The sequence below is a fragment of the Papio anubis genome, chromosome 11, assembly GCF_008728515.1.
Source record: "Papio anubis isolate 15944 chromosome 11, Panubis1.0, whole genome shotgun sequence".
NCBI classification, from domain to species: Eukaryota; Metazoa; Chordata; class Mammalia; order Primates; family Cercopithecidae; genus Papio; species Papio anubis.
This window is the reverse complement of record NC_044986.1, coordinates 110,856,202-110,999,861: the sequence shown is the minus strand read 5'-3', so window position 1 is coordinate 110,999,861 and position 143,660 is coordinate 110,856,202. Positions and strand designations below refer to the sequence as shown.

General features: G+C 44.6%; 6 protein-coding genes and 1 long non-coding RNA gene across 11 annotated transcripts in view; 2 read left to right on the top strand and 5 right to left on the bottom strand.

Annotated features, from left to right (window-relative positions):
- Positions 1-56,603, bottom strand: part of LOC116268562 (acyl-CoA-binding domain-containing protein 7) — a 66,151-nt gene extending 9,548 nt beyond the window's left edge. The window contains exons 1-4 of one of the 2 annotated variants that reach the window (XM_031652480.1): positions 56,255-56,359; positions 45,520-45,637; positions 45,290-45,352; positions 44,711-45,202 (exon numbers count right to left, since the gene is read on the bottom strand). In XM_031652480.1, the coding sequence (XP_031508340.1) occupies positions 45,129-45,202; positions 45,290-45,352; positions 45,520-45,637; positions 56,255-56,266 (267 nt within the window). In that variant the 5' untranslated portion in view covers positions 56,267-56,359 and the 3' untranslated portion in view covers positions 44,711-45,128. Of the gene's footprint in view, positions 1-44,710; positions 45,203-45,289; positions 45,353-45,519; positions 45,638-56,254 lie in introns of those variants that run through there. The other variant, XM_031652479.1, reaches the window with a different exon arrangement.
- LOC116269499 lies at positions 37,842-39,087 on the top strand. Its single transcript, XR_004177090.1, has 2 exons — positions 37,842-37,924; positions 38,893-39,087. It is a non-coding gene; the product is annotated as an uncharacterized LOC116269499 (long non-coding RNA).
- A 7,897-nt stretch (positions 56,604-64,500) lies between the features above and the next one.
- On the bottom strand, positions 64,501-65,319 carry RPP38-DT. The gene is given in 5 exon segments (XM_031652477.1): positions 64,501-64,563; positions 64,565-64,864; positions 64,866-64,896; positions 64,898-65,009; positions 65,231-65,319. Coding segments are annotated over 4 exon segments (465 nt in total). The 5' UTR covers positions 64,969-65,009; positions 65,231-65,319.
- RPP38 (ribonuclease P/MRP subunit p38) lies at positions 65,319-72,314 on the top strand. 4 transcript variants are annotated; one of them, XM_021943081.2, is made up of 3 exons: positions 65,319-65,543; positions 70,295-70,404; positions 71,365-72,314. In XM_021943081.2, the coding sequence occupies exon 3, from the start codon at positions 71,375-71,377 to the stop codon at positions 72,221-72,223; it is 849 nt and encodes a 282-aa protein (XP_021798773.1). In that variant the 5' UTR covers positions 65,319-65,543; positions 70,295-70,404; positions 71,365-71,374; the 3' UTR covers positions 72,224-72,314. The 4 variants fall into 4 exon arrangements, with proteins under 4 accessions (XP_021798773.1, XP_021798775.1, XP_021798772.1 ...); XM_021943080.2 differs by having other exon boundaries at positions 65,414-65,887; XM_021943083.2 differs by lacking the exon at positions 70,295-70,404 and having other exon boundaries at positions 65,337-65,543.
- Positions 72,315-76,202: 3,888 nt separating this feature from the next.
- Positions 76,203-137,654, bottom strand: NMT2 (N-myristoyltransferase 2). The gene is made up of 11 exons (XM_031651933.1): positions 137,434-137,654; positions 109,047-109,182; positions 103,216-103,360; positions 101,195-101,313; positions 101,003-101,094; positions 100,767-100,883; positions 98,133-98,303; positions 96,340-96,448; positions 87,630-87,812; positions 78,054-78,230; positions 76,203-77,549 (listed from the first exon to the last, which is right to left on the bottom strand). Exons 1-11 carry the CDS (start codon positions 137,541-137,543, stop codon positions 77,529-77,531), a joined length of 1,380 nt encoding a protein of 459 aa, XP_031507793.1. The 5' UTR covers positions 137,544-137,654; the 3' UTR covers positions 76,203-77,528.
- Positions 122,087-123,949, bottom strand: LOC103887337 (peptidyl-prolyl cis-trans isomerase A-like). Its single transcript, XM_031652478.1, has 2 exons — positions 123,687-123,949; positions 122,087-123,378 (listed from the first exon to the last, which is right to left on the bottom strand). The coding sequence occupies exons 1-2, from the start codon at positions 123,829-123,831 to the stop codon at positions 123,029-123,031; spliced, it is 495 nt and encodes a 164-aa protein (XP_031508338.1). The 5' UTR covers positions 123,832-123,949; the 3' UTR covers positions 122,087-123,028.
- A 1,971-nt stretch (positions 137,655-139,625) lies between the features above and the next one.
- On the bottom strand, positions 139,626-140,015 carry LOC108580506 (cytochrome c oxidase subunit NDUFA4). Its single transcript, XM_031652476.1, has one exon. It carries the CDS (start codon positions 140,013-140,015, stop codon positions 139,767-139,769), a length of 249 nt encoding a protein of 82 aa, XP_031508336.1. The 3' UTR covers positions 139,626-139,766.
- Between the last annotated feature and the right edge of the window lie 3,645 nt (positions 140,016-143,660).

Genomic DNA, 143,660 nt, shown 5'->3' with positions numbered 1-143,660 from the left:
CTTTTTTATCATTATTTGCAATATATATAGTAAGAGAGTGCAAGGGAGGGATTGAATAGGGAGAGAAAAAAAGAAGAGAAGGAGGAGAGAGAAGAATAAAAAGAAGAAGAGGGGGAGGAAAAGAAAAAAGAAGAGGAAGAGAAGGCAGAGAGAAGAGGTGATGTCTTAGTCTGTGCTGCTATAGCAGGTTACCCAAGACTGGGTAATTTATAATGAACAGAAATTGATTGGCTCACAGTTTTGAAGGCTGGGAAGTCCAGTATCAAGGTACCAGCAGTCTGGGCATTCTCATTGCAAGATGGCACATTGAATGTGCATCCTCCAAATGGGAAGAAGGCTTTATCTTTGTCTTCATAGGGTGGAAGATGAAAGGGCAAAAAGAGAGAGGGCAGGAAGGGGCTGAACTGACCCTTTTATAATGGCGTTAATCCCACCCATGAAGGCAGAGCCCTCACCATCTAATCGTTTTTCCAAGGGTCCTATCTCTTAATAGTACAAAAGCAATTAACTTTCAACATGAGTTTTGAAGGAGACAAATGTTCAAACCATAGCAGGTAGGGAGAAAAGTAGGAGAAGAAGGAGGGAAAAGAGACAGATGGGTTAAGAGGAACTTTAGCAAAAGAATCAGCTCTGCCAGGTGGAGATGGAAACTGCCAGGAGAGAGAGGTGGGGGAAGGAACCTCCTAGAGGAAAGGGCAGACTCCCACCCTCCCACGCCCAGCTTTTTTTTTTTTAAGACAGAGTCTCACTCTGTCACCCAGGCTGGAGTGCAGTGGCATGATCTTGGCTCACTGCAACCTCCACCTCCCAGGTTCAAGCGATTCTTCTGGGTTCAAGCAATTCTCCTACCTCAGCCTTCCGAGTAGCTGGGATTACAGGCACCCACCACCATGCCAGGTTAATTTTTGTATTTTTAGTAGAGATGGGGCCATGTTGCCCAGGCTGACCTTGAACTCCTGACCTCAGGTGATCCGCCCACCTCGGCCTCCCAAAGTACTGGGATTACAGGAGTGAGCCACTGCATGGCCGACTCCACCCTTGCTTGAAACATTATTAAGAACTGCTGATGGGCAAGAAAGGATACCAAGGAATTCCAAAAGGAAATACAATGAAGAAGGAAGGACAAGGCCCTACTGGGATCTGAGGCCTTCACAGCAGGACAGATGATGACGAGAGAAGAGTGTCCCTTTGCAGGGTGCGCTGAGGCTGGAAGTGGTCTCTGGCCCGGCCACTTTGTTCTTGCAGGTGTGCTGTGTGATGGACTAATCAGTTATGGTCTTGGGAGCTCACAGTGGGTTCCACTGTGGCCTATGCTAAAACCAGAGAGTATCTTGAACAGCCCATAAAGAAGCATAAGACTGTAGGGTTGGCTGAGCGCCGTGGCTCCCGCCTGTAATCCCAGCACTTTGGGGAGGAGGCCAAGGCCGAGGCGGATCACAAGGTCAGGAATGAGACCCGCGGTGAAACCTCATCTCTACTAAAAATACAAAAAAAAATTAGCCTGGCTGTGTGGGCGCCTGTGAGATCCCAGCTACTCCAGGAGGCTGAGGCAGGAGAATGGCATGATGATCCGGGGCCCGGAGCTTGCAGTGAGCGAGATTGCCCTGCACTCCAGCCTGGGGAACAGAAGCGAGACTCCATCTCAAAAAAGACTGTAGGGTAGACGGTTTCATTTTTTCTTTTTCTTTTTTTGAGACAGGTCTTGCTCTTGTTGCTGAGCTGGCAGCCAATGGCGATCTCGGCTCACTGCAACCTCCCACCTCAGGTTCTCCTGCCTCAGCAGTAGCTGGGATTGAATCTTGGCGCCACCAGGCTAATTTTGTATTTTTAGTAGAGGCAGGGTTTCGCCATGTTGGCCAGGTTGGTCACAAACTCCTGACCTTGTGGTCCACCCATCTCGGCCTCCCAAAGTGCTGGGATTACAGGCACTGAGAGTTAAAAGCCTGGGGTTGTTCACTGAACTCCCAAAAGTAGGAGTTTGTTAGCAGAGAAGGCAGTGGTGAGTGGGGAGAGGCATTCTAGGAGCATAGAGAAGCAAAGTTAGAGAAAAGGAAGCCACAGACCAGAGAAAGCCTGGCATATTCAGAGTGTGACTTCTAAATCCCGAGGCTGGTGCCAAACAGCACTGTATTTGGCTGTTCTTGCTTTGCTATAAAGAAATACCTGTGATGGGGTAATTTATCAGAAAAGAGGCTCATTGGCTCCTGGTTCTGCAGGCTATACAGGAAGGATAGCTCTGGCATCTGCTTCTACTGAGGCCTCCAGAAGCCTCGACTCGTGGGGGAAGGTAAAGTAGGAACAGGCACGTGTCACACGGTGAAAGCAGGAGCAAGAGAAAAAGCTGGATAGGGAGGTGCCATAGCTTTCAAACAACCAGATCTCACGAGAACTCACCATCTCTAAGACAGCACCAAGCCATGTGGGATCTGCCCCCTTGACCCAAACACCTCCCACCAGGCCCCACCTCCAGCAGTGGGGATGACATTTCAACATGAGATTTGGGTGGGGACAAATACCCAAACTATATCAAGCACCACCTCCTGTGCTCCAGGTTTTCTTCCCAGTCAAAAGCATTTTATGCTTTCTTCTCGGGGCTCTGCATTGGGACACCACGAGGAAGCACAGAGATAGACCTGGTTCTTGGGGAGAGAGGGAGGCGCGCCATTTCCACCTTAGAAAATGACCAAATCACAGAGCATGGAACAAAAAGAGCCTGAGGTTTTGTAGCCCGACATTGTCGACTCTCTCCTTTCATTGTTCATGTTCTTACTGAATCTCACACCAATCTCGGAGGCAGCTGAAAAAACCCAGGCCCAGAAGTGTGTGGTTTACCCATGGCCTACCAGGACCTGAGTGATTCTAGATGTTAGCCCACCTCCCTACAGCTGTATATGCCTGCAATGAGAAACCAGCAAAGGAAACTGCACAGCCCTGCTAAGAAGGTCCTGGCCCAGACGCTGATTAACTGTACATTTAAGTTACATTATTGCCTTTACATTGAATTGTGGTTACAGCTATTTCCTGGATGTCAAATCCTCTAAGAATTTTTATTTATTTATTTTTTAAAGATGGGGCCAGGCGTGGTGACTCATGCCTGTAATCCTAGCACTTTGGGAGGCCAAGGTGGGTGGATCACTTGAGGTCAGGGGTTTGAGACCAGCCTGGGCAAAATGGCGAAACCCCATCTCTACTAAAAATACAAAAATTAGCTGGGCCTGGTGGTGGGTGCCTGTAATCCCAGCGATTTGGGAGGCTGAGGCAGGAGATTTGCCGAACCTGAGAGATGGAGGTTGCAGTGAGCTGAGATTGTGCCACTGCACTCCAGCCTGGGCAACAAGAATAAGACTCCATCCCCCTAAAAAAGAGAGACAGGATCTCACTCTTGCCCATGCTGGAGTGCAATGCCACAACCACAGCTCAATGCAGCCTCAAACTCCTGGGCTCAAGTCATCCCTCCATCGCTGCCTCTGAGTAGCTGGGACTACAGGTACACAACACTGTGCCTAATTTTGTTTTTGTAGGGACTGGGGGCCTTGCTATGTTACTGGGTTGGTCACCGAAATCCTGGGGTCAAAGCAATACTCCCTCTTGACCTCCCAATGTTCTAGAGATTACATCCTCAGAGATTGCAAAAGCAAAGGAATTTTAAAAGCAGGCCTGTAGGCCGAGGCCGCAGTGGTTCCGTCTCTTGTAATCCCACAACACTGGGAGGCTGAGGCCGGGCGAGTCCGCGAGGTCAGGAGTTTGAGACCAGCCTGACCAACATGGTGAAACCCATCTCTATGAAAAATACAAAAGTGTAAGTGTGGTGTACGTGCCTGTAATCCCAGACCTTGGGAGGCTGGGGCGGGGAGAATCACTTGAAGCTGGGAGGTAGAGGTTGCAGTGAGTCAAGATCATGCCACTGCACTTCAGCCTGGGGAGACAGGCGGAAGTGTGTCTCAAAATAAATAAATCAACAAAGAAGCTTGAGCAAACAAACAGTCTTAGAAATAAGCCACAGCAAAACTACAATTGCACATAACATTAACAACAACAAAAAAGTGCATGTGTAAATCCAACAGCATCCACTAAAACAAGAAACAAAAGGCTATGGCTAATAAGGCAATAGAGATATCTGGGGGCCAGTTTTAATACTTTTATTTCTAACTTTAAAAATTATTATCTTAGAAGCCGGCTGCGGTGGCTCACACCTGTAATCCTCGCACTTTGGGAGGCTAAAGGCAGGCAGATGGCCTGAGGTCAGGAGTTTAGAGACCAGCCTGGCCAATGTGGTGAAACCATCTCTACTAAAAAATGCAAAAGTTGGCCAGGCATGGTGGTGAGCTCCCTGTAATCCCAGCTACTCCCAGGAGGCAAAGGCAGGAGAATCACTTGAACCTGGGGGTGGAGGGTTGGGTGAGCTGAGATCACACCACTGCACTCCAGCCTGGGTGACAGGCCGAGATTCTATATATAAAAAAAAAGTGTAAGTCACTAGTTGGCAACTGTGGAGGCCAGGCACATCACATCAGAGGCCTAACCCATAGCTGGATGGCTTCCTAGATGAAATCTGAGCATTCTTGTGCACTATCCACAGGTGGCAGAATGTCTGAGTGGGATGAAGGAATAGTATAGAAATCTTATATTGCTGGTAGAACTTAGCCTGAATTCTCTACATATGGGGATGGGGAGACATTAAACTTTAGCCTTATCAATGTAAGCACTGTTCTTTATGTAACTGGCAGCAACTTCAGCCAAATAAGAATAGCCCAGTGTCCTCTGTATTGCCAACACAAAGAGCCACAGGCCAGGAGTGCAGGATAAACCAGGAAAGCCCTGCCCAGCCCTGGGGCAGACTGCAGGAATGCTTGTGAGTCTTGGGCAATTTGAGTGGGGTTGGAGGGTGCCCAACACCCTGGGAACCCACTTCTTGCATTAGTGTGACCTGGATGCAGAACCACGGCATCAAGGAGATCATTTGGAGTTTTAAGATTTGACCCGCCCTGTTGGATTTTGGACTTGCATGAGGCCTGTAGCCTTTGTTTTTGGCCAATTTCTCCCATTTGGAATGGCTGTATTTACCCAATGCCTGTACCCCATTGTATCTGAGAGTAACTAACTTGCTTTTGAGTTTCACACTGACTGATAGGCTGAGAGCTGATAGACTTGCCTTGTCTCAGATGAGAGATGTTGGACTGTGGACTTCTGAGTTAATGCTGAAATGAGTTAAGACTTTGGGGGACTGTTAGGGAAGGCATGACTGGTTTTTGAAATATGAGGACATAAGATTTGGGAGGGGTCAAGTGGAATACTGTGTCCCCACGAAATCTGATCTTGAGTATGCTCCCATGAATTCCCGTGTTATGGGAGAAACCCGGTGAGAGGTGGCTGAATCAGGGGTGGGTCTTTCCTGCACTATTTTTGTGCTAGCGAATGAGGATCTCATGAGATCTGATGGTTTTAAAAGCGGGGAGTTCCTGGTACCAAACTCTCTCTCTCATCTGCTGCCATCCATGTAAGACATGACTTGCTTCTCTTTGCCTTCCACCATGATTGTGAGGCCTCCCAGCCATGTGTGGCACTGTGAAGTCCATGACCCTTTTTCCAGTATAGATTACCCAGTCTTGGGTATGTCTTTCTTAGCAGCATGAAAATGGGTAATGCAGAGACATTTGCAGAGCAGCAGGGATATTAAAACTCACTGGGAGGGCATGTGTGGGAGGAGGTGATGAAATACAGTTTCCAAGAGCATGGAGCAGTCATTTGGGCTGTTAGTACCAGTATTGCCCACGAATTCTTGCAAATATATTCGAAAAGCATCTTGACTGGGAATTGCACCTCAGGCGGTCTTGGTGGTTCACACTTGTAATAATAGCACTTTGGGAAGCTAAGGCAGGAGAACTGCTTGAAGTCAGGAATTTGAGACCAGCCTGGGCAACATAGACAGACCCTCATCTCCAAAAGAAATTTTTAGAATTAGGCACATGTGGTGGTGTGCACCTCTAGTCCCTGAATTACTTGGGAGGCTGAGGTGGGAAGATTGCTTGAGCCTGGGAAGTTGAAGCTACAGTGAGCTATGATAGCACCACTGCATGCCATTCTGAGTGACAAGAGCAGCACTATGTCTCTCTAAAAAAAAAAAAATGGAATTGCAACTCAAAAGAAAAGCTGGTTTAAAATCTCTAGAAGATTGCATGTGTGGCTAGGTGCCATGGTTCATGCCTGTAATCCCAGCACTTTGGGAGGCCAAGGTAGGTGATGAATCACCGAGTCAAATTTGAGACCAGCCTGGCCAATCACGGTGAGAAATCCATCTCTGCTAAAAATACAAAATTAGCTGGGTGTGTGATGCATGCCTGTAATCCCAGCTGCCCAGAGCTGAGGCAAGGATAATCACTTGAACCTGGGAGGTGGAGTTGCGGTGAGCGAGATGGTGCCACTGCACTACAGTTTTGGGCAAATAAGAGCAAAACTTGCTTCAAAAACAAAAAAGAGAAGATTACTGCACTTGTAGGTGACTTTTAAGATGCTGCGCAGCACCCTTTCCCCATGATTGTATCTTTACTCACCTCTAAACTATCTGAGGCAGCTACTGCTAGAAAGAGGCCTGTCTGTATTTTGTAAAGACTCCGCTTTGGGAAGAGGCAACATTTTGGGATCTGGCCAGCAGCAAGACTGTGCAGTTGTCAGTTTGGAAGACAAGACCCCACAGGGAGAAGTCACTGTATCCCCCTAAGAAGAAGGGCATCACTTATGATGATTTGTGAGGCAAAACTGATCCTCATCTTATGAGGAACCAAAGGTCACCTGTGCCAAGGTAGGTATACTTCCGCTGTCTTTAGTTCACTTTGCTTCTGAACCCCTGAATCACAGTCCCCACAAGAGCCTGTGCTTGGGTGGTCTTTTAAGTGGTCTCACCTCCTAAGTCTCAGACATTCAAATTTCACCTTTCCACTGCAGCCATCAAACACTTTCCCCATGACCCATTCAGCTGCTTTCCTAGCGGACACTCCTCTGTCCCCATCCCACAACTTCCATCCTGGGGCCTCTTTTTCCCGAGGAAGGAGTGGAGCCTCTCCTGCTTTGTCTCTTTGTCCTCCCCAGTCCTTAATCCCATTACACCCTTTCTCTTTGTAGGGTACCCTCGATTTTCCTTCCCGTTAGTTTCTGTCCTTCCAACCTGCCAGTTCACCATGCTTGGGCCAACCCATCCAATCTGCCATCTTTGTTTCTGAGCCTATACTCATTTGCTACAGAAGATCAAAGAAAGCTGGCTGACACCAGTGGTGAAAGATACAGATTTCAGTCACAGCTATTGGCACCTGTGGATTTAGCCTTTCCAGTTGCTCCCACTGTTGACCATTCCAACTTTATCCTAATCACCGTTAATCCCATAGTGCCCAGTGATCTCTCTACATCCCTGGAAAGAAGCCATCTGTGTAAACTCTAACCTCTTCTGCTTCAGCTTCAAAATGTCTCTATAGCATCGCTCCTTCCTTTCTTCCTTTCCCCATCCTAGATGAACCAAGTTTCATCATGCCTTTTTAGCGATAACGCTACCCGTCTTCTACTTCTATTCATTCATTTTATTGTTCATTCATGATAGGAAAATTCTTGTTCATTCTTGCATGGTGGGAAGAAAGGATGACAAAACCACCGAAACCTCCACACTCAGGCTTACCATCTAGCAGGATAGAAAATGGGTGATTATTACCGTCCTCTTTCTACTCCAGGGAGGGACTTTGCTCATACCAAAGGGATGGTCTCAAACCATCCCTTTCTCTCTTCCAATTTTCCTCAATCCTGCCTCCTGTTAAGCACTTTCTCTCCCTACCTCAGCCATCCAGATTACTCGCCGGGGATCAGTTTGCCTGGCCAGCTCACTCTCTACTCCCATGGGGCTCCCAAGGCTTCTCTGTTGAGAGAGATAGCAAACAACGTTGGTGCTCGGCCCAAATCCCCTATTGAGTAGAGTGGGTTTCACTAATTTCAACAGCAAACCCCAGAGGGGCTCCCAGGCTTCTGTGCTTTTCCCACAAGCAAGAAGTACCGAAGCTTCTCTTTCCTGCATTAAATTAACCCATTGTCCACCAGCATGATAGGATGCTTTTCCAGTTCTTGTCTTCTCTGATCTCTTAGAGAAGCATTCCACACCTTTTTTTTTTCTTTTTTTTTTTTTGACAGAGTTCCTCTGTGGCCCAGGCACTGGAGTGCAGTGGCATGATCTCGACTCCTGCAGGCGCTCCTCCTTAGTTCAAGCGATTCTCCTGCTTCGGCCTCCCCTCGTAGCTGGGATTACAGGCATGCACCACCCGCGACATCTGGCTCATTTGTGTATTTTTTAAAGGCGGGGTTTCACCATGTTGGCCAGGCTGGTCTCAAACTCCTGACTGCTCAGGTGATCCACCCACCTCGGCCTCCCCAAAGTGCTGGGATTCCAGGTGTGAGCAAGCGCGCCTGGCCCTGCTGACCAGTTGGCATCCTCCCTGGCTCTTCCTGAGAGCCCAGTTACCTCTTTTGTGCTCCCTACTTCCCTGGCATGCCCATCTGCTCTTCTTTCCAGCTTCTCTTTTCTGCTTGCTGTTTATATGCCAGTGATTCTCAGGACTCTAGCCTACACTCTTCACCGCCACAAACCACTGACTTTCCAGTGGGTTGGTGCCGAGTTTGAGAGTATCCACAACTCCCGACCCTTGAATGAATTTTACCAGGCACAGATACAGCAAATACCGGTATTTTCTTTTTTCTTTTGAAATGGAGTTTCACTGTTTTACGCCCAGGCTGGCGTGCAATGGCGATCTCCAGCTCACTGTAACCTCCGCCTCCTGGGTTCAGCGATTCTCCTGCCTCAGCCTCCCGGTAGCTGGGATTACAGGCACACGCATGCCCAGCTAATTTTTGTATTTTTAGTAGAGACAGGGTTTCACTATCTTAGCCAGGCTGGTCTGGAACTCTGACCTTAGGCAATCCACCTGCCTCAGCCTTCTGAAATGCTGGGATTACAGGCATCAGCCACCCGCCCAGCCATGAGATGTTTAATACAGGCATGCAGTAGCAAAATAATATCATGGAGAATGGGGTATCCATCCTCTCAAACATTTATCGCTGTGTTACAGACAATCAAATTATACTCTTCTAGTTATTTAGAGAGCCAGCCACTGCTGGCTCAGGCAACTTCTCTTTTATTCCTTATCTGAACCCCACCTATATCCTGCTGATTGGTCCATTTTACAGAGAGCGATTGGTCCCATTTTTGACAGAGTCTGATTGGTGCATTTACAATCCACGAGCTAGACACAGAGTGCTGTTTTACAATCCTTTAGCTAGACTTAAAAGTTCTCCAAGTCCCCACTAGTTAAGCTAGACACAGAGCACTGATTGGTGCATTTACAAACCAGGCTAGGCACAGAGGCACTGATTGGTGCATTTTACAATCCTGTAGCTAGACATAAAAGTTCTCAAATCCCCACCGACTCAGGGCCAGCTGGCTTCCCCTGGTGGATGCCATGCCGGGGCTGTGGGCAGGAGCTGCCCTGATCCCACACGCCAAGCCACGCACTCCTGCAGCCTTTGGACAGTGGATGGGACTGGGCCCGAGGTGCAGGGTCAGTGCCCATCGAGGGAGGCTCAGGCTGTGCGAGGAGCCCATGGAAGGGAGCCAGGCTCAGGCATGGTGGGCTGCAGGTCCCAGCTTAGGTACCCCTGCGGTGGCGGCTGAGGCCCAGTGAAATCGGGCATGGGGCGTTGTCCAGGCCAGCAGTGCTGGGGACCCGGCACACCCTCTGCAGCTGCTGACCCAGGTGCTAAGCCTCTCAGTCCCGAGGCGGCAGTGCCTGCTGGCTGCTCAAGTGCAGGGCCTGCTGAGCCCATGCCCACCTGGAACTTGTGCTTTGTGGCCCATAAGCACCACATGCAGCCAGCTTCCCCACCTGCTCATCTCCCTCCACACACCTCCCGCAAGTGAGGAGCTGGCTCCAATTTCGACTCCAGTCAGAGAGGGGGCTCCCACAGTGCAGCGGCCCGGTTGAAGGGCTCCTCAAGTGCACCAAGAGGAAGTGAGTGCTGCTAGCGTTGTCACCTCTCACCAACTCTTTGGGGCCAAGGTGGGTGGATCACCTGAGTTCAGAAGTTCTGGCCAACACTTAACAGAGGTGGAGGTTGCCATGAACTGAGATTGCACCACTGCACTCCTGCCTGGGTGACAAAACCAGACTCCATCTCAAAAAAAAAGACTTCAGTCCCTTCTTGCTCATACTATTGTGCTCTCTTTTACCCCTGCCTTCCTTCATGGGACCAGATGCAGCACAAAAGCCCTCACCAGATTCAGTGCTATGCTCTTGGACTTCCAGCCTCAGAACCATAGGCAAAATAAATTTGTACTGTTTATACATTATCCTGTCTCATGTATTCTGTCATGGTGACAAACTAAGTAACAGGTAAGACAGCAGACTAAGACAGCAGTCTTCTAAATCTGATGATGATACTAAACCCACTGCCAATAGGCAGAATAATTGCCCCAAAGATGTCCACATCCTCATCCTGGAACCTGTGAATATGTTACCTTGTTGTGACAAAATAAACCTTACAGATGTAATTAGGTTAAATATCTTGAGATGCAGAGATTATACTGGATTTTCAGGGTGGGTTCACTGTAATCATAAGGATTCTCCTAAAGGGCACTGGATGAGTCAGAGTTAGAAAGTGATGTGATCATGAAAGCAAATGTCTGAGTGATGAGAGGAAGGCATGCGCTGGAAAGCAGAAAGCCTCTTGAATCTGGAAAAGGACAGGATAACAGATTCTCTCTGGCTAGACTTTCCAGAAGAAACCACACCTTGTTTTACCAAATAAGACCCATTTCAGACTTCTGGCCTCCAGAACTGTAACAGAATAAACTAATATCATTTTCCACTACTTGGTTTGTGCTCATTTTATTAAAGCAGCAGTAAGAAGGACACCTACCAAGATCAGATGAGACGAAATAACTATCCTTAGTCTTAAAAGTCTACATAGCTTCAGTCACAGGCTTCTATTTTTTGGCCATGAACCACATTTTGGTTACAGATAGGATCCATTCAAGGGAAGCTGGTCAGGCGGTTTCTTGCTGCAACAGTTCCCAGTAATTAGCTTGAAGGTTTTAAATGCCGCTAAATGCTTTCTGCAGCAAGTCCTACTTCAAAAACATGACCCTTAGCACCGCCATTACATGCCATATGGGGTCCCTGTGACCAGGGTTTTCCCAGTGTGTGGTATGATGGGCATAGCTAGTATTTTCACATCATGCCAACCTTTCTCAGAAGATAGATAAACTCTTCTTGGCCTTGTAGCCACCTTTTATAAGAGATGCCTGTCTCCAATAACTACCGTTCATGATGATGTTACTGAGAGGAACAGCTACACCCACTGCCAGCTGCTTGTAGTAGATGTATTTGTGTTGTGGTGTGGGAGGGCTGGCTTAGTAGATGTGTTTGTGTGCTGTGGTGCGCGGACTCTGCCCACAGGTTGTGATCCATAATGGCAGCAACCTCCCACCTGAAAACAGCCCGTCCTGCTCCATATCATATGCTGGTGCCAGCTTCAGTCATGGGTTTTCTCTTACTCCCAATGGCACCTGATTTACTTGATTTCAGACTGCAGATCCCGAGAGGGCAGCAACAGGGCCAGGTGTCGAAGCTTTGGTCCAAAACCAGGAATGAATGAACATTCCACGAAGAATTTCAACGCACGATTCCCACGGTCAGAAACCGGTGAGTTTTCTGCCCTATGCAAACTGCACATGGTGGCATGTTGAGAAGCCAACAATTGCTCTTTAACCGCACATTCCCTAAAGATCAGTGGTTCTCAAACCTGGTTGCACACTGGACTCTAACAAGGAACTTTAAAAATACAAATGTCTAGGCTCCATCCCGTTACGGATTAAACCATAATATCTGTGGGTGGGACACACAGGTATTGGTTTTATTTTAAAACAAAAGCAAAATCTCCTCCAGGTTATTTAAATAGCTAAAAACAACAATCGAAGTTAGAAAACTATTACCCTAGATTCCTGCTTTCTATAGAGTGGTGACCCCAAATCCAGCCATCCCCTGGCTGCCACCGATGAGCCTAAGATCCCAGATATACGTGGAACACACAAAAACTTTTTTTTTTTTTTTTTTTTTTTTTTTGAGACTTAGTCTCGCTCGTGGCAGCCAGGCACAGGTCGCGATTGGTAGCGATATTGGCCCTGACTGCAAGCTCCGCCTCCGGGTTCCGCGCCATTCTTCTGCCTCAGCCTCCCTGAGTAGCTGCGACTACAGTAGCCCACTGTGCTTGGCTAATTTTCTGTACTTTTTTAGTAGACATAGGGTTTCACCGTGTTAGCCAGGATGGTCTCAATTTCCTGGCGTTGTGATCTGCCCACGTCAGCCTCCCAAAGTGTTGGGGATTACAGGCCACGAGCCACGCACCCAGCCCTACACAACAAAACATTTTCAGAGCATGCCTGTAGGGAAACTTCTCTCAAAGAGTGGCTGGGCAATTCATCTTCAGCAACATCTTATTGCCCCAATCATATATCATGAGTGCCTGTGGTTTGAGGCTCCAGCCCAGCACGTGGGATAAATTGCAGTAGGACTTATCAGGTTCTCTGGCTCATTTCCATAGAAATCAAAATGATTGAGTTTTTCTTCTATAGAAGATCACCAAAGTGTCGACAAATTTGAGACCTCTACTACTTTTCAGCAATGCCTGAACAGATCCAGCCTCCACAAGACACAAGACTTTATGGAAACTGAGTGAGAGGTGACAATGTGAGTAGCCGTTCACTCTTGGTGGTGCCTCCTTGGCCCTAGGTGTCCCGCTGGCGCTTGAGGAACCCTTCAGCCCGCGCCGCTTTGCACTGTGGTAGCCCCTCTCTGGGCTGGCTGAGGACAGCGGGTCCCTCTGCCTGTGGGGAAGTGTGGAGGAGGCAGGGAAGGAACCAGGGCTGCACGTGGCCCTTGCGGTCCAGCACGAGTTTTGGGCGGGCGCGAGCTGGGCAGGCCTGGCAGTGGCAGCAGCTGGCCGGCACCGGTGGTCCTGGGCAGTGAGGAGCTTAACACCTGGGCCAGCAGCTGTGGAGGGTGTTGAGAATGCATCAGTAAGGGCCACTACATCCGACCTTCCTCAGTCCTCTTTGTGGTAGAAGAGGAAAACTAGTGTTTCTGTTGCTGCATCGGTGAGTACAACTATTCCGATCAGCAGGGTCCAGGGACCATTGCAGGTTCTTGGGCAGGGGTTGTTTCTGCTGCTGCCTCAGTGAGCGCAACTATTCCGATCAGCAGGGTCCAGGGACCACTGCAGGTTCTTGGACAGGGGTAGAAACAAACAAACCAAAACTGCAGGAGGTTTTGTCTTTCAGATGGGAAACACTCAGGCATCAACAGGCTCACCCTTGAAATGCATCCTAAGCCATTGGGACCAATTTGATCCGCAAATCCTGAAAAAGAGGCGGCTCATTTTTTCTGCACTATGGCCTGGCCCCAATATTCTAACTCTGATGGAGAAAAATGGCCACCTGAAGGAAGTACAAATTACACTACTATCCTGCAGCTCGACCTTTTCTGTAAGAGGGAAGGCAAATGGCGTGAAATAACTTATGTCCAAGCTTTCTCTTCATTGAAGGAGCATACACAACTATGCAAAGCTTACAATTTACATCCCACATGAGGGTCTCTCAGCTTACCCCATATCCTAGCTTCCCTATAGCTCCCCTTCCTACTAATGATAATCCTCTAATCTTCCCTGTCCAGAAGGAAATAAGCAAAGAAATCTCCAAGGACCACAAAAACCCCCAGGCTATCAGTTATGTCCCCTTCAAGCTGTAGGGGGAAGGGAATTTGGCCCAACCCAGGTACGTGTCCCCTTCTCCCTCTCTGATTTAAAGCAGATCAAGGTAGACCTGGGGAAGTTTTCAGATGATCCTGATAGGTACATAGACGTCCTACAGTGTCTAGGGCAAACCTCCGACTTCGCTTGGAGAGATGTCATGCTATTGTTAGATCAAACCCTGGCCTTTAATGAAAAGAATGCAGCTTTAGCTGCAGCTCGAGAGTTTGGAGATGCTTGGTATCTTAGTTAAGTAAATGATAGAATGACAGCCAAAGAAAGGGATAAATTCTCTACCAGTCAGCAAGCTGTCCCCAGTATGGATCCCCACTGGGACCCTGACTCAGATCATGGGGACTGGAGTTGTAAACATCTGTTGACTTGTGCTCTAGAAGGACTAAGGAGAATTAGGAAAAAGCCTATGAATTATTCATTGATGTCCACCATAACTTGGGGAAAGAAAGAAAATCCTTCTGCCTTCCTCGAGCGGCTACTGGAGGGCTTAAGAAAATATAGTCCCCTGTGACCTGAATCACTCGAGGATCAATTAATTCTAAAAGATAAGTTTATTACCCAATCAGCCGCAGACATCAGGAGAAAGCTCCAAAAGCAAGCTCTGGGCCCTGAACAAAATCTGGAGGCATTATTAAACCTGACAACCTCGGTGTTCTACAATAGGGACCAAGAGGAAAAGGCCCAAAAGGAAAAGCAAGATCAGAGAAAGGCTGTAGTCTTAGTCATGGCCCTCAGGCAAACAAACCTTGGTGGGTCAGAGAGGACAGAAAATGGAGCAGGCCAATCACACGGTAGGGCTTGTTATCAGTGTAGTTTATAAGGACGTGTTAAAAAAGATTGTCCAGTGAGAAACAAGCCACCCCCTCGTCCATGTCCGCTATGCTGAGGCAATCACTGGAAGGTGCACTGCCCCAGAGGACAAAGATTCTCTGGGTCAGAAGCCCCCAACCAGCTGATCCAACAACAGGACTGAGGATCCCCGGGGCAAGCGCCCGCTCATGTCATCACCCTCACTGAGCCCCGGGTACATTTACCCATTGAGGGCCAGGAAATTGACTTCCTCCTGGACACTGACATGGCCTTCTCAGTGATAATCTCCTGTCCTGGACGACTGTCCTCAAGATCTGTTACCATGTGAGCAATCCTGGGACAGCCTGTAACCAGGTATTTCTCCCATCTCCTCAGTTGTAATTGGGAGACTTTGCTCTTTTCACATGCCTTTCTTGTTATGCCTGAAAGTCCCACACCCTTATTAGGGACGGATATATTAGCCAAGGCTGGAGCTATTATCTACATGAATATGGGGAACAAGGTACCCATTTGTTGTCCCGTATTTGAGGAGGGAACCAACCCCGAAGTCTGGGCATTGGAAGGACAATTTCGAAAGGCAAAAAAATGCCTGCCCAGTCCAAATCAGGCTAAAAGACCCCACCACTTTCCCTTATCAAAGGCAATATCCCTTAAGGCCTGAAGCTCATAAAGGATTACAGCATGTTGTTAAACATTTAAAAGCTGAAGTCTTAGTAAGGAAATGCAGCGGTCCCTGCAACACCTGAATTGTAGGAGTACAAAAACCGAACGGTCAGTGGAGACTACTGCAAGATCTTAGACTCATCAATGAGGCAGTAATTCCTCTATATCCAGTTGTACCCAACCCCTATACCCTGCTCTCTCAAATACCAGAGGAAGCAGAATGGTTCACAGTTCTGGACCTCAAGGATGCCTTCTTCTGTATTCCCCTGCACTCTGACTCCCAGTTTCTCTTTGCCTTTGAGGATCCCACAGACCACACATCCCAACTTACATGGACGGTCTTGCCCTAAGGGTTTAGGGATAGCCCTCACCTGTTTGGTCAGGCACTGGCCCAGGATCTAGGCCATTTCTCAAGTCCAGGCACTCTAGTCCTTCAGTACGTGGATGATTTACTTTGGGCTACCAGTTCAGAAGCCTCGTGCCAGCAGGCTACTCTGGATCTCTTGAACGTTCTAACTAATCAAGGGTACAAGGTGTCTAGGTCGAAGGCCCAGCTTTGCCTACAGCAGGTCAAATATCTAGGCCTCATCTTAGCCAGAGGGACCAGGGCCCTCAGCAAGGAATGAATACAGCCTATACTGGTTTATTCTCACCCTAAGACATTAAAACAGTAGCAGGGGTTCCTTGGAATCACCGGCTTTTGCTGACTATGGATTCCCCAGATACAGCAAGATAGCCAGGCCCCTCTACACTTTAATCAAGGAAACCCAGAGGGAAAATACTCATCTCATAGAATGGGAACCAGAGGCAGAAACAGCCTTCAAAACCTTAAAGCAGGCCCTAGTACAAGCTCCAGCCTTAAGCCTTCCGACAGGAAAAAATTTCTCTTTATACGTCAGAGAGAGAGCAGGGGTAGCTCTTGGAGTCCTTACTCAGACTCGTGGGACAACCCCACAACCAGTGGCAGACCTAAGTAAGGAAACTGATGTAGTAGCAAAAGGTTGGTCCCACTGTTAACAGGTAGTTGTGGCGGTGGCCGTCTTAGTGTCAGAGGCTATCAAGATAATACAAGGAAAGGATCTCACTGTCTGGACTACTCATGATGTAAATGACATACTAGGTGCCAAAGGAAGTTTGTGGCTATCGGACAACTGCCTACTCAGATACCAGGCGCTACTCCTTGAGGGTCCGGTGCTTCAAATACATACGTGTGTGGCCCTCAACCCTGCCACTCTTCTCCCCCAAGGATGGGGAACCAATCGAGCATGACTGCCAACAAATTAAAGTCCAGATTTACGCAGCCCAAGATGATCTCTTAGAAGTCCCCTTAGCTAATTCTGACCTTAACCTATATACTGATGGAAGTTCATTTGTGGAGAATGGGATACAAAGGGCAGGTTATGCCATAGAGCGGCCAAGCCAGCACCACAGGCCCCGTGCAGTGAGGGGCTCAGCACCAGGCCAGCAGCTGAGGGTGTGCCAGGTCCCCTAGCATTGCTGGCCCACCTGCACCATGCTTGAATTCTCATAGGGCCTCAGCTGCCTCCCTGCAGGGCAGGGCTCCGGATCTGCAGCCCTCCATGCCTGAGCCCTGCCCCCCATGGACTCCCACACAGCCTGAGCCTCCCAGACGGGCACGCCCCCTGCTCCGTGGCACCCAGTCTCATCGACTGCCCAAGGGCTGAGGAGTGTGGGCATGTGGCATGGGACACAAAAGCAGGCTGCCTGAGTCAGCAGTGGCAACCCACTCAGGTCGCCTTCCACACTGTGGAAGCTTTGTTCTTTTGCTCTTTACAATAAATCTTGGTGTTGCTCACTCTTTGGGTCTACGCCACCTTTATGAGCTGTAACACTCACTGCGAAGATCTGCAGCTTCACTCCTGAAGCCAGCAAGACCACAAACCCAACAGGGAGAACGAACAGCTCCAGACGTGCCACCTTTAAGAGCTGTAACACTCACTGCGAAGGTCTGCAGCTTCACTTCTGAAGTCAGTGAAGACCACGAACCCACCAGAAGGAAGAAACTGAAGACACATCTGAACATCTGAAGGAACAAACTCCGGACACACCATCTTTAAGAACCGTAACACTCACTGCAAGGGTCTGGAGCTTCATTCCTGAAGTCACTGAGACCAAGAACCCACCAATTCCGGACACACTGGGATGACAGGCGTGAGCCACCACGCCCAGCCCATGAGATGTTCTAATACAGGCATGCAATGTAAAATACTGTCATGGAGAATGGGGTATCCATCCTCTCAAACATTTATCCTTTGTGTTACAGACAATCCAGTTATACTCTTCTAGTTATTTTAGAATGTACAGTTAAGTTATTATTGACTACAGTCACTCTGTTGTGCTATAAAATAGCTGGACATCACACTTCCTTCCTCCCTCTCCCACGGTCTCCATATCTAAGAAATGATCAATTCCTACTGGTTTCATGGTGAAAATAGCTGAGGAACCCAAGCCTTCTTTTCATCCTCAGCTCCTCCACTTTAGCACAAAGGCAGAATGCATTAGGGGTGAACAGCATAGTTTCTGGAACCAGACTACTTGGGTTTGCCCTCTGGTCTGTTCCCTAGCCACGTGTCTTTCAGTCAGTTACTTAACCTCTCTGTGCCTTAGCCTTTTTTAATCTTCAAACTGGGGGACATAATACCTTAATTATTCTTGTGAATAATGCCTACATAATTGTAAACATGAAAAGTCTTAATAGGTATTGAAAGCTTACAAGAGTGTTTGGCCCCTAGTGTTATGTGTTTGCTAATATCATAAGACCAGGTATCACTCTTAATCGTCTAGATCTATAAAACAGCCTCTTGTTTTTACTGTCCAGTCAGTCATTCTGAAAGTCAATTCACATTTTTCCACCTTCCAGTGGATTCACTTCTTCTTTTCTTTTTTTTTTTTAGACAGAATTTCGCTCTTGTCGCCCTGGAGTGCAGTGGCGCAGTCTCGGCTCACTGCAACCTCCGCCTCCTGGCTTCAAGTGATTCTCCTGCCCCAGCCTCCCCAGTAGCAGGTGACTACCACCATGCCCAGCTAATTTTTTGTAGTTTTTAGTAGAGATGAGGTTTCACTATGTTGGCTGGCTGGTCTTGAACTCTAGACCTCAGGTGATCCGCCCGCCTTAGCCTCCCAAAGTGCTGGGATTACCGGCATGAGCCACCGTGCCCCACCAGATTCTCTTCCTCTTAAGATCAAGTCCAAACTCCTTAAAAGTTTTTGCTTATAAAGTCATTCATAACCTGCCTCCTAACTACTTTCTCATTTCTTCTTTTACCACTCGCTCTCCCCCATTCTGCCTTCCAGTTATTTTTTCTTTTTCTTTTTTCTTTTTTCTGAGACAGAATCTCGCTCTTGTTGCTCAGGCTGGAGTGCAATGGCGTGATCTCAGTTCACTGCAACCTCTGCCTTTTAGGTTCAAGGGATTCTCCTGCCTGAGCCTCCCGAGTAGCTGAGGTTATAGGCATGCGCCACCACATCCAGCTAACTTTGTATTTTTAGTAGAGACAGGGTTTCTCCATGTTGGCCAGGCTGCTCTCGAACCACTGACCTCAGGTGATCCGCCCATCTAGGCCTCCCAAAGTGCTGGGATTACAGGCATGAGCCACCGCACTGGCCTTGCCTTCCAGTTTAGTTAACTTCTTTTGTTTTCCTAATAGGTGGTGCATTGTGTCTCTTCTGGGCCATAGCCCACGTTGTTCTTCCTGCTTTGTTCTTTTTGTTGTTCTTTCATAATGTTCTGAGATTACCTCATTTCCTGTGTCCTCTCTTTCTGTGGCTATCCAAAGAAAGTCATCTTTCAGACTGTTTGCTCAGAGTTCATCTCAAAACCTGGCAAGTGAGTATTTTATATTTTCAATTATCTAAAAATCATAAGAGTAATACCTTCTCAGATATATCTCATGTACACAGCTTATAATTAGATTATCTTTTAAGCTAATCTGTGAATATTGCTTTATATCTAGAGAATTTAGTCTGTTTGTGTTTCTGGGGTTTAATCTGTCATCTTGTATTCTACTTTTTATTTGCTTTACCTGTTCTATGTTTCTTTCCCTTTCCTTTTCTCAGTTCTCTTTTTGATTAAATAAACATTTGTCTCTTCCAGTTTGGATGATTTACAGTCTGTTTCTGTTCATCTAAGGGCTAGCCTGAGAAATTAAGGCATGCATATTTATACAGTCTAAACTGAGTAAAACCTCACAGATAATGTAAGGACCTTTCTTTGCCAGTTCCTGACTTTGACATTATTTTTGCCTTGTGTTTTAATTATATATATATATTTTTTTTTAATATTTTTTTTCTTTCTTTCTTTCTTTTTTTTTTTTTTTTTTGAGATAGAGTTTTGCCCTGTCGCCGAGGCTAGAGTACAATGGCACGATCTCAGCTCACTGCAACCTCCGCCTCCCGGGTTGAAACAATTCTCCTTCCTCAGCTTCCCAAATAGCTGGGATCACAGGTGCCCACCACCACACCCAGCTAACTTTTTAATTTTAGGAGAGATGCGGTTTCACCTTGTTGAGCAGGCTGGTCTCAAACTCCTGACCTCGTGATCCACCCGCCTTGGCCTCCCAAAGTGCTGGGATTAGAGGCACGAGCCACTGCATCTGTCCCTAATTTCGTATATATTTTAAGGTCCACCAGACATTACAATTACCATTTTATGTAATCAATGTTCATTTACAATAGCTCACATATTTATCACTGTCTTTTTCATTCCTCCTTGCATCTCCTATTTTCCATCTGGGATCATTTACTTTCTGCTCAAAGCATATCCTTTAACGTTTCTTTAAAAAGTGTCTCCTGGCGACAAACTGAGTTTTTACTTGTCTGAAAATGTCTTCACGTTGTCCTGTTTCCTAAAAGCTGTTTCTACTGGGTATAGAATTCGAAATTGGCAGTTCTTGTCTCTTAGTACTTGAAGATATCATTCTATTCTCTTCCATGTTTTTGCATTGCTATGAGTCCATGCCCACTTCTTCTCACCTCCTGGCTCCTTTTAATAATTTTCTTCTGTGTTTCTTTGTTTTGCTGTTTCATTGTAATACCTCTCTATAAAGATTGCTTTTTTGGTAATCTAGTCTGCTGAACATTTGCTGGGCATGTTTTATCTTTGGACTAGTCTTATGCATCAGTTCCACAAAAATATAAGCCATTATCTCTGGAGTATTGTCTCTGTCCCACTCTCCCTCTTCTCTCATCTGGTACTTCAATCAAATGAAAGCATCTAGAGATTTAACCTTGAGGAGAGAGTCACTGTTATTTTTACCGGAGGATCCCGCCAGTGTTGAAAACAAAACCCAGGACATTTTACTCAACTTGGAAAACATTTCTTGAGTAATCTTGGACAGTGGTTAAATGGTTAATCCTGCCAGGTATTAATTGGTCACAGACTGTGCCAAGTCAAAAAAAAATGATACAAAACAAGGTTTTAATATACTTCAATTAGAAAGAGTTGCAGGAATTCAACCTACTTTTATGAAAACTTTGTAATGCTCCGTAACAACTTTTAATTCTCAACACCAAAAAATTTGAATCCCAGCTCTGACTGCCTATTTTCCTTGGAAGAACTTGCTATCTTTTTCTGCCTTTCATATGATTGCCAAGAAGGAACTATTTCCATGTAAATTCAGTGAAATCCTCATGAGTCATTCAGGTGATTTTTTTCTGAGAGGTGATGATGGCTCTGGCCCAGAATTACTAAGAAAAGGCTCTAAGAAACAAACAGATGGGCTCCCCACCCTCCATAAACTTTCTTCCTCTATTTAGGAACATCTTTCTCTTCCTAAAAATGCCCTCCACTACGTGATAAAAACTGGAGGCTGAGGGATTCACCTGGGCTCTCTGGAACTGTGTTGAAAGTCACAACTGAGCCTGTCAAGTTAACTGTGGCCTTAAAATGAATACTTGGGATCCAAGGAGCTCCTAGGAAGTAAGAAGATAAAGACCTTTATAAATGACAGATCTGCACTTGAGGTCAGGAGTTCGAGACCAGCCTGGCCAACATGGTGAAACCCAAGTCTCTAATAAAAATACAAAAATTAGCCAGGCATGGTGGCGGGCGCCTGTAATCCCAGCTAAGGCACAGGAATCGCCTGAACCTGAGAGGTGGAGGTTGCAGTGAGCCAAGGGAGCGCCACCACACTCCATCCTGGGCAATAGTCTCAAATAAATAAATGACAGATCTGGCCGGGCGTGGTGGCTCACTCCTGTAATCCCAGCACTTTGGGAGGCCAGCGTGGGTGGATCACTTGAGGTCAGGAGTTTGAGACTAGCCTGGGCAACATGGCGAAACCCTGTCTCTACTAAAAATACAAGTTATCTGGGCGTGGTGGCAGGCACCTATCCCAGCTACTTGGGAGGCTGAGACAGGAGAATCACTTGAACCTGGGAGGTGGAACCTGGGAGGTGAGCCAAGATAGAGCCACTGCACTCCAGCCTGGGTGACAGAGTGAGACTCTGTCTCAAAAATAAATAAATAAATAAATAAATAACAGATCTTTCAGTATTTTTCTTCCCTTTTCTGAATATTTGAAGCTTGCAAAATGGGAAGTTTGGCACAGCAGTGAAGCCTTTTTTTTAGAATTCCTCTTTCTTGAGATTTATTTTATTTTATTTTTTGAGATGGAATCTCACTCTGTCGCCCAGGCTGGAGTGCAGTGGCGCAATCTCAGCTCACTGCAACCTTCATCACCCAGGTTCAAGCCATTTCCCAGCCTCGGCCTCCCGACTAGCTGGGATTACAGTCATGTGCCACATGTCCAGCTAATTTTTGTATTTTTAGTAGAGATGGGGGTTTCACCACATTGGCCAGGCTGGTCTCGAACTCTTGACCTCGAGTACTGGGATGGGCCACCATGCCCAGCCTCTTTCTTGAGATTTAAAAGAGTACAACTTTATAAACACCTAGAAAGCTAAGACATCTCTGTTGTCAAAACAAACATCCCTCACCCTTACCCTAATTTTCTAGTATGTATGGAATATTTTCTGCTCTTTTAGGAGCAGGCTTGTTTCATGGCTAGAGTCTGGAAATGTTGCATCTTTGTCTTTCTGTATATACGTTGGCAATCCTGATAATGGAAGTGCTTCCTGCTAATTGGATATGAATGGGGTTGGGTGGGGGTGGTGACTCCTTATCTGAATAACATCAATTATGTTGCTTCTAACCCATTTCTTCTTCTCCTTTGTCATCACCACTATCACTTTATTCTCTTCCCTGTCTTCTCCTTCCTTTGCCTCTAACCTTCTTCATTTTTAACAGAAGTTGGAGCAGTCAATAAGAGTCAGAGCCTTTAAACAGAAATCTACTCACTTTTCTGTGTGCACAAGGCTGAGCAGAGGTTCTGCCTCTCAAGAGGAACTGAGTGCTGTTGGGCATTCAACACACCGCAGAGACCAGCAATCTTGCACCCTCACCTCACAGCATGGACAGAGGAGACCAAGCTAAGAGAACCAGGTAGGTCACTCCTTGCGCCACCAGGCTCTTCCTCCATCCCAGGGGCTCCGATACCCTGCCTTTGTGCAGCTCCCTTTTGAGTTTGAAAGAGGCTTCTAGGCCAGGTGCAGTGGGTCACGCCTGTAATCCCAGCACTTCGGGAGCCTGAGGCAGGTGAAACACCTGAGGTCAGGAGTTCAAGACCAGCCTGGCCAATGTGACAAAACCCCATCTCTACTAAAAATATCAAAAATTCGCCGGGTGTGGTGGCGCACACTCAGGATGGTGGTAATCCCAGCCACTCAGGAGGCTGAGGCAGGAGAATTGTTGGAACCCAGGAGGTGGAGGTTGCAGTGACATGAGATCGCACCACTGCACTCCAGCCTGCTTAACAGCGAGACTCCATCTCAAAAAAAAAAAAAATTAGTCTTTTTTGCTTTCATCTTTAAACTAGTAATGATGAACATAAGTGCCCAAGTAAGAAGCAGGGAGTTTTTCTCCAGAAATTATCTACCCACTGCAAAAAAAGTTTTCATTTGTGCCTAGGTTCATCTAAAATCTCTCATTTTATGAGTGTTCTCAATTATTTTGTTATGAAGAACAAAGTACCCGTTACAGAACACAAGTTAACCTGAAAAGGTATCAGTTGGTGTTAGTTTCTGATGTTTGTAGAGATCAACTGAAAAAACAAGAGAGGGGTATAACAGATTTCATCATTATATTAGGGTTTAGAACCTCAAATTTGGGAATATTATATATCTTTGTAAGGAATTTATGGTCAATTTGGAAACTTTATAGAAATCATTTAAATTGTGGCGAGCACAAATGTGTACAGATAGGATGACTTTTTCAAAAAGAACTTTTCCTAATATCACCTGATTGAGTACCTGGATCTTGGAATAAAATTCCAGTGACATTATAAGTAGATTGGTTTGTTTGTTTTGAGACGGAGTTTCAGTCTGTCACCCAGGCTGGAGAGCAGTGGTGCGACCTCAGCAGTCTGCAATCCCCGCCTCCTGGGTTCAAGTAATTCTCCTGCCTCAGCCTCCCGAGTAGCCGGGATTATAGCTGCCCGCCACCACACCCAGCTAATTTTTGTATTATTATAGAGACACGGTTTTGCCATGTTGGCCAGGCTGCTCTCGAACTCCTGACCTCTAGTGATCTGCCTCCCTTGGTTTCCCAAAGTGCCAGGCTTACAGGCATGAGCCACTGAGCCCAGCCTATAAGAAAATGTAAAAAGCACTGTTTATCAAACATTCAGCAGGAAGTCAAAATTATATGCTCTATAAAACTGACATACAACTTGAAAGTGGCTCTGGAGATCATGAAGACACCAAGATTGAAGGTGCCCATGAACGGTTTGGATAAAACTATTCTCCAAATTGTGAAAAAGGCAATTTCTAAATTAACATTTATGTCACTTTAAGTGTGCATATAAAATGCACTTCCTGAATGTTATATATAGGTATGTGACAATTTCACCTACATCCCTAAAAGTTTATTTAATTTAGAAATTAGAGACAAGGGCTGGGCATGGTGGCTCATGTTTGTAATCCCAGCACTTTCAGAGGCCAAAGCAGGCAGATCACCTGAGGTCGGGAGGTCGAGACCAGCCTGACCAACAGGGAGGAACCCCGTCCCTACTAAAACATAAAAAAATTAGCTGGGTGTGGTGGCACTTGCCTGTAATCCCAGCTACTCGGGAAACAAAGTGAGACTGTGTCTTAAAAAAAAAAAATTAGAGGCAAGATGTTACTCTGTCACTGAGGCTGGAATTCAGTGGTGCAGTCATAGCTCTCTGCACCATCAAATTCCTAGGCTCCAGAGATCCTCCTGCCTCTGCCTCCCACGTAGCTGGGATCATAGATGTATACCACTATGTCAACCTAACTTTTAAATTTTTTGTAGATATGAGGTCTCACTATGTTGTTCAGACTAGCTTCAAACCCTTAGTTGCAAGTGATCCTCCTGCCTTGGCCTCCCAAATTGCTGGGATTACAGGCATGAGCTACCATGCCCAGTCCTAAAAGTCTATGTATTCAAATTTTCAGCACAGACTGTTGAAACCTTTTTTGCCCTTTCTTATTGGAAAAATTTGCAATCGCTTTATATTTGAACATATTTTTTTATAATTAATAAAGATTTTCATTAAAACACAGGTAATTCAGTATGGGGAACTTAATTGATATACATAATGTTACACATATTTGAATTTTCTCTCTAGGAATGAAAACGTTTTCAACTGCTTATACAAAAACCCTGAGGCAAATTTTAAGCTGATTTGCTTTCCCTGGGCAGGAGGTGGCTCTGTTCATTTTGCCAAATGGGGCCAAGATACTCATGATTCACTGGAAGGTATGTTCATTTTTAACATCATTTAAACAATTTATAACGGCAGATGACATAAATGTATTAGAATTTGAAGTTTGGTCAAGACTTTCCTTCCTGGTAGGTAATTAATAATAAACTTTCAAGATTACGCTTCCATAGAATAACTTTTATATTTCTAAAGTAAGTTGCCTTTACTTTGTTCTTATCGTTAGCGCTGGAAGGACCTTTTAGGAGATGATATTCTAATACTGCATTTGTCTTTGGTATAATTATTGATATGGTTGAACTGAATCTACCATCTTGCAATTGTTTCCAATTTGTCCCATGATATGTTCTATTTTCCCTTTTTCTGTTTTGCTTTTGAATACAATCTAAAAGACTGCTATAAATCCAGGTGCAGTGGCTCATGCCTGTAATAGCAGCACTTTGGGAGGCTGAGGCAGGAGGATTGCTTGAGGCCAGGAGTTCAAGACCAGTCTGAGCAACACAGTGAGACCCTGTCTCTATAATAATAATTATTATTTATTTATCTATTGTTTTTGAGTCAGAGTCTTGCTCTGTCATCCAGGCTGGAGTGCAATGGCGCAGTCTCGGCTCACTGCAACCTCCACCTCTCGGGTTGAAGCAATGCTCGTGCCTCAGCCTCCTAAGTAGCTGCACTTACAGGCATGTGTCACCACACCCCTCTAATTTTTGCATTTTTAGTAGAGACGGGGTTTCACCATGTTGGCCAGACTGGTCTTGAACTCCTGACTTCAAGTGATCTGCCCACTTCGGCCTCCCAAAGTGCTGGGATTACAGGTGTGAGCCACTATGCCCGGCCAACATGCTTAATTGTGGATAGTTTCTTTTTCTATGTTTAAGTTCACTGATCTTTTCTTCTTGGTGTGTAGTCTGCTGTTAATCCTGTCTGGTGTTTTAAAACATTTTTCATATATTTTACATTTCTACAAGTTCCATTTGGGTCTTTGAAAACTCTTTAGTTTCTGTTCTTATCATGTTCATATTTTCATTTACATTATTGAGCACATTTGTATTTAATAACTGTTTAAGGTTCTTGTCTGCTGACTCCATCGTTTGTTATTTCTTGTCTGTTTCTTATGTTTGATGCTCCCCCTGGACCTGTTATGGGTCATATCTTCCAGCTTTTTGGCATGTCTGGTGAGTTTTGATTGTATGTTAGATACTGTCAGTTTTGCTTTGTTGGGTCCTGGATTTTGTTGTATTCCTTTACAGTGTGTTTGATTTTGCTCTAGCAGCAAGCGAATAAGTTATTTGGGATCAGCTTGATGTTTGATTCTGGAGATGCTTATGTTGTGTATTTATTCATTAGGAGATGACTTGTCATTGTTTCTGTTAGGCATCCTGAAGTGCTACTAGCCCAGGATCACTTCGAGTTATTTTTGCAGCTTCACTTTTTTTTTTTTTTTTTTGAGACGGAGTCTCGCTCTGCCGCCCAGGCTGGAGTGCTGTGGCTGGATCTCGGCTCACTGCAAGCTCCGCCTCCCGGGTTCACGCCATTCTCCTGCCTCAGCCTCCCGAGTAGCTGGGACTACAGGCGCCCGCCACCTCGCCCGGCTAGTTTTTTGTATTTTTTTAGTAGAGACGGGGTTTCACTGTGTTAGCCAGGATGGTCTCGATCTCCTGACCTCGTGATCCGCCCGTCTCGGCCTCCCAAAGTGCTGGGATTACAGGCTTGAGCCACCGCGCCCGGCCATGCAGCTTCACTTTCTATAAATTTGAAGTTTATTTATGTTACTTGCACTCCAGTCTACCAAAGTAACATAAATAAACTTGAAATTTGCATAAATACAAGGCTTTGATTAAAAAAATGTAAGGGCAGATTTTTTCCTCCATCCAGAGCCAAGGCAAAATCAGAAAGTTCTTCTTTTCTCCTTTGCCATTTGGAAAATAAATACTTTATTTGTAGTCTACCTTTTTCACAGAGGTTCTAGAATTTAGGATTTCTTGGCTTTGTGTAAAGGACTCAGTTCTAACTCTCAAATTTAATGCTTTCCACTGCCTTATCTCCTGACCCTCTAGGTCACCCCTGAAAACTGATGTTTTATTTTCCTGATATAGGTAATGGCTGTTGGGGTAAGCATTTCATCAGCACATGATCATCAGTGGAATTTTCAGTTCCTTTTTTTTTTCTTTTTCTTCTAGGTGTTCCCTTTATCTTATTGTGAGCAGATACTTAGTCTGCTATATTTTATGCTCTTGCTTTTATTATCAGCACATTGTAAAACTTTTACCTTGCTGCACTTAAATGTTATCATTCGTTTCCTTGAAATTTTTTCCATCAGGTAAATATGAGCCCTTTTATAATATCACAATATCTCATTGACTGTCTGTGAGTGTTCACTTGTGATTCTCCATCTCCAGTGCACTCCTTAAGGCTTCCTGGAAGAGAAAGCCGAATTGAAGAACCTTTTGCAAATGACATCTCCCAGTTAGTTGATGAAGTTGTTTGTGCTCTGCAGCCAGTCATCCAGGACAAACAATTTGCATTTTTTGGCCACAGGTATTTGATATCCATTTTAAAAATTTCAGGGGAGTTCCTTCTATCTTAAGTTTGTGGTTAATGTTGTTCTTTGTGTTTTGTAAGATGCATACCTTTTTATTGGTTAGACAGCATGTTGGGTAATTACGACCATAACAACTTTTACAATTCACCAGTTTGTATGGTAAGTATACCTGTTTTTTTTCCTTTTAGGCAAATAAAGTCAACACTTGTAAAACCAAGACTTTAACAGCAGCTTACATTCTATTTATTTTTGAAATAAGAAATTATGCAAAGTATATGTTTCTTAAGCTACATTGTGTAATTTTCAGGTTAAGTCAGAGACCCTGGGCTTCTGGCTATCTCTTTTCAGTTGTATGAGCTTGCAAAAATTTCTTAGGCTTCTGAGTTAGTTTCTTTTTCTAAAGGGTACAATAACAACAGTTCCCACTTGTGAGGCTTAAATGAATACTGATCTTAAATAAATTGGTATATAGTAAGGTCTCGATAAATTTTGGCTATTATATCTTATAAGATTTACAAATATAGTCAAGAAGAAATTAAAAAATAAAAAGTACCCATCATCCTCCTACCCGGATAAGAATGCTTTAAAATTCTGATGTGGTTGCTTAGTATTTTTACATAGTGGGGTCTAGTTTTATATATTTACTTGATCTTTTTCACTTAAAAACAATGTATACTCACAGGATGTGAAAGAAATTTATTGCTATATTTATATTATAGTAATATTACATTAAATATATTAAATTAAATATATTTATATTATTGCTATAAATATCTTTCACATCCTGTAAGTATACATTGCTTCCTGATTTGCTTGATTAACCTCTTTTTGTGGATATGAGGTATTTCTGTCTTTTTCTGTTATAAACAATAGTTCAGTGAACATTCTTTTTCTTTTTTTGGAGACAGAATCTCACTTTGTCACCCAGGCTGGGGTGCAATATCATGATCTCAGCTCATTGCAACCGACACCTCATGGGTTCAAGCAATCCTCCCACCTCAGCCTCTCAAACAGCTGGGATTACAGGCACATACCACCATACCTGGCTAATTTTTATATTTTTAATGGACTTGGGGTTTCACCATGTTGGCCAGATTGGTCTCAGACTGTAGACCTCAAGTGATCCACTTGCCTTGGCCTGCTAAAGTGTTGGGATTACAGGCATGAGCTACCGCACCCAGCCCAATGAACATTCTTATAGAAAATCTAGTATACATCTCCTATCACTTTTTTAGGATAAATTCTCAGAATTTACCTTAAATAATATGCACATTCTTAAAGCTCTTTTCAAGACAGGGTCTTGCTCTGTCACCCAGGCTGGAGGGTAGTGGTGCGATCATGGCTCACTGCAACCTCTGTCTCCCAGGCTCAAGTGATTCTTCCACCTCAGCCTCCCAAGTAGTTGGGACTACAGGAGCATGCCACCACGCCCTGCTAATTTCTTGTCATTGATGTTTTATAGAGATGGGGTTTCGCCATGTTGCCCAGGCTGGTCTCCAACTCCTGGGCCCAAGTGATCCACCCACTTCCGCCTCTCCAAATGTTGGGATTACAGACATGAGGAACTACATCCAGTCTGTAAAAGTTCTTGATATATATTTCCAAATTACCTGCACTTTACACTCCGTGCACAATGAACATGATGCTGAGTTTCCTGTCTTTCATAAAATATATACATATGCAATTTACAAATAAGCAACCTCTGGCAGTTTTGTCTACCAAACGTATTTACATAATATCAATAGCAGTTCACAAACATTTTCAGCCCCAGTACCCCTTTATACTTTTAAGATGCATTGAGGAACTCAAAGAGCTTTTGTTTTTATATGATATATCCGGCGATATTTATCATACTGGAGGGAAAAACTAAGAAAATTTAAAGATATTTATTAACTTATCTAAAAATAACATTAACAAACCTACTTTACATTGATATAAATAATACATTTTTATGAAAAAGATTATATTTTCCAAAAACATGGTAGAAGGTGAGAAGAGTGGCATCATTTTATACTTTTGCAAATCTGTTTAATGTCTGACATAATAGAAAGCAGATGGATTCTCATTTCTGTCTCTGCATTCAAACTGTTGCTATATCACGTTATATAGCTTCTGGAAAACTCCACTGCGTATGCATTAGAGTAAAAAAGGCAAATAACATTTTAGTATTTATCCTGAAAATAGCTTTGACCTCATGGACCATCCATTAGGAACTCAGAAATTTCCAGGGGTCCCTAAACCATATTTTGAGAGCTGCGGATATACGCTATCAAAGGCATAGTGATACACATCTTTAAGGAAGAAAAGGAAATTTAAATTAATTTGAAGACACTGTGGAAATCAGTACTAAATCTTAGAGTGAATTATCTAGGCTGTCTTTGAAACACTTTTTATGCTGATATAAATCACTGAAAAGATAGACTTATTAATCAACTCACGCTTTTCTTTTGACTATTACATGATCTTTGTTGTGTTTATGATACTGTTCCTATTGACTTTCTGTGGATCATCATGAGTTTTGGTTAACAGTTCTTGTCATGTTTTTCTTTCCTGAATTTAGTATGGGATCCTACATTGCTTTTAGGACTGCACTACACCTAAAAGAAAACAATAAACCAGAACCACTGCATTTATTTTTGTCAAGCGCAACTCCTATACATGTAAGTAATTTCACTTTATCCTAGGAAGGGCAGTGGAGAGCAGGGAAATGGGGATAAAAATGAAGCCATTATTTCCCTATCTGGTGAATTCTGGTCGAGTATAATGATGATGGTAGGGATACTATTAGGTTGGTGCAAAAGCAATTGAGGTTTTTGCCACTACTTTCTTTTTCTTTTCTGAGATGGAGTCTCACTGCTGCCCAGGCGAGAGTGCAGTGGCACGATCTTGGCTCACTGCAACCTCTGCCTCTCGGGTTCAAGCAATTCTCCTGTCTCAGCCTCCTGAGTAGCTGGGACTACAGATGTGCGCCACCACGGCTAGCTAATTTTGTATTTTTAGTAGAGACGGGCTTTCACCATGTTGGCCAGGCTGGTCTTGAACTCTTGACATCAGGTGATCCCCCTGCCTCAGCCTCCCAAAGTGCTGGGATTACAGGTGTGAGCCACCACGCCCATCCTGCCATTACTTTCAATGGCAAAAACCACAACTGATTTTGCACCAACCTAATACTTGCTGTTGAAAAATCCCTTGAATCTCTTTCAATATCATTCTCTCTCTGTTTCCCTGAAATGCATTTCAACTGTTCCCTACTGGTACTATTCCTGGCATCTCTGAGCTAATGCTGACCATAGTGCTCTTTCCTTCATTCTGGGTCAGCTGGGAACGTAACCAACTTTGAGCAAAGTGACTGCATCAGAACCAGGAAAGACTCCTTGAAATTTTAAAAGAGGACAGTGATGTCAAGTTCTTAGAACTACCATGGCTTTTTAAACCCGGTGCTGTTGCTCCCGCTGCTCTTCCTCCTACCTCTTTGGTCTTCCCCACTTCATCTGGAGAAAGATCCTGCCTGTCCCCGGATTCTAAATCTACAAAGCCATTTTGGTGGCATTATGATGCTGCAGTTATTACTGATGAGCCTTCTTCTCCCTGCTTTCAAAACGACATAGTTCTTTCCTGAAGCCTATAGATAAAGCAGTCTCCTTCCCAGCCTTGGTTTAATGACTTTTCCCTTAGATCAATAGTTTTCAGTTTATGAGCCAAGTGTGTTATATGAAATATCAGGCCTGTGTTGTTGTTCATGTTTCAAGTCAAAGGCCTGGCCTCGCATTCCCAAAGAAGATGAATTGTCAGAAGAACAAATTAGTCATTACCTTACAGAATTTGGAGGCACCCCCAAGGATTTTGTTGAAGACAAGGAACTTGTGAAACAATATAGTCCCATGATAAGGGCAGATCTGAGCCTTGTTAGTAGTTGCACGTAAGTAACAGAGACAAGCTTTTTTCTTTCTTTTTTTGGTACAGTTACTTGTAGAAAAACATAGATTGGCAGTACTCTGAGGTTGCTTATGTGGGAAGACAAAATTCTAAGAGTTTGGTTTCATTTCCTTTGGGGCCACCTATGGTATGTATACTGGTTTAGAAAGGAGTCTAGGCACAGAAATTGTATCTATGAAAGATGTCCAGCATGGCCAGGCACAGTGACTCATGCCTGTAATTCCAGCACTTTGGGACACCAAGGCCGGTGGATCAATTAAGGCCAGGAGTTCAAGACAAGGCTGGTCAACATGGCAAAACCCCATCTCTACCAAAAATACAAAACTTAGCCGGACATGGTGGTGCACACCTGTAATCCTAGCTACTTGGGAGGCTTAGGCAGGAGAATCACTTGAAGCCAAGAGGCGGAGGTTGCAGTGAGCCAACATCATACCACTGCCCTCCAGCCTGGGCAAAGCGAGACTCCATCTCAAAAAAAAAAAAAAAAAAAAAAATGTCTAGCTTGTATTTTTCTTTAAAAAGTATATGATTAGATATGCGTATTTTATCACATAATAACATAGTAAATATTTTTTGAGTAAATTAATGCAAAAGCATTTTCATCTTCTTAGAAGGGTCAGCAGAAATAGATTGTTAGTAATTTTAAGTGTGGAGGCAAACCAGTGGGGAGAAATATTCTGGTTTTGCTTTTTTGTAAATTTTGTTCCAGAACTCATTAAGTTCTATGAATATCTCTTCATTCCCTTGTCTCATGGGATATCTGTATAGACACTTGATTCTTCTGATAGAACTGAAGTTCTGATACTCTGTATATCCTTCCCCAATAATCTTTTTTATTTTTATTTTATTTTATTTGTTTGTTTTGAGATGGAATTTCACTCTGTCACCCAGGCTGGAGTGCAATGGTGTGATCTTGGCTCACTGCAACCTCCGTCTCCCAGGTTCAAGCGATTCTCCTGCCTCCTGAGTAGATGGAATTACAGGCACCTGCCACTACACACAGCTAATTTTGCATTTTCAGTAGAGGCAGGTTTTCACCATCTTGGCCAGGCTGGTCTCAAACTCCTGACCTGAGGTGCTCCACCCACCTCAGCCTCCCAAAGTGTTGGGATTATAGGCGTGAGCCACTGCGCTCGGCCAGGAATACGTGTTTGAGATCTACTGCACAGCATGGTGACTACACATGTATATTTCAAAATTGCTAAGAAAGTAGATTTTACATGTGCACATCATTTTAAAAAGTTTAAGTATATGTGGTGATCGATATGTTAATTTGCTTGACTTAATCATTCCATAATGTATACTTATATCAGAATATCACGTTGTACCTCACCAATTTATACAATTGTTATTTGCGAATTTAAAACAAAATTGAAAAAAAACTGAGAAGTAATCCAAATCACTATGGACATTGAATGCAATCACAGATGCAAAAGCTGGCTTTTTTTTTTTTTTTTTTTTTTGAGTCAGAGTCTTGCTTTGTCGCCCAAGCTGGAGTGCAGTGGCACAACCTCTGCCTCCCCCGTTCAAGCAATTATCCTGCCTCAGCCTCCCGAGTAGCTGAGACTACAGGCACAGACCACCATACCCAGCTAACTTTTGTATTTTTAGTAGAGATGGGGTTTCTCCATGTTGGCCAGGACGGTCTTGATCTCCTGACCTCGTGATCCACCCGCCTTGGCCTCCCAAAGTGCTGGGATTACTGGTGTGAGCCACCGCGCCCAGCAAGCTGGCTTTTAATAATTAAGCCTTGCGCAATAGTGAAACATGCCATCTTTAAAGTCGGCTTAGCAGACTGAAACCCTGTGTCTTACTATGAGAATCTGAGCAAGTTTCCTTAACAGTTTGTTTCTCATCTGTCAAAGAAGGGATAAGAATAGCAACTCTTCAAGGTGGTATGTGAGAATTAACTGCTTGGTAGAGGGGAGGGTCTGGCACACAACAAACCACGACCTATTTTGAAAAAACAAAACACAACCAAAAAAACTCACAACCAATGAGTTTTTTCACTCCAAAGAAAGCTCCCAAACACCACAAATAAAACATTAACATACATCATTCACGGGGACATTCCACTCATAGAATGTGGAAAATGTTGACATTCTCACCCTTTCTCCAGTGAGTCAAATTGCAGCAGTTACTCACAACTTTTAACTTCCTCTCTCCAAATTTCAAAAACTCTTCCAAATCTTGCCCTTTTGCTCCTTCTCCTCTTCAGTCCGTCCTCGTTATGTCCCAGCTTTTTCCAATATAAATGAAATCAGGCCTACAGAGTGTTTCCAGTTCTCTTTCCCCATCGTTACCACCAAAGCTCAGAGCTAGTGGCCGAAATGGAAATTGTCAGCCGAGAAGTGCCAGAAGCTGTGACTACTTCAGCTCATATAAGCTGTCCTCCTCTCTTGCTTGGGACAATTGTTACCGTTCCTCCTCTGGGATCCTGATGCCACATATACTAGGGTGTTTCATAATTGATATTGTCCCAAATCTCTTGCAAGTTCTGTTTTGTCTCCTTTTTAAAAAAGTTTCCTTTGTGTTTCAGTGTGAAGAATTTCCTCTGCCTGTCTTCAAGGTCACTGACTTTCTTCAGCTGTATCAAGTCTACTGATGAGCCTGTCAAAGGACTTCTTCATTTCTGTTATTTCTACAAATTCCATTTGACTCTCTTCTGGTTTTCACCTTTCTAATGAAATTCCCCATGTGTTCATGAATGTTACCCACCTTTTCCACTAAATCTGTTGACAAATTAATCATACGTATTTTAAAGTCCCTGTATAAGAGTTCCAACATCTGGGTCTTATCTGTGTCTGATTCTTTTGACTACTTTGCCTCTTAACAATGGGTTATTTCTTGGTTTCTTGTGTGTCTGATAATAATAATAATTATTATTCTTTGAGATGGAGTTTTGCTCTTATTGCCCAGGCTCGAGTGCTATGGCGGAATCTCAGTTCGCTGCAACCTCCACCTCCTGGGTTCAAGCAATTCTCCTGCCTCAGCCTCCGGAGTAGCTGGGATTACAGGCACATGCCACCACGCCCAGCTAATTTTTTGTATTCTTAGTAGAGACAGGGTTTCATTGTGTTGGCCAGGCTGGTCTCGAAATCCTGACCTCAGGTGATCCACCCACCTTGGCCTCCCAGAGTGCTGGGATTACAGGCATGAGCCACCATGCCCAGTGATAATTTTATAAAATCAAAACCCGGTTATCATGCACAAAAACAGTAGAGACCGAAGGTAATGTTTTACACCTAAATTTGAGCACGCCTCTCCTTTTTGACAGGCTGTTAGGGTGCGGAGTTGAGTTAGTCTAGACTGGGCTTGAGCTGGGTAGGGTTTTGTTGTTGCTGTGATCACCTGCAGTGCACCACCAGCTCTCAAATCCTCTGGTATAATTACTATGTGTCTAGTGTGGGATGCAGTTGTTGCAGAATTTTTCTCAGCGTTCCTGCCCTACCTTTGGCGTTCAATGTTCCCTGTGACTCACAGAACAGCCTCTCTTCCTCCTGTTGCCCTCCCCAGTGTAGATAGCTGTTGCTTGTTACTCAATGTATGTTAGCCTGTGGGTAACACAAGGAGTTCCTGGACATCCTAGATACTCTGAAGCAAGAGTTCTAGGAGCCCTCCACCCCGGTGCCTGGCCTCTGTGAGTGGGGCTTTCTCAGCATGCCTGCTCCTTCTCTCTTGCAAACACATTTTTGCCTTGTATCTGCCCCGTCCTACAAGCAGCAGAACTCTGCTTGGTTTTGGTGTAGAATTGTTTCCCATCCCTTCCTCAGGGGTCAGGGCTTATGCTTTTATCCTCCTCCGCCGCAGCCACAGGACTTCGCCTGCACCCTGGGGGTGAGAGGGTTTCATGTTCCTCCTCCAGCAGCTTATTAAGGCTTCTGCTTACAATGAGAGCAGACCTGGTCAGGTGGCAGTCTAGTGCCAGTCCAATAGCCACAGCTAATTAACTGCACTGTGGAGGTGTCTCTCTAGCCTCTTGCCTCACTCCTAATTTTTCTCGTCAACTCCTAGTGAAAGCCCATGGAAAATAGGCTGCACGGCTGGGCACGGTGGCTCATACCTGGAATCCCAGCACTTTCAGAGGCCGAGGCGCGTGGATCACTTGAGATCAGGAGTTCGCGACCAGCCTGGTCAACATGGTGAAACCCCGTCTCTACTAAAAATGCAAAATTAGCTGGGTATGGTGGCAGACACCTGTAATCCCAGCTACTCAAGAGGTTGAGGCAGGAGAATCGCTTGAACCCAGGAGACAGGTTGCAATGAACTGAGATCACACCATTGCACTTAAGCCTGGGCAATAGAGCGAGACTCCATTTAAAAAAAAAAAAAAAGACAAAAGAGGCTGTGAGTCAGTGTGAACTCCATCTACCGCACCATTCTCACTGGGTCTCCAACACTTTAAAATTTCGGCTGATTTGAGTCTTACCGCGTGTATAGCAGATACCTCTTCTGCCTGGACATTGTGCCACCTGACCTTGTCTACTGGCCCCATCTCTCTGTAGTGGGAGTCTGTCCTCCTTGGAATTCGATTTCTAGCTTGCCTCGCAAACACGGCTTTCTGTTGAGCTCACAAGTCATGATGCTGTAGTTTTTCTGTTGTTTGTTTTTTTTTCTTTTCTCATTGTTAGGATGGGGTGTGGGTGTGGGGTGCTGCTGCTTTTTTACATTCTGGGCATGAGCTAATCCTTGCCGGGATGATTGCAAGACCCACTCCCGTGGAACCTATCACATACACTTGGTCCCACTCTGATCCATTACCCACACTCTATCCAGAGGATAAAAATCCAGTTTGATCTTGGTGTACCTTGTTTGATCTTTCTGGTGACTTCCTTTCACTCTTAGGACAACCAAATTCCTTTATGTGGCCTAGACTTATACCTGCATACCTCTTACACCTTAATGTCCCAATACTCCACTTTGTTCTCTGAAAAATAGCCTTTGTTGTTGTTGTTGTTGTTGTTTTGTTTTGTTTTTTGAGACGGAGGTTCGCTCTTGTTGCCCAGGCTGCAGTGCAGTGGCACGATCTCGGCTCACCGCAACCTCTGCCTTCCAGGTTCAAGGGATTCTCCTGCCTCTGCCTCCCGAGTAGCTGGAATTACAGGGATGCACCATCATGTCCAGATAGTTTTGTATTTTTAGTAGAGACAGGGTTTCCCCATGTTGGTCAGGCTGGTCTTGAACTCTTGACCTCAGATGATCCACCCATCTCGGCCTCCCAAAGTGCTGGGATTATAGGCGTGAACCACCAAACCTCGCCTGGCCTTTTTTTTTTTTTTTTTTTTTTTTTTTTTAGACAGGGTCTTACTCTGTTGCTCAGGCTGGAGTGCAATGGTGCAATTACAGGTCACTGTAGCCTTGACCTCCTGGGCTCAAGTGATCCTCTCACCTCAGCCTCCCGAGTAGCTGGAACTACAAGTACATGGCCACACCTGGCTAATTTTTTCATGTAGTAGAAATGGGGTCTTGCTATGTTGCCCAAGCTGGTCTCAAACTCCTGGTGTTAAGCGATCCTCCCGCCTTGGCCTCCCAAAGTGCTGGGATTACGACATGAGCCATCACACCTGACCTAGCCATTAATTTGTCATCTTTCTCTTCCCTCTCTCTCTGCTGGCTCTTTGCCCTTTGACTGGTTCTTTTCTATTCATTCAGGTTTCAGATCCTCTCCCTTTCCCCAGGAGATCTGCCTTGATCCTATCCCCACCTCCAACCTCCTGCCAAGACTTCTCCTTCTCTTGGACTTGGTAGCACCTTCCATCTCTCTCTAGTTGAATGATTGTTTCCGTAATGTCTGTCTCCCAGCCAGTCTCTCAGCTGCAGGAGGGAAGGGACTGTGTTTGTTTCTCCATGTGCCCCTAGTGTCTAGCGCAGCACTGAGCCTCTGACTCAATAAACATGTTTGCTGCTGTTGTGAGGTTCTGTGCAGAGCAACCCTCTGCTGGGTCAACGAGAGCTGACAGTTACCAAAGAGGTCTTTGTTTCTGATGACAGTTTAAAGGACTGGCTCCACCAGCCTTACCTTGAGTTGAACTGTGTGCCCCCCAGTGCCATCCTGCTGCCACTTGTCACATCCTAGAAGTTAGATATTGGAAATTAGTCTCCACACTGAGTCTCAGGCAGGCTTTGACAGGTAGAAGTGCCATTGGTGAAAAATGTTTTACACTGCTAGAAGTAGCCAAAGAAAAGAAGTGAACCCACCCTAAGTTTCATTGACATTAGGAACAGGAAAAGATTCTGGGATGTTGATTTTGAACAATTACTAACTGGCTCTTTTATGTTTACAGCTCTAACATACCATCTAAGGCTGTTCTTTCTTGTGACTTAACATGTTTTGTTGGATCTGAAGACATAGCAAAGGACGTGGAAGGTGAAATTATTTTTAGTCTCGGGTATTGTATTGAAATATATGTTTGATGACTTTAACCTGTCACCCAGGCTGGAGTGCAATGGCGCAATCTTAGCTCATTGCAACCTCCGCCAGGCCAGCTTTTAAATTTTTTTTATTTTTAATTGTTTGGTTACATAGTAGGTGTATATATTTATGTTCGATGGTTTTTGACCAATGTCAACTAGCAGTTACTGCAATGAGCAAAAAATTAGTTGAAGTTGTATTTAGTATAAAAGGAGAGATGTTGGTCTTATGTAAAATAAGAGAACTGCTGTATACTGATAGGTCTCAAAGAAATAAAAAATGCAGGACACCTAGTATAAAAGTTAAAGAAAGAGGAAAGACACATGAAACACAGCTTAACAGTCAAAGACAGGTTTTCTTTAGATAAAACCTGAGAGGGGTTCCTGGCCCATTTCAGTCAGGAGCACTTTCTCTTACAGATGAAAAGTATATACTGGTTTTAGGGTGAGGGGCTTATTACAAGCTTGGAATGTTCTGTGTGAGGGAGAAGTTTTATGGTGGGGTTGGAATGTCTCTGGGAGGAGGGGAGGTTATCTTGGGGCAGATATCCTTCTGGCAGCCAGAAGCAGGGTTATCTCAAGGCCTTCATCTTCCTGGCCAGCAGGGGGTTGTCTTGGGGCTAACATATCTCTGGTTGGGGAGGAGTTTCGAATGTTTCTGGTTGGAGATGTTATCTATGGTTTATGGTTATGGTGACCTCAGCCATTAGACTGATGCCCTTTGGATTTAGGTGGTTTTTGATTAAGGTAAACTTTAGAAGGAGGGGCTTGGCCAAGATGGCAATGCTCCTGCTTTGTCACCTGGAACATAAGGCTTTGAAAGTAACTGTACTCCAGGGTGTCAGCTCTTAAAGAAATAATGTCTTGAAGTGAATCTTTAGTTGCTGTTGGGTTGTTATTGAATATAATCTTGTTTATTTTCAGCCTGGAAAGATGTAACCAGTGGAAATACTAACATTCACCAGCTTCCAGGGGATCACTTTTATCTTCTGGATCCTGCCAATGAGAGATTAATCAAGAACTACGTAATCAAGTGTCTAGAAGTATCATCGCTTGCCAATTTTTAGATATTTTTCCTTTCACTTTTAAAATAATCAAAGTAATATGATACTCTTTTCAGTTATTCAGCTGTAGCTCAGTTTTATTCAGATTGGAAATTACACATTTTCCACTGTCAGGAAGATTCATTACATAAATATATTTATGTATCTTGGAACAAAGGTCAAGTCAGTAAAGAATACTTCTGGCAGGCCGGGTGTGATGGCTCATGCCTATAATCCCAGCAGTTTGGGAGGCCGAGGCAGGCAGATCATGAGGTCAGGAGTTCGAGGCTAGCCTGACCAACATGCTGAAACCTCGTCTCTACTAAAAATACTAAAGAATAGCCAGGTATAGTGGCCAGCTCCTGTAATCCCAGCTACTCAGGAGGCTGAGGCAGGAGAATCCCTTGAACCGGGGAGGCGGAGGTTGCAGTGAGCCAAGATCGCACCACTGCACTCCAGCCTGGGTGATAGAGCGAGACTCCGGCTCAAAAAAAACAAAACAGAAAAAAGAATCCTGGCAGAAGAGTCTTTTATCTTCATATTAAAATCTCACTTGATTCTCCTTTATGGGAAGTTTGTCAACAAAATTCATGATTGGTAAATTATCAATTTTTTCCTTCAGTTAGTTTAATGGTGAAGATGATTAACAGGGGAAATGCTTGAAGTAAATGATTGTTTCAACAACACACCATGGCTCAAAGCTTGGTCTCATTTTTTCAAATGTAGAATAGCCCCATATAGTAAGAAAATGTAATCTACTGCTTTCTTAAAAGAAGATAGCCCTAAATAATTATTGTCACCTGTACAGGCATGTCCTCAGAATGCTTATACCCCAGCCCTCTAAGGAGTTTCTTCCACACCACTTGCTTGGGGGGGGGTCTCTGCCACCCTGGCATGACTGACTGGGACCTGGGTCCAGTCCCCCCAGTGGACAACCAATCTAGAGTCTGGCCCGTGGCAAAGGGAGTGGCCAAGCACAAATGTCGCGCCTAAGAGGCTGCCTCAGCCTCACTCAGCAATAACTTGAACTTGACTTAGGGAGAAAGCACAACAGCTGGAAGTAAACAGGAATGAAGAGAAAAAGAAAAGCAGAAATAGGAGCCAGGCACAGTGGCTCAACACCTGGAATCCCAGCACTTTGGGAGGCTGAGTAGGAGGATCATTTCAGGTCAGGAGTGTGGGAGACCCCTGTCTCTACAAAAGATTTTAAAAATCAGCCAGGCATGGTGGTGTGCACCTGTGGTCCCGGCTACTTGGAAGGCTGAGACTGAAAGATTGCTTGAGCCCAGGAGGCCAAGGCTGCAGTGAGCTAGGATCATGTCATTGCATTCCAGCCTGAGTGACAGAGTGAGACCCTATCTCAAAAAATAAAAGTACATAAAGTCTTAGTAAATAAGGTTAAGGAAAATGCATACAGGTGGTATTTTCTGAAATTTATCACTCTTTTTTAAAAAAGTACAAAAAATATAAAATTAACTATTTGGGGAAGGCACTTTGAGTTAGAATTCATGTAATAAATTTAGGCTACAAATAGTCTTAAGCAAATTATGTTGTAGTATGTGTTGTACTTTATCCTTTAATTTGATACTATTTCCAGGGTTCCCTTACTGAAAGATTGGTACAAAAGTAATTGGGAGGTCGGGCGTGGTGGCTCATGCCTCTAATCCCAGCACTTTGGGAGGTCGAGACGGGTGGGTCAGCTGAGGTCAGGAGTTCAAGACCAGCCTGGCCAACATGGCGAAACCCCATCTCTACTAAAAATACAAAAAAATTAGCTGGGCATGCTGGGGGGCTCCTGTAATCCCAGCTACTAGGGAAGCTGAGGCAAGAGAATCACTTGAACCTGGGAGGCGGAGCTTGCAGTGAGCCAAGATCGTGCTACTACACTCCAGCCTTGGAGACAGAATAAGACTCTGTCTCAAAAAAAAAAAAAAAAAAGTAATTAGGATTTGTGACTATTAATTTGAAAAATGTTTAGTTGATATAGTCTGCAAATTGAAGTTTCGTGATGGAACCAATGCCAGGCTTTGGGGTGAGCTTTTTCCCCTGCATCTCTACTTGGTGGAGGTAAAGCTCATATGGGAATAACTTTTAGGAGTTCTCAAGCCCTCAACTGTAAGACACCAAGTCTGTCATTGCTGGTGTCTTCTCTTTGAAGAAATTAGGTCTTGATATCATTGTGGAAGACGTCTATCATCACACGAAATTTAGAAAGATGAGAATTATCTTGATTGCCAAAATTTTCCCGATGAGAAATCAACCTTGATTTTTAAAACTAAACTTTTTGAGATAACTGTAGATTCCCTTTTATTTGTATGAAATAATACAGAGAGATTTGTGTAGTCTTTAACCCAATTTCCTTTAATGGCAACTGTTATAGGAAACTATAGTGTAATATCACAAGCAGGATATTGGTGTTGCTACAATCAGGACACAGAACATTCCATTACTGCAGGATCATCCCTTCTGCTGCCCTTTTAAAGCCACACCGACGTCCCTCCTCCCTGGCGACCACTATTCCATCCTTTGTGTCTATAAATTTTCCCTTTCAAGAATCCTGGCTGGACGCAGTGGCTCGTGCCTATAGTCTCAGCACTTTGGGAGGCCGAGGTGGGTAGATCACCTCAGATCAGGAGTTCCAGACCAACCTGGGAAAACATGGTGAAACCCCGTCTCTGTGAAAAATACAAAAATTAGCCGGGCATGGTTGCATGCACCTGTAGTCCCAGCTACTCGGGAGGCTGAGATGGGAGGATTGCTTGACCCTGGGAGGCAGAGGTTGCAGTGAGCAGAGATCGTGCCACTGCACTGCAGCCTGGGTAAAACAATGACACCCTGTCTCGGAAAAAAAAAAAAAAGAAAAGAAAAGAAACAGAACGTTACATAAATGGAATTATACATGTAACATTGGGGACTGGCTCTTTCTGCTCAGCATAATTCCCTGGAAATTCATCTAGCGGACCTAGACAGTTCTGTTGTGGTGGCAGTAACATGAATTGATCTATTCTTCTGGTCATACAATTCCAAATATAAATTTTTATGCGGGGAATAGAGGTGTGCTACTTTAGGGGATATTTCTCTTTTTTTTTTTTTTGTTTTTTTTTTTTGAGACGGAGTCTCGCTCTGTCGCCCAGGCTGCAGTGCAGTGGCTGGATCTCAGCTCACTGCAAGCTCCGCCTCCCGGGTTTACGCCATTCTCCTGCCTCAGCCTCCCGAGTAGCTGGGACTACAGGCACCCGCCACCATGCCTGGCTAGCTTTTCGTATTTTTTAGTAGAGACGGGGTTTCACCGTGTTAGCCAGGATGGTCTCGATCTTCTGACTTCGTGATCCGCCCGTCTCGGCCTCCCAAAGTGCTGGGATTACAGGCTTGAGCCACTGCGCCCGGCCGGGATATTTATTTTAAGGAATCTCAAACAATTTTCTGAATTGTTAACAAGAAGACTATCTTCTTTCAAAGAGCCTGTGTACCTTCCAGAAAGACTGAGTAGGGGGCTAATATTATATTCCAGACTCTTTGGTAGAACTGAACAGATGGGGTACAGTAGTGGTACAGTTTATCACTAAATATTTTAGTTTGCTTTTTCATTTGTCTTAAATGTAAAAATTCAAAGAAAAACAGGAGATATTTCTATGGTGGCTTTTTAAATGTCTTTTAACTGCTATGGACAGACTTATAAATTTCTTTTTTTTTTTTTTTTTTTGAGATGGTGTCTCACTGTGTCCCCCAGACTGGAGAGCAGTGGCGGGATCTTGGCTCACTGCAAGCTCCGCCTCCGGGTTCATGGCATTCTCCTGCCTCAGCCTCCCTAGAAGCTGGAACTACAGGCACCTGCTGCCACCATGCTCTGCTAATTTTGTGTATTTTCAGTAGAGACAGGGCTTCACCATATTAGCCAGGAGGGTCTTGGTCTCCTGACCTCGTGATCTGCCCACCTTGGCCTCCCAAAGTGCTGGGACTACAGGTGTGAACCACCGCACCCGGCCTCTCTTTCAATTCTTAGAACAGCCCTTTGAGAGTGATATTATTTTCCCTCCTCTACAGATAAGGCTTAATAAGGTTAAGTACTTGCCCCAGGTCACCTAGCACGTTCACAGATGAATGAAGACCTGAATCAAGTATGTTCTCTGGTTCACAGTCTCTGTATCACTGTGACCTCAAAGCCACATGGTGTAAGGAAGGAACAGTCTTACCATTGATTCTTTTTTTTTTTTTTTCCGTTTAAGAGACGGATAACAATTTTTGTATTTTTAGTGGAGATGAGGTTTTGCAATGTTGGTCAGGCTGGTCTCGAACTTCTGACCTCAGTGATTCACCCACCTCGGCCTCCCAAAGTGCTGAGATTACAGGCATGAGCCACCACGTTCAGCCTTGCCATTGATTCTTAATAACCTGTTTTTATTTCACCAGTAACATTAACTCTTTGTAACAGAACAGATGAGCCAAAAGAACAAACAGCTGTTCAAATCTGTACACATATTACCAGGGCGAGGCTTTCTAAAAAGTCAAACAACAACAGATGTGGAGAAAAGGGAATGCTTATACAGTGTTGGTGGGAATGTAAATTTGTACAACCTCTATGAAAAACAGCACAGAAATTTCTGATGGAACTAAAAATAGAACTACCATTCTACCCCGCAATCCCACTACTGGGCATCTTCTTAAAGGAAAAGAAGTCATTCTATCCAAAAGATACCTGCCTTGTATGTCTATTGCAGCACAATTCACAATAGCAAAGATATGGGATCAACCTAAGTATCCATCAGTGGATGATGGGATAAAGAAAACATGGTATATGTATACCAGCGGATATTACTCAGCCATAAAAGAAAATGAAATTACAGCTTTTGCAGCAACATGAGTGGAACTGGAGGCTATTATCTTAAGTGAAAAAATTCAGAAAACAAAACAAAACAAAACAAAAACAAGAAAATAAAGATTTTAAAAAACCCCTCAGAAACAAACAAAAAAAAAAAACCATGTTTTCACTTATAAGTGGGAGTTAAGCAGTGTGAACACAGGGTCCTGGAGTGTGGAATAATAGACACTGGAGGCTTGGAAAGGTGGGAGGGGGTGAGGGATGCGAAATTTGGGTGATGGTTACACTAAAAGCCCAGATTTCCCCACTACACAATATATCCATGTAACAGAACTGCACTTGTGACCAGGTGTGGTGGCTCATACCTGTAACTCCAGCATTGTGGGACGCCAAGGTGGGCAGATCACCTGAGGTCAGGAGTTCGAGACCAGCCTGGCCAACATGGCAAAACCCCATCTGTACTAAAAATACAAAAATTAGCCAGCCAGGGTGGCAAGCACCTGTAATCCCAGCTACTCGGGAGGCTGAGGCAAGAGAATCACTTGAACCCAGGAGGCAGAGGTTGCAGTGAGCCGAGATCGCACCACTGTACTCCAGCCTGGGTGAGAGAACGAGACTCCTCAAGGAAAAACAAACAAGCAAACGAACAAAAACTGCAGTTGTCCTCTCTAACTCTATAAAAATAAAACACAAAATACTTTTCTAAAAGAACTTTTTTTTTTTTTTTAAGTACCTTAAGTTCTGGGTTACATGTGCAGAATGTGCAGTTTTGTAACAGAGGTATACACGTGCCCTGGTGGTTTGCTGTACCCATCAACCGGTCACCTACATTAGGTATTTCTCCTAATGTTATCCCTCCCCTAGCCTCCCATGCCCCGACAGGCCCTGGTGTGTGATGTTCCCCTCCCTCTGTCCATGTGTTCTCACTGTTCAACTCCCACTTATGAGTGAGAACATGCTTGGTTTTCTAATATTGTGATAGTTTGCTGAGAATGATAGTTTCCAGCTTCATCCATGTCCCTGCAAAGGACAGGAACTCATCCTTTTTTATGGCTGCATAGTATTCCATGGTGTATATGTGCCACATTTTCTTAAAAAGAACTTTTAAAGACACCTGGTTTAAGTAAGTATAATTGAACTATCTATGTAGTTTCAGTATATTGCTAAGTATTACAATTCATGCCAATAACAAAAATCTACATGATACATCAAGTTAACAGTGTGCCTCTCCCTCTAAATGTTAGGTCATGATAGCATTAGGAAGGCTTCAAAAGCAAATATTCCTCGTATGCTGTATTCTAAATTCCATATTTTTCTATCAGCTCCTTTGCTTTAGAAATATAGGCACTCATCGCATCTTCCGTCGACAACCCTAGAAAGATACAAACAGGTTATCTCCCTGATTGGTGCATGGGGAAATTAAGAAAGTTTGCCATAAACTTGTGAAAGACTAAAAAACCTTTTTTGAGGTTCCATGCCTCCCATTTGGCTTTGCCTTTTAAATCTAGCATTCCTGGACACTCTGGCAAGAGAAGGAGAGATGCATTTGCAAGTTAACATTTTACTGTGCACTTCTATACACGTTGTTCAAACAGAGTATATTATATTTTAAGTAATGATATACTATATTATATAACTATAATATATTAATTGTAACATTATTATATTAATATTAATAATATGTAATACCAATATTAATGTCTCCAATTATTGCTTGTTTGTAAAGCCCATAGAGTTCTTTCAGTTCTCCATCATCTGGTCTTGCTTTCAGCTTCCTCACATCTTCTGCAGCCCTGTCAAAATCAGCCTAAAGGGAAAAAAAAAGGAGCATTTTACCACCAAGGAATAGGAACTCGAAGAGCAGGAAGAGGAAGGTTTCAAACAGAAATGAACTTCTGCTGCTCTGGTTCTATCAGAATGATCTTAATTTACTTGAATTCCTAGGAGTTCACCTCTCCTGGGACTTACCTCATATGAAGAACTACAGAAAATTCTTAATACGGAAAATGTTCAGCTTACCCTCCTTTTATTTTTTTATTTTATTATTATTATTTTTCAAGCCAAGGTCTAGCTCTCTCGCCCAGGCTGGAGTGCAGTACATTGGCACCGTCTCCACTCACTGCAACCTCTACTCTGGGGCTCAAGCCATTCTCCCACCTCAGCCTCCCAAGCAGCTGGGACTACAAGTGTGCACCACCAAGCTCAGCTAATTTTTGTATTTTTGTAGAGATGGGGTTTTGTCATGTTGACCAGGCTTGTCTTGAACTCCTGAGCTCAAGTGATCTGCCCACCTCGGCCTCCCAAAGTGCTGGGACTACAGGTGTGAGCCACAGCACACCTGGTGAGTTTGCTTTTTCTTTCTTTTTTTTTTTTTTTTTGAGACGGAGTCTCACTCTGTTGCCCAGGCTGGAGTGCCATGGCAAGATCTCGGCTCACTGCAACATTTGCCTCCCGGGTTCAAGTGATTCTCCTGCCTCAGCCTCCCGAGTAGCTGGGATTACAGGCACCTGCCACCATGCCTGGCTAATTTTTATATTTTTAGTAGAGACGGGGTTTCACCATACTGGCCAGGCTGGTCTTGAACTCCTGACCTCATGATCCACCCACCTGGGCCTCCCGAAGTGCTGGGATTACAGGTGTGAGCCACCATGCCTGGCTGCTTTTTTTTTTTTTGGCATTATTGATACTCAATGGAGTTTTCTCAATGACCTCACAGATGCGTCCTCCCTCTTCTGCCTCAGTCCTACTTTACTACATGCAGGGGATTTGCTACCGGTTAACACCATCGTCTGGGGTGTTTCTCTTCCAGTGCCCTCATGCCTACATTCTTTAATATCAGCATTATTTAGACCTAGTCAGCTTCTGAGGGTAATCAATATTCCTGATCTGGTTGAGTTGCTTGTACAGATTCCTTTTCACACTAGACCTAAATTATAAGATTTATTACAAATGATTTCTAGAAAAGAGGAGTTGCTTAGCCAATGTAGAGCTGATTAGGGAAAACTGTATACCAGTATACTTGAGTAGTATGTTTTTAGACTTCCTGGAAACGCTATATACAATGTACGTAAGCCTGGCATGGTGGCTCATGCCTGTAATCCCAGCACTCTGGGAGGCCGAGGCAGGGGACCACTTGAGGTCAGGAGTTCGAGAACAGCCCAACCAACATAGCAAATCCCTGTCTCTACTAAAAATACAAAACTTAGCTGGGCATGGTGGCGCACACCTGTAATCCCAGCTGCTCAGGAGGCTGTGGCACAAGAATTGCTTGAACCTGGGAGGCGGAGGTTGCAGTGAACTAAGATAACGCCACTGCACTCTAGCCTGGGCGACAAAGTGAGACTCTGTCTCCAAAAAAAAAAAAAAAAAGTACTTAAGTAGTAAGGCTTGTCCCAAGTTAACTCTGAAAATGGGGACCTCCCAAACCCCGCAAGACCCTCAGGCTGGCCCAGGGTTCAGCCAGTAGCTGAAATAGACAAGGAAGTCCAGTGTACTCTGGAGCCTCAGGGCTCCCAGATGCTTTATCCCTTTCCCTTTCTAACCTCCTAGTTTATACTCTACGAAGGGCTTCGTGATTATTTTCCTTTATAGATTTTTAAATTAAACTGTGTCTTCTGTTATTTTTTAAAACTCAGGATAAGCAGGAATTGTCTGTAGGCTGGCTGTCAAACAGGGGAAGTTCAAGGATGTACGCTAGCTGGCCCCCGCCCCCCACACTTCTTCTCTGATGCCAGAGCTCCCTTTGGATCCAAAGGCCTAGGAGAGAAAGTGGATAGCCCCAGTGTAACCTCAGTACCCTGTGGGCTCAGCAGAGTGACTGGCTCAAGTTTCCTTCCGGCCCCAAAGACAGGCAGTACTGTGGCCAGGTCCTCCTGACGGCTGAATAGGCAGGCCGCCATAACAATCGTGTCAGCACTGAGTTACATTAAATATTAAAAACGGAAAGAGCCAGCGCCCTCATATGAAGACTCCAACAAAAGCCCACCAAGAGTTTTGCCCAGGCTCTTCCTGGGGCTTGAGGCATAACAAGATAATGAAGGAATTCTTAACAGGACCCATTTAGGATTAAACAAGTTTTATGGGGGTCTGAAGAAAATCCCCAGACCTCCACAAACAAGTTTTACTGGGATCTGAAGGAACTCCCCAAACCTCCATGATTTAGCAGGAAACAAGGGTAATCACTCCAGCACCTGGACCCATCTAGATTAAGGACATTTGCTGAGGCTCCAGAGGAAGGTCTTCAGGACTCAGCCCTTAGTTATAGATTAGAAGTTAGTCACTTAAGGCTTTAGATGAATAAACACTTACATGCAGACATATAACTTAGAAGGCATATAAAGCTCTAGAAACCTCTGTAATTTTGAGTTGGCTTGGCAATCATTTCCAGGCTTTCTCCTTGTACCCAGTTACAGAAACCAACTCTCTCCTTTCCCAGTTTATCTGCATCTCATTATTGAGCTGAGAGAATAAGCAGCGCGGCTCTCGGTTTGGTCCAGGAACAGTAGTACATGCAGAACAGTTGTTTTGTGAACAAAATCACCTGTAAGTTGGAGATCAGGGTCTTCAGCCTAAATAACCTTGAACATGGCTCATCCTCCTACCCATTTCCCACAGGGGACTGAGAAGCACGGGGGCATGGAATAAGGGGCGCCTTGTCTTCTGAGTGTCTTCCTAAGAAACTCTTGGCTGCTTTATACTAATGCCATGGTTAAGAACATGGCTCCGGAGCCAGACTGCCTTGGTTGGAATCCCAACTCCATCACTTAAGTGCTGTGTGACCAGGCTGGGAGCAGTGGCTCACGCCTGTAATCCCAGCACTTTGGGAGGCCAACGCAGGCGCATCACCTGGGGTTGGGAGTTTGAGACCAGCCTGACCAACATAGAGAAACCTGTCTCTACTAAAAATACAAAATTAGCTGGGCGTAGTGGCACATGCCTGTAATCCCAGCTACTTGGAAGGCTGAGGCAGGAGAATCACTTGAACCCAGGAGGTGGAGGTTTCAGTGAGCCAAGATCATGCCACTATACTCCAGCCTTGGCGACAGAGCAAGAATGTCGGAAAAAAAAGAAAAAGTACTTGCAATAAAGCAAGACATAAGAAACACTTTTAGTTTATGTTTTAGCAAAGAAAGCAAATTCTTTTTATACACTTAGCTCGGTAAGTTGTATAGAAAAAATAAAAACTAGAAAGATATATACTAAAAATATGTAAACAGTTAATTGCCTCTGATTATTGGCAAGTTATGTAGTTTTAAAATATTTTTGTACTCTGCAAATTTTCTATAACGTGCGTGGATTGTGTTTATAATAAGAACAAAATTGAAATGCTGAGTGGCCAGAGCCGCTACAGGGCAAGGCTATTCATAAGGGGTGTAGGACCTTCCTCTGCAGGTTTATAGGCCATCTCAGGTGTTCTGTTCGCTGTAACGTCCCATGTTATTTTGCAATGACAGCAACTAGACTCCTTTTGATGTGCCAAACCTTAATTAGAATTCTAAGCCTTTTTAAAAACCCATATAAGGGCTGGGTGCAGTGGCTCACGTCTGTAATCCCCGTATTTTGGGAGGCTGAGGTAGGTGGATCACTTAAGCTCAGAAGTTCGAGACCAGCCTGGCCAAAATGGTGAAACCTGGTCTCTTACTAAAAGCACAAAAAAATAGCTGGGCATGGTGCCTCACACCTGCGATTCCAGCTACTCAGGATAGACTGAAGCAGGAGAATAGGTGGAACCCAGGAGCAGAGGTTGCAGTGAGCCAAGATCCTGCTACTGCACTCCAGCCTGGGTGACAGAGTAAGACTCTGTCTCAAAAAAAAAAAAAGATCTAATGAAAGTCCTAGACCCCTCTGCACATTAGAGCTAAGCCCTGACACAGTTTCCCATGCCATTTCAGGGGTCCCCACTCTTTCTCCCTATGCCGGTAGGGAAACCAGTTCTAGAGCAGTGGTCAGCATTATTCGCTCTGTCCAGCCTGTCTAGTTCTGGCACCTCAATGCAATACATTCCTGTCTTAAGGGGCTCTTCTGATGCGCCTTCCTGCAGCAGGCCTTTCCCATCCCAACCATGATAGGCTGGAGTACAAACAATATTGGCCTTGGCCAGGATACTCAGGTATGACTTCTAGCTTTGAGGCACATTGCCCTGAGACTCTATCCAAGAAACAAAGATCCTCTGAGTTGCAGCTTCAGTCGCAAAAAGAGTATCAGCCTCAGCGGGAAGGTGCCAATTTGTCCAGAATTGGTGGGCTCTTGGTCTTGCTGACTTCAAGAATAAAGCCGTCGACCGTCACGGTGAGTGTTACAGTTCTTAAAGATGTTCCTTCTGATGTTTGGACGCGTCTGGAGTTTCTTGCTTCTGGTGGGTTCGTGGTCTCCCTGGTTTCAGAAGTGAAGCTGCAGACCTTCGCCGTGAGCGTTACAACTCTTTAAGACGGTGCGTCTGGAGTTGTTCATTCCTCCCGGTGGGTTCATGGTCTCCCTGGCCTCAGAAGTGAAGCTGCAGACCTTCATGGTGAGTGTTACAGCTCATAAAGGCAGCGTGAACTCAAAGCGTGAGCAACAGCAAGATTTATTACAAAGAGCGAAAGAACAACGACACCACCACACACAAACGAACCCAAGCAAGTTGCTGCTGGCTAGTGCGGGCAGCCTGATTTTATTCCCTTATTTGGCCCCACCCACATCCTGCTGATTGGTCCACTTTACAGAGAGCTGATTGGCCTATTTTACAGAGAGCTGATTGGACCGTTTTGACAGGGTGCTGATTGGTGCATTTGCAATCCTCTAGCTAGACAAAAGCTTTCCAAGTCGCCACCAGACTCAACAGCCCAGTTGGCTTCACCTAGTGGATCCACCATGGGGGCTGCAGGTGGAGCTACTGGCCAGTCCCGAGCCGTGCCTGCACTCCTCAGCCCTTGCGGTGGATGGGACCAGGTGCTGTGGAGCAGGGGGCGGCGCTCGTCGAGGAGGCTCGGGCCCAGCAGGAGCCCATGGCCGCCGGGAAGCTCAGGCATGGCGGGCTGCAGGTCCCAAGCCCTGCCTCACGGGGCAGCAGCTGAGGCCCAGCGACAACTTGAGCGCAGTGCTGGTGGGCTGGCACTGCTGGGGAACCTGGCACACCCTCTGCAGCTGCAGGCCCAAGTGCTAACCCCCTCACTGCCTGGGGCCGGCAGTGCCAGCCGCTCGGAGTGTGGGGCCAGCTGAGCCCTCGCCCACGCCCACCGGAACTCCCGCTGGCCTGTGAGCACCTCACAGCCTTGGTTCCCGCCTGTGCCTCTCCCTCCACTGTTCCCCGCAAGCAGAGGGAGCCGACTCCAGCCTGGGACAGCCCAGAGAGGGGCTCCCACAGTGCCGTGGCAGGCTGAAGGGCTCCTCAAGCACTGCCAGAGTGGATGCGGAGGCCGAGGAGGTGCCGAGAGCGAGGGCTACTAGCACGTTGTCACCTCTCACTAGGGTTAAGGATGATTAAGAATATAATTTTTTTTTTTTTTTTTTTGAGATAGAGTCTTGCTCTGTTGCTCAAGCTAGAGTACAGTGGCACAACCATGGCTCACTGCAACCTCCACCTCCTGGTTCAAGCAATCCTCCCACCTCAGCCTCCCAAGTCGCTAGGATTATAGGCATGCGCCAACATGCCTGGCTAATTTTTTTGTATTTTTAATAAAGACAGGGTTTTGCTATGTTGGCCAAGCTAGTCTCGAACTCCTGAACTCAAGTGATCTGCATACCTCCACTTCCCAAAGTGCTGGGATTACAGGCGTGAGCCACCATGCCTGGCCAAGAATGCAAAATATTCTTGATTTGATTCAATGGACTCTGCCCTCCCAGAGCTCATCTCACAGCTCATACTAATTAACAAACCTACTTACTGAACACCTCCGATAGATCAGGCCTTTGCCAGGCAAATGGGCAGGCACAAGGCAGTGTGCTTGAAGGTGCTCATAGCCTGGTAGGAAATGAACAGGGCAAGGGCAGTCACATGGGACTTGCTGCAAATAAGGTGCAGCAGTTGCTCTGGGAACACTGGAGGTAGCGCAGAGGGGAAGGTACGGAACGGAAAAAGCTGTCTCTGAGATGAGATGGTGATTGTGCTGGGGGGTTCAGGTCTGCGTTTGTTGGGTGCAGAGGGGCAGGGAAAGCTGCTCCCAGCAGTGTGGACAGAAATTACTGGAGTTCAACATAAAGGCTGTGTGGGGTTGCATGAATACTCGTAAATAAATAAACAATAAATAATCACCTTGGCAGCACCCACAGGGCCTCAGGGACTGCTGGCAGGTGGCGTGAGCCTGGTCTGAGTCTATTAAGAACATCCTTGTTGGATGGTTAATGAGTGAGCAGACTTTAGAGGGATCAGAAAGTTATCATAGGTGAGATGCAGCTTTAAATATAGAGCTATGAACATTGAATTCCAAAGCATTCTTGTTACCAGTGGAGAGTGCCCAAGTTCTTGGCATTTTTAACAAAAAATTGGAGAAAAGGCACAAAGCAAGGAAAGAAAGAGGCAACAAAAGCAGAGATTTATTGAAAGCGAAAGTACATTCCACAGGGTGGGAGCAGGCAGAGTACAGGGACTCAAGAGCCCTGTTACAGAATTTTCTGCGCTTAAATACCCTCTAGAGGTTTCCCATTGGTTACTTGGTGTGCATCCTATGTAAATGAAGTAGTAGCCTGCAATCAGAGGCTAAAGTGAAGTTACAAAGTTACACTTCTATGCAAATCAAAACTTGGCTCACGATCAGTCTGATTGGTTGGGGAAAGCAACCAATCAGAGGCTGAAGTGAAGTTACAAAGTTACATTCCTATGCAAATGTTGCTTTCTGCAACCAATCAGAGATACATTCGATTTTCCATCTGCTACACAGAGAATGGGGAGGAGGTTGCAAAGGGAGTAGCCTCGGGTCCTTTTACTACATAGGTGTGGACAGTTGGGGTTTTCCTTTTGATTTAGTTCCAGGAAGTCAGTGTGAATCGGCCTTAGGTTCTTAGGTTCTCTGCCTCCAGACCCTATTCTCCTGCCTCATTCCGAGAGAAAGGCATCATAGTTTTGCAGTATCCTACGCTGCTGCAGAGGTGGACTTGCTGCCTTTGGCAGGAACTGCAGCCTCTGCTGAGCTGATTTCTTCGGAGCCAGGGGTCCTCAGCATCCTGGTTGAATGTTTTGTGCATGATCTCCCCCGAGATCTCACCCGAGCTTGAGATTCTGCAAGACAAACTGCCTTAAGGCTACTACTGCCGCTCCCTGGACTCCTTCCTGTTCATGCTTTTGACACGAGGCCCCTCGCCCCACCTTTGGCGTAGAAGTTACGCCAGCATCACTCACACTGGGTACATCCTGGGTGCATCCTTCCATGCTGATTAGGCGGGCTGCTGTGTAAACTGCCTTTCACATTTCAGCCTCACTGAAGACAGCCTCTGAGGGTGACTCACCTCATCTGACTTTACTTTCTGCAGCCAAAGAACATGGTCATCCCACATAGGGGGTTGACAAGGTCTTCTCAAGCAATTCTTTCCCATCGCGCAACCCAATTAAGAAGATAAAAAATTCTCACACTCAAGGAACTGCAGGGTTCTTAGGTCACACAAATGTGGGCTAGGGGAAGAGGTTAGTCTTTTTTGCCAATTGTTAAAATCATCAGTCCCCTAGATTTGAAAAGATACATCTTCTGGAAGAAGTCTGCTTTTTAGCTTCATCATCTAGGAAAGAAATTTGTCCATTTAGGATAAACATCAGCTCTCCTAAATGCTTTGGTGAGGACAGAAACGTATTGTAAATTTTCAAATAAAATCAGGAGGCTATAGCTGAATTAGAAATTCCATTTGTTTTGCTACTCCAGTGACAGTCTACTTATTCTTGTATAAATAAATAGAAGACTAGGGACCCTGAACTAGTCACCTTTCCTCTAATTTCCACTCAATGAGCATCTTGGCAGAACACTAGTACCAATATGATCCCTGCACATGCCAGTGAGGTAATAAAGACAGAAGAGGTTTCAATATGTCAGCCAGTTATTACTTGTCATTTCTAAAAGTTACTTTCAGCTGGGCGTGGTAGCTCACATCTGTAATCCCAGCACTTTGGGAGGCTGAGGCAGGTAGATCTCTTGAGGTCAGGAGTTCAAGACCAGTCTAGCCAACATGGTGAAACCCTGTCTCTACTAATAAAACAAAAATTAGCCGGCCGTGGCGGCAGGCACCTGTAATCCCTGCTACTAGGAGGCTGAGGCAGGAGAATTGCTTGAATCTGTAAGGAGGAGGTTGCAGTGAGCCAAGATCATGCGGTTGCACTCCAGCCTGGGCAACAGAGCGAGACATCATATCGGGAAAAAAGTTATCTTCCTCCAATATTGTTAACATGCAAATGCATTGTTAGTAGATAACATCATGGGTCGATATTAATACTCCTTAGCATACTGCTTTCCTGTGACGTCCCTAAACTCTTAATTCCTCATTGCAAGTATTTCAAAAGCAAACAACAACAAAAAACCAAAGTACTAAGCTAAAAAGGAACCTTTCAGATCTTTCAGGAACTTTTAGAAGAACGTTTTGATCATTTTGGGGAGAGTTCAGTATAAACACATAAGTCATGCATAAGAATATTTGAGTCAGGCACAATAGCTCACGCCTGTAATCCCAGCATTTTGGGAGGCTGAGGTGGCAGATCACCTGGGGTCAGGAGTTCAAGACCACCCTACCAACATGGAGAAATTCAGTCTCTACTAAAAATACAAAATTAATCGGGCATGGTGGTGCATGCCTGTAATCCCAGTTACTCCGGGGAGGCTGAGGCAAGAGAATCGCTTGAACCCGGAAGGCGGAGGTTGCCGTGAGCTAAGATCATGACATTGCACTCCAGCCTCGGCAACAAGAGTGAAACTCCTCTCTCTCTCTCTCTCTCTCTCTCTCTCTCACACACACACACACACACACGCACACACAAATAGCCAGGTGTGGTGGCAGGTGCCTGTGGTCCCAGTTACTTGGGAGGCTGAAGTGGCAGGATTACTTGAGCCCAGGAGTTCAAGGCTGCCGTGAGCTGAGATCGCAGCATTGCACTCCAGCCTAGGTGACAGAGTGAGAACCTGTCTCAAAACAAACTAACTAACTAAATGTTCCACCACAAGCTTATCCTTATTGGACTTTTACCACATGTCAGACATTGTTTTAAATGCTTTATATATATAACTCATTTAATGTATCTCTCCTCCATTTTTAGATAAAGAAACTGAGGCAGGGAGAGGGTAACTATGTCACAGGCTAAGTAGAAGTGAGGCACAAATTTGAACCCAGATGGCCCTGGAGTATGTATTATAACTTTACCCAGGATAGCGTCTTGCCTGACTGAAATGGTTAAAGAAGTAAGCCACGTTCTATGAAAATTTGTGCGTGTAAAAGATTACATTTTAGAGGCCGGGCGTGGTGGCTCATGCCTGAAATCCCAGCACTTTGGGTGCCCAAGGCGGGTGGATCACTTGAGGTCAGGAGTTGAAGACCAGTGTGGCCAATACAGTGAAACCCCAACTCCACTAAAAATGGAGAAAAATAGCCAGGAGTGGCGGCGCACGCCTGTAATCCCAGCTATTCGGGAGGCTGACATATGAGAATCGCTTGAACTCGGGAGGCGGAGGTTGCGGTGGGCTGAGATACCACCAATGGAAACTCAGCCTGGGCAACAGAGTGAGACTGTGTCTCAAAAAAAAAAAAAAAAAAATTACATTTGAGAATATTTAATAATGAGAAAATGCTCATATTACTGTGTTAAGTGTAGGAATAAAACTGTATATACACAATAACATCATAGGTATGTGTGTAGATATATGCCACACACATACACACATGGAAAAAAACATACTAGGACATACTAGGAATTACCCTAGCATGTTAGCAGTGGTTATCACCTGGGTGAAGGAATTATGATTGGATTATTATCAGTAATTATTAGTTTATGTTTGTTGTCTTTTCCAAAGTTTTCCACCCTTAAACATGTTTTTTCACATAAAAAAAAAACAGTATTTTTAAATCGGAGCCTCACAGATCTCTTCTGCTCAGTATGACACTAAGAGAGGTCCCGGAGGTCCCAACGAGCGAAGGGGAGGGAGCGGGGGATGAGACCCGGTGATCTCGACTCCCTCTCGGAGACGGAGAGAGGAGGCCCGCTCCGTGCTCCTCCGTGCTCGTGCCTTGCCTGCTTTTCCGCTCACGGTCGCTCACCCGGCCCCTGGGGTCCAGAACGGTTGCCCTGGGAGCCCCGGCTCGCCGTCAGCAGGCACAGGTGCGGTCTACACCGCCATCTGCGGCGCTGGGGAAGGAGTGGGCGTGTCCCCTGGGTCTCCGCCAACCGCTCCCGGGGCGCCACGCCCACCGCGAGCCCCACTTGAGCACTCCCCTCGCGGAGCGCCCCTCCCGCGTGGCCTCCCCAAGCCCCGGGTACCTGCAGGGCCATGGTGGCGGCGGCCGCGTTGCTGCTGCAGCTGTTATCCGGTGCTCTGCCCCCTAGGGCGCCCGCGGCTTCTTAAAGGGCCGCGTCTCCGCCAGCCGCTGCCATTGGCCCCGCTCCCGGCCGGGCCGCCTCCCACTGGTCGCGGGCGCGGGGGCGAGGCTGGGCTGTGAGCTCCTTAGCGCGCCGGGTTGCCCGGGCTGCAAATGGAAAGACCAAGAGAAGAGAATTTAAATGAGTTTCTCCCCGCTCTGGGCTCTCTCTTCTATTCTTTCTCAAGAGGGTCTTTGCAGGAAACCCAGAGAGATCTCCCCAGGGCACAGGCCTCCCCTGGAATGCCTTCTTAAAAAAGAAAGAAAGAAAGAACGAAAGAACGAAAGAACGAAAGAAAGAAAGAAAGAAAGAAAGAAAGAAAGAAAGAAAGAAAGAGAGAGAAAAAGAAAGAGGAAAAAAAGAATATACATATTTATCTAGAGAGACCCCCCCAACTCTAAAATATATATGTAATGTCTTTAATTTTTAAAAAATGTATATATGTAAATATGTATTGACCGGGGGCAGTGGCTCACGCCTGTAATCCCAACACTTTGGGAGGCTGAGGCCGGCAGATCACCTGAGGTCGGGAGTTCGAGACCAGCCTGACCAACATGGAGAAACCTGGTGTCCACTAAAAATACAAAATTAGCTGGGTGTGGTGGCGCATACCTGTAATCCCAGCTACTCGGGAGGCTGAGGCAGGAGAATCTCTTGAACCTGGAAGGTGGAGGTTGCTGTGAGCCGAGATTGCGCCATTGCACTCCAGCCTGGGCAACAAGTGCGAAACTCCATCTCAAATAAATAAATAAATAAATAAATAAATATGCATTTAAAATTTTATACAGAAGTGAGGGGTCTTGCTAGGTATATATATAATATTTTTTCTCTAAAAATTTATATATATACATTTATATTTAAAATTTTAAAAATTAAAAATTTTATACATTAAAAGTACAAATTAAAATATATATATATATATATTTTTTTTTTTTTTTTGAGACGGAGTCTCGCTCTGTCGCCCGGGCTGGAGTGCAGTGGCCAGATCTCAGCTCACTGCAAGCTCCGCCCCCCGGGTTTACGCCATTCTCCTGCCTCAGCCTCCCGAGTAGCTGGGACTACAGGCGCTGCCACCTCGCCCGGCTAGTTTTTTTTTTATTTTTTATTTTTTTTATTTTTTAGTAGAGACGGGGTTTCACCATGTTAGCCAGGATGGTCTCGATCTCCTGACCTCGTGATCCGCCCGTCTCGGCCTCCCAAAGTGCTGGGATTACAGGCTTGAGCAAGAGAGGTGAGGTTGCCCAGGCTGGTCTTGAACTCCTGACCTCAAGCAATCCTCCCACCTTGGCCTCCCGAAGCACAGGATTCCTTCTTTATACATACTTCTCTCCTGTCCATTATTCCTAGAAACGTGGATGATGAATGCGTCTCCTCCACTCTGCCTCTAGGCGCAGTTTATCATGAGTGAAAGTGGCCTGTGGTTTGCGCCTCTTCTCCTCTTTATAAAGCAAAAACACCTAAATTCTGGACACATGCTACAATCAGCCTAACTCGTTTTTAATTATGGTAAAGGCACAGGACTAAAAGCCTATTCAATTTGACCCAGTTTTCCAGGGAAACAAACCCAGTGTCACTCCAAGTCTGCAGACACGCCAAATAGGATTACATTTCCAAAGGACTGGAACCGAATTGGCTGGTCATATGAGGAGCTAATTTCCGACGCTTCGCATTGATGGAGAAGGGTGACTGGGAGAAAAAAGAAACTCAATACGGCAAAGTGACTGAGCTTGAGCGTACGACAATGCAACAAGCAACCTTTCAGCTTGTTTTTGCATAAAGCTACATTTTAAAAATATTTGCTTTTTCATGAAAATCTTTTTTTCTCCTCACAAATATTTTCGTGGTGAAATCAGTGCATTTCCAAGTAAAGGACCAAAAGCAAAATGTTAGAAAAACCTATTGGGCAGTTGTTTGTGTTTGAAGTCCTAGACGATGGGAAAGGTCCCGTGGGGTACTAAGGCTCACGGCAGCTTCAGCACAGCCTGGCCTTCCTCTGGTAACCTAGTCCTAGCTGCCGGCAGCACCCGGTCCGTGGTGTTTCAGCGGGAAATACGGCACTGAGTATGAGTATCACTCCATATCTTCAGCTGAGACATTCTGGAATTATCGTCGCTGTAAGAAACCAGAAGAGGGGAGGGACGGACGCTACATTGTTTTCTGCTTTATTCTCTAAATCCAGAATGTTCTTTTAAGACCTCTTTTGAAAGTATTTTCTTCTCCTGGGTTGCCATTCCCCATCTCATTGCCAGGTCATGTGGGTCTTGTCTCAAGACGCAAGAAAGGGCCAGGCACGGTGGCTCATGTCTGTAACCCCAGCACTTTGGGAGGCCGAGGTGGACAGATGATTTGAGGTCAGGAGTTCGAGACCAGTCTGGCCAACATGGCAAAAACTTTTCTTCTAAAAATCTCTTCTAAAAATACAAAAATTAGCTGGGCATGCTGGCAGGCACCTGTAATCCCAGCTATTTGAGAGGTTGGGGCAAGGAGAATTGCTTGAACCTGGGAGCCAGAGGTTGCAGTGAGCCAAGATCATGCCACTGCTCTCCAGCCTGGGCAACAGAGTGAGACTCTTGTCTCAAAAATAAATAAATAAATAAATAAATAAATAAATAAATAAATAAAATAAAATGAAATGAAATAAAATAAAATAAAAACCATAGCATGAGTTTCAGAATAGGTTTTTATTTTTCTATTTAAAAAAAACATCCATTGGGATTCTGATAGGGATTGCATTGAATCTTTAATACCGTCAAGACGAACATTTCTTAACCATGGCAGTGCATTCAATTACCTGGAAAAAAGACACAAACCCCAATCTGATCCCTATTTCCCACCACTATTTTGATGTAATGGCTGTAGGGTTGGACCCAAGCCTCACGAATGATGCATCCATGGTTTTGCTCTCTTCTCTGCAATGACAATTTAGCTCTCCTTCTCTGAATAATACATGTGGTCCTCCAGGATGGACCAGGTCCTGCTGACCTCTTCAACCACATCTCTCGCTCCTTCCCACAGGCATGGATGCTCCACCCTGAGTAACTGAAGGACTTCAACTTCCCTTTCTCCAGGTTGTTGGATAGTTGCCGCTCCACTGTCTGGAGCACTCTTTTTCTTCTTTTATTTTCTTTTCCCTCCCTCCCTCCCTCTCTCTTTTTCTTTCTTTCTTTTCCTTCCTTCCTTCCTTCCTTCCTTCCTTCCTTCCTTCCCCTTCCTTCCTTCCCTCCCTCCTTTCTTTTTTCTTTTCTCTTCCTTCCTTCCTTCCTTTCTCTCTCTCTTTCTTTCCCTTCCTTTCCTTTCCTTTCTTTTTTTCTTTCTTCTCTCTCTCTCTCGTTTGTTTTTGAGACGGAGTCTCAATCTGTCACCCAGGCTGGAGTTCAGTGGTAAGATCTCGGCTCACTGCAACCTCCACCTCCTGGATTCAAGTGATTCTCCTGCCTCAGCCTCCCTAGTAGCTGGGATTACAGGCGTATGCCACCGTGCCCGGCTAATTTTTGTATTTTCAGTAGAGATGGGGTTTCGCCATGTTGGCCAGGCTGGTTTCAAACTCCTGACCTCAAGTGATCCACCTGCCTTGGCCTCCCAAAGTGTTGGGACTACAGGCGTGAGCCACCACACCTGGCTCTTTTCCCACTTTCTTAACTAGGCCAACTCTTAAGACTCAGTCAACATGGCAACACCTCCAGGAAGACTTTGAGACAAGAAATAGCTTTAGTCTGGTCTTCTGGCCTATGAGCCTCTGGCCATCTCTCCCGTCTTTCTTCTGTTCTCATTCTTACCTGCCTTCAAAGGGTTTCCACTCCACTTGGCCTCCCGGCTGTTCAAACAGGCCTATCACACTCCTGCTCTCGCGTCTCTACCTCAGAATTATCTTCCCATGGTCGGCCTGGCTCAGTGCTTCCACTCCTCTAGGTCTTTGCTCATCTGTCATCTCTCAGGAGGCCTTTTATCACCCATCCTAGCACCCCCCTTCCACTCTTCCTTGCTTTTTCGTCTTTCTTTCTTCCTTGCTTTTTCGTCTTTCTTTCTTTCTTTCTTTCTTTCTTTCTTTCTTTCTTTCTTTCTTTCTTTCTTTCTTTCTTTCTTTCTTTCTTTCTTTCTTTCTTTCTCTTTCTTTCTCTTTCTTTCTTTCTTTCTTTCTTTCTTTCTTTTTCTTTCTCTTTCTTTCTCTTTCTTTCTCTTTCTCTCTCTCTCTTTCTCTCTTTCTTTCTTTCTTAGACAGAGTCTCACTCTATTGCCCAGGCTGGGGTACAGTGGCATGATCTCGATTCACGCAAACTCCACCTCCCAGGTTCAAGTGATTCTCCTACCTCAGCCTTCTGAGTAGCTGGAATTACAGGTGTGCGCCACCACATCCAGCTAATTTTTGTATTTTTAGTAGAGACCAGGTTTCACCATGTTGGCCAGGCTGGTCTCGAACTCCTTACCTCAAGTGATCCACCGGCCTCAGCTTCCCAAACTGCTGGGATTACAGGCGTGAGCCACCACGCCTGGCCTTCCCTGCTTTTTTTCTGTAGCACTTTGAATCATCTGACAACTTATATCATTTACGTTCTTTGTTTACCCTTTCTCCTCCTTTAGAACTCTGGCTCACTGCTTTATCCTCAACACTAGCAATTCAATGAATATCATACCTATGGGAAAAGAAGAGGGGTGGGGAAGAAAGGGAGGAAGGGGATAGAAAGGAAGGATTAAAGGTCTTTCAAATTTCCCTATTTTCATAAGACAGCACCGCCAAGACCCCTGATAACCTTGGACATCCCCACATAGCCACATAGCCAAGGCCTGACTGCAGTCTACCCTGAGTCCTGGACAAATGCCTGGATTTCCCTGGCAGCAAGGTTTCCTTTTTTTTTTTTGATTGAGTGAGGAGACTTTATTGATGGCACACGACAAGGTGGGGCTCCCTAGGTGTCTCCCTCTTCATGCGGTCTGCGTGGAAACTGTGAGGAGGGGAGATTCTCTGTGTGGTGGGGCCTGAGTGGCGCAGGGACTCTCCAGCAGTGAGGGCCTTTCTCTTCCTCTCGTGCTCTCACTGGGTCTGGTGGTCCAGGGGTCTTACTCCTTGGAGGCCATATGAGCTCTACCACCCTGTTGCTGTAGCCAAACTCATCGTCCTATCAGGAAATGTGTTTGACAAAGTGGTCATTGAGGGCAATGCCAGCTCCAGCATCGAAGGTGAAAGAGGGGGTGTCGCTGTTGAAGTTGGAGGAGATGACCTGGTGCTCGGTGTAGCCCCGGATGCCCTTGAGGGGCCCTCCAAAGCCTGCTTCACCACCTTCCTGATGTCATCCTATTTGGCAGATTTTTCCAGATGGCAGGTCAGGTCCATGACTGACACGCTGGCAGTAGGGACACAGAAGGCCATGCCAGGGAGCTTCCGGTTCAGCTCAAGGATGACCTTGCCCACAGGGCTTACCTATCTTATAGAAGAGTCTCACAAGGGTGTTTCTCATCTATGTCTCTAGTTTAGTTGAGACTAGGGCTTTCCATCTTCTCCTTTCTCTGCACCCCCTACAAGTTGCTTCACTTTAGGACAGAGCCACAGGTTTCTGTGTAAGTCTGGAACTGCTTGCTGAAGTTTACAGTTTGTTCCTTGACAGAGTGACCTACCACTCATAACACCTGTCATCCGACCTCTGAGACTGGCAATGCTGTCCCATGGGATTAGAGATGCAGGGAGCTGACATCATGTTGGTCTTGATTTTGCTGTTTTGTGAGGCCTGAGAACTGCTTAACTGCTTGAAACTCCTCACCTTCACCTTGTCTCTGTGGACACAGATATTCATTGGAGTACTATACAGTCCCAATTAATAGAGCTTTCAATACTCATTTTGCAGCTCATCATTAAAATTCATGCTTAGTAACTGATGGAAAATAACGAATTGTTTACCTAACAACTATTGTTATACATGATACACACACACACACACACACACAGAGAGAGAGAGAGAGAGAGAGAGCGCGAGAGAGCGCTAAGGTCAGAATATCATGGAGGAAAAGAATAGAAGAATCTGGTGGTCAATTCCCTTACATTCTTCTGTTGACAAATTTTCTTGTTGGGACCTTCACTTATTTCATCAAAAGATGGTGGCTAATTATATAATTTATTACTCAGAAGCTTTTTATGTATTTATTTGTTTTGGAGACAGGGTCTCACCATGTTGCCCAGGCTGGAGTGCAGTGATGTGATCATAGCTCACGATAGCCTCCACTTTCTATGCTCAAGCAATCCTCCAGCCTCAGCCCCAGGAGTAGCTGGGACTACAGCCACACACCATGCCTAGCTTTTTTTTTTTTTTTTTTTTTGTAGATACGGGGTTTTGTCATGTTGCCTAGGCTGGTCTTGAACTCCTGGGCTCAAGCAATCCTCCTGCCTCAGCCTCCCAAAATGCTGGGATTACAGGTGTGAGCCACCACAGCCGGCCATCACTCAGAATCTTAAGTCATTGTCAAACAATGGAAAGCATACAAATCAAACAGTAGTCCAATTCTAGAATATAAAAAGAAAGCTCTAATATTCAAAGACCAAACAGATTTTACAGGACTGTCATTACTGTCATTAAAAAGTAAAACTGGCCAGTTCTGGTGGTGCGTATCTGTAATACCAGCACTCTGGGAGGCCGAGGTGGGAGCATTACTTGAGCCCAGGAGTCTAAGACCAGCCTGGGCAACATGGTGAGACCCCATCTCTACAAAAAGTACAAAAATTAGCCAGGCTTGGTGGCATGCTCCTGTAGTCCCAGCTACTCGGGAGGCTGAGGTGGGAGGATCACTTGTGCTTGGGAGGAGGTTGCAGTGAGCTGAGATGGTACCATTTAGCCTGGGCAACAGAGCAACATCCTGTCTCAAAAAAAAACAAAACAAAACTGATTCTTCAGAATAGGATATCAAATATGTAAAGTAATAATTTGAGACACATGAAAAAGTGTTATGTGTGAAGAAAATCAGAAGATTGAATCTGTATTATTTTAATGTAAAAGCATGCACATATGTGAAACAAAGTAGAAGGGAACACTAAAGAAAAAATGGGTGTGATTGGGTCATGGAAGCATGTTTGTTACTTTTTGGTTGTAATGTTTGTGTGATACAAGAGGGAGAGAAATTACTTTCGAAATGTACTTGTTAATTTTAGCAAAATCCTTGTGGAAATTAAACTGCTAGTTTTAAAATAAAACACAAGCACTAAAATAATAGAGGTTATGTTTCATTTTTATTAACTTAGTTTTGCCATGGTTGAGACTGGATTCACCACAGTTCAATTTATCAAGCACTTAACTATGTGTTCCGCACATAATAATCATCTTAGCATAGAGGATCATCTCTTCTAATCCTCACAAGAGATACTATTTTTATCACTTCATAGAGGAGGTTAATAAACTTGACTAGGTCATAAGATCTTCAGTTGAAGTTAGGATTTCAACCCAAAGCCAAGTAATGTAATGGCTGATGTTTTCCATAGAGAAAATGTAAGCTGAGATGATGTTCAAACTATAAATCTGGAACCTTAGGGGGACAAAAACGTATGGATGTCTCCTTCCTATTACTTTAGCATTTTAATTAGACCCGTGTGTCTCTATTTGTTTTTGGACATGCAAGCTGCTTGCAGTTCATCATAGCGAACTCACACAATTCATTTGATGAAACACAAACCTGTTCTTACAAACTCACTGTCATCTCTTTTTAATCTTACTAACTCCGATAAAAATCACATTGCACTTTACCCTGTGTAACCTCCAATGATCTCTGACGGAAAGCCAAATCTTCTTTGTGTGTTTGCTTTATGGACAGTTAGGTTCTACACAGGTACTTAAACATGAAAATTGAAATCATAGAGGCTGGGCACCATGGTTCAAGCCTGTAATCCCAGCACTTTGGAAGGCCGAGGCAGGCGGATCACCTGAGGTCAGGAGTTCGAGACCAGCCTGACTAACATGGTGAAACACTGTCTCTACTAAAAATACAAAAATTAGCTGGGCTGGTGGCCCGTGCCTGTAATCCCAGCTACTCAGGAGGCTGAGGCAGGAGAATCGCTTGAACCCGTGAGGCGGTGGTTGGAGTGAGCCAGGATCACGCTATTGCACTCCAGCCTGGGACACGAGGGCGAAACTCTGTCTCAAAAAATAATAATAATAAATAAAGCACAGAAACTATACCAGAAAATAGGAAACAAAACGAACAGTGAAGAGAATGAGAAAAGGAGGCAGATATGTAGAAGAGGAAAAGGAAGGGGGCCCAAGTGAGGCCGGAAAAACCGGGGAGGAGGAGGGGGCTCATTAGGTCAGAAGCAACCTGCCGTCTTCTAAGTTCTGGCCAAGGGTAGATCAACGGATCCAGATTCCTGAGTTTTAAAATGTTATTAGGCTGCTTCATCACTTGTCCCTGACGTTGCAGCGACTCCGATGGTAACTTTAGTCTCCATTGCTTGGAGCAGCCACAGTGTACACCGGACAGGATATTCCGCGCAGCTGTTGCTGAACTCAAGGCAACTCCTATAGCCTTTCTCTTTTCGGGGCTCAAGATTCCTTGCATTATTGCCCATAGGCATGTTTTATCCCACACTCCTTCTCCCTTTTATCTTGATTTTCGTGGTGCTGGGGAGTCTGCAGGGATTCCATGGCGACGGGTTCACTGGGACAGGGGCTGGGGTTGTGCGTCCCTGAGGCAAAGCAAATACAGAAAAGCGAATAGAGATAGAGGGCTAAGACTCCCAGGCACTGAAAGGTAGAAACTGGGTTATAAGGGAGAGGGGAGCACAGACGCCCGGAGAGAGCCTGCCCTTGGGATACCACTGGCGGTAGGCTGGCCTCCGAACAACTAGAAGGTCCAAGCCCTGAGCATCTGGTTACCCGGGCAACTTTATGGTCTCGCGATACAGACCTCGCGCCTGCGCACTGCCGCTGTAGGGGGCCCGGTCCGGAGCCTCCACCCCGGGGCCTAAACTCGAATCTAAAAGATGGGGCCTCGTTGTGTTGTTTCCGGGCCGCGCGACGCTGTGGGCTGCTTTCCCCTTTCTGGAGTGACCTAACACAGGATAACGAAACCTGCTGTGCTCCTAGCGCTTCCGCTCCGCCCCGTCGCGTCTGGGAGGCGAAGCCGCGAGGCGAGCGCTCTGCGCATGCGCGGCGCAGGCGCACTTGGAGCCGGTGCTGTAACCCTCAGGTGAAGGCGGATCCGCCATCGTGAGTTCCAGGTGGGCGCGCGGGGCCCACGTAGGGCAGGAGGCCAGCCCCGGGGGGATCGGGCCCGGGACTCCACGGAATCTGGAGGCCGAAGCCCGCGCGCACGCAAGGCTTCCGCTGCTTCCCCGACGCCTCTTGCGTGGCCGCGGAACCCGCCGCCCTCTCGGTCGGGCTACCAAGTCCCGGGCCAGGCGTGTGCACCCAGAGCTTCCGCGCCTCTCCTCGGGCTCCTCTGCTGGATTGCAGCGCCGGCTGGGCACCAGGAGTGCAAAGCGAAAACCGCACGCCGGCCGTTCTGTTCTCCACGGTCTCCAAGGAGACACGGACCGATCCAGGGGCGGCATGCAGTGGGGAGGTGAGCTTTGGGTCGGCCGTCGCCCCTCGGCTACCGGCGGGATCCAGAAACCGGAAGTCACCACCGATACCCTTCTCACCTTTACTCCCAGCTGGTCACTACTGTGTCGGGAGATTCTACCTTCTTTTCCAACTAACATGTATTTCTCTCCAGTCCTTTCTGCGGTGTCTCTAGTGTAGGCCACCGCCATTTCTAACCTGGACGACTCCGGAGGCGTGTTTGCTGCTCAAGGATTCTTCCTTTGCCCAGATCCACAAAGATCTATAACGTCTTTCTAATCATGACGCCTCTGCTTTAGACGTTAAAGTTGCTTCACACTGGAAGGCCTGCAAAGGTCTTCATTATCTGGTCCTTACCCACCTTTCCTAGTTTCTCACTGCTTTCTCTAGCATCTCTGCCCCAGCCACATTGAACTTATTGGAACTTGCTTTTTTTTTTTTTTTTTTTTTTTTTTGAGACATAGCAGTCGCCCAGGCTGGAGTGCAGTGGCGCGATCCTGGCCCACTGCAACCTCCTCCTGCTGGGTTCAAGCGATTCTTCTGCCTCAGCCTCCCGAGTAGCTGGGACTACAGGCGCGCGCCACAACGCCCGGCTGATTTTCGTATTTTTAGTAGAGACGGGTTACCATGTTGGTCAGGCTGGTCTCGATCTCCTGGCCTTAAGTGATCCGCCCGCCTGGGCCTCCCAGAGTGCTGGGATTACAGGCGTGAGCCACCTTGCCAGCCAACTTCTTTCTTTTAATGCTGAGATACCTTTCTTTACTCCATACTCCCTTTGGTTGGCATTGTTTAGAGGTAGGTTAAGAGGTCCGGCCGGGCGCCTCTTAGTCCCAGACTAAGTGCTCACGCCTGTAGTCCCAGCACTTTGGGAGGCCGAGGTGGTTGGATCACAAGGTCAGGAGATCGAGACCATCCTAGCCAACATGATGAAACCCCATCTCTACTAAAAATACGAAAATTAGCCGGACATGGTGAAGCGCGCCTGTACTGTAGTCCCAGCTACTCGGGAGGCTGAGGCAGGAGAATCGCTTGAGCCCGGGAGGCAGGCGGAGGATGCAGTAAGCCGATATTGTGCCACTGCACTTCAGCCTGGCGACAGAATGAGACTCCGTCTCAAAAGGGGGGGAAAAAAAAAGCAGTTCCTCTATGAGGACTGCTTTTTCCTACCCCCTCAACTAAGCTAGGCCTTTGCTGGATATTCCCTAAGTATCCTGTAGTTCCCTGACCTTCATGTGCATCAGGCTTTATTGTATAATTACCTGGTAATATTTTTTCCTTGTGGACTCTAAGCTCACTGAGGTCTGCGACAAAAAATACTTATGGCCTGGCACATCCTGGATAATCCAGAAAGGTGGTGCCTGCGGCTGAGGGTGGGAGTGGTATTCCAGGCAGAGGGACTAATGTATATAGATTTGAAGGTGGGAAAATGCTGGCCTCATTAAATAGTATGTGGTTCGGTGTTGAGGTCTTGTGCTTGGTGGAGCTTAAGGAGAAAGAGGCTGGTGGGAGATTGAGACTGGAGATTGGAGGGCCTTTTATGTCACATTAGAGTTTGGGTGGGGCATGATAGCTCATGCCTGCAGCCCAGCACTTTGGGAGGCCGAGGCTGGGGGATTGCCTGAGCCTGGGAGTTGAAAACCAGCCTGGGCAACAAAGCAAGACCCTGTCTCTACGGAGTTGTTTTTTTTTTTTGAGACAGAATCTTACCCCGTTGTCCAGGCTGGAGTGCCGTGGTGCAATTTCGGCTCACTGCAGCCTCTGCCTCTTGGGTTCAAGCGATTCTCATACCTCAGCCACCCAAGTAGCTGGGATTACAGTTGCACATCACCACACCTGGCTAATTTTTGTATTTTTAGTGTAGACCGGGTTTCACCGTATTTGCCAGGCTGGTCTCGAACGCCTGACCTCAAGTGATCCGTCCAGCTTGGCCTCTCAAAGTGCTGGGATTACAGGCGTGAGCCACCGTGCCCAGCCTATACAGAAAATTTAAAAATTAAAAAACTTTTCTGGGCTTGGTGGTGTGCGCCTATAATCCCAGCTACTTAGCAGGAGGCTGAGGTGGGAGGATTGCTTGAATCCAAGAGTTCAAGGCTGCAGTGAGCCATGATCAAACAACTGCATTACAGCCAGGTGACAGGGCAAGACTGTCTAGTAAAAAGTGTTTGCCCTTGATCTATAGGCAGCAGAGGCCTCTTGAGACACAGCTCTAAAAGGACCTCAGCAAAGCCTTATTTTTCTCCCTTTCTCTAAAGCTATAAAATCTTACCAGTCAGTATTTTGTTTCTGGATTATATTGCATGAGATTATGCTTATCCAAACTACTTGGCTCTCTTTACCTCCCTAGCAGATTCTGCAGGCGGGAGAAGTTTATAGCCTGTTTTGTGATCCCTCCGGAGCATGGTTTTAAGTATTTACTCTGTGGTGTTTGGATGGGGAGACATGATCTGACTTGCAGTTGCCAAGAGCTCTGTTCCATCCTATTTGTTTCACCCCTCTGTCACTTATTTCCCTCTTCCTGACCACTTTGAACCTGATGCCAGCCCCTCGCAGTCACTGCATTGCATCTGGATGAGCCACTTTTCTTCCTGATTCCCTGAGCTCTGGGGAGCATAGAGATAATGGGGTCAGGGGGCAGTGTGGCCACTGTGAAGGAAGCAGCTTAGGCCCCAGAAGTCTCCAGCAGTGGGCAGTACCGAGACGACCAGGGTGTGATCTCTCACCCCAAGGAGCTGAATTTGGGTTTTCTGTGGGAAGGTGTCTGGGAAGAGTATCAGAGACCAATAGCGCTCAGGGGGCCCTTCCTCGGGGCTGTCCAGCGTGGAAGCACCCCGTCCTACACCAGTGGTTCCTGATTGCGGTTCTGAATCAGATTCACGGGGGCATTTATTTATTTATTTATTTTGATATGGAGTCTTACTGTCGCCCAGGCTGGAGTGCAGTGGCACGATCTCAGCCCACTGCAACCTCTGCCTCCTGGGTTCAAGAAATTCTGCCTCAACCTCCCGAGTAGCTGGGATTACTGGCAGGCACCACCATGCCTGGCTAATTTTTTTGTATTTTTTAGTAGAGATGGGATTTCAACATATTGGCCAGGCTGGTCTCAAACTCCTGACCTTGTGATCGACCTGCCTCGGGCTCCCAAAATGCTTTGGTTACTGGCATGAGCCACTGCACCCGGCCTAGGGCAGCTTTTTATAAGCACAGATGCCCAGGTCTTATTCCTGAAGATTCCAATTCAGTAGATCTGGGTTGAGGACCAACCATCTGCCTGTTTTAAGAAGCCACAGGTTATTTTTGAGGTGTAGCAAGGATTGAAAGAACAGAAAACTTGGGATTTGGAAAACTAGTTGTGACTCCGGGCAGTGAGTCAGTTTCCTAATGCACTCATTGGGGAATTCTATAGGAATGCTGTGAGAAGCAAATAATCCATGGAGAGAGTGCTTTATACAGCGATACACTACTGAGGCACACTTGCCTTCAACATCAGCTACCAGCCTAGTAAATGGAAGTATAAATGGAAAGGACGTAACTTCCTTTAGTTTTGCCAGGTGGGTCCCTGTGATTCTAACTGAGCCCCAGGAAGGAAGGGAAGAAAACAGGGAAGAGAAAGGAATGTGTATTTGCCTCTGGGAAGGATAAACAGGATATGCCCTCTGGACCAGTAGTTTATAATATTTTCCCCATTAAGCATCCTTCTCATTTTTCCTCAATGGATTAATATCTTTAAATTTCATTACATTTCCCTAGTCTTCATGAAATTGCCAGCCAGAAAAGTCGGCTTGGGGCCCCCCTAAAAAGGAGGAATGGCCGGGAGTGGTGGCTCACACTTGTAATGCCAGCACTCTGGGAGGCTGAGGTGGGTAGATCTCCTGAGGTCAGGAGTTCGAGACCAGCCTGACCAACATAGTGAAACCCCGTCTCTACTAAAATTACAAAAAGTAGCCAGGCATGGTGTTGGGCGCCTGTAATCCCAGCTACTCTGGAGGCTGTGGCAGGAGAATCACTTGAACCTGAGAGGCAGAGGTTGCAATAAGCCGAGATCGTGCCATTGTACTACAGCCTGGGCAACGAAAGCGAAACTCTGTCTCAAAACATGAAAAAAGAAAGGGGAGTGTATGCCTGCATACATATCAAGTACTGTAGGAAGGATATTCAAGAAATTTAGGGCCCTGGGAGGTAGGGAGACTTACAAACATGGACATGACAGAATTATTTGAAGTCTTAATCATGAGATGACTGTTCAGTTCTTTAAAATACCACACCTGATTGGTTTTGAATGGCAGAGGTCACCAGAGTCCTTGCAGATTGTGCGCTCTACGTGGGTGGACATTGTTTACCGTGAGCCCCAGGACCTAGAACGCCACTTGCACACTGGAGATGCTCAGATCTTTTTTTTTTTTTTTTGCAGATAGGGTCAGATGTGTTACTGGGCACCGCACGATCATGTTCACTGCAGCCTTGACCTCCTGGGCTCGAGTGATCCTCCCACCTCAGCCTCCCAAGTAGCTGGGACTACAGGTATGCCTCACACTTAGCTAATTTATGTATTTATTTTTTTTTTTTTGTAGAGGGTTTCTCCATGTTGCTCAGAGTGGTCTCGAACTCATGGGCTGAAGTGATCTGTCCACCGCAGCCTCCCAAAATTCTGAGACTGAAGGCATGAGCCACTGTGCCAGGCCTAGAATATTTGTTGAATGAATGAATGGAAGCCCAACTAGACAGCATTTTGGAAAACAGTAACAAGTTATAAGATTAATACCATACAGTCACTAAAAGGTTAATTATGAACAAGTAGAAACAGCATATTTTTAATAAATGAAATAGACAAATGGAATTGTACTACGATTGCAATAATGAAAACTTTCACATATTGCTTGTATAGGAATAAAGACAAAGTCATATAAAAAAATGGGGAAAATTAAACCCTCGTCATCCATTGTCCTGAGTTTTTTTAAAGGGCCCCAGTAGAGCATTTAAAATGGGGTAAGAAATGGGGAAAAATAAAATTACTTAATCTTTAAAAAGAAGACAAGTGTATGCTCACCTAATTGGACTTATATAATGAGGCTTGCTCTAGCTTATCAAGAATCAGAATACAGGCTGGGCGCAGTGGCTCACGGCTGTAATCCCAGCACTTTGGGAGGCCGAGGCGGGTGGATCACCTGAGGTCAGGAGTTTGAGACCAGCTGGGCAACATGGTGAAACCCCGTCTCTACTAAAAAAATAGAAAAATTAGCTGGGCTTGGTGGCGGGTGCCTGTAATCCCAGATACTCGGGAGGCTGAGGCAGGAGAATCGCTTGAACCCAGGAGGTGGAGGTTGCAATGAGCCGAGATTGTGCCATTGCACTCCAGCCTGGGCAACAAAAGTGAAATTCTGTCTCAAAAAAAAAAAAAGAGAGAGTACAACCAAGATACTCTTAAGTTATGCAATTGTCACTAACATGAATTTTTTCTGTTGTCATTTTGCTTCTTGGAAGGATTTTAAAAATGGCTGCAGCTCCTCAAGCACCGGGGCGGGGATCTGTCCGTAAGACGAGACCTCTGGTTGTGAAGACATCGTTGAACAACCCATACACCATCTGCTGGAGCCCTCTGGAGAGCGAGGATATGCACTTCATCCTACAGACGCTTGAGGACAGGCTTAAAGCTATTGGACTTCAGAAGATTGAAGATAGGAAGAAAAAGAACAAAACCCCTTTTCTGAAAAAAGAAAGCAGAGAGAAATGCAGCAATGCTGTTGATATTAGTGAGGATCTGAAGGAGAAAACAGACGCTAAGCAGCAAGTGTCAGGGTGGACGCCTGCACACATCAGGAAGCAGCTTGCCATTGGCGTTAACGAAGTTACCAGAGCCCTGGAAAGGAGTGAACTGCTGTTAGTTCTGGTGTGTAAATCAGTCAAGCCTGCCATTATCACCTCACACCTGATTCAGTTAAGCCTCAGCAGAACCGTCCCTGCCTGTCAGGTCCCCCGGCTCAGTGAGAGAATCGCCCCCGTCATTGGCTTAAAATGTGTTCTAGCCTTGGGCTTCAAAAAGAACACCACTGACTTTGTGGACGAGGTAAGAGCCATCATCCCCAGAGTCCCCAGTTTAAGTGTACCATGGCTTCAAGACAGAACTGAAGATTCTGGGGAAAGTTTAGAGACTGAACCTCTGGAAAGCCAAGACAAAGAGCTTCTGGACACTTCATTTGAAGATCTCTCAAAACCTAAGAGAAAGCTTGCTGACGGTCAGCAGGCTTCTGTAACATTACAACCCCTTAAAATCAAGAAACTGATTCCAAACCCTAATAAGAAAAGGAAACCACCCAAAAGTAAAAAAGCTACTCCAAAGTAATCTTGCATAAACTTGCCATGTCATACTGTTTGTGAAAGCACACCTTGTGAAGAAGCCTTACAACTAATAAAATGAGTTATATTTACATAGATTCATACAGTCCTGTTTGGTAATATTCAAATGTGTAAGACTCTTTGTAACTATGGCACAGATATTAAGTGCAGGAAATATTCAAAAATAGGAATACCCAAACAGAAGTTTATTGAAACTAGTGTTCATGCGTATTTAAATTGACTTCTTCCTTTTCTTTTTTTGAGACAGAGTTTCACTCTTGTCCAGGCTGGAGTGCAATGGTGCGGTCTCGGCTCACTGCAATCTCTGCCTCCCAGGTTTGGGCAATTCTCCTGCCTCAGCCTCCCGAGTAGCTGGGACTACAGGTGTGCACTACCATGCCCAGCTAATTTTTGTATTTTTAGTAGTACCATGTTGGCCAGGATGGTTTCCATCTCTTGACCTCGTGATTTGCCCACCTCAGCCTCCCAAAGTGCTGGGATTACAGCTGTGAGTCACGGTGCCTGGCCTTTTTTTTTTTTATTAAACAGAGTCTTACTCTGTCACCCAGGCAGGAGTGCAGTGGCACAATCTCGGCTCACTGCAACCTCTGCCACCTGGGTTCAACGATTCTCCTGTCTCAGCCGCCTGAGTAGCTGAGATTACAGGTGCGTGCCACCACACCCAGCTCACTTTTTTGTATTTTTAGTAGAGATAGAGTTTCACCATGTTGGTCAGGCTGGTCTTGAACTCCTCACCTCATGATCTGCCCGCATCGTCCTCCCAAAGTGCTGGGATTACAGGCCTGAGCAGCCGTGCCCGGCCTAAACTGACTTTTTCAAAGGCTGGTAGAGTGCCTGTGAGCAAGAATATTGGTGTCCTACAACGCTTAGCATTTTCCTATCAAACCTTGAAAATGTGCCACAGTAAATGTTCTAGTCAGTCAGGTAGATGGAACTGAATTGGGGAAGCATTATCAGTTTTAAAGGAAAGATTCCAAATGCCAAGCAATCTATTGTCTTCAGGAGCAATAATCATTTTTCACTTCATGTCAATTTGACTTTTAGGTAGGAATAGACATGGGCTTGGGAGAAAGGCTTAATATTTACAGAAAAAATAGCAACAACACAGAGAAAGCCAGATAAGGTATTTTGATTGGGAACAGTTCACCCCCATTACGTGATTCACTTACCTCCTTGGAAATCTAACATGTATAAAAGCTATTATGGCAATTGGATGAAATGTGGCCAAAAGATAAAAAAAACTGAGGAGCTTGTGTTCTCAGAGGTGGGTGTGTGACAAGAGTCCTTCAGGTTAGGAAATGGAGCATAACCAGTGCTCTCTGTTAAGAGTGTTTACTGGTTACAGTGTGTATGGAAAAGTTAGTTTCTGTAATTTAGATGGAAAGTATTACTAAAGATTTTTCCAGCTGAAAGTCTGGCTGACTCATGGGTTATGTCACCTCTTGATTTAAATTTTACTTAGTGCCATCTTGGCCAAAAAGAAAAAAAAAAAAGATACCTTATTGAATGGAACATTTTCATTACAGACAAAGTACACTATAATGCAGTTTTAAATCTACAAGACACTATATATCGCATTTAAATTTAGTTTTAATAGCTACTTCATAAGCAGTTTAATTCTCAAAAATGTTAATTAGCAATCTGCTTCTATTATAGAGGCAAATGTAGTTATTCTATTTAAAAGTGATTAATAATTTGATAACGAATTATGTAAATGACTCTTTAAAGGAGCAGTGTAACTATCACCATGAGGTAAGCGCATGACAAAATTTCCAACTGGCAGTTCTGCAATTATATTATTTTTGAGATGGAGTCTCAGTCTGTTGCCCAAGCTGGAGTACAGTGGTGTGATCCCAGCTCACTGCATCCTCCACCTCCTGGGTTCAAGCGATTCTCCTGCCTCAGTTTCCTGAGTACCTGGGATGACAGGTGCGTGCCACCATGCCTGGCTAATTTTTTTATTTTTAGTAGAGATAGAGCTTCACCACGTTGACCAGGCTGGTCTCAGACTCCTGACCTCAAGTGATCTGCTCACCTCGGCCTCCCAAAGTGCAGGGATTACAGGTGTGAGCCACCGCACCTGACCGATTCTGCAATTATTTGAAAACCTACTTTGCATAGACTTTGTGCCATGAAAATGAGTGGGAAGTAAATTCCTAAATTAGAGCTTTCACTCCAGGTTAAGTCAAAATCTCATTTACTTAATGCCAGTATCTCAAACCCTGTTCCAGTGAATGAGGACCGTTTTGTTTCTTGAAGCCTTTCTCCTGTTAGGAAAGAACGCTAAGGAAATTAGGGTGGAACCATCCGAAATTCGAAGTCTTCCATTGTCTCCAAGAAAGGTCCTAATTATGCACTACTGTGGGGCCCACATCGCCCTCTGGTGGTAGTCTCAGGGCTGCCACACCTGTGGGTTGGTCTTTAGAATCATAGCAAACTACAGAAAGGAGAGTTCACCTCCTTCGTAGTGACCAAGGTCAACAAACTCTGTAAAAGGCCAGAAAGTGAGTATCTTAGACTTTGCAGGCCACACAATCTGTCACAACAACTCAACTCAGCTTTGTAGTGTGAAGCAGCCACTGGCCATATGTAAATGAAAGTGGCTGTGGCCAAGTATGGTGGCTCATGTCTATAATCCCAGTACCTTGGGAGGCCAAACCAGAAAGATCACTTGAGGCCAGGAGTTAAAGACCAGCCCAGGCAACATAGCAAGACCTCGTCTCTACAAAAAAAGAAAAAATTAGCCAGGCGTGGTGGTATGCACCTGTAGTCCCAGCTACTCAGGACGCTGAAGCAGGAGGATCATTTTAACCCAGGAGTTTGGGGCTACAGTGAGCTGTAACTGTGCCATTGAATTCTAGCCTGGGCAACAGAGTGAAACCCTGTCCTCAAAAAAAAAAAAAAGTATGACTATGTTCCAATAAAACCTTATTGAGGGACACAGGAATTTGAATTTTGTATAATTTGCATATGTCACAAAATGATGTCATTTTTTGGCTTTTTCTCCTCATTCAAGGAAATAAAAACATTCTTAGCCTGTGGGCTATACAAAAACAAGCAATGGCCGGGCACGGTGGCTCAAGCCTGTAATCACAGCACTTTGGGAGGCCGAGACGGGCAGATCACGAGGTCAGGAGATCGAGACCAGCCTGGCTAACACGGTGAAACTCCGTCTCTACTAAAACTACAAAAAACTAGCCGGGCGAGGTGGCAGGCGCCTGTAGTCCCAGCTATTTGGGAGGCTGAGGCAGGAGAATGGCGTAAACCTGGGAGGCAGAGCTTGTAGTGAGCTGAGATCCGGCCACTGCACTCCAGCCTAGGTGACAGAGCGAGACTCTGTCTCAAAAAAAATAAAATAAAATAAAAAAAACAAGCAATGGGCTGGATTTAGCCCACAGGCCATAGTCTGGTGGCCCCTGCCTGGTATAAGATATGACTGGTTTCACTGGACTCATAACTTGAAGGAAATGCCATCATGTCTAAAACAACTCTTTCTGCACTTAACATCCTAGGCACTGGCACTTATAAAGGCAGGAAAAGCATCTACATTTTTTTTTTTTTCGAGACGGAGTCTTGCACTGTCACCCAGGCTGGAGTGCAGTGGCACGATCTCGGCTCACTGCAACCTCCGCCTCCTGGGTTCAAGTGATTCTCCTGCCTCAGCCTCCCAGCAGCTGGGATTACAGGTACCCGCCACCACACCCAGCTAGTTCTTTTTGAATTTTTATTAGAGATGGGGTTTCATCATGGTGGCCAGGCTAGTCTCAAACCCTCAAATGTTTCGCCCACCTCGGCCTCCCAAAGTGCTGGGATTACAGGCGTGAGCCACCACGCCTGTAAATAAGATGCCCAGCCAAGGCATCTACTTTGTGGCATCTGAGTTGAGGCCAGGCTACGTGACCTTGGTTAGGATCTTATTTTTCCCATGGATTATTGGCAATATAAACACACATCTGTACGCCATGAAAGTTTTTCAAATTCTGGATTAAAAACACCGTCAGTAACAAAATTATGAATACTTATTTACAAATAAGACATTTTCCATTAGCATGACACATGACAGTTTTCATGATAAAGTCAGCATAGAGGAGTATGTGCAATTTTGCATAAGTAATAAAAACATTCAAACTATCAATGCCCTGATAGCATGAATAAGTTCCACCAGGCATCTCTTTTGACTTTACAGTTTTTATTTCCTTTTCTTCATATATCCTTGATGTTGCTGAGAAGAAACTGAACTTTGCACAACAGCAGAAAAGTCTATAGTTAGTCGTGGGCACAGGCTCTTTCTTTTTTCTTCTTTTGTTTGAGACGGAGTCTTGTGCTCTGTCACACAGGCTGGAGTGCAGTGGCTCGATCTCAGCTCACTGCAACCTCACCTCTCAGGTTCAAGTGATTCTCCTCCCAAGTAGCTGGGATTACAGGCGCACGCCACCACACCCAGCTCATTTTTGTATTTTTAATAGAGACAGGGTTTCACCATGTTGGCTGGGATGGTCTCCATCTCCTGACCTTGTGATCCGCCCGCCTCGGCCTCCCAAAGTGCTGGGATTACAGGCGTGAGCCACCGCGCCCGGCCACAGGCTCTTACAGAGAGCATAGTGAGTGCTTGCACAAAACTTTGCTTTTGAAGCAATCCACTGACCTGGTGAAGATCAAAGTACAAACTTGTATGTTTATTGATTTGGCAACTCTGCTTATGGAGAAATACATGTACTAGTCACCAGTACATTTTAATATTGCTCTGCACTTAAATAACCCCCACCTGTCACTGAGCTACAGAAGGGTTGATTCCATAAATGTTCCCAGTGATACCATGTAAGGTGATACCAGTAAAAAAAATTTCCAAATGGATCTTTTGTTCTGTTACATGGACAAATGTACCATCACTTAAGAAACACAAATGCAGCAGCTTATCTCCACACAATAGCAAAGACTTTCTTACACGACTGTAACTTCTACTTAGTCCGTAGAAAACCAGTCCCTTTTCGAAGGGTGAAAAAATACCTCTCTTCAAGAGACAGGCAAAAATTTGAAAATCACAAGACTGTGCTCTTTATAGCCTTTCATCCCTCCCACAAATAGGTCAACACTGAAAAAAGGATGAACTTTAATATTCTAGCTAGAAATGTGTACAAATGTCACATGTGGACTTTTGTCATCTTTTCTGATTATCGACTACTTCAATTTCACTTGAGTTGTGCTTTTATTCTTCTTTGGAATGGCAGTTCCAGAAATCATTAAATATTAACAAATGATGATGTCAGAGTTCTAGAAATAAAAATATCCATCTATTGTAGTACTAGTCCAACCTGAAGGGAGGGAAGAAATGGAATAGTAAGAAAAATTAGATCGCGATGTAGTACAACAGATCAGTCTTTCTAAAAGCTGTCATAAGGCTCAGCTCACATCTGTAATCCCAGCACTTTGGGAGGCCAAGGCAGGTGGATCACCTGAGGTCAGGAGTTGGAGACCAGCCTGGCCAACATGGTCAAACCCCATCTCTACTAAAAATGAAAAAATTAACCAGGCATGGTGGTGGACACAATCCCAGCTACTCAGGAGGCTGAGGCCGGAGAATCACCTGAACCCGGGAAGCGGAGGTTGCAGTGAGCCGAGATCACGCCATTGCACTCCAGCCTGCGGACAGAGCGAGACTCCATCTCAAAAAATAAAATAAAAAATAATTAAATAAATATAATAAAATAAAAAACAAAATAAAATAAAATAAAGCTGTCTTAAGCCTAAGTGAAGCAAGTGTGAAATTGTCTAGGTACATTTGTTGAGTTTACAAGGGCTATATCCACTTCACTTACCTTTTCAGAATCTGTACCTGGACACCTCCAATTGTACAGGTAATACTGCAAATTGCCATCTCCTATACCAAACTTGAGTTTTTCCAAGAATGTCTTATTTTCCATCAAATCCAGTGCGTTGAATACATCAAATCCTTTCTGCCAATTTAAAAAGGATTTAAAATTTAAAACAAAGGACTAGTGTTTTCTGTATTACATATCTCAGTGTAACAATTCTACTACTAATAGCTTGAATATGCATTTCTAATAGAATTTAATGTCTGTGATATATAGCATAGGTTAAGAATTCAGGGTCGGGTGCCGTGGCTCATGCCTGTAATCCCAGCATTTTGGGATGCCAAGGTGGTTGGACCACTTGAGGTCAGGAGTTCGAGGCCAGCCTGAAAAACATGGTGAAACCCCATCTCTACTAAAAATAACAAAAATTAGCCAAGTGTGGTGGTGCGTGCCTGCAGTCCCAGCTACTCAGGAGGCTGAGGCAGGAGAATTGCTTGAGCCTGGGAGGTGGAGGTTGCAGTGAGCCGAGATCATGCCACTGCACTCCAGCCTGAGTGACAGAGTGAGACTCTGTCCTTTTTTTTTTTTTTTAAAAAAAGGAAGAATTCAGTTTATAATTGTCTTATAAAATTAGCAGTGTGGCTGGATGTGGTGGCTCACACCTGTAATCCCAGCACTTTGGGAGGCTGAGGTGGGAGGATCACTGGAGCCCAGGAATTTGAAACCAGCCTGGGCTGCAGGTATAGGTATAGGTACAGGACATTGTCTCTACAAAAATAAAAAGATTGACTGGGCATGGTGGTGTGCGCCTGTGGACCCAGTTATGCAGGAGGCTGAGGCAGGATTGCATAAGCCCAGGAGGTCAAGGTTGCAGTGAGCTGTGATTGTACCAGTGCACTAAGCCTGAGCGACAGAGAGCCTCTCTCAAAAAACAAACAAAAAACTATAGTGAATCCGAAGAAGTCAGCACGAAAATTCAGAAATGCTGAATCCCAAAAATGTTAAAAATGTAGTATGATGGCTGTCACTGGCATAAAATTACTTACGAAGATTTCAGAAAATATTTTATTCACGTTTAATTTACTTATTTTTAATTTTTTTGAGACAGAGTCTCACTCTGTCACCCAGGCTGTAGTGCAGTGGCAGATCTCGGCTCACTGCAACTTCCACCTCCCGGTTGCAGCAATTCTCCTCTTTGTTCCTAGTAGCTGGCATTACAGTACACCTCCATGCCCAGTTAATTTTTTGTATTTTTTTAGTAGAGGCGAGTTTCACCATGTTTGGCCAGGCTGGTCTTGAACTCCAGACCTCAGAGTGATCCACCCTCCTTGGCCTTCAAAGTGCTGGGATTTGGGGTGTGAGCCACTCTTCCTGTTTTGAGGAATGGGTTATCCAGATGGTTTCATCTCAGGATTATTAGTGTTAATAAGCCTTAAGTCCTACCTTGGCTGGAAGCTATTGCCAGGGACCAAAGTGTAAAGACTTTAAATAGTATGCAGTGGCGTGGTGACATGCCTGTAATCCCAGCACTCTGGGAGGCAGCGGCAGGTGGATCACCTGAGGTCAGGAGGCTAGACCCGCCTGGTCAATATGGTGAAACCCTGTCTCTACTAAAAATACCAAAAATTAGCCATGCGTGGTGTACCCAGCCTATAGTCCCAGCTACCGGGAGGCTGAGACAGGAGAATGCAGCCTTGAACATGGGAGGCAGAGGTTGCAGTGAGCCAAGACTGTGCCACTGTACTCCAGCCTGGGTAACACAGCAAGACTCCATCTCAAAAAAAAAAAAAAAAACACAAATAGTATGTTTGCTTTGGGCTGATACTGGGAAATACGTTTAAGTAAAATTTTAATGGTAAAACATTAAATATGTTTAAAATGTCAGACAACAATACTATGCAAAATGTGATATAGAAGAAGCACTTTTTATTTTTCTTTCTCAGGGTTGTTACCTTAAATAACTAATTACTGGCCATATTTTGGAAGTGTTGAAAAAAAGCTGACAATCTGAGGATGATGTTGACTTGGGGATTCAAAGGCACAGGTAAGAGATTTTCATTTTATTTTAATTAATTAATTTGAGACAAGATCTTACTCTGTTGCCCAGGCTGGAATGCAATGGTGCGATCTCGGCTCACTGCAACCTCCACTCCCAGGTTCAAGTAATTCTCCTGCCTCAGCCTCCCAAGTAGCTGGGATTACAGGTGTGTGCTATCACACCCAGCTAATTTTTGTATTTTTAGTAGAGACAGGGTTTCATCATGTAGCCTGGCTACAATTAAATGTTGAATTTAATTCCTTTAATTTTAAAATTCAGAGACTATTTGGTTGAATAAAAAAATCGCTGCTAGTTATTCACTCAACACAAATATTCACTCATGTATTAATATTTTCTTTATATTATGGAATCATATCTTTTTCTTATATTCATTATATTACTTCCTAATAGATGGGCTTTATACATCCTTTTTTTTTTTTGAGACAGTTTCTGTCACTTTAGGCTGAGTGCAGTGGTGCAATCTCAGCTCACACCACCTCTGCCTCCCAGGTTCAAGCAATTCTCCTGCCTCAGCCTCCCGGTAGCTAGGTTCCCAGGCACACACTACAGCCTGGCTGAATTTTATATTTTAGTAGAGGCAGGGCTATTAGCTGGTCTTAAACTCTAACCTCATGATCCTCTTCAGTCTCCCAGTACGAAGATTTCAGAAAATATTTTATTCACGTTTAATTTACTTATTTTTAATTTTTTTGAGACAGAGTCTCACTCTGTCACCCAGGCTGTAGTGTAGTGGCATGATCTCGGCTCACTGCAACCTCCACCTCCCAGATTTAAGCAATTCTCCTGCATTAGACTTCCTAGTAGCTGGCATTACAGGCGTACACCTCCATGCCCAGTTAATTTTTTTGTATTTTTAGTAGAGACGGGGTTTCACCATGTTGGCCAGGCTGGTCTTGAACTCCAGACCTCAAGTGATCCACCCTCCTTGGCCTTCCAAAGTGCTGGGATTACAGGTGTGAACCACTGCGCCCGGCCTTGTTCCTGTTTTAGAAGGGAATAGTTGTCAAGATGGTTTCATCTCCAGGATTATTAATTATCAGCCTTTGTAAGTCCTACCTTGGCTGAAGCTATTGCCCAGGGACCAAAGTTGTAAAGACTTTAAATAGTATGCAGGCGAGGTGTGGTGGCTCATGCCTGTAATCCCAGCACTCTGGGAGGCCGCGGCAGGTGGATCACCTGAGGTCAGGAGTTCGAGACCCGCCTGGTCAATATGGTGAAACCCTGTCTCTACTAAAAATACAAAAATTAGCCATGCGTGGTAGCACACGCCTATAGTCCCAGCTACTCGGGAGGCTGAGACAGGAGAATCGCTTGAACATGGGAGGCAGAGGTTGCAGTGAGCCAAGACTGTGCCACTGCGGAAGTGCAGTGAGCCGGTGTGCCATTGCACTCAGCAGCAGCCTGGGCAACAGGCTGAAACTCATCTCAAAAATAGAGACCAGGTGCAGTGGCTCCCCTGTAATCCCCCAGAACTTTGGGAAGCCAAGGTGGGAAGGAGGCGGATCCTGAGTCAGGAGATTGAGACCATCCCTGGCTAACATGGTGAAACCCCGTCTCTACTAAAAATAAAAATTAGCCCGAGGCGTGGTGGCGGCAGCCTGTAGTCAAAGCTACTTGGGAGGCTGAGGCAGAGGCGAATGGGTGTGTGTGTGTGAATCTGGGGAGGCCCGGGCTTGCAGTGAGCTGAGATCCTGCCACTGCACTCCAGCCTGAGCAACACAGCCAGACTTCGTCTCAAAAAGAAAGGAAAGAAAGATAAAGCAGAATGTTTCTGAAAGGAAAGACTTCCTCAGGCTGACAAATGAGTCAATTCTTTAGACTCAGGGAACAGTGATAAAAGCAGTTGTTTTTGCAGAAATAAAAGCTTTAAGGATTAGGGTTACCTCTCAGCTAAAGATACTGGCCTGTCTCACTTTCTGCTGAGGAAATAGCAATATCAGGCCTAGGTACCCTTAGGTAGAGTCCGGAAGCTGTCTGGAAGTTTGCAAGCTTGTGAAAGGTCTTACTACTGCACCGAAATATACACATGTGAATAACAGGAGAATTTTGCAGCTATCAAAAATAAGGGATACAATGGATGACATTCATTTCATCATCATTGGCAAACCTTCCAATACAAGAAATTAGCCAGTATTGTTCAGGTTGTTGTAATTAGCTGTGGTGGCCTTGCTGACTTTTAGAATATGATGTGTTTGAAGTGTGTGGCTGAGGAGGCTGGGCCACACACATGCCATTGCTAGTATTTCTTTCAGCAGAAAAGGGAATTCCAGAAGGATGTATGCTCTGGTTTTCAAATGCTTCTGAGTCATCAGACCTTTCCTCAGCCAAGAAGCTAAAGGGGTTCATCTACAGTGATTCCCTACTGCTCTGTATTAGCAGCTGGAGATGAATTCAACCTTCAGGTTTCATAAGGATTTTAGATTCTTCTAAGAATTTCTCATATCTGTCTCGTACACCCAATTACTGCAGGCACCTGCAGAACCTGATTAGGTTCCCCACCCCATTTTCATCATCTGCTTTCAGAAAACTACTTCTTCACATTCAGATTGCTGGTAAAATTACTCTTTCCTCTCTTGCTGTTAAAATGACCTGAGAATCACCAACTGTTGGGGAAGAATGGGACAATCTGTCCATTGTCCCTCACACCCAATCAACTGTAAAGACTGATTAAAAACAAAAACAAAAACAAAAAAACGCTCACAACAAAACCCACCATGGCACCATGTCTAGGTTGCTTATAAGCAACTTCTAACAACTTTCAAGGAACAAGTAATCCCTACATTACATACACTGTTCCAGAGAAAAGAGAGGACAAGCTCTTCAACTCATTCTAACTTTACTATCGAAATAGGACAAGGACAGAGTAAGAAGAGGAAATTAATGGCCAACCGCAGTAGTAGTGAGTATGGAAGAAGATCCTAAGTAAAATATTAGCAAACTAGGGCTGGGCATGGTGACTCACACCTGTAATCTCAGCACTTTGGGAGGCTGAGGCGGATGGATTTTCTGAGCTCAGAAGTTCGAGACCAGCCTGGCCAACATGGTGAAACCCAGTCTCTACTGAAATACAAAAAATTAGCAGGGTGTAGTGGCATGCGCCTGTAGTTCCAGCTACTCGGGAGGCTGAGGCACAAGAATTGCTTGAACCCAAGAGGCGGAGGTTGCAGTGAGCAGAGATTGTGCCATTGCACTCCAGCCTGGGTGACAGAGCAAGACTCTGTCTCAAAAAAAAATTTTTTTTTTAATTGGGAAACTAAATCTAAAAACAGAGGTAGTCTCGCACAAATGGAAACCAAAAGAATGTGTCACTAGCAGACATACCTGAGACTGGCTAAAGGAATTTCTTCAAATAGAAAGGAAATGATAAAAGAAGGAATACTGAAGCATCAGGAAGGAGGGAAGAATAATAGAAAGAGCAGAAATTTGCTTAATGATGCTTATCCTCAAGCATCACTATAAATCAGTGTTACAAATCATACTTGATGATTAAAACAAAAATCATAATACTATCTGATATTTAAGACAATATTTTAAGGTGGAAAAGATAAAGTGACCTAAATAAAAGATGACTCAAAGTAATAAATGTTGTTACCAATAGACTATAAGTCACATATATATATATAGTAATACTCATATCAACCATCATAAAAACTATGCAAATATACCCAAATGCACTATAAACAAAACAGAATCCTAAAATATATTCAAGTAACTCACAACAAGGCAAGAAAAAAGAAACAGAGATACAAGAACCAGAAGAAAAAGAAAGAAACCAAATAATCAAATGGCAGACTTAAGCTCTAACATACCAATAACCACCTTATATATAAGTGGTCTAAATACACCAATCAAAAGAAAGGTCGGTAGCGTGGGCAAAGAAACATGACCCAGCTATAGGCTGTTTCCAAAAACTCACTTCAAATTCAATAACATCAATAGTTGGAAAGTAAAAGGATGGAAAAAGACCAAACAATTTTTAAAAAGCAGGTCTGGTCATAGTAATATACGATCAAGTATACTCTGGAGCAAGGAAAATTATTACAAAGAGAGGTATTACATTATGGTACAAAGATCAATCCACTAGCGGGACATAAAGACCCTAAATATACATGTGAGTATCAAACAAGAGCCCCAAAAGACATCAAGAAAAACCGACAGTGTTGGAAGGAGAAACAGACAAATCCACAATTATAGTTGGGGACTTCCATGCCCCTCTCATCAAGTGATAGAACTGCTAGACAGAAAATCAGCATGGAAACAGAACAGCTGAATAACTCAATTAATCAACATGATCCAATTGGCATACAAAGAACACTCAACCCAACAGTAGTGGTATACACATTTCATGCACCCATGGAATATTCATCAAGACAGTCCATATCCCGAGTAATAAAACGAACCTCAAGAGCCTTAAAATAATCAAAACCATACAGTGTGTGTTCTTTAACTGTACTTGAATCAAACTAGAAATCCGTAATAGGGAGACAACAGAAAATCTCTAAACACGGCAAAATTGAATAGCCCAATTTTAAGTAGGGGTGGGCTAAAGATGAAGTTTCAAAGGAAACCAAAAAATACATAGAAGTGAATGACAACGAAGATACAGCATATCAAAATATGTCAGAAATAGCTAAAGCAGTGCAAAGAGGGAAACTGATAGAACTAAATGCTTACTAGTAACAGGGAAAGGTCTCAAGTCAGTAAGTCCCTCCCTCAAGGAACTAGAAAAGAAGAGCAAAATAAACCCAAAGCAAGCAGAAGGAAGGAAAAAGTAAACATAAGGGTAGAAATCAATGACACTGAATATATGAAAACAACAGGGAATATCCAACAAAAGTCTAGTTCTCTGGGAAATAAATCAATAGAGTGATAAAAGTCTAGCAAGATGGACAAAAATAAAGAAAGAGAAGACATGAATCACCAATATCTGGGATGAAACAAGAGATATCAGTACAGATCCCGCAGCCACTAAAAGGATAACAAGGGAATACAATGAACAACTTTACGCTCATACATTCAACAATTTAGAAGAAATGGACAAACTCCTCAAAAACTATTAAAACTCAACCAAGATGAAACAGATCATCTGAATGGTGCTATAACCATTAAAGACATTTAGTCCATTATTTAAAAACTCCCAAAAAAGAAACAGCTAAGCTCAGATAATTTCAACCGGAGAATTCTACCAAACATTTAAAGAATTAACGCCAATTCTCAATTTCTTCCAGAAAATAGAAGAGGAAATAATACTTTCCAACTCCTATTATGAGACCACTATTATCTTGATATCTAAACCAGACAGACATTATAAAAAAGACACTCCAGAGAGATATCTCTCATGAACTCAACAAATACTCAGCAAAATATTAGCAATCAATACAACAATGTGTAAAAATAATTATACACCGTGACCAATTGGGATATTTTCTAGGAATGTAAGTGATCCAACATTTGAAAATCAATGTAATCTACCATATCAACAGATTAAAGGAGAAAAATCATATGATTACATCTATTGAGGCAGAAATAGCATAGGACAAAATCCAATGCCCATTCAGAAGAACTCTAAGTAAGTTAGAAATAGAGGAGAATGACCTCAAATTGATTAGGAGCACCCACAAAAAAACCTACAGCTAACATCATACTTCATGGTGAAAGAGTAAATGCTTTTCCCCCACCATCAAGAACACGACGAGGACGTCAACCTTCCCCACTCTTTCTCAATAAAGCACTGGAAGATCTACGTCCTGCATTAATGCAAGACCAAAAATAAAGGCATCGAGATTAGAAAGGAAGCAATAAAACTGTCCCTATTTGCAGACGACACGTTATTTATGCAGAAATCCCAAGGAATCTACACACAAACTCCTGGAACCAGTAAGTGATTTCAGCACTGTGGTAGGATACAAACACACAGAAGAAAGCATTTCTACAGGCTAACAATGAACATGCAGAAATTGAAATTAAAAACATAACACCATCATAATCGCTCCAAAGGAAGTGAAATATCTAGCTATACACTTAAGAAAACATGTACAGGATCTGGGTGCTTTTAGAGAATGCTGATAAAAGAGATTTTAAAGGGCCGAAATAAATGTAGAGACATTCCATGTTCATGGATTGGAAGACTTTTCAATTAAGCTCAAATTAATCTATCAGTGTAATGTAATCCCTATCAAAGTGCCAGCAAGGTATTCTGTACACAAAAATAAGCTTATTCTAAAATGTATATGCAAAAGGCAAAGGAAATAGGTTAATTAAAATGATCTTGACAGACAAGAATAAAGTGGGAGGAATTACTCTACCTGATACTAAGGCTTCCTATGTAGCTATGGCAACCAGGTCAGTGTGGTATTAGTGAAGGGACAGACATGGAGATCAATGAAATAGAATAGAGGACCCAGAAAGGAACACAATACAAAGTGTTAGTATTCAGCATATAAAAAACCTTTCACAGGCTGAGTGCGATGGCTCACACCTATAATTCCAGCACTTTGGGAGGCCAAGGCGGGCGGATCACCTGAGGTCAGGAGTTTGAGACCAGCCTGACCAACATGGTGAAACCCCAACTCTACTAACAATACAAAAATTAGCTGGGTGTGGTGGCACACGCCTGTAATCCCAGCTACTCGGAAGGCTGAGGCAGGAGAATCGCTTGAACCTGGGAGGCAGAGGTTGCAGTGAGCCGAGATTGCGCCATTGCACTCCAGCCTGGGCAACAAGTGCAAAACTGCATCTCAAAAAACAAAACAAAACAAAATTTCATAAATCAGTAAGAAGACTACAGTCAAAAAGAAAAAACATGCAAGCGATATAAATAGCAAATTCATAAAAGAAATAAACATGGCTAACATATTTATGAGATACTCAAATTCAGCAATAATGAGGAAATACATTAACAACAAGAGACTGTTCCATACTCATCGGGTGGGCCTAAATTTAAAATCTGACCATACCCACGTCTTGTGAGGATGTGAGGAAACAGGAACTCTCTTACACTGCTCAGAACCTTATTGTGGTGAGTTATTTGGCAATTTCTAATAATGTGAAAGGTGGGTCCGACCAGACTCTAATTATATGCCCTGGAGAGCAGTTCTCAAACTGTGATCTGTGAACCCTGTGGGTACCTGAGACCCTTTCAGAAATCTGTGAGGTCAAAATTATTTTCATAACACTAAGAAGCTGTTTGCCTTGTTGATATGTTACCATCAGCATCAACAGTGCAAAAGCAGTGCTGTGGGTAAAACTGCTGGTGCCTTAGCACAAAACAAGACAATGGCACCAGCCCATACTCGTGGTCATCATATTCCTCAACACCACACCCTCAGGGTTCAACAAATGTCAGTTTCACTTAAGCATGTCCTTGATAGAGTATGAAGAATCCTTCATCTTATTAACTCTCAACCCTTTAGTACGCATCTTTGTAATGTTCTGTGACGAAATGGAAGGAAGTGCGTGTAAATACTTCTGCTGCGCACTAAACACAAAGGGTGCTTCAAGGAGAAGCTTTATGTTTATCACCTTGTCTTTACCTCCACTACAAACGTGTCAATGATGTGCTCCCGGGGGAGGAACCAGTGGGCCACTTCCTCTTCATCCATCACTGGAGCCAGATGAAACTGCTTCAGGTAAGTGTTGATTAATTCTCGAACTGATTTGATATCTTTTGATTCCATTGGTCTCAAACCTGAAGTCTTTGTAACCTTGTTGGAGGGAAAACAAAACAAATCCAGAAGTTCAGGTAGAAGACGAGTGAAATGACTTTGCGCTCAACGTGTGGTCTGCAGACCGGCAGAATGAGCAGCATGCGGGAGCCTGTTGGAGCTGCAGAGCACGGCCCTGCCCCAGAGCTAATGAATCCGAATCTGCAACTTGACAAGATTCCCTCGTGATTTGTACACACATTAAGGTTTAAGGAGAGCTGGGTTAAAATACAGGCGAGACAGACAATGTGTTGTATCTTCTGATCTGTGTGGCAAGTCTTTGGTCAGTATTGGCCATGACCCAAACAAAAATCAAAGGGAACACTACAAGCTCGTGATGTATGCCAATACCCAAAATACACCAATGCATATACCAATGCCAACAATGTTAACAGTCTACAAGATGGGATGTAGCCATCTTAGCATGACTTCTGGAGTACAGGCAGCCCTCCATATCCACTGGTTGTGTATCTGTGGGTTCAACCAACCTTAGGTGAAAAATATTAGGGGAAAAAAAACTGGAGAGTTGTATCTGTGCCGATCGTGTACAGACTTTTTTTCTTGTCATTATTTCTTAAAAATGCAGTGTAACAACTACTTACATAGCATTTAGATTGTATTTGGCCTTATAAGTAATGCAGAGATGATTTAAAGTATACAGGAAACGAGGGCGTGGTGGCTCATGCCTGTAATCCCAGAACTTTGGGAGGCTGACGCTGGTGGATCATTTGAGGTCAGAAGTTCGAGACCAGCTTGGCCAACATGGTGAAACCCTGTCTCTACCAAAAATGTAAAAATTAGCCAGCCATGGTGACAGGCAAGTGTAATCCCAGCTACTCAGGAGGCTGAGGCAGGAGAATCGTTTGAACCTGGGAGGCGGAGGCTGCAGTGAGCCAAGATCACACCACTGCACTCCAGCCTGGGAGACAGGGCTAGATTCCATCTCAAAAATAAATAAATAAATAAATAAAATAAAGTATACAGGAGGATGTGCATACATTATATGCAAATACACAATACTCTGCCATCTTACATAAGGGACTTGAGCGCCCAAGGATTCTGGTATCTGAGGGGTCCTAGAACCAATCCCTCATGGTTTCTGAGGGATGCTTTAAAACTGCCAAGTCTGACATTTTGAAAACACAACTGAGCAACTTGTTTTGTTATTCAATAGCCCATTAAAAGCGTGTGGTGATTTTGTTCTCTTGAACAAAAATGATACGGAAGTAAATCATATCAGGCTGGGATGGGAAGGCAAGCATCGTTCATAGCCAAGTATTTTCTAATGGCAAACGGGTTTACGGCCATACCACCCTGAAAGCGTCTATCTCGTCTAACGGCAAATGGCTGCCAGGGACACGGCCTGGCCTCTCCTGCCACATCTTCTGGGTAAAGATGATCAGGGTAGGTGTTTTATCACTACTCCAGGGCTTTACAGTTTAAAAAATTAAGCCATAGGAATAAAAAAACCTAAAAGTCAGGACAGGTCCTCATTTGAATTTGTTCAACTGTTGTCCTCATAAAAGCCCCTGACATCACTTTGCTCTCCAGAACTGTTCAGAGGCCGGGGGACTTGAGACTAAAAGTCAGAAAGCCCAACAAACAATTTTAAACTGAGAAATACAGGTTTATTTTTTTCTGTAAACCTGATTTTTTTTCCCCCTTGGAGAAATACTAGATACATTTTAAGAGATGAATAATCTGTATATACATTTTGCTACTCTACTTTTTCTGCCCTAAATGATTTCTAAATATTTTTTAAAATTTTATATAATCTAGCAGTTCCACTCTCAAGAAATGTTTTTAAATGAAAAACTTCCTGTAGAATTAGGTCATTATAATTCCTGCATGCCCCCAGGTAGAAGCCCAAGGGGGAAACCAGGGCTTTTTTTTGAGATGGAGTCTTACTTTTGTTGCCCAGGCTGGAGTGCAATGTTGCGATCTCGGTTCACTGCAACCTCCACCTCCTGGGTTCAAGCGATTCTCCTGCCTCAGCCTCCTGAGTAACTGGGATTACAGACACCTGCCACCACACCCGGCTAATTTTGTACTTTTAGTAGAGACAGGGTTTCACCACATTGGCCAGGCTGGTCTCCAATGCCTGACCTCAGGTGATCTGCCCACCTCAGCCTCCCAAAGTGCTGGGATTACAGGCGTGAGCCACCACACCAGGCCAAGGAAAATAGGTTTTCTCTTGAGTGCCAGCTCTCATCAACTATTAGCTGTGCTGAGGTTTCTAAGCTTCAGTGACACACAGTGCTGATTGATTATCGATTAGTTAGGGGAAAGGGGAATGGGAGGTGCATGCTCTATATTTATAGACCAACAGTCCTCAGCTGAATATTTACTATAGGCCATTCTATTATGATTTATGTCATCTCGAAAGCACTGCAGCTGAAATACCATTTAATAATATAAATTTAGAGAATTTAAGTCCTTCACATTTAACAGGCAACGCATACCTTTAGTCTTTCTGTAGCTCTCAAAACCAATGAGTCAGAAACATCCAGATCTCCACTGGAAATAAATAAGCACTTCTAAATGCTAGTGGGAAAACCAAAACCATATAAAATATATATCGTAGTCATTAAAAAAATTAGTTTCTGCTATGAGGCAGACTTAGCTTGATAAATTTCAAATAGCCTTTCTCAATATCAGAATTTTTTTTCTTTTGTTACTAGTTCAGTAACAATCAACAATATCAAGCAATTAGATGAATTAATGAGAGCCACAGGATATATGATATCTGTTAATAGAGAACATTCAGAAATGAAGACAACATTTCCCAACTTCCTTCTAGAGCAAAACATTCTTCTGGAGCACAATTCTCATTCATTAAATATCCAACTGTGAAACCACTAAAGGAACTGCCCAGCCCAGCAGATACCCTTAAAGCAGCAGTTTTCAAATATTTCGGTCTTGGGACCCTTTTACACTCTTTTTTTTTTTTTTTTTTTTTTTTTTAGATAGAGTCTCACTCTGTCACCCAGGCTGGAGTGCAGTGGTGCGACCTCAGCTCACTGCAACCTCTGCCTCCTGGGTTCAAGTGATTTGATCCTGCCGCAGCTTCCCAAGTAGCTGGGATTACAGGCACGTGCCACCACACCCAGCTAATTTTTTGTATTTTTAGTAGAGACGGGGTTTTATTGTGTTATCCAGGATGGTCTCGATCTCCTGACCTTGTAATCCGCCCGCCTCAGTCTCTCAAAGTGCTGAGATGACAGGCATGGGCCACTGCTCCTGGCCTGCACTATTAATAATGATTGAGTACCTCCAAAGAGCTTTGCTTATGTGGGCTGTGCATATATCCACACTTACCATATTAGAAATCAAAACTGAGAACATTTTTAAACAAAAGACTACAGAAATACACATGCCACATGGCCTCTAGAAGACTTCACAGTATACTCAGAAGAGAATGAAAGTGAGAAAAATAAATATTAGTGTTATTATGAAAATAGTAACAAAAAAAAATGACTGCATGAATTCAAAGATCTTGGGGGACTTCCAGAGGTCCCTGGGCCACACTTTGAGAACTGTTATCTTAGGTCTCTAAAGGTTAGAAAAATAAGTAGCAGAATTTAGACAAGCAATATGTTGTCTAAATTCAGGTAAAAAGTATCCTAAGTTTGGCAACTTATAAGCATTTTGAACAAATTTTTACAGAAGCATTAAAGCATAAGAGCACACTAAGATGTATCAGCTATAAAAAAATAGAAAGTCCTAGAAAACAGGGTAAGAATATTTACATTTGCTGACTAATAGCTAAAATAATCTGTGTAACAATGAAATACTGCCGGGCGTGGTGGCTCACGCCTGTAATCTCAGCACTTTGGGAGGCCAAGGCGGGCGGATCATAAGATCAAGAGATCGAGACCATCCTGGCCAACATGTTGAAACCTCGTCTCTACTAAAAATACAAAAATTAGCTGGGTGTGGTGGCACGTGGCTGTAGTCCCAGCTACTCAGGAGGTTGAGGCAGGAGAATTGCTTGAATCCAGGAGGCAGAGGTTGCGGTGAGCCAAGATCGCGTCACTGCACTCCAGCCTGGCAACAGAGCGAGACTTCATCTCACGGGGAAAAAAAAAAAAAAAAAAGAAATAACTTTTGAAAAGCAAAACAAACACTCAAATTATAACTCTTGTCCTCAGAAAGTAGGAGGGCTGTTAGGTTTAGGTGAAAATGGCTAGCTTCCGTATAATGGAATAGTGAAGCGGTCGTGTTTTCTGAGAGTTCGATAAAACACAGAGAATCATTTCCAGTAACTGAGAAAAATCTCAGTTTCATAAGCAAACTGTGTATCTGAATCAGATATCCTTTCCCATGGCCCAACTAATATGCATGATTCATTGGACTCTATGTGCATTGAAATCTGTGTAAAATCTGCTTGTAAGTACATAAGCAAATGAAGCTCAGAGCTCTATTAAAAAACAGTAGTGTTATCTGTCAAGTATATGGTGCAAACCATTTGAGAGCCAAGATTCCAGAGGAGAGATGTAAGCAATGATTGTGGTTATTTGTATGATTCAAAAAGGAGCAGAGAGAATGCTAAACACTTAAAAAACCATCTAATGCCACTGAATATAGAAGACCTTATATGCCTTGACATATCTTAGCAAGCGCATCCTCCTCGCAGAACAGTGCTAGGACCTTAGTGGATCATTCTCTGACTTCTCCTGCTTTTTCTTTTTATCGACATCAAATTACCTTTCATTGATACAGACGCGCAAAATCGAACTTGGAAATACTCAACACCAAATCAAACAAAACAAAACAAAACAAAATCATCCCAAACACTGAAAGCGTAGGGAGGCGTGGCAAGGCGTGTTTCTTGGGGAAACCTTAGTATTTTAGGTTAACAGTTGTGAACGGCGCAGACTCTGTGACAGCTCTGCTTCTGGCCAGCAGACTCTGAGCAAGTCAATCTTGTGTACTCATGGCCCCTTCTGTGCTATGGGGATAACGACCCATCCTCCTGTGGCTGTTATGATTAGTAAATGAGACTGTTATGAGGCTGTTAAATGTCTAGTATAATGCTGGCCACAATGAATGTTAGCTCCTATATTGAAAAGTCCATGAAAAAGACATAAAGCTGGCGCTCCTATAAGCAAAAACAGCAATGATGAAGCAGAAAATGAGATTGATCTGTACAGCAAAAGCTGTATTCCATAAGGAGGCTTTTATGCTGAATGGTACAAAAACGTTCTTAAATGACTTGACTGCTAGCAGTGGTATCACCCATCTGGGCCCATAGGAGAGGAAGGGGCATCTGGTATATGCAGTACTGTCCAGTTTAACTCAAGAGGCAGACACCCAAGGGACTGCTGTCAGCACCTTCCAATTTCATAATATCTGTACTTTAATCTCTTTTATTATATTAATTTACTCTTAATTTTCATTTCCTTTCCTATGACTTAAAAGGGGGAAAGGAGATTGGGGAAAGCCAATGAGAACTGTTTGCACCTTGACAGTCGTCCTTTTCTGCCTTGATTTATGCTGTAATGTACCCACAGTGAGACATTTAGTGGGGCTGAGCCATGGTGTCCCCACAGTGGGTCATGTTAGAGGGAATGGCAGAGGCAGAGGGAGCTAACAGGGAAACACGGAGGTCTGGGGCCTGCATCCCAAGCCCTCCACTTAGTCATATTAACACATCCTTGCCTAAGTGTCAACCATCATGCACCTCAGTTTCTTCGTCTGTAAAATGGGGATAAGAAGTACTAACAAAGGTTGCTGTGAGAATAAATTGAATAATGTATTTGAAAGCACTTCATAAATTTCAGTTTATGGGTGCGGGAAAGGCAGTCACTATCACAGCATGACTGGAACAGGACCACTACCAGGAGCCCAGGCTCACTGGAAGTAAGATGCCACAGTCTGGTTTCCTAATCAATGCCTGTACCCATGAGAAGACTGACTCTTGTACAAAAATATTAAGGCTGATGAATGGAGTCAAGTCAAAAATACTTCTAGCACCTTAAGAAAATCATCGTGAGTAAACCAATGATATGTGCTAAAACTCCTCATTCATCACTCCATCGTAGGCAACCTACATGTAAGTGTGTGTTTTCCTTGTACATAAGCTAGGCTGCTTCAGGTTCTCTTTGAAATTGAGAGAGACCAAAGTGGAACAGCATTCACCCACAGTGAAAAAAGCAGGCATGCTTGAACTTTTTATTCCTTTTTTTTTTTTTGAGATGGAGTCTTGCTCTGTGGCCAGGCTGGAGTGCAATGGTGCAATCTTGGCTCACTGCAACCTCCGCCTCCCAGGTTCAAGTGATTCTCCTGCCTCAGCCTCCCTAGTAGCTGGGACTACAGGCACATGCCACCATGTACAGCTAATTTTTTAATTTTTAGTAGAGACGGGGTTTCACCATGTTGGCCAGGGTGGTGTCGATCTCTTGACCTTGTCAGCCGCCTGCCTCAGCCTCCCAAAGTGCTGGGATTACAGGCATGAGCCACCGTGCCTGGCCAAAGATTTTATTTCAATTCACACGTCACAACACTTTAAACAAAAGATCCCACCAGTGGTGCATAGATTTTAAGATGGCCCCCACGGATCCCACCTCCTGGGGTTCACGCCTGTGTGATATGCTCCTGTTACGTGTGGGCAAGACCTGTCATTTGGTTCTAACCAACAGAAATGACAATGGTAGCTGGGCGCAGTGGCTCACACCTATAATCCCAGCACTTTCAGAGGCCGAGGCAGGAGGATCATCTGAGGTCAGGAGTTCGAGACCAGCTTGACTAACATAGTGAAACCCTGTCTCTACTAAAAATACAAAAATTAGTTGGACATGGTAGTGCATGCCTATAGTCCCAGCTAGTTGGGAGGCTGAGGCAGGAGAATCGCTTGAACCCAGGAGGCAGAGGTTGCAGTGAGCTGAGATTGTGCCACCGCACTCCAGCCTAGACAACAGAGTGAGACTCCATCTTTAAAAAAAAAAAAAAAAAAGAAATGGCAGTGGCGACTGGATGTCACTTTCATGAATCATCTGCATAAGGTTCTGGCTTCCATCTGGCCAGCAGATTCTCTCTATAGACTCTCTCTCTCACTGGCTTTGACGAATAAGCTGCCATGCTGTGAGCTGCCGTATGGAGAACCCAACATGGCAAAGAACTGAGGCCCTTGGTCCAACAGCCAGTGAGGAACTCAATCCTGCCAACAACTATAGGAGCCCGGAAATGGATCCTTCCCTAGTCAAGTTTCAGATGAGACCCCAGCCCTGGCTGACACCTGGGTGGCAGCTTCAGGAAAGACCCTGAATGAAGCACAGGACTCAGCTAAGCTGTGACTGGATTTCTGGCCCACAGAAGCTGTGTGATAATAAATGTTGTTTTAAGCAGCTCAGTTTGTGGTCATTTTTAACATGGCCACAGATAACTAATATACCAGCCAAGCCCCAAATAAAGCCAAGTCTGGAAAGCAAATTTATTTGTTTCCCTATTCAAAATGATAACTTGGCCGGGCGTGGTGGCTCACACCTCTAATCCCAGCACTTTGGGACCTGGAGGCAGGCGGATCACGAGGTCAGGAGTTCGAGACCAGCCTGGCCAACACGGTGAAACCCCATCTCTATTAAAAATACAAAAATCAGCTGGGCGTGGTGGCGCACACCTGTAATTCCAGCTATTTGGGAGGCTAAAGCAGGAGAATTGCTTGAACCTGGGAGGTGGAGGTTGCAATGAACTGACATCAAGCCACTGCATTCCAGCCTGGGTAACAGAGCAAGACTCCATCTCAAAAATAAAAATATTTAAAAATTACAAAAATGACTTTTCGGCTGGGTGCCGTGGCTCATGCCTGTAATCCCAGCACCTTGGGAGGCTGAAGCAGGTAGGTTCACTTGAGGTCAGGAGTCTGAGGCCAGCCTGGCCAACATGGTGAAACCCCGTCTCTATTAAAGATATAAAAATTAGCCAGGTGTGGTGGTGGGTGCCTGTAGTCCCAGCTACTTGGAAGGCTGAGTGGGGAGAATCACTTGAACCCGGGAGGCTGAGGTTGCAGTGAGCTGAGATTGTGCCATTGCACTCCAGCCTGGGCAACAGAGCAAGACTCTGTCTCAAAAAAAAGTAAAAATAAAAATAGTAATGACAACTTTTCACATTGAGAACGAGATAGTTTAAGAAGATGGTAATTTAATGAGACATGATTTCCGCTCCCTGGGTCTCTCCTCTATACCTGATTCCTGAGTTCCAAAGCATTAAGAAATCAGCAGCCTGGACTTTTCTTCCTTCTTACTTAACAGACCGTAAATTCCCTACATTTCAAAACTTACTTGCCTTGAGTTCAGTCTCATCCAACTACCAACGGAACAACTTTAAGAGCCTTAGGAAAAAAGGAAAGACTGGTATTTCCAAACAAACTCCCTACCTTCCCTAGCTCCCGAGTTCCATGAAATCTCTTTTGCTCCATATTCACTTCCTCAGACACGAGTCAGTTTTTAGACGCCTGCAAATAATTCTTTTCTGCATTAAAAGCATCAGTTGTTACAGCTTCAAAAAACTGCAAATCATTCTTACTTACATCTGGAAGTCTGTATAGTTTCATTGTTCTCTGTAAAGTCATATTTCTACTCAAGTGAGAAAATTTCACTTCTACCAGTTTTCTGGGGTTTAGTGATCGATGCCAGTATCTGGAATACAATAAAGGTTTTAAAATCTAATTGATTTCTAACTCTACAAGTTTTACTCTTTGTCTCAGCTTGGCTGTTACATAAGCATTTACTACTTACTTTTTTTTTTGAGACAGACCCTCTGTACTAGACAGAGGCCCTCATCCTACATCATCATTTTATCAGTCAATTTTTAATCTCTAGAATGTATCTTGTACTCCTAGTTATGTTCTTCTGGAGTTTGTGACCTTTCATCTTTTTCACTAAAGAGAAATCTTAAAACTGCAAAAGAAATATTAATTGGGCGCGATGGCTCATGCCTGTAATCCCAGCACTTTGGGAGGCTGAGGTGGGCAGATCACTTGAGGCCAGGAGTTCGAGACCAGCCTAGCCAACATGGTGAAACCCCATCTCTACTAAACATACAAAAATTAGCTGGGCGTGATAGTGTGCGCCTGTAATCCCAGCTACTCGGGAGGCTGAGGCAGGAGAATTGCTTGAACCCGGGAGGCGGAGGTTGCAGCAGTGAGCCGAGATCGCGCCACTGCACTCCAGCATGGGCAACAGAGCAAGAGTATCTCAGACACACACAAAAAAGAAATATTAATCATAGCCAGGTTTCCAAGTGTTTAAGGACCATCACTGATTCTACAAAAGGCCAATCAGAAAGTTTAAAAACATGAAAATAAATCCCCTAAATTAGTAGCCTTCACTTTTACAGACTACACACCAAAGAAAACAACTTTTTGAGAAACTAGCTTAAATTTCTTAAGTGATTCCAGGCTCTGGGATAAATGATTTGTATTAAAATATACCCGTGAAGTCTAGTATTCCACTTACTTAACGAATGTAATAATTTAATAGGATATACTAATTTCAAGTTTCATCCTATTTAAGTCAATAAAAACAGTGGTGAGGAGTGGGGAGATAAACTCCGATGTTTTAGAAACAGGTTAGTCTTGTGGCAATCTGATAATTTTCTCACTGGAATAACCTTTGAAAGCTTGAATAGTGCCGACGAAGTTGTAAAAACAGAGCTTAGGTCTCCCTATATCTGAGCCTTTTGAATGGATGCTTAACAGACTTTCAGGACACTTTGGTGGTGCTGCAAAGCATGGCAGAAAACTAAGCTTTGGGGTGGAAAGAAAATGGTATGACATTGGAATTTCAAGATCATCATGTCCTAGGTTTTCCCATGAAGAGACAGCACCCATCTTTCACATGGAATAGACTTAGAAGTATAGATCCACACGAGGTCAGGAGTTCGAAACCAGCCTGACCAACATGGTAAAACCCTGCCTCTACTAAAAATACAAAAATTAGCTGGGTGTGGTGGCACATGCCTGTAATCCCAGCTACTCGGGAAGCTGAGGCAGGAGAATCGCTTGAACCCAGGAGGCGGAGGTTGCAGTGAGCCGAGATCACACCACTGCACTCCAGCCTGGGCAACAGAGCGAGAGTCTGTCTCAAAAAAAAAAAAAAAAAAAAGTATAGATCCAGTATCATTAGTAGGAAAATGTCAAAAACTTTTTTTTTTTTTTTTTTAATCACCAAGTGGCAAATGATATACCAGAAAGAATACTGGACTTGGTGATTCTAGGTTCTAGTCTCCATCTCTGCTACCAGCAAACTACTTCTAGAACAGTGGTGAGGCTCAACATGTTTGATAAAGGGAGGACCTGAGGTAGAAATATGGTACTGGTACCTGCACGTGGCCACAGGCTTAGGAAGAACCACTCCCGCGGTGTACACAGCCTGGAAGATCCCTTCCAGGTTCACTCTTCTAGTGATTTCTCGGATTAGCACTGGGGCTACCCGTTTGGATCTCAACTTCTTATGAACACAAAGAAAGTTGATTTCTACCATCTTCTTCACACTAAGGAATAAAGATGGTGAAGATTAAGAGTCAAAACAAGATTAAAAATGAAGAGTCAACACAATTTTAAAAAATAAGATGATACCCAGGAAATATCCAAGAATAAGAATGCGGGCCAGGCACAGTGGCCCTCGCCTGTAATCTCAGCACTTTGGGAGGCCAAGGCAGGTGGACTGCTTGAGACCAGGAGTTCGAGACCAGCCTGAGCAACACTGAGACTCTCATCTAGAAACATCAGCCAGTCATGATGCCGCATGCATGTGGTCCCAGTTATTGGGAGGCTGAGGTGGAAGGATCACTTGAGCCCGGGAGGCAGAGGTTGCAGTGAGCCATGATCGCATCACTGAACTCCAGGCCTCCAGCCTGGGCAACAGAGCAAGGCCCTGTCTCAAAAAAAAAAAAAAAAAAGAAAAGAAAAAGAAAAAGAACATAAAGGCCATTTTTTTTTTTTTTTTTTTTTGAGACAGACTGTCGCACTGACACCCAGGCTGGAGTGCAATGGTGCAATCTCGGCTCACTGTAACCTCTGACTCCCGGGTTCAAATTATTCTCCTTTGTCAGCCTCCTGAGTGGCTGGAATTACAGGCGCGTGCCACCACGCCCAGTTAATTTTTGTATTTTTAGCAGAGACGGGGTTTCACCATATTGACCACACTGGTCTCGAACTCCTGACCTCGTGATCCACCTGCCTTGGCCTCCCAAAGTGCTGGGATTATAGGCATGAGCCACCGCGCCTGGCCTGAGAGCCACTCTTTAATACAATATTTAAGAAAAATATTCTATCACTTAGACATTTCACAAATTCAGACGGAAACACTATTCCCAGTATCTTCCTGCCAAAATGACTGTAAAACGCATGGAGGCTCCAACCCTCTTGTTCTAAATACATTTTAGGACTTTGGTCTGTTATAAGTTTTCAGTTTAGAAATTGGATCAGCTATGGTTCTTTAAACTTTTTTTTTTTTTTTTTTTTTTTTGAGATGAGGTCTCACTATGTTGACCAAGCTGGTCTCGAACTCCTGGCCTCAAGTAATCCTCCTGTCTCAACCGCCCAAAGTGCTGGGATTACGAGCATGAATCACTACGACCTACCCCTCTTTAAGTTTCTAGATCTGTTTTTCCAATAATGTACATAATTACGGTAATAACTGGGTCATCCGGTGCAGAATCTGGTAAGATAATTGCTTTGGAGTGTGATACAAACCCCTGGGATCCCTGAGAGGGGCTTTGAGCAGACCAGAGCTGGTGCTGTTCTGAGCTACAATAAACCTCCTGGATCTTCAAAGCCTGTTCCTGGCTCTGTTTCCAGGTACACATTTCATTTGGCACAAAATATTCCTTCAGATCAAATGCTTTTCACAGTAAATAAGCTAACCTAATATACTGAAAAGTAAAGAGACCAATTATTATGACATCTGTGACTTTCACAGCTGGATCTTTGACTTTCTGGGCTGGAGATCCTAACTAAAAATGCAATGTATCCTATGGGGAAAAAGCTTTATCTCTCCTAAAAAATTTTTAAGCAATCTTTTTTTTTTTTTGAGATGAAGTCTTGCTCTGTTGCCCATGCTGGATGGAGTACAATGGTATAATCTTGGCTCACTGCAACCTCTTCCTCCTGGGTTCAAGTGATTCTCGTGCCTCAGCCTCCCAAGTAGCTAGGATTACAGGTACGTGCCACTATGCTGGCTAATTTTTGTATTTTTAGTAGAGACGGGGTTTCGCCATGTTGGCCAGGCTGGTCTTGAACTCCTGACCTCAAGTGATCTGCCAGCCTCAGCCTCGACCAAAGTCCTGGAATTACAGGTGTGAGTCACCATGCCTGGCCAAGGCTTCGTTTATTCTGATACATATATGTGTGAGCATGTATGAGACTGAGCGGCAGAGAGAGAAAAAGAGAACCTACTGTCCTTTATTTTTATTCACAGTCTAGGTTTTTTTTTCTTTACTACTTAATAAACTTTATGTTTTAAAGCAGTTTTAGGTTCACAGCAAAACCAATCAGAGAGTTTCCATAAAGCCTCTGCCTCCACACATACACAACCTCCCTGACCACCGACAGCTTGCATTCAGTCATTTTTTTTTTGTTTTGAGACGGAGTTTCACTCATGTTACCCAGGCTGGAGTGCAGCGGCGCAATCTCGGCTCACTGCAACCTCCGCCTCCTGGGTTCAAGCAATTCTCCTGCCTCAGCCTCCTGAGTAGGTGGAATTACAGGTGCCTGCCACCACGCCCGGCTAATTTTTGTATTTTTAGTAGAGATGGGGTTTCACCATGTTAGCCAGGTTGATCTTGAACTCCTGAGCTCAGGTGATCTACCTGCCTCGGCCTCCCAAAGTGTTGGGATTAGAGGCGTGAGCCACCGCGCCTGGCCTGCATTCAGTAACTTTTAAAGGCCTACTCTAACTGTAATTCTTGGAAAAGAAACATATAAAAACAGCATGGTCGAGCTTAAACATGTACCTGTCATAAATCCGAATGTTTGCTGGGATGGCGCTTATGAACCCGACCAGCTTTTTGTTTGAAGACACTCTGACCCCACAGTGCCACTGCAGGAGCCAGCCTGGTGGACGCAGAGCCCTGAGGTCACGGTAGACAAGAAAACAGGCACCAGTTATTGTCCAAGAATACAGGAACAGAGGCAGGAGTCCCCAAGTCAACAGCGCCTATCCACGACATCTGTGACCGCTGAGACTTACCACAACAGGAACTCGGGTGAATAGTCAAATCGGAACATATTGTCATCATCTTCTACGTAATTCTCATTTAACAACGTGTATAACTCCTTGAGCTATAAGATAAAACAAGTGTCCTATCCATGGTGCTCAGAATCAACTCAGAAGCAATGTGTGAATGCAGGAGTTGAATTTAAGAGGTTTCTACTCACTCACCACTTCGGCATTACTCAAGTCTAAAGTGTCCCACATAAAACCCTGTGGCAAAGAATACGGTTCTTGGCGTACGTTGTCTTTATCTGGTTCAATTGCACCATGAGATGTTATGACTTCATCTGAGCAGAGAGAGAAAGAGAAAAAAGAAAGGCAAAAAGAGAGAATATTAAATGACAAAGTATTCTAACCATCCAAAGTGGCCAGCGACATAAGCAAAATCAGACTTAGGGCCCTTGGGTTTCATATAATCTTTAAAAAGATGCTGTTATATCAAGCGCCTCTGGACTGAAACAGGAAAGCTAGGCAGTGGTGTGAAATCATTGCTGTTTCACCAATTATTTTTCTTTTTTTTTTTCTTTTGAGACGGGGTCTCACTCTGTCGCCGAGGCTGGAGTGCAGCGGTGCGATCATGGCTCACTGAAGCCTCCAACTCCTGGGCTCAAGCGATCCTCTCTCCTCAGCCTCCCAAGTAGCTGGGACTAGAGGTGTACACCACAGTGCCCAGCTAATTGTTTAATTTTTTTTATAGAGACGGCATCTCATTATGTTGCCCAAGCTGATCTCAAACTCCTGGGTTCAAGTGATCCTCTAACCTCTGCCTCCCAAAGTGCTGGGATTATAGGTGTGAGCCACCATGGCTGGCCTATTTTGCCAATTAAATAAAAGGAGAAATACTTTGTCATCCAATGGCAAAGATTTCATTACAAACAACAGTGATTCTGAGTCTCAAGGCCTACAATGCAGGCTTATCTTACACACCGTCATAAGCAATACAGGTTTCATCCGACAGCCTTGGGAGGTGTGTTCTTTTTACTGCATTTCCACAAACTGGGAGAGGAAAGGGCTGCAGTGACCTCTGCCCCCTCCCAGAAAAACATAAAGACAATTTCAAAGCTGGTTACTTCTCCCCATCTGAACTGCTAGCAGCGTAGTCCAGGCCATCACAGTTTCTAGTGATTTCCACCAAGATACCTTTTCCAAGTCATTCTCTGCAGAGCTTCCCAACACGGTGGGACTAAAACCCAGGCTCTTCCCCACGGCTGCTGCCTGCCTCAGCCCCCTCTCCATACCTTCCCTCCCCCCTGCTCCCAGTGCTCTGGCCATGCTGAGCAGGGCTGGCCTCAGCTCAGGGCCTTCCTGGTGCCTTCCTTTGGCTTGAGGCCCTCTGGTCCTCAAGGGACTGGCCCCTTGAAATTCCCAACAGAAGCTTACACATCACACATCACTTTCTTCCAGCATCTGTTGCTTAACTAAAGCCTTTCTCTACCTCAATGTGTCGCCCCTCCTCCCCAGCCTGGCCACCTTTTGTCCTGCTTTTCCACCACTGTTTCCAGGTGTGTGCCCTGGACTATGCCTGGCATTTAATAACATTCAACAGACACCTGCTGAATGAGGGACCCTCAGGGCCTGGTCCTTCCATCACAGAACCTGATACACATTTTTAATACTCTAATGGGCTGGGCGCAGTGGCTCACTCCTGTAACTGCAGCACTTTGGGAGGCCAAGGCAGGCGGATCACTTGAGCCCAGGAGTTCGAGACCAGCCCAAGCAACATACTGAAACAGCATCTCTACAAAAAAAAAAAAATACAAAAATTAGCCAGGTGTGGTGGTGTGCACTTGTGGTCCCAGATATGGGAGGCTGACATGGGAGGATCGCTTGAGCCCAGGAGATGGAGGCTGCAGTGAGCTATGATCATGCCACTGTACTCCAGGCTGGGTGATAGGGTGATAGAGTGAGACCCTATCTCAAAAATAAAAATAATAATAGTAATTTTTCAAGTGTGGGGAAATTGGATGTTTTCATTGGGATAGAAATTGGACTAAAATAATGGTTATCGAAAGTCAGTATCACTACCTAGTATTTGTATTTTCAGAAGAAAAATATTACTCCTGCATAGATTTCAAATCTGTGGTATGAAATAAATGATACACGTGAAGTTAATACTCTTTGTGTTTTTATTGTTGTTGTTCATCCAGCTTTGTTTCTAGGGTAAAAAAGAGAAAAGCAGAAAGACTTACCTAGTTTAGGTACTGGCTGTGTGTCCCAAAACTGGTATCTGTGCTTTGCAGCCTCGTCAATGTTCCTGGCTGGGCCCTGGCATGCGGATAACAGCTCCATTGCTCTCTGGATATCCTGTAACTTCTCCATTGGAACACTGGGATTCTATGACAGCAAAGACAGACACACAGAATATGAGAGAGCGGCTGCTGATCTTAAACTTGAGCAGATGCACGTGTATCTGCCTCAGAGACTATAATACCTACACACTAACAATCCTCCTCCAAGCCCGGTCAAGGCCATGGGCTTGTGTGTTACACATGAAAATAGAAGCAAACCTTTTGTTAAAGGTAACAACAGTTGTCTAGTTTTAATGGGGCTCTGGCAGTTTGGGGAATCTAAATTGAAGCACGCTTTGCTTCAGTTTCCCATCCACCTACAAATGGTCCCCGGCATTACTCCTCTGGGGGAGACGTGAAATGCATGCATTACTGTCATCCAGCAGCCAGGCAGCCACGAGCCTTGGGGGCACTGTCAGAGTAAATGCTCTGCAGAAGCAATGAGGGGATGAGGGAAAGAACTCCCAGAATGGAAACACAGCAAAGAAGGGAAGGGAAGGGAAGGGGAGAAGACGTGAGGGGAGGGGAGGGGAAGAAAGGAAGAAAGAGAGAGAGAGAGAGAGAGAAAACAAAGAAAGAGAGAGGATTGGCCGTGGTGTCTCACGCCTATAATCCCAGCACTCTGGGAGGCCAAGGTGGGCAGATCACCTGAGGTCAGGAGTTAAGAGACCAGCCTGGCCAACATGGTGAAACCCTGTCTCTACAACAATACAAAAATTAGCCAGGCATGATGGCAGGTAATCCCAGCTACTCGGGAGGCTGAGGCGGGAGAATTGCTTGAACTTGGCAGGTGGAGGTTGCAGTGAGCTGAGATCTTGCCATTGCACTCCAGCCTGGGTGACAAGAGTGAGACTCTGTCAGGAAAGGGAAAGGGAAGGAAAGGAAAGGGAGAGAGGTAGAGAGAGAGAGAAAGAAAAGAGAAAGAAAGAAAGAGAGAGAGAGAGAAAGAGAAAGAGAAAGAGAGAGAGAAAGAAAGGAAGGAAGGAAGAGGAGAGAGAGAAGGAGGAAGGAGAGGGAGAGGGGGAGGAGGGAACAAGGAGGGAGGGAGGAAGGGAGGGAAGGAGGAAGGAAGGAAGGAAGGAAGGAAGGAAGGAAGGAAGGAAGGAAGGAAGGAAGGAAGATCGATCTGAACCCAGTGCTGAACTGGGATGAAAATGATCAAGAAAGGAAATCTCTAACCACGCCCCTTCCTCCCGGCCACACCCTGCCCTTCTCCTGACCCTCCTGATCCTCTAGAGACAAACTCTCCCACCAGAAGGATGAGAAATTTCCTCTGTACTTCAGATCCTGGGCAACCATAGCCTGTTGTTCCCAACCCAAGTGTTGGAAACTGGACTCCTTTTTAGGTAAAACAGTACCTTTAAATTCTAAGATTCCTTTCTCAAAGCCAATATTCCTGCCACCTCTTGAAGATTCCCCAGTTCTTTTTCTTTTTTTTTTTTTAAACTCCTCAAATAACATGATAATACATGGAACATGAGACTACTTGAAATGAGAGGACAGTGCAGAAGACTAAAATGGAAATCAATGACTTTTTTCAATATGTAAAATCACTGAGACATTGTAGGACTTCAACACCATGCAAAGAATATTCTTCACTGTAATTCAGAAAGTGGTTAGAAGTTTCAGAGCCCTTCGGTTTTGCTGTATGTCAACACAGGGTGGACGTCGAAAGGTACAATCGACCCTTAGAAGTTTGTAAACAGCAACTTTGGACTTCTGTTCCACTTGGAATCTGAAATCTGTGGTCTGGAGCAATAATTTTAACCTGGGAAGCTTACTCGTCTTACACAGCACAGAACAGGGTTTGTTTCATACAAACACTGTCAAGAACCCTAAGGAAACGAAGTTCTGAAGTCCAGCTGGAGGCAGGTGAAAGTCTTCTTGTCTCTGCTTGGAAATCTAACAGCATGATTGCCACAGTTTTTGTAAGCTGTTTATCTTACATTTGATTAACATCAAAATCACAAAGGTCCTATCTTAGTAACACATACAAATTTAACAAAATACTTTCCTGGTTGTCATTATTATATCTCTGGATTACTTCTTTTCCTTGGGTGTCTTTTAAGTCTTCAACATTAAAAGGAGCAAATTTCTAGCAAAATGAAATTCACGTGTATCTGAACTCCAACAACACAATCTATCAGGAGACGTTACAATTTAAACAGGAATGGAGATCACAGCATATTTCAACGAATAACGCTTAACTGTGCATCAGTTTAGCTTCAAATGGCAAAGTAGAGCCCAGTCTTATAAAAATATAACTACAATGACTATAATGAATTTGTCATGGTAATTTTTCTTTCTTTAGTTTTTTTTCCTTGATTTCTTTCCTGGTTTCTGAGTCAAATCTTCTAACAGTAATATATCAAACTCAAACTATTTTGTAACAGACATGAATCAGCATCTTTGTTCCACATGACCCAGTGACCAAAACGACCAACTCCATGAAGAAGACTTCAGGGTGATTTATTCCCTACCTAATTAGCTCATCAGGTTGACCAGCACTTTCAGCATGAAATGTCCCTTTGCGAAATATTGATATCCCAATGCTCACTATTTAAATGCTTTCTTTCTTTCTTCTTCTTCTTCTTCTTCTTTTTTGTTTTTCATTTTGAGGCAGAGTCTCACTCTGTCGCCCAGGATGGAATACAGTGGCATGATCTTGGCTCACTGTGACCTCTGCCTCCTGGGTTCAAGCGATTCTCCTGCCTCAGTCTCCTGAGTAGCTGGTATTACAGGCATGTGCCACCACGCCCGGTTAATTTTTGTATTTTTAGTAGAGACGGGGTTTCACCATGTTGGCCAGGCTGGTCTTGAACTCCTGACCTCAAGTGATCTGCCCGCCTCAGCCTCCCAAAATGTGGTGATTACAGGCACGAACCACCACATACGGCCCTATTTAAATGCTTTCTGAAAGTAGATTCAAATAAATACAACTTCCAAACCCATAGGGACAAAGCAGTAAGGAAAACTCAGCTACGATAAATTCTTATGCCTGTCTATTCACCTTCCATAGTAGCACTACCTGGGAAGAATGAATGTGTGTCAGGCAAGGTGAGATGAACATCTGCCCGACATTAACTTCCCACGATTCCACTCCTATGTAAGAGGCAGGTATATTCTCTTTTTCTTCCACACACGCTTTCTGTGGCATACTAACCATCAACCATACTCTTTACCCATTATTTTCCAAATTTAATACCTTGGAAAAAAATGTCCAAGTTTTATCACACTAAAAGTCTATAAGAATCCAAATATCATTTTAATTTTGGTTCTTGTGTGTAGACCAGAATATTCTGCAATGCAGTCCATTGTAATTTACAGTGCTATCAAGAGCTGGCATAAGCTTAAAGGAAAAGAGCCCCATATTTAAAAAACGCAATGGAGAAAAGCCCATCTTAAGACACTACTGACTTCCTCCAAATTCATAAAAGAAATTCCCTACTGTGATGGTTACTACTGAACGTCAACTTGATTAGATTGAAGGATACAAAGTATTGATTCTGGGTATGTCTGTGAAGGGGTTGCCAAAGGAGATGAACATTCGAGTCAGTGGGCTGGGGGAGGCAGACCCACCCTTAATCTAGGTGGGCACCATCTAATCAGCTGCCAGCACAGCTAGGATACAAGCAGGCAGAAAAATGTGAAAAGAGAGACTGGCCTAGCCTCCCAGCCTCCATCTTTGTCCCGTGCTGGAGGCTTCCTGCCCTCGAACATCAGGCTCCAAGTTCTTCAGTTTTGGAACTCGGACTGGCTCTCCTTGCCCCTCAGCCTGCAGACGGCCTATTGTGGGACCTTATGATCATGTGAGTTAATACTTAATAAACTCCCCTTTATCTATCTATCTGTCCATCTATCTATCCATCTATTCCATTAGTTCTGTCCTATCTATCTATCTATCCATCTATTGCATTAGTTCTGTCCCTCTAGAGAACCCTGACTACCATATAATGCCAAGAGTTCCCGGCTGCCTGGCTTAGTTCTAGTTTCTCATAAGTGACCAGAGAGAGGGGAAAGGCTCACAGTCACTAGAGGTGGAAGGGATGGGCAGAGACTGATGGTGATGCTGAAAGCAACAGGAGATGTCCACACTGCAGGTCAGGGATGCCACGTTTATCTGACGAAGTGACATTTAGAAATGGGAAGAGTATTGTGCAAGCGTATGGTGGTGTCCTCTATGAGTTACCTTGGAAAGCTATGTCTAGTGGGTAGGATATTTATTACCTGAGAACCAAGCTGAAAAGCTAGGGAAGAAGATCCCATTTTCTTCTCACCCTGCAGTCAGTCAGGGAAAAATTGGGGCAAGTAATTTTCCTTCTCAGTGATTCTCGGTTCTCTTGTGTAAAACAGGTGACAACCACAAAACCACCTGCAAGACTCACTTCATGGAACACAACAGAAACTCTGCATAAGAAAAAAGGAAATCCACAAAGCTTGCAGAATGGTAGGAACTACCATACATATATACGCACTGTTTTAGGATGTAAAAACTCTCGAATAAAAATGCTCTAACTGGAACCTCAAGATCAAACTGCGAGTTGGAGAGAAGATAAGGGACTGGGCTGAAGGAAGTGCAGTACCCGGGCAAAGGCACACAACTGGTGAGCAAAGGGGCAGAGAACAAGCTCAAGGTCTCAGACGTCACCTCTTGAGCTGTTTCCATAACACCACATGCTACTCACATTGATTGACTGATTGATTGATTGACATGGTCTCTGTCACCAGGCTGCAGTGCAGTGGCATGATCTTGGCTCACTGCAACCGCTACCTCCCAGGCTGAAACTATCCTCCCACCTCAGCCTCCCAAGTAGCTAGGACTACAGGTGCATGCCACCGTGCCTAACTAACTTTTTGTAATTTTTAGTAGAGACAGGGTTTCGCCATGTCGCCCAGGCTGGTCTTAAACTCCTGGGCTCAAGGGATCCGCCTGCCTCGGCCTCCCAAAGTGCTGGGACTACAGGTGTGAACCACCGTGCCTGGCTGATTCTATCCTTTTCACTGTGAGTTTCTTGCATCAAGAGGGCTTTGTGTTTCCCAGAGGCCCAGCACACAGGGTGCCTGGGGGTTGGCTCCACAGACAGGGATGGCTGCCATCTGTGCCACCAGACACCCACGCAGTACAATCAACCCTCTTCTTGGTCACCATCTGCCAACGCAGGGCCCAGCTGGACAACGTCTGGTTTGGTCTAAACTAGGAGAATGTCAGGAACTATTTCCCACCCTTGGCACTAACATGAAGAACGACCGCTGCAAACTGGTTTGATTCAAAGTCAACGAGAGACTTACCCATGGCTGTTCCCGCTGAAATCTGCTGCCAGATGGTGTTGTGCTATTCAGGTAATTAGACAGACACCCAGAAAAATTACAATGTGAATATCTTCTGAACTAAAAGTAATCAAATATTAAAGTGTAATTTCAAAAAACCTAACAAGCTCACACTGAGACTTGCTTCTCAAATGACAATCTAAATACAAATTCACTGAGAAAAGGGAAAAACACAGCAGGTACCCACACACACACACAAAAGCACAGTGTACCCCTTCATTATTTGGATGCCAAAGTCCGTTTTAAGGAGGCTGTCAAGAGCTTCCAGTTACTAGTGGCATTCAACACACAGTCACAACAAAGTCCCTACACATCTGATCCAGCAGGGCGCTAAACTGCGTAAACCCACTCATATGCACAAGAAACCACACAGGGGGAAAAAAAAAAAAAAACAGAGCTCTCACTTTCGAAGGCTGCTGAATTTTAATCTCCTGGGAATCAGACGCCGAATCTGACTTGGTGCCTCCGGAATTTGGTTTCTCCTTTTTTCTCTTCTGTTTCTTCTTTTTCTTTTTGGCTCCCAAATACCCTCCAGGACTTCTGCAGGAAATGCAAAGACGGTGAAACCAACCAACAAAAAAAAAATCATTAAATGAAATTGAATTGCATACAATTAATCATTTCGAAAACCACAGATGTTACAGGCAGTAGAAAATAACTGTGTTAGGATGTAGGTGAGGAATAAAAGGTAGTAGCGTGAAGATGATAACAGGCAACACAGAAGAATACTAGTCCCTGCTCAGTCATCCTGCAGGTGCTTAGATGTCGCGATGCAGGAAGACTGCAGAGATAAACCACATTTTATAACTAAAGTAAAATAGTTTCCACGGTTATCACTACTCTCCTAATCGACGTTTAAGTCAGCTTTCTGGAGGAGAGGTACATGATACGAAAAACTCCATTATAAAGATCTCTTGGGTACAACAAAACACTAATCTTGAAGCAACAGAACTAAACAAACTGCTTTTTCGCGGAGGAGGAAATGTTCCCTGATCAAGATTTTTATTACTGAGGCTAACAGTGAAAAGCTCTAAGTGTCTAGCTACAGAGAGAGACCCTGTCACAAACAAACAAACAAAACACAAAGCGCTAGTTTTGTTACCTAGTATCTAGGTTATAAAGGAACTTTTCTTTCCACTGGTTATTCATGTGTTAACTTTTCAATTTAAAATGGATAATTCCTCTGTAACGTCCAAATATGAAAGGCATGTGCAATAGTGAGAGAAACTATTTAAGAACTAAGCACTTTGCTGGGCACAGTGGCTCATGCCTGTAATCCCAGCACTTTGGGAGGCTGAGGCTGGTGGATAGCTTGAGCCCAGGAGTTCGAGACAGCCTGGGCAGTAAGGGGAAACCCAGCCTCTACCAAAAAAAAAAAAAAAAATTAGCCAGGTGTGGTGGCATGCACTTGTAGTCCCAGCTACTCAGGAGGCTGAGGTGGGAGGATAGCTTGAGCCTGGGAAATGGAGGTTACAGTGACCCAAGATTGTGCCACTGCACTCTGGCCTGGGCGACAGACCTGGAGAAAAAGAAAAACGAACTAAGCACTTGAGCTATAGATTCATATTTCTACTCTCATTCTAAAATAGAAAACAGTGCTTATTTTGGGAGATACATTAAGACTTTGTCAAGTGGTACCCTAGTGGTCTAAAAATAGTAAGGCTTTGAACACCTCACAACGAGCAGTTTATTTTCATCAACAGAATCAAATCTGTGCTATCATGATGTTTATATTTTAAATCACCTGGTGGCCAAGGATACCCATCAATATCTGACTAGCAATTGGGATTGAACAAACATATCACAGCCAGGTACGTGAGCTAGAAATATACTGTAGATACGTTCAGTTTTATATATTCTCTGGTTTGGGAGTAGGACTATTTTAGGCTTTCCTCTCCCAGTGTTCCTATTGCTGGCACCCTGTGAATTGGTGAATCTGTTGTACTGTTATAGTGTGATTTACATATGCATTTGCACGTGCTACTTAAAAAGTCTATTCATACTTGCGTCCCTAAGGTCTCCAGTGCCTCACACCAGTACACACCAATACAAATGCTTGCGGAATGAATGAATGGATAAGCCTGGCTCTAGAGGTGGTGCCGTCACCTATTCCCAGGCCATAAAATACTTCTGAAAGCTACCACAGTCCCAACCTCAATGCTAAAGCCTACTGCAACTTACTATCAAGTATTTATTGAACATTTACTATGTGTTCAGCATTATCTTGGGGCCAGAGGCTGAGTGGGAGGGACCAAAATCATGGTGGACATGCCCATGACTTCACAACCCAGGGGATTATCCCTCTCCCACCTCTACCATTTATTCTAACTGCTGCTGGTTATGGCTTTCCAGAAACCACTAAGAGCCTGGGACCTCACAGCTTTTCTGTACAGTACTTCAACTTTAAAATATCTCCACATTTCCAAGAAGCTTGGTTACAGAGAGATACAGAATAAAAGGCAGTGACTGGTAAGGATGCTTTGAAGTAGATGCCTATCCAACTGGATGAAAATATATTTGTCCTGGGTGTCAGTTAATAATTTTCTCAGCCAGGTATGGTGGCTCACGCCTATAATCCCAGCACTTTGGGGGGCCGAGGCAGGAAGATCGCTTAAGCCTAGAAGGATGCCTTGAGACCAGCGTGAGCAACACAGTGAGACCCTGTCCCTATAAAAAGTAAAACATTAGTGGGGCATGGTGGTGTGCACCTGTGGTCCCAGCTACTTGGGAGGCTGAGGTGGGAGGATCACTTGAGCCTGGAAGGCTGCAGCGAGCCATGATCATGCAACTGCACTCCAGCCTGGGCAACAGAGTAAGACCCTATCTCAAAAACAACAACAACGACGACGACGACGACGACGACGACAACAACAGTCTCTAAAATAGATAAACTCATGGAAACTTGAGAGGAATTGGAGACATTTAAAAAATTAAAACACCAGACCATTTCACCAGAAATTCCTTAAGTAAGTTTATATCACCTATTCTATAGCTTATAAAGCTTGTTCGATGAGGTTTCCAAAACTCCATTTTGGCAGCTAATTGATGCTACACGCCAAAACTTTTTTCTTCCAAACAGTGTTGCTAAAATTTATATTCTTATTTTGGCATAATGGAGAAAGCGTCATCATTTTTGTTTACTCTAGTTCAGCAAGAGTTTTTCTTTTTCTCTCTTTCAGCTGAACTTTAAATTGACAGGGAGCTACAGAAATGCGTACTAAGTTGGTCATCCCAGCCTCCAAACTCCCAGACAGATCTGATAGCATTTATAAAATGATGAGAGGCGAGCTTCCCAGCCCTTCAGTGAGGAAGAGCTACTTTTCCATTTCCTGAGGCCATGAAGGAAAGGAGAATTTGAGAATCAGGGCTGGCCAGTGCACCGCCTGATACCCATGAGGATAATTATAATCAAAAAGAAAGAGCCAGGCCGGGCGCGGGGGCTCACGCTGGGCGCGGGGGCTCACGCCTGGACTTTGGGAGGCCGAGGCAGGCGGATCACGAGGTCAGGAGATCGAGACCATCCTGACTAACACAGTGAAACCGTGTCTCTACTAAAAATACAAAAAATTAACTGGGCGTGGTGGTGGGCACCTGTAGTCCCAGCTACTTGGGAGGTTGAGGCAGGAGAATGGCGTGAACCTGGGAGGCGGAGGTTGCAGTGAGCGGAGATCACGCCACTGCACTCCAGCCTGGGCGACAGAGCGAGATTCCATTTCAAAAAAAAAAAGCCAGTGTTGGCGAGGATAGAGAGACGCTGGAACCCTCATACACTGTTGATGGGAATGTAAAATGGAGCAGCTGCTTTGAAAAACAACTGACAGTTCCTCAAAACACTAAACACAGATTCCCTGCACAACCTAGCCGCTACACCAATCAGTACATAACTGAGAGAAATGGAAACTTATGTCCACACAGGAACTTGTTCACAAATACTCATAGCAGCATCATTCATAACAGCCCAAAACTGGAAACAACCCAAATGTCTATTCTCTATGAATGGAGACAGGAAATGTGGTCCATCTATAGGATGGATTATTCAGCAATAAAAAAACAAAGCACCGATAAACACCACAACACGAATGGATGCATCTCGAAAACACTAAGCTAAGTGAAAGACACCAGTTGCCAAGGACTATGTATTGTATAATTCCATGTCTACAAAATGTCCTGACAGGGAAATCCACAGAAACAGAGCTAGATTAGTGGTGCTCAGGGGCTGGGAAGATGGAGGGCTTGGGCATGATTACGGGATGTGGGTTTATTTTGCGGTTGGTGCAAATGTTCTAAAATTGATTGTAGTGATGGGTGCACAACTCTGTGAATAAACTAAAAGTTGCTGAATGGTATACTTTTTTTTTTTTATTTTTTAGTTTTTGAGACAGAGTCTTACTTTGTCACCCAGGCTGGAGTGCAGTAGTGCCATCTTGACTCACTGCAACCTCTGCCTTCTGGGTTCAAGTGATTCTCCTGCCTCAGCCTCCCAAGTATCTGGGATTACAGGCACGTGACACCACGTCCAGCTAAGTTTTGTATTTTTAGTAGAGACAGGGTTTTCCTATGTTGGCCAGGTTGGTCTCAAACTCGTGACCTAAAGTGATCCACCCGCCTCAGCCTCCCAAAGTGCTGGGATTACAGGCGTGAGCCACCGAGTCCAGCCTGAATGGTATGCTTTAAACGAGTGAATGGTTTGTGAATTATATCAAATGCAACAGTTAGAAGTGTTGACAGGTGACACTCCTGTCCTTGGGGGTGACAGGATGATGTTATGGCCAGAGCAGATCAGGAGTCGGCTGTGGCTGCTTAGCCAGGGGTTTGCATCCCACAGGACTCCAGGGACTCTGGAGGGAGAAACATGACGGAAAGAGACATCCCGGTGCCTGGGTGGGAGAGGTGCTAAGCAGGCTTCCAGACACTGAAGGAAAATCCATGCCCAAAAGAAGACTCTCCTGGAAATCCAATGAAGAAAGACCGATTCGGACTCCCAGTACTCAGGGCTGATTACCGAGTCATAGAAGTTCGGCCTGCATGTCATGTGGCCCTTTAAGAAAGATTCCTCGGTCTTAAGGAGCACAAGTCCCACCTCCCTCTTCCCCAGGGTTGCACATGAAAGGTCACAAAGAAAAGGCTCTCAGTTTTGCCACCTCTGAAAGCCCAGACACTTCAGCCTGCATCTGGGAGAATCAGTGGCACGTTCAGACCTCAAGTAGAAACCAATACATTCCTTCTCAGCCATGGAAATGGCAAATATTCAATGAGCACATCCAGCAAATCTCTTCAAAGAAGTATTCATGGAAACTACAGACAAAACTTAATGGGAGAGCCAATGTAATAGAGCCATGTAAACGCTTTACAGGTGGTCCACAATGATATCCACAAAACCCATCGTTTCTCTCTCTGGACTCACAGCTGGACAGCTCTTCCCAGCTGCCTCGCAGCCAGGTGTGGTCACTGAGTTCCAGCCAGTGGGAGTGACGTGTGTCACTTCCTGCTGTCCAGAAACCCTTGTGGGTGGCTTCCCCATGCCCTTCCTGTCCTTTGTGCTGTTTGGATGCAGACATAGGTGAGACCCCTGAGGACGGCAGAGCCACACGATAGCGCAGCCTCAACCCTGGATGACAGAATGAAGGAGAACTCCCTCACCATCATTAGAACACATGACCAAGGCTGGTCCCTGAATGAGAAGGGAACTTCCACTGCGTTGTTCAATCCCACGTTAGGGTCTCTTGATTACAGCAGCCCAGCCTCATACAACTAATACATCAATCTTAAGAGTGACATCAGGCTGGGCGCAGTGGCTCACGCCTGTAATCCCAGCACTTTGGGAGGCCAAAGAGGGAGGATTGCTTGATCCCAGGAGTTTAAGACCAGCCTGGTCAACATAGAAAGACCCCCATCCCTACACAAAAATTAAAATTAGCCAGGTGTAGTGACATGTGTCTGTATTCCCAGCTACCCGGGAGGCTGAGGTGGGAGGATCACCTGAGCCCAGGAGGCTCAGGAAAGATACTCTCCCTCTCTCTAAAAAAAATAAATAAATAAAAATAAAATAAAATAAAATAAAATATATATATAGAGAGAGAGTGACATCAAAGGAGTTCAATTTTTGGTATGTGAATTCCAGAGGGGTAACTTAGCTCCTGTCCACTGTGAAACAGAAGAAACATTAGTGGTTTGAGACTAATTATTTTACAAATATTTCCCCCCTTAATTTCCAAGTTCCTGCATGGAAAATGGGAGGAATAGAGCTGATTGTAATATTCTCCTTTGCATTTTCATGCATTTTTGAAGTAGTGTATAATAATCACAATACCTTTATAAGGAAAACATTATTAAAATACAACAGAACTGAAGACTAGATAAACAGGTCCATGAAATGCAACAGACATATCAGTAACAACCCATGATAGTAATGAAACTTGATATATAATGAAGATCACATCATAAACCAGTAGTGAAAAAAACTTTTCAATACACAGCATGAGAAAAGCTGAATTCCTACATGCAGAAATATAAAATTAGTTTGCTACATCCCACAACATGAAGAAAAAAACCCACAAATTCCAAATGAGTGAAAGACCCAAACTTGGAAAACAAAACCTTAAAACTGAAGGCGATGATGTCCATTTACTCCACATCTTTCTAGTGCCTAGAACAGTGTCTGGCATATAGTAGAGGTTCAAGTAAACATCTGTCAAATGAATAAGTGAAAGAATTAAACGACAACTTCATAATGTCAGTGAAGGAAATAATTACTCAAACAAGGACTCAAAAGTACAAACCATAAGAGATAATAACTTTTGACTACACCAAAGTTAAATATTTCATGGTAAAGTGATTATAAAAAAAATTTTATGTCACAGAATGAGGTCAGACATTTATAACACAAATGAGAAAGTATTACCAATCAGAATATATACAAAGGTCTTTTCTCCTTCCCATTTTATTTCTAGGATGGTAGAGAAAGACAACATTATATTCTGGCCAGGACTGCAGGCATTAGGTAGAGTTTGGCTACTTGGGTTTGAATCCTGACTCCACAAGTTCCCAGCTGTGTGACTTTCAGTTTATTACTTAACCTCTCTGTGCTCCAGTTTCTGTAGCTGTAAAAGGATGATGTTTTCAAAAACCAGTATTAGGCCAGGTGTGGTGGTTAATGTCTGTAATCCCAGCATTTGGGAGGACAAGGCAGTAGGACTGCTTGAGTCCAGGAGTTCAAGACCAGCTTGAGCAACACAGCAAGACCTAGTATTTACAAAAAATAAAAAATTAGCTGGGCATGGTGGTGTGTGCCTCTGGTCCCAGCTACTTGGAAAGTTGAGGTGGGAGGATCACTTGAGCCCAGGAGTTTGAGGCTGCAGTGAGCCGTGATCATGCCACTACAGTCAGACTGGGCAACAGAATGAGACCCTGTCTGAAATAAATAGTATTAGAAAAAATGTGAGGATAAAAAGAACTCATACATTTAAGAATTTAGTATAGTAGCTGGCACACAGAAATCATCAGGTAGAAGCCAGCTATTACTATGATTGTACTGCTTTAATTTTTAAATATAATTTATTGCTAGCTGGAACTGTATTGTTTCTCTCTAACTAGAATGTAAGATCCATAAAACAGTATTCCTAGCACCGAAAACAGTGTCTGACATATAAAAGATCCTCAATAACTATTTGCTAGATGAATGACAAATCAATAAAAAAATCATTAAGAAAAAGACAAAAGACTGACAGAAGAATGGGCTGACAATATGAATAAGCACTCCACAAAAGAGGCAGCCTTAACAACCAATAAGCTTATGAAAACATGCTCAATGTCACCCATTGATTTGGCAAACATTTTAGAGTCTAAGAATATCAGAAGAATGTGAGGAAAGGGAACACTCACATGCTGCTGGTAAAATGTAAACTGAAACAACCACTTTGTAGAGCAGTCTGGCATTGCCGCTGCCACCAACACCGCTGCCACCACCACCACCACCATCATCACCATCACCATATCATTACTAACATCATCACCATTATCACCACCACCATCACCACTACCATTGCCATCATCACCATCACTGCCACCATCACTACAATCACATCATCATCACCACCAACATCACCACCACTATCATCACCACCACCACTGCCACCACTGCCATAACCACCATCATCACCATCACCATAACATTACTAACATCATAACTAACACCATTATCACCACCACCATTGCCACTACCATTGCCATCATCACCATCACTGCCACCATCATCACCATCACTACAATCACATCATCACCACCATCATCACCATCACTATCAACACCACCACCACCACTGCCATTACCACCATCATCACCATCATATCATTACTGCCATCATTGCCATTCTCATCATCACCATCATCACCACCATCGCCACTACCATTGTCATCACCACCATCATCACCACCACTGCCACCACCACTGCCATTACCCCTATCATCACCATCATCATATCATTACTACCATCATCACCATTATCATCATCACCATCATCACCACCATCGCCACTACCATTGCCATCACCACCATCACTGCCACCATCATCACCATCACTATTATCACCATCACATCACCATCACCACCATCATCAGCACCATCACTATCACTACCACCACTTCCATCACCATCATTACCATCTTACCATTTCTGCCATCACCATTATCATCACCATCACCATCAGCACCATCGCCACTACCATTGCCATCACCATTACTGCCACCATCAACACCATCACATCATCACCACCACCATCACTACCCCCATCATCATCACCATCACCATCATCACCACCATCTTATCATTTCTGCCATCATCACCATTATCATCACTGTCACCATCAGCACCATTGCCACTACCATCACCATCACTGCCACCATCAACACCATCACATCATCATCATCACCATCACATCATCACCACCACCATCACTACACCCATCATCATCACCATCACCACCACCACCACCGCCATCACCACCATCACTGCCGCCATCATCACCATCACATCATCACCACCATCACTACTGCCATTATGGTCACCATCACCATCATTACCACCACCACTGCCGCCATCACTACCATCACCATCACCATCATCATTATTGCCACCATTACCACCATCATCATCATCACCACCATCATCACCATCACCATCATAATCATCACCACAGCAGGTAACATGCTGCAACACTCATTATGTGTCAGGCATGGTACCAAGCACCCTAGAGATAACAACTTCATAAACTGTCACACTGGGAGGTAAATGCTATTATTATTCCCATTTCATAGATGAGGAAACTGAAGTAGAGAGAAGTTAAGTAATTTACTGAAGGTCACATGGCTAATAATGGCACAACCAGGACTTGAATCCAGACAGTCTGGCTCCAAAATCCACATAATTACTACCCTACATTGTCTCTCATTTACGTACGTCCTTGGGTTGACCATCTTTTCAGATTACTGGCAATTTTTAGGTCTTCTTTTGTAAACTGTCTAATTGTGATCTCTGGACATTTTTTATTCACCTGTTTTACGGAATTGTAATAGATCTTTGTGCTACGTGTGTGCACATGCCCTGGTGTTCTGGTTGGAATACCAAAACACTTCACCAGAAGGAATAACACTACTAGGAAAAAAATATGAGGTTTTGGTACAGTGGATAAAAAACAAAGGTAACCCAAGGTACATCACACTACCTGCTGCTGGAAGAGAATTCACACCCACAGTTGGGGAAGTTGGCTAAGCTTGACTCAGGTTATCAGGCTGTACTGGCCAAAGTTGGTCCTCATCCTGGATTGGGGCACCCCTCTTACCTAAGTTGATCATGTGACCATCAAATTCAATAATGGCTTTCACCTGCAGTTCAGGATTTGAAGAAGTCACACAAATGAGTTTGTTTTTGTCAGTGGCTCATTTGTGTAATTCCAGTATGAGTTTCTTCACTCTTTCTTTTCCCAAGTGTAATGCAGAGTCCAGAGCAGGAAGCCAACCTTCCAGCTGTCATCATCTGGCTGCACTACGGCCTCATCTAAAGTAGGATTTCAGCTCCATCACGGGTTTGGTAGCTTCAACCCATACTTAGTGCGTCCCTTCTCCTCTTGCGATTGGTGTAGGGAGTATCTACAAAGCAACATCGTCTCTGTGCAAAGCAGTAAGTCATGGACAAGCCCCAGAAGGCTTAAGAGCTCAGAGCTGTCCCAGAAGTGTATGGCCAGTGAGGGACAGAGATCATCAACAAAGATCCATCAAGCAGGCAGGTGGCTGCAGCTATTGAGGCTACAGCTTTGGATAAAGGTGACTGTGAGATTAGCCAATAATTTAAATCTTTACACGGGTGTTAGCAGCAGAGGATGCCTAGCTCTAGACAATGGCTGAACAATAAGCCCTGGAATCAATACAAGCGTGGCTGGAAAAGAGGAATCTTGATGATCCCCTTTGCTAGCTTCTAGTCCAGTTTGTTAACTAGTCCCTCTTTGCTAGCTTCTGGTCTAGTTTACTAACTCATCCCTCTTCTTACACATTGGGCTGTTCCAAGTTTTTGATTCTTCTAAACCTGTGCCGTATTTGTATTGGAAATGTGGGAATGTATACTCTATCTCATTAGCTTCCTCCTTTCTGTTTTTGTTTGTTTGGTTTGTTTTGTTTTTTGAGACAGAGTTTCACTCTTGCTGCCCATTCTGCAGTGCAATGGCGCCATCTTGGCTCACTGCAATCTCCGCCTCCTGGGTTCAAGTAAATCTCCTGCCTCGGCCTCCTGAGCAGCTGGGATTATAGGCATGCACCATCATACTGGCTAATTTTGTATTTTTAGTAGAGACGGGGTTTCTCCATGTTGGTCAGGCTGGTGTTGAACTCCTGACCTCAGGTGACCTGCCCAGCTTGGCCCCCCGAAATGCTAGGATTATAGGTGTGAGCCACAGTGCCCAGTCAGCCTCCTCCTTTCATAATTATTTCATTATTATCAAACAATTTTGGTGTCTACATCACATAAAAGCCCAATTCTGATAAGAGACAATGTTAAACTATAATAAACTTTCATACAACACTCATTGGCCAGAAATGCATCTAGCATGAAGTTTAGTTTGTGAAGTAAGACCTGTCTTTGTAACAAAGACAGTGCAAGATCAGAATACAGGAAGAAATATTTTAAGTGCTTTAAAATTTTGTTATTTACATATCTTTAAGATCATTATATACAATTGAAGATGAAATTCAAATTGTTCAGCCGTTTGACAGACAAACAGGGATAGATCCGTGGCTTATGAGCCTCAAGGGAGCTGGTGGCTCACAAGCATCAAGTTGTAGATGGTTTTAAAAAGAAAAAAAAAAGTTGGCCGGATGTGGTGGCTCACGCCTGTAATCCCAACACTTTGGGAGGCCGCGGCGGGAGGATCACCTAAGGTCAGGAGTTAGAGAACAGCCTGGCCAACATGGTGAAACTCTGTCTCTACCAAAAACATAAAAAATTAGCTGGGTGTGGTGGCACGCACCTGTAATCCCAGCTACTGGGAGAGCTGAGGCAGGAGAACTGCTTGAACCTGGGAGACAGAAGTGCGTGAGCTGGGAATCGTGCCCTGCACACTCCAACCTGTGAATGGTAAAACTCCTCTAAAAAAAAAAAAAGGTTGTAATACACACAGAAGTGAGATAGCTTGGTCCAAGGCTGGTATATGAGCGTGTGATATGTGTTCAAGGGCAAAGGCCAGAGATGAGAAACAGAGAAAACAGTTTCTATGAGCAAAGTCAAAGGTCAAAGACAAGTTGGTGAGGCTGTACAAATGGCGCCTTTCACCAGGAATCACAAAGGTGAACCTGGAGTCCTCAAACACAAAAGGAAATGCACCTCCCAGATCCAAAACGGAGCCAGAGGTCATGGTCCGCTCTGGGATGGTAGAGGAAAGAAACAGAAATTTTTAAAAAACAGAGAAAGACCACAGAGCTCTGAGAAGTTGTGTACAAGACAAGAAGCAAGTGGCAGTGTCTAGAAGGGATGGCTTAAACCTGGGACAAGCAGGACTGGGGTCTCTCCTTTGCCAAAATGTATCTTTTCCCCTTATCCTTAGGAAGTGACAGCAAAAAGTCAACTCAAGAAGAACCCTGGGGTCTGATGGGACCCTGATGCATAAAGTCTGTGGTTTTCTCAGAGCTATTCCCTCTCAGAACCTTCCCCAGCCTTCTGTTATCCCTGAGGATGGGGTCAGGCCCAGGACAAAGTATGTACTTGTCAAATCATGAATTTTAAACACAAATGGCTCCCTTTAAGCAGTCTGTTTTATTTACCAATGAAGACACTCATCCCCGGAGGGGTTAACTGACTTCCGAAGTCCAAGTGAGGGTTAGTGAAGGAAGCTTTTTGGTTCCTGGTTTAATACTCATCTCAACACACCACACTGCCTTCCTAAAACTTAACTGAGAAAGATTTTTAAATATTTTTTAGGAAACAGTCTGGAGAGGTGATACATGTTCAAGGAGATTAACTTCAGCCCTGTGTTCTAGCACAAAAGACTGAAAACTACCTTACTGTCTACTAACAGGGGACAGATTAAAGAGGTAATGGTATATCCATTCAATGCTACAATATACAGTAGCCCCCCACCCTTTTTTCGGAATGGAGGTTTAATAGAAGAGAAAGAGAAACAGCTCTCTCTATATATGGAGAGAGGAGCCTCTGAGTGGAAAGGATCCATATACAGCCTTTTTAAAAAGGAGGTTGGAGCTGAACATGGTGGCTCACGCCTATAATCCCAGCAACTCCAGAGGATCACTTGAAGTCAGGAGTTCAAGACCGGCCTGGGTAACACAGTGAGACATCCACCCCCGCAAACTCTAAAAACATACAATAAAACTAAAAGGAGGTTGATCTATGTATTTTGATATATAATGACCTCCGAGATAGGCTGTTAAGTGAAAAATTACGAGGCATGCTGCCATTTGTGTTGAAGGACTGCGGAGGCACATATGTGCACATGCCCCCATCCTTGCCAGCACTGGAAGGACGCGCCAAGAGCCTGCAACAGGAGCTGCCTATCGGGGAGAAGTTCAGTGCAGGGAGAATGAGACTTAACTTCGCTGCCTCCCCTTGATGCCTTTTGAATTTTGTACCACATAGCTGACCTTTGAATAGATCATACTACTTACTCAAAACATTACATAATGAAAACACGAAAACATCTCTAAGGCCAAAGTTACACACAGATGTTTTGTTTTATTTGTTTTTTTTTTTTTTTTTTGAGACAGAATCTCGCTCTGTCACCCAGGCTGGAGTGCAGTGGGTGATCTTGGCTCACTGCAAGCTCCGCCTCCCAGGTTCACGCCATTCTCCTGCCTCATCCTCCCGAGTAGCTGGGACTACAGGCACCCACCACCAGGCCCGCCTAATTTTTTTTTGTATTTTTAGTAGAGACGGGGTTTCACCATGTGAGCCAGGATGGTCTCAATCTCTTGCTCTCGTGATCCGCCCATCTCGGCCTCCCAAAGTGCTGGGGTTACAGGCGTGAGCCACCACACCCGGCCTACACGCAGATGTTTTATTAGTTAGTATACAGGCTGAGCTGTGTAGGCTCTAGTCCCAAAATAACAGCCGCTCACAACACAAGCACATTTAACTTTCGTTAAAAGGTCTCTGCATCCCTCAGTGGGGAAGTTGTGCCCTAAGATTACAGCAGGGCTGAGTCCCTCCATCCTGTCTCCCCTGCCCCAGGATGCTGGCTTGGTGCAGGTGCTCTGGAATAACTTCCTACCACTAGTACGCACATCCCAGCCAGCAGGAGGGATGAGTGGGGCCCTCCAGGTGCCCAGAGCAAGCAGTGTCACTGTGGAAGAAGGGGCCCACTGGCAGCCTTGGCCATGAAGCTCCAGCAATAAGGAAATGAATAAATAATGGTACCCTGTATAGAATCACGTGACGGGATGGCCAGCCAATTGACCTGACTCAGGTGCAGGCTGTGCGGTGACCCGGAAAGACATTCAAATGACCTTTCAAATGACAACAGATCAATACAAACAATATACAGTAGGCACCCCTTATCCTCAAGAAGGCGTTCCAAGTCTCCCAGGCGATGCCTAAAAGCACGGCTAGTCCCCACTCCTATCCTGCATAGCCTAGGCACAAAGGTATTTTTCCTTTTTCACAATTTTATAGGTAGATTATTATTATTTTTTGTTATTCAGTTTTTATTTCATTGTCATAAACTTAACTCTGCAATCCAGCTAGGCATGGAAGTGAACAAGGAAAACATGGGATCCAAAGGGAACTGCAGTGAGAGCACAAAGATTCTAGGATACTGCGAGCAAATGGGGTGGAGGGTGCTCTCCGGAGCTACAGAAGGAATGGTCTGGTGGTGAAGGTAAAACACACGTCAAACTTATTCGAGTTGTCCACAGTCCGCAGTGGCGATCTTCTTGCTGCTCTTGCCATTCCTGGACCCAAAGCGCTCCATGGCCTCCACAATCCTCATGCCTTCTTTCACCTTGCCAGAGACCACATGCTTGCCATCCAACCGCTCGGTCTTGGCAGTGCAGATGAAAAACTGGGAACCGTTTGTGTTGGGTCGAGCATTTGCCATGGACAAGATGCCAGGGCCTGTGTGCTTCAGGATGAAGTTCTCATCATCAAATTTACCCCTGTAGACGAACTTGCCACCACTGCCATTATGGCATGTGAAGTCACCACCCTGACACATAAGCCCTAGATTAATTCTGTGAAAGCAGGAACGGCCGGGCGCGGTGGCTCAAGCCTGTAATCCCAGCACTTTGGGAGGCCGAGACGGGCGGATCACGAGGTCAGGAGATCGAGACCATCTTGGCTAACACGGTGAAACCCCGTCTCTACTAAAAAAATACAAAAAACTAGCTGGGCGCTGTGGCGGGCGCCTGTAGTCCCAGCTACTCGGGAGGCTGAGGCAGGAGAATGGCATGAACCCGGGAGGCGGAGCTTGCAGTGAGCTGAGATCCGGCCACTGCACTCCAGCCTGGGCGGCAGAGCGAGACTCCGTCCCAAAAAAAAAAAAAGAAAGCAGGAACCCTTATAACCAAATCCTTTCTCTCCAGTGCTCACAGCACGAAAGTTTTCTGTCTTTGGAACCTTGTCTGCAAACAGCTTGAAGGAGACACGCCCCAAGGGCTCGCCGTTGACGACCATGTTGAAGAACATGGTAGGGTTGACCATGGCTGATAGTACAGGGCTCCGGGCAGCAGTGGCATCTGCAAAGCCTTTTTTGTTTTTGTTTTTTTTAAGAGACTAGGTCTCACTCTGTCACCCAGGCTGAAGTGCAGTGATGCAATCACAGCTCACTGCAGCCTTGAACTTCTGGGCTCAAGTGATCTTCCCGCCTCAGCCTCCTGAGTAGCTAGGAATACAGGTGTATGCCACTATGCCTGGCTAATTTTTTTTTTTTTTTTTTTTTTTCCTGTAGAGGCAGGATCTTGCTATATTACCCAGACTGATCTCGAGCTCCCGGGTTCAAGTGATTCTCCCACCTTGGCCTCCCAAATCGGTGGGATTATAGGCATGAGCCACTGCACCTGGCTCCAAGGATTCCTTCTTATAACCACAGTATACGATCTTCTTTTCTTATTGAGAACGTTCACCTTTTCACTTAAGAAAGCACTTTATGGCTTCTCTACGGTGTATCCAAATTGCCAGTGCCACTCCTCTTATGCTTTAGGGCCATGAGGAAGTAAAGTAAGGGTGACTTGACAACAAGCACTGTGATTCCAAGACAGTGAATCTCATCACAGAGATGGCTACTAAGTGAGCTGCAGGTGGGGACGCTGGCACAGGGAGGAGTCGCATCCAGGGTGGGACAGGGTTTGATGGTCCGAGATTTCATCACGCTACTCGGAAGGGCATGAAATTGAAAACTCAGGCATTGCTTCTGGAATTTTCCATTAAATATTTTCAAACGGACGAAGGGTAACTGCAACTGCAGAAAGCAAAATCACAGATAAGGGGGTGATGTGGTTTGGGTGTATCCCCACCCAAATCTCACACTGAATTGTTGGGAGCAAGCCCCCAAAATCTGGCCATAAACTGGCCTCAAAACTGGCCATAAACAAAATCTCTACGGCACTATAACATGTTCTTAACGGCCCTAACACCCAAGCTGGAAGGTTGTGGGTTTACGGGAATGAGGGCAAAGAACACCTGCTCCGCCCAGGGCGGAAAACCGGTTAAAGGCATTCTTAAGCCACAAACAAAAAGCATGAGCGATCTGCGTCTTAAGGGTGTGTTTCTGCTGCAATTAATTCAGTCCATCCCTTTGTTTCCCTTAAGGGATACTTTTAATTAATTTAATATCTATAGAAACAATGCCAATAACTGGTTTGCTGTTAATAAATATGTGGGTAAATCTCTGTTTGGGGCTCTCAGCTCTGAAGGCTGTGAGACCCCTGATTCCCCACTTCACACCTCTATATTTCTGTGTGTGTGTCTTTAATTCCTCTAGCGCTGCTGGGTTAGGGTCTCCCCAACCGAGCTGGTCTCGACATTGAATTGTAGTTCCCATAATCCCCACGTGTTGTGGGAAGGACCCGGCGGGAAGTAACCGAATCATGGGGGGGGTTACCCTCATGCTGTACTCGTGACAGTGAGTGAGTTCTCTTTTATAAAGGGCTTTCACCCGCCTCACTCTCATTCTCTCTCCTGCCACCCTGTGAAGAAGGATGCATTTGCTTCCTCTTCTGCCATGAGTGTAAGTTTCCTGAGGCCTCTCCAGCCATGCAGAACTGTGAGTCGATTAAACCTCTTTCCTTTAAAAATTACCCAGTCTAACGCACATCCTTATAGCAGCATGAGAACTGATTAATACAGGACTAATATACTGCTATATTTGCATTTTTGTAAATATTTATAAACAGGAAAATGTATATACGAATATACCAAGGCATGGCGTTTTTGCTTAGTGATTCATTCTAACGTTCTACATTAAAAATGTGGTTTCGCGTAAAGAACTTTTTAAAAACTTCATTTGGAAACTGAAACAAGCACTCTGCTTTCGCTGGTTCTTTTTTCAGTTTTCTTAAAATGTTAATAAGTACCCCCAAAGTAGTGAAGAGCAAGTATCCCCCTGCTCTCCCAAAAAAAGAAACAGTAAAGGAAAAACCTGTGGGAATTTCTTATATTAACTGAATCCCCATCCTTCTCTGGGAAGGCACTGCATGAGCTGGAACACTGAGGAAACACAGCCACGGGAATAAAGAAGTCCCGATTTCCCCGGGGCATGTGAGTTTAAGCCAGAACAGAAGCGCGCTAAACAAAACAGAAACTGTAAAGGTGACATCCCAATTCAGCCCTTGAGTCCAACCAGATTTTCTCCTAAGGCTGGGAAAGCATGACAGGCCACTACCTTACTCAAAGCACCCACAAAAAACCACCATCAAGGGCAGATTGGGCATAGGCTGCAGCACTGGGGTACAGGTGGGCTGAAGTGGGTACCTCCCGGCAGCACTTTCACCCAGGAGATTCCATGGGCCATGTCACTTCTCACAGGAACCTGGCTTCATGGAACTCGGAATGATGGTGATGCTGGGGGCAGAGGCTCCAGAGAAAGGGGTGCTGATATGTACGAGGCTACAGGTAGGGCAGTCAGAAAAGAGATGATTAAGCCATGAAAGAAGCAAAAAAAGAAAAAAACTCGTTACGAATTACACTGATGCTATAAAATAAAAGGAGTCCTTTAAGGGACTAGAGAGAATAGAGTTCCTAATTATTGATTTGCAATAGTCTTTAAGCAAAGAAATGTATGATTTTTTAAAAATTAATTCACTGACCCATTACACTGGTGAATTTTGGCTCCAAAGGTGTTCAGGTTGGTAATCAATCTATGACTTGTAAAGAAAAAGACCTTGAAACATTATCAAATTACTCTTATCGAGAGTCCATGAGACTGTAGTTTAGTGAAAAGCAACAGATTTACAGTCAGATAGACTAAAAAGCTAAGTTTGAATTTGAGTTATGGCCTGGATAACTTATGAAAACTGATAAGCCTCAGTCTCTTCATTTGTTATTGTAATGAGTCAACCAGGGAAAATATATAAGGCTGGGCATGGTGGCTCACGCTTGTAGACCCAGCACTTTGGCAGGCTGAAGGAGGGCAGATCACTTGAGGTCAGGAGTTCAAGATCAGCCTGGCCAACATGGCGAAAACCCATCTCGACTAAAAACACAAAAGTTAGCCGGGCATGGTGGCAGGCACCTGTAATCCCAGCTACTTGGGAGGCTGAGGCAGGAAAATCCCCTGAACCCAGGAGGCAGAGGCTGCAGAGAGCCTAGATCACGCCACTGCACTCCAGCCTGGGTGACAGACTGATACTCTATCTCAAAAAAAAAAAAAAAAAAAAGAAAAAGAAAAATACATAAGCATATACCAAGAGCTCAAAAAATTAGTTATCATTTAAAAATGTGGGGTCCTATAGAGCCGAACAAAACTAAAAACTCTACAGCCAAAGTCCTCTCCATGAGAAGTAGAAAAAGAAAAGCCTTCACCTATTATTAAAGCATATAAAATAAAGACAATTTGAAATACATTTGTCAATGGGAATTAAGAGCTATTGGAATCCATTCTGCAAATCTTTAGCAAGTTACAAACACAGGCAAGGTACCAGCTATCCCAAGGACTGGAGACTGAAAGTGCTGCCTCCGTGCGCACAGTCTACCTGTGAGTAGACAGGCAGACACATGCTGTGTTCTGTAGACATGTTTTGAGGTGGGTCTAAGTTCAGGCTGCTATTACAGACTACGGTAGACTGATTACTTAAAGAACAGACATTTATTTCTTGCAGTTTTGGAGGCTCGAAGTCCACCAAGATCAGGGTGCTAGCAGGGTCAGCTTTTTGGTGAGGGCCTCATTCTTGGCAGAGGAACAATGTGCTGGACTCTTAATCACTTTATAAGCACACACTGATCCCATTCATGGGGGCTCCACCCTTGTGAGCTATTTACCACCCAAAGGTGCCACCTCCAGACACCATCACGTTGGGGATTTAGGCTTCAGCATATGGATTGGGAGGGACATACAATTCAGTCCCAGCAAGATGCCAGCATTGCTCACTATGTTCTTCCCTGAAAACTCCCTTTGCCCACAGGTTTCACCAAAGGTGTGGCCCTCAGTGACCATGTTGTACCACACAATACCCTCCTACTCTTCCCTTTCCGTTCTCCACCACAGCGGCCTGGATCATGCCTGGATAATCCCTTTCTTGGCCAGAAACCAGTGAGATCCTTTCTGGAGAATCTGAACTAAGGAACAGATGCTTGGGGCAGTCTAGTTGACAGAGAGGAAGACAGAGAGGGAGAGAGGTTAGAAAGGCAGACGGACCTTGGGTACTTGACTTTCTAATGTCTAATTCTAATAAAGTCCAGCCATACTTTATTTTCAGATAACCTATTGTATATTTAAATAAAACTTGCTTGTTTGTGTGTTTGTTTTCTTGAGACAGAGTCTCACTCTGTCGCCCAGGCTCACTGAAGTACAGTGGTACAATCTCGGCTCACTGCAGTGTGTGCTTATAAAGTGATCTCCATCTCCCAGGTTCAAGCAGTTCTGCCTCAGCCTCCCGAGTAGCTGGGATTACAGGTGCCCGCCATCACGCCGGACTAATTTTTGTATTTTCAGTAGAGATGGGGTTTCAGCATGTAGCCCAGGCTGCTCTAGAACTTCTGAACTCAGGTGATTCACCCGCCCTGGCCTCCCAAAGTGCGGGAATTACAGGCGTGAGCCACTGCACCTAGCGAAACAAAATCTTTTACTCCAGCTGGTTGGTAGATGCTACACACACACTAAGCAACAGACGCAAAGACCCACGTTCCCCATTTGCGATTGCGGACAAGGCACTCACCTCTTGGAGCCACAGCTTGGCTCAGGAGAACGAGGGTCTGCCCAAGTGGAGGGCTGGGGAGATAAAGTGATAGCAACTGGGAAAGATGTCATGGGACGGATACACTCACTAAGAGGCAGAGGGCCTCTGACAGGGGTCAACGCCTTCGGTCATAGTGACTGCGGAAGGCTTCATGAAAGAAAGGATATTTGGGCTGATCTTGAATTTAGAGAAGAGGAGAAGAAAGATCAGGAGACACTCTCAGAAGCAGAGGAAGCCATGGCCCACAGAAATGCGTGGGCAGTAACATTCCTGTTGGTGAACAACGATGTCTGACACTGAATTCAAAGTTGTTTTCTGCGCTACTCTATAATCAGACCTCCCTCCCTCCCCATGAGCCAAAAATGCTTCAGCAAATGCTGTACACAATAGCTGGATTTTAGTGATTCTTGGGAGGAGGGTGGTGAGAGACACAGAACTGAAGATAACCATGTTCCACCCAAGGTCAAACGTTGAACAAAAAGAGCACACTAAGGACACACAGGCACAAGGAGCCCAGTGATGGGGTAAACTGGCTGCAGTGTGGGTGTGCTTGAGGACCATGAAAACTTAAGACCCCAAGAAACCCCCATGAACATGTATCAGCTTGGGCCATTTTGTTTAGGTACTAAAGGAAAGGTGCCAGGCTTGGTGGCTCATGCCTGTAATCCCAGCACTTTGGGAGGCTGGGGTGGGGAGATCACCTGAGGTCAGGAGTTCAAGACCAGCCCGGCCAACATGGTGAAACCCCATCTCTACTAAAAATACAAAAATTAGCTGGGCGTGGTAGTGCATGCCTGTAATCCTGGCTACTCGGGAGGCTGAGGCAGGAGAATTGTTGAACGCGGGAGGTGGAGGTTGCAGAGAGCCAAGATCATGACACTGCACTCCGGCCTGGGCAACAGAGTGAGACTCCGTCTCCAAAAAAATAAAAATAAAATTTAAAAAAAAAAAAAAAGGAAAGGCGATCCCAGCATGTCAAAGGACATGGAAACCCTTTGGTCATAGAACAGGGGAAAAAAAGGCAGAAGCTTCCAGACTGAAAACAAGTTAAAACAGACAAAAAGAATAAGGTTACCTAGAAAAGAAAGAGAAGAAGAGAAAACAGCATCTGGTCAGGCACAGTGGCTCACACCTGTAGTCCCAGCACTTTGGGGAACCGAGGCGGTTGGATCACCTGAGGTCGAGGTCAGGAGTTTGAGACCAGCCTGGCCTGGGTGACAGAGCAAGACTCTGCCTCAAAAATCAAAAACAAAACAAGAAAACAACATCTGTACCAGTAAATGGTGGAAGATATTAAACCAACGTTTATGGAGTTTCAAGGAAAATGATTGTTATCATAGAGTCACATGCACACCCAGGCTATGCATTATGTGGGAGGGGAAAAGAATGGCATTTTGAGACATGCAAGAACTCAAAATATATCATCCATACACTCTAAGAAAAAAATCATATGAGAATGCTCTTAAAGAAAAAAAAGAGAGGATGCGTTTTATTTTTTACTTTTATTTTTTTGAGACAGAGTCTTGCTCTGTGGCCCAGGCTGGAGTGCAATGGTGCGCTCTCGACTCACTGCAACCTCCACCTCCCGGGTTCAAGCCATTCTCCTGCTTGCCTCAGCCTCCTGAGTAGCTGGGATTACATGCGCCCGTGACCACACCTGGCTAACTTTTTTTCTGTATTTTTAGTATTGATGGCGTTTCACCATGTTGTCCAGGCTGGTCTCGAACTCCTGACCTCAGGTGATCTGCCCACCTCGGCCTCCCAAAGTGCTGGGATTACAGGCATGAGCCACCACGCCTGGCCGGGAGGATGTGTTTTATAAGGCACAATGAAACCCATAAAAACAGTAGAGCTGTCAGGAAAGTCTAAAACATTTTTGTTAACAGGGATGTGAAACATCATGTAATAGTTAAGAAAAAAGTCTCTAGTGACACAAGGGCAAAAATAAAATAATTACAATTCCAGGTTATTTCAGTAAAACCCAGGAAATGAAAAGAAGTCAAAATATCCTACCCGTTTTTTCTTGAGAGATGGTAGAATATTTTAAATAGTGGTTAATTCTTTGATATGGATAATGGATGAAAACATGCTTGCTCAAAATGTACAGATCGCCAGGCACGGTGGCTCACACCTGTAGTCCCAGCACTTTGGGAGACCGAGGTGGGTGAATTGCTTGAGCTCAGGAGTTCAAGACCAGCCTAGACAACATAGTGAGACCCTGTCTCTACAAAAATACAAAAATTAGCCCGGTGTGGTGGCATGTGCCTGTAGTCCTAGCTACTTGAGAGGCTAAGGTGGGAGGATCACTTGAGTCCAGAAGGTCAAGGCTGTAGTGAGCTGAGATTGTGCCACTGCACTCCAGCCCAGGCGACAGAGTGAGACCTTGTCTCAAAAAAAAAAAAAAGCATCAGATAATCTACAGAAGAAAAAAAGAATGAAAACTAGACATAGTCTGCCAAAGACAGGAAATAAAACACAGAAATTTTTGAGTACCAAGAAAGCTTACAAACAAAATTCAAAGACTGAATATGATCTGAGCTGTCCAATATGATAGCCACTAGTCACATGGAGCTATTTAAATTTAAATTAATTCAAGTAAAATAAAAACACTCAGCTCCTCAGTCACAATTGTCACATGCAAGTCCTCCATGTGTTGATGACTGCCCAACTGGATTACTATCACCCCAGAAAGTGCCAGCAGACAACAGTAACAGTAAAAGATACACGGTAACAAATGCACCAGGTACGGTAAGATCCCAGTGATGCTAAACACACACACATATTAAAAACTGAGTTGGCCGGGCGCGGTGGCTCACGCCTGTAATCCCAGCACTTTGGGAGGCCGAGACGGGCGGATCACGAGGTCAGGAGATCGAGACCATCCTGGCTAACACGGTGAAACCCCGTCTCTACTAAAAAATACAAAAAACTGGCCGGGTCACGGTGGCTCAAACCTGTAATCCCAACTTTTGGGAGGCAGAGGCAGGTCAGATCGGTCAGGAGATCGAGACCATCTGGTTAACAGGTGAAACCCGTCTCTCTACTAAAAATACAAAACTGGCCCGGGCGTGGTGGCGCCTGTAGTCCCCCAGCTACTCGAGGCTAAAGGCAGGAGAATGGCCAGAACCGGAGGCCCGGAGCTGCAGTGAGCTGAGATCAGCCACTGCCTCCAGCCAGCTGCAGAGCAAACTCCGTCTCAAAAAAAATACAAAAACTAACTTGGTGAGGTGGCCCGAGGCGCCTATAATCCCAGCTACTGGGGGCTGAGGCAGAGGAATGGTGTGAACCCAGGAAGTGAACTGCAGTGAGCTGAGATCTGGCCACTGCACTCCTTGGCCTGGGTGAGCAGAACTCCGTCTCAAAAAAAAAAACAAAAACAAAAACTGAGTTAATAGAAGCGTCAGTGGTGACATCTCTGGGAAATAAGGTGACCAGGGACTTTCACTCTACGTTATATACCTTATTGTTTGATATATATATATTTGATTTATATATATATTTGATTTATATATTTCTATGCATTTGATATTATATATCTCTATTTGATATTTACATACCTCTATATATTTGATATTTATATATTTATATATTTGATATCTATATATGTGATATATATAAATATATACATGTAAGATATATATATATGTATATTTTTAGACAGAGTCTCATCCTGTTGCCCAGGCTGGAATACAGTAGTGCGATCACAGCTCTCTGGGCTGAAGCAATTCTCCCATCTCAGCCTCTCATGTAGCTGGAACTATACACATGCACCACCATGTCTAGCTCATTTTTTAGTTTGTAGAGATAGGGTCTTGCTATGTTGCCCAGGTTGATCTGGAACTCTTGGCCTCAAGCGATCCTCCGCCTTGGCTTCCCAAAGAACTGGGATGACAGGCATGAGCCACCATACCTGGCCCTATCGTTTGATTTTTGAATAAGCATATTTTTAAAAAGTCATTAACATGTTTTCAAATGAAACAACAATCAATTTCTTGAACTTGGAGTAGTACTTGGTTCTGTTAAAATAAAGTGATTTTAACTAGTATAGATGTATAGCGTACATTTGTGCTAATAAACAAAGATGGCAAAGTATGTGTGCTATATTTAGACAACCCTGGAAAAAGTTTGTTCTGGGCCAAAGGGTGACATCACCCATTCAGATGCAAGTCTTAGCAGATACTTGACCATTTCAAACCGCAGTTCTTCATTTGAGGAAGTCCCTCAGGCGAAGACCGTTGTTAATCCATTTTTCCATTTAGATTTATACAGTTGACAACAGATCAAATTTCAGAAAGGGCAGCTTTGAGTTATCCCTAAATTTTCCAAAAGAAAAACCTATTGCAAGTCATAATATGTTTTTGCGTTTTCCCGCTGATAGCACACAGCTGACAAAGGGGAAGTTCCCAACTCAATTTCAACAATAGACAGATAAAGTCGGATACAACAACATAGTACCCAAAGAAGAACTTCCTTTTTTTTTTAACCCCCCTAAATTGGGGATGGTAGAAGATAGGTTATGTTCTTTGTTAAAAGAATTCCAAAGTTTTCATCTTTGTCCAATACCAGGTCTTCAATCTTTCTAAGAAAAAGAACTCTTAAAAACATATTAACCCTTAAATACTAAAACTATTTCATGTCTACCCCAGGGACTAATTTAGTCATGTATCTGCCAACAAAGACATACTTATAATCTATGTTTATTTTGGTTCCTATATAAATCTTCTTAGTAGCTGCTTCCAGTGAATATTGAGGGAAAAGCTCTCTTAATGGAAAGCTATGAGAAACATCTATTTTTCCAGGACGTATATGCACTCCGTAAGTCACTGTTGGTAAAGCAAGGGGAGAGATTTGGTTTTGTTACCAAAGTTCAACACGAATTTTATTTGACTCCATCTCCAACAATGGACAATAACATTAGCTCAGTAAGAGATCATGATCAATACCAAATGTATTTCATAAACGGAGAAGCCCGACATCAAAAGGACAGCGAGAAGAAGACAGTGGGTTCCAAACGATTCTTCAACAATTTGCCCTGTCCTCAATGTCCCCAAAGCCCTTCAGAAGAAAGTAACAGAAGGCAAGAACACAGCAAAATGAGGGAAGTATTAAAGATCCTTGAGCATCTTAACCTCAGATCCAACCGTGAAAGCTCCCAGGAAATTCATCCTCCAGGCCGGGTGCCATGGCCTGTAATCCCAGCACTTTGGGAGGCCAAGGCAGGGGCATCACCTGAGGTCCGGAGTTCAAGACCAGCCTGACCAACATGGTAAAAACCCATCTCTACTAAAAATACAAAATTAGCCGGGTGTGGTGGTGCACGCCTGTAATCTCAGCACTCTGGGAGGCTGAGGCTGGGGGATCACCTGAGGTCAGGAGTTTGAGAACAGCCTGACCAACATGGTAAAACCCCGTCTCTACTAAAAACACAAAATTAGCTGGCTGTGGTGATGCATGCCTGTAATCCCAGCTACTCAGGAGGCTGAGGCAGGAGAATTGCTTGAACCCGGGAGGCGGAGGTTGCAGTGCACCAAAATTGCACCATTGCACTCCAGCCTGGGCGACAAGAGCAAAACTCCATCTCAAAAAAAAAAAAAAAAATCATCCTCCACATCACCTCTTTCATACCACTGCCACCCATAGCAGAACAGAAATCTTCAGTAATCTGGACTATTTCTAATAATTCATATAGCTGGACTGAGGTTAATTTTTATCTATGTAGAAAGTCTTTCCAGGCTCCTTCAAGCTCTATATAAAGACCTACTCCCTAATTCTAATTGCAAATCATGTGTTAAAGCAAGTTATATAAAGATCTCTTTAGGCAATCCTCTATTAGCCTGATTCTAATTGCCGCATATTGTTTGAAAATAATAAAATTATACTTGTCTGAATATAGTCTCATTAAAACTGACAATCCCTCCTTCCCCCATGTTCTTTGTAATTCATGAAATTTTTATAGTGGTTTGCCACTTTCATGCTTGGGTGGACCAAAAAGTTAAAGAGTACATTTAACTCTTTACACTGGCTCACACCTGTAATCCCAGCACTTCGGGAGGCCGAGGCAGGCAGATCACCTGAGATCAGGAGTTCCAGACCAGCCTGACCAACATGGTGAAACCGCATCTCTACTAAAAACACAAAAATTAGCTGGGCGTGGTGGCACGCGCCTGTAATCCCAGCTACTCAGGAGGCTGAGACAGGAGAATTGCTTGAATCCAGGAGGCAGAGGTTGTAGTGAGCCGAGATTGCACCACTCCAGTCTGGGTGACAGAGCAAGACTCCGTCAAAAAAAAAAAAGTACATTTTCCATGAAAAACAAGATATAAAGACAGTGAGACAAGTATTTTATAACAGTTACACCATTGCTTTTAATTAAACATAAAACATCTGATATTTCATTCATGGACTCTTAGCATTATTTATAAAATGAAATACCCTTTTTAGTCCATGAAGAAAATTCCATGAAAATAAAATAAAAGCATATGCAGTTTTACATATTTACATACTTACATTCTGGAGCACAACAAGACTCTAATTGGGTATTTTCCTTTTATTTGAGGCTCTAGTTTCAATTTAGTATGTCTAAAACGACTAGTAAATACATTATACTGAGTGGTGGGGTAAATGAATTCTTTCAGGCCACAAGGGTACTATTCAGTAAATTACCGCTCTGCACTGGCCGCTGCCTGGTGGCCTCAAATTGACAAACTGCCTTTAAAAGGTGAAACATGTTCTTACTGATTCATCCAAAGGCTCATTATTTGTTATTTATTTAAACTGATGGGAATGAAGAGGCCAAGGACAGAAAAAGAGTCTTTGAAATTTTAACATTTACAAACTTGAGCTACTTAAAGAAAACCTAGGTTTCTACTGCGATATCGTCAGTACATGAGCCAAATAAAACACATTTACTCCCCCAAATTTGGCACACATTGTCTAAATTCAAATCCAAACAGGCAATCCAAGGAGAGCAGTCATTTGGAGTTTTCCTAATCTCCTTACATTTAAATAGAGTACAATACATCTATTATGTTAATCTTTTCCCACTAGAAGCTATTAACGTGGTATCTGCTCTTGGTTTAAACATTTCAGTACACGCGGCATCTCTAAATTTTGATAAACTTTCTAACATATAATGAATGTGCTGATATACAAAACTGAAAACTTCTGAAGGCAGCAGAGATGCCTCTGGGTGCTACTCTGGGAACTTTAGCTGCTTGAAAGGTGTCAGGGGACAGGCTCAGATCAATGGGCACACAGATGAGGAATTCTTTGTACCAGGGACATTCTCAACAGTGTAGGCAAAGAAGTCCTAATCAAGCCCCCAACCCAGAATATCAATCAAAGGAGGAACAATAAACAGGAATTACAGCAGAGAAGATAAAAATCCAGGGTCTCTCCAGAAAGACAATACAGGTACTTAAGTTAATCCGTCAGCTTGCATCTGCACCTGGGCCCATTTCTGGCACTAGAACTACCGTTTCAAAAACATATTTGTATTTAGCTATCTATCACAAGTACGTTTCTATCCCTGCATAAACAGAGTTCAGGTTCAGATTTCTGCGCAATTTCCTTTCCTCTCTTTAAAAAAAAAAAAAAAATATTCTAGACTCGAACATTCGATACTTGCAGACGCCACTGAAGTATTCACGGCAAAAATAAAAACAACCTGCAAATGGGAGATGCACATAGTCGGCTTTTCTTTTCCTTGATTTCTTGTTAATATTTTATAATGAATTAAAGGTCAGTAAAAAGTCCCTTTCTTTAATAAATCTTAAAGTAAACAAGTAGAATGCAAATGATTTCCACTTTCAATGATCAATCATTTCAAGAGTCTCTCTACGAACTGAGTAAACCATCTGTGACTCAGGCCTCCCTATCATGTTTTTTAAGCTGACCCACTTCTCCATCACTCACCATGGTTCGAAAAATCTCACTTCTAAGGGTGTAGCAAGAACCGCTCTGTGCCAGCGCATAGTTTGAATCCAATAGGGTAAAAGGGTAATGCAAACAGCACTTTAAAAGGACACCAGTTTTTATGTAAAATGACCCACTGCCTCTAAAAAGAGAGCATCAACACCAGCCTTCACCTGAAGCAATCCTTTTCTCCAACAGAAGAGCAAATCAAGTCTGTAGGGTTCGGGGGCAAAGGCAAAGGATTAAGAAACCCGATCAAGTGTGAAAATGCTTGGTGCATCGAGTTTTGGAGATCAAATACTAGCTTTGCAAATGGGATGCGGCCAGGTCAGCGAGAGCCCGGCTCAGGGGATCGGCCCTGCTCTGAAAAGCTGTAGGGACACGCAAGGCGGTGCAAAGCCCAGTATCCCCAGCAGGGGCCGGGCCCGGGACCCCCTCCGCGCCAGAACTTTGCGCAGTTCGCCGCCCGCAGCCCCGACACCACCAGGGGCACCTCCATGCCGCTCCACCCACGTCTTTGCCCATTCTTTTTGGGTGGCGGCCGTGGAGAGGGGGTCTGAAGGGACTTAACAAGGATGGCAGGGGGCAGAAGAGGGCGACCTCCTACCCCAGGCTACGGCCGCCACAAAGGGCAGGGCGTCGCGCCTCTCCTCGGAGCCCACCGGAGCCACCCGCGGGCGAGGGCAACACGCGCCTCCTGGGCCAGGCCGCCGGCGGGGATGGGCGAGGCCGGCCGGGGGCGCACGGCAGGTGACAGTAGCGTCGCCGGTCCCCGCCCGGGCCCCAGCCTCCCCGCCCACCCCGGGCCTCGCCTCCCCGCGCACTGTCCTCTCCCGCGAGCCCCGGACCTCACCACGGGCTCCCCGCCGCGGAGAAGCCATCGCGGGGCGGAGCGGCCGAAGAGCCCCCATTCCTGGGAGCCAGCCCCCGAGCGAGAGACCCTGGCGCGCGCGGTCCCCGCCCTGTAGCTCCCGGTCCGCCCGCGCGCCGCCCCTACCCTTTGGCGTGCTCCATCTCCTCCTCATTGTCTCCGTCTATCCCGCACGTGTCCTGGTCGTCCAGTTCCAGGCTCTGCTGGCTGGCCGCAGACTCGCTGTCCTCCGCCATCGCGGCGGCGCTGGCTGGGGAGGCGGCGCTCGGGGCCGGGCCGGCGCGGCGGGGCGGGCGCGGCCGCAGCTCCCTCTAGTGCCGCCCGCCGTACTGCTTGGAGTCGGAGCCTTGGCGCCGCGCCCCGCCCCGCCGGCCCCGCCCTGCCCCACGGGCTTCAATCCCGCTCTTGAACCCCGCCCCCCCCCTCGTCCCCCCCCTCCAGCCCCGCCTCTCCCCGCCCGGCCGGCCTCAATCCCGCCCTCTAACCCCGCCCCGCCCCTCCCAGCTGGCCCCGCCCTACCCTGCCCCGCCCCGCCAGCTCCAACCCTGCCCACCGAGGCCAGCCCTGCGCAGGGCGAGTCCTGTATATCCAGGCCTGCGCGGTGCCTCTGCCTGGGGCTGGGCTCTCAAGGCTGGAAACCTGCAGACTTGACATCCTGAGTGGCGGCATTTTTGGAACACAGGCCATGCGATTTTACTTCCGGACGACTTAGGGAGCGCTCCCAACCCGTGCAGGGGATTTTCCCACTCAGGAGTAGGCACTCAGGGCTGAGGCTTTCCAGAAGCTCTTCCCGCCCCTCCACATACATGTTAACAATCCATTTCGCATCTATCCATCTAATACATTATAAAATCAAATTCAAAGTCAAAACAGTATTTCAAACCCTCCCACCGCCCTGTCCCCACCAGGCTTGCAGCACTAAAACTCTTGACAGAGAAATTCTTGAGCTACCCGTGCTTTTCCTGGACACTACGGACGGCTCAGACCAGAACAGACATCTTGAGGGACATGGGGACGTGTCCACGATGCCGGGGGATTGGACAGTTTCAGGTAGGCCACCCTGGCTTTCCCAAAGTCAAGGTTATGACCTAGATTTCCAAGCGAACGCGCACGGCCTTCTGCGCTGAAATCGTCCTCTGTCTCTCTCAGAAGAGGGAAGGGAGGCACTCTGTAGTATTGCCAAATAGAAGGCCGGTGAAGTTCAGCCTTGCTTATTTGCTATTGCATTCTGTACAGAGCAGCCCTGTCCTTTGCTTTGCTGAGATGATCTTGTTCAAAGGTGCTGCCAGGCCACCGGAAGTCTCTGCGGTGGTTTTGCAAAGACAGTCGTCAGAACCCGCTCAGTGAGGAATATGAGACTTTAAAGAGCCTGAATTTTTTGGTGTGGGTCCTTTATTTGCAGAAGATACTAGGAGCATTCTATGGCTTTTTTCCCCAAGGGAGACTAAGTTTTTAAAACGCAATGAGCTAGAAGTATCAAAAGATGAAAATTGCAGAGCGATTTCAAAGTCCATCAGCTGTTTGGCGTTGACACAACTAAAATTCTGTAAGAAGGGCAAATGGGGCCAAAACACAAAAGGAAATACAATATTGCCTTTAACAATTGCAACTCTTTGTGAGGCAAAATGTCATGTCACCTCTGTGAAACTTTAGGATAAAAGCAAATACAGATGAGTGAGGTTCCTGCAGCTCATCTCTACCAACATGGGTTGTTGGAGAACCCGTAGCTGGGTCGGGTAACCAACAGGAAACTGGCCAGGAGCAAGCTTATCAATCAGATCAGCCACTGTAACCTGCCAGAAGGGTTCTCTAAAAGAGTTTTTAAAACTTAAGGCAAAGGAAACTCAGCAAACATATTTATTTGAATTTTCAGGAAGTTTTGACTAAGAACTGCTCTAAAAAAGAATAAGAAAACAAATAATCCTGGAGAAATAAAATGAGGGCATCAAAACCCAGTGAAACACTAGAAGACAATGATAAACAGGGAACATCTGTTCCCCAGAACAGAAAGAAGTTGGTCCAGACGTCGGTACAGTACTGGATTGAAGTATTATTTAATACAAATGTTTTACAGCATTAATCTTTGGAAGGAGGGAAAAGTTTACAGATGACCCTGGGCCTTCCTAAATCCTACCGTCCTGTATAGAAACACTATGTTTCTAAACATTTTTACTTCTTTCCCTGGCTTAATTCCAGAGTTTGGAGAACCGGAACCAAGTGGCATCTTCCAGCGTCTTATATCTGAAGTTTATTTGGTGGATGGGATCACTGTAGAATGACTTCCAGTGTATTATTTTTTCAAGTTTCAGTTATTTATTAATCAGTGTAATCTCCAATAGGTTACATCAACATGATTTCATTCATTTAGAGGAGAAATATTTCCTAGTGAAGTGGAAAATTGTGCGGATGAATTCTGGAAGACCTTCGGTCTAAAGCAGCTTTGTAGTGAAACATTTCATTTAGAAGTCTGGACCTTCGTTCTTCAGTTTGCTGTGATCCACATTCATTGAGTAGAACTTGTATTGATCATCGGGACCCAGTTTGTTCCAGGGATCTGGGTGATTCTTTCCGTCCCAACTAACATCCGGATTGAACAATGCCAGACGCAAGAGATACAGTCCTGCTCCAGTACCTCCAGCTCCAATAAATACTAAGAGGGGGATCAAGCTTGGATGCTTCTTAGCCTGACCGATGATCTGGTGGAGCATGTTAGCGGCAGAGACCTCTAATTGGAAAGGAGAGAACCAGCCTAGCCACCAGGCCCTGGGCTAAGTAGTATCTCACCAGTGTATTTTAAAAGGCCTTTGGGAATTTTGTATTCTGCTTGGCCCATTCCTACTACAGATGTAAGACTATAGTCATATAATTGGTCTTGTTTTATTTAAACTATTTTGACTTCTTTTTTAATTTTGGTAAAATACATACAACATAAAATGTACTATTCTAACCACGTTTTTTGTTTGTTTGTTTTGTTTTTGTTTGAGACAGAGTTTCACTCTTGTTGCCCAGGCTGGAGTGCCATGGCACAATCTTGGCTCACTGCAACCTCTGCTTCCCAGGTTCAAGAGATTCTCCTGCCTCAGCCCCCCGAGTAGCTGGGATTACAGGTGCCCACCACCACACTGGCTAATTTTTGTATTTTTAGTAGAGACGGGGTTTCGCTGTATTGGCCAGCCTGGTCTTGAACTCCTGACCTCAAGTGATCCACCCTCCTCAGCCTCCCAAAGTGCTGGGATTATAGGCGTGAGCCACTGTGCCCAGCCTAGAGTGTTTTATTATGCAGTAATAACTAATCAACATACAGAAAAACAAAGACCAAAAGAAATCCTTAGGCCGGGCACAGTGGCTCACGCCTGTAATCCCAGCACTTTGGGAGGCTGAGGCAGGTGGATCACAAGGTCAGGAGATCGAGACCATCCTGGCTAACATGGTGAAAACCTGTCTCTACCAAAGATACAAAAAATTAGCCGGGAGTGGTGGTGGCCACCTGTAGTCCCAGCTGCTCGGGAGGCTGAGGCAGGAGAATGGCGTGAACCGAGGAGGCGGAGCTTACAGTGAGCCGAGATCGCACTACTGCACTCCAGCCTGGGTGACAGAGAAAGACTGTCTCAAAAAAAAAAAAAAAAAGGAAAGAAATCCTTAAAGACCCTCATTTTATTACTATCACGATCACTATCTGTATACCTGGGTATGTCTGAAAAAGACTCAGGCCAAACCATTAGTTTGTACTTTCTATTCCGGGTTCACAAAAGCAAAGCCCCTTGCTTTTGGGATACACTGGCTATTCCTGCTAGCTAGTTTGCTTTAGAGTCGTGTTTGGCTGGATTTTATTTTATTTTTTAAGTGACTCCATTTCTTTTTAATTTTTGAGGAACCCTATAACTACCCTGCACCTTTTGCAACTGTGCATTGGAGAAGCTTTTCTCGTGGTCACTGTGAGGGTAATTTTCACTTCCTGTTGCTTGGTATTCTGCTAAAAGGTTTTCATACTTGTTCAAACCAGCAGGTTGGTGCCACAGTGAGTATTGCAGATCAGCTGCCTTTCAGAATTTCACAGTTGGTGAGTCTGTGTCTTGTCCCCATAGGACAAGTTGGGGCTTGCGGGTGATGCCAAGGAAAATTCTAGAGGAACCGGAATGATGCCACAGCAGATTGGAAGTATGTGTTCATTTAGGAGCTACAAGGTGCCTCCATTCTATAAATAGGGTCACCTTGAAACTGCACTGCTCGCCAAACTCCTTAAATGTGTTCAGGCTTTCCCCACAAGTACATCACCGGATAGTTTATTGCCAAAGTTCATTAGTTCTTTGATTGATAAGGATAATATATTCCGGAAGTACACTCTCACTGGACATTTTTACTCGAAGTAGAAATACTAAAGGAGGCAAAAGGATCTGTTCTAGTCTGTCCACGATTAGAGCTTCTGTCCCTTTCTGGAAGAAAGGATGGAGGAGAAAGTAACTGGTGAAGAAAGTGAGGGCAGTAGGTAAAGAAGAGGAAGGAGATAGAGGAAAATCAGGAAAGGTAGGAGGAAACAAAGGAGGGGCAGAGGTGAGTGCCAGCTGTATACATGCCAAGGGCTGCAGCAGCCTCCAGATGCTGTATCTCCCTGCATCCAAGTTCTATCCCTCTTTTCAATAGCGTTGCTTGGAAAATTCTTCCATAGCAATCGGAGCATGTTCATTCCCTGACTTAGAAATGACGTGACTCCCAGTTGCCTTCTACATCAAGTCAAATCCCCCTAGGTTGGTGTTCAAGGCCTTCCACACCATAACCTCACCGTACCTCTGGTCTTAGGTCTGACCTAAGCCTCTCCAGGCCCTCCATATGCCCTGGTCTCCCTTCCTTGTCTCTGGAGGCACCAGGCCCTTGAATGCCCTTTCCTTACTCCCTGCCATCACTAAGGACACAGCTCCCGCGTTGTCTTCCCTGCCGAGGTTTTATATCTTTGCCATCATCCCAGCACTAGCCCAGCAGCTCCTGAAGAATCATACATCATATGCTTCTCTCTGTATCTCCATCACCCAAACAGTGCCTGAAACAAAGAGGACCCTTCATAAGAGCTATAGAATGAATGAATGAATCTATGACACCCCTTTTTTTCCCTGCTTGCCAGCCCAATATCTTTTTAAAGCTGTTTTTTAATTTATTTTTTTATTATTTGAGATGGGGTCTCACTCTGTCACCCAGGCTGGAGTGCAGTGACTCAGTCTCAGCTCACTGCAATCTCTGGTCCCAGGTTCAAGCAGTTCTCCCACTTTACCCTCCTGAGTAAGTGGGACTACAGGCATGTGCCACCACACCTGGCTAATTTTTGTAATTTTTGGTAGAGGCAGGGCTTTACCATGTTGGCCAGGCTGGTCTCAAACTCCTGACCTCAAGTGATCTGCCCACCTCAGCCTCCCAAAGGGCTGGGATTACAGGCATGAGCCACGGCACCCAGCCTTAGCTGTTTTTTTAAAATTAAAAACATATTTTTTTGAGACAGGGTCTCTAGCCTGTTGCCCAGGCTAGAGTTTAGTGGCAGAATCCCAGCTTACTGCAGCCTCAAACTCCTGGGCTCAAGAGATCTTTCCGCCTCAACCTAAAGTTGTTTTTAATGGGCACCTAATAATACACCCCTAGAATGTATGGGCTGTGGTGTGATATTTCGATACATACATACAATGTGTAATGATCAAATCAGAGTAATTAGCCAAAAAAATCACCGCAAACATTTATCCTTTCTTTGCGCTGGAAACATTCAAAAATCTCTCTTCTAGGTATTTCAAAATACACAATAAATTGTTAACTATTATGCCCCTATGGTGCTATAGAACACTAGAATTTATTCCTCCTATCCAGCTGTAATTTTGTATCCATTAACCAACCTCTCTAGTCACCCTCCCCACTTTCCTTCCTAGCCACTAGTAACCACTGCTCTACTTTGACCTTCATGAGATGAATTTTTTTAGCTTCCACACGAGTAAGAACATGAAGAATTTATCCTCCTGTGCCTGCTTTATTTCACTTAACATAATGTCCTCCAGGACTTTTTTTTTTTTTTTTTTTTGAGACAGGTCTCGCTCTGTCACCCAGGCTGGCATGCAGTGGCGTGATCATGGCTCAATGCAGTCTCTACCTCCTGTACTCAAGCGATCCTTCTGCCTCAACCTCCAGAGCAGCTGGAACTACAGGCACGCACCACCACATCCAGCTAATTTTAAAAATTATTAATACTTTATAGAGACAGGGTCTATGTTGCTCAGGCTGGTCTCAAACTCCTGAGTTCGAGCAGTCCTCCCACCTTGGCCTCCCAAAGTGCTAGAATTATAGGTGTGAGCCACTGCACATGGCTCAGGACCTTTTATTAG

Coding starts and splice junctions, on each gene's coding strand:
- RPP38 (XM_021943081.2), top strand. CDS start 71,375: ATGGCTGCAGCTCCTCAAGCACCGGGGCGGGGATCTGTCCGTAAGACG.
- LOC103887337 (XM_031652478.1), bottom strand. CDS start 123,831: ATGGTCAACCCTACCATGTTCTTCAACATGGTCGTCAACGGCGAGCCC. Junction 123,379..123,686: donor GAAAGGATTTGGTTATAAGG/GTTCCTGCTTTC, acceptor CCGCGCCCGGCC/GTTCCTGCTTTCACAGAATT.
- NMT2 (XM_031651933.1), bottom strand. CDS start 137,543: ATGGCGGAGGACAGCGAGTCTGCGGCCAGCCAGCAGAGCCTGGAACTG. Junction 96,449..98,132: donor AAGCCTGTGGCCACGTGCAG/GTACCAGTACCA, acceptor ATTGTATTCCAG/ATACTGGCATCGATCACTAA. Junction 87,813..96,339: donor AACTATACAGACTTCCAGAT/GTAAGTAAGAAT, acceptor CCCTCCAACAAG/GTTACAAAGACTTCAGGTTT.
- LOC108580506 (XM_031652476.1), bottom strand. CDS start 140,015: ATGCTCCACCAGATCATCGGTCAGGCTAAGAAGCATCCAAGCTTGATC.